This window comes from Anguilla rostrata, chromosome 6 (genome assembly GCF_018555375.3).
Source record: "Anguilla rostrata isolate EN2019 chromosome 6, ASM1855537v3, whole genome shotgun sequence".
Classification (NCBI taxonomy): Eukaryota; Metazoa; Chordata; class Actinopteri; order Anguilliformes; family Anguillidae; genus Anguilla; species Anguilla rostrata.
The window spans coordinates 27,246,445-27,372,443 of record NC_057938.1 but is presented as its reverse complement, the minus strand read 5'-3'; the positions used below and the strand labels follow the sequence as shown (position 1 = coordinate 27,372,443).

The following is a 125,999-nucleotide window of genomic DNA, read 5'->3' as shown; positions in this document are numbered from 1 at the left end:
AAAGCAAAGCACAGATTTGGTAATATTTCTGACTGTGCTTGTATCATTGTCTCAATGAGTCATGTACCCAACTCTTGTTTTGAACAGACTTCAATTAAAAGTACAACTTTCTTGGGTACATGATCATGCTATTAAAAATTGAGCTTTAATGATTGAATTGGTATCATTGGGTGCATCACATACAGTGGGGCTCTGTGACCTGTAGTCAGTGACTTTTACGTGTACAAACTTTTTTCCTTTAAGTGCCTACTTTTTCCCTTTTAATCATTTGTTTAAAGTGAATATTTATTTGACTTTCATTGACTGTCTTGTATAGCCCAAATTCCTTCTGAAAAGGATGCATTGGCTGTTTGAATTTAAAGTTTTCCTAATCCATTTTCCTTTCCTTTAATCCTTCTGAACATGTCACTAGGAAAAAGGAGTAAATTGGTTTTAGGAGTTCATTTAGGTGGTGGCTGGACCCCAGAGGTCCTGAACTTAGTGTTCTAGTAATGAATACTTTGGATCAAGTTCACCTGGTTGTGGGGGGGAAAAAAAAATCCTAAAAGTACTAATGATGATGCTTACTATTGAATGGTAATTGGTATGTGTAAAATAGGTCAGTTTTTGTACAAGTGCGAGTGTGCATATAAGTGTGTATGTGGACACCTGAACATCACAACCATATGTACTTTGAACATCTCATTCCAAATTCATGGGCATTAATATGGAGTTGGACCTTCCTTTGCAGCTGTAACGGCCTCCACTATTCTGTGAAGGCTTTCCAGTAGATTTTGGAACATGACTGCAGGAATTGTCTGCCATTGAGTCACAAGAGCATTATTGAGGTTGGGTGTAAGGCCGGGCTGGCAGTCAGCATCCCAATTCATCCCAAAGGTGTTTGATGGTGGAGTTCAGGGCTCTGTGCAGGCGTGTCAAGGTCTTCCCCCACCAAACTCCGCAAACCATTTTAATAAACCTTGCTTTGTGTGCAAAAAGGCATTGTCATGGTGAAACGGGAAAGGGCCTTCCCCAAACTGTTGCCACAAAGTTGAAAGCACAGAATTCTCTAGAATGTCGTTGTATAGTGTAGCATTAGGTTTTCCTTTTGCTGGAATTAATTTACCTAGCCCAAACTATTATTCTTCCTCTGCCACACTTTAAACTATTTGGGTCAGTACAGTCGGCACTATCCATTCCGCCAAACTCATTCATCCGTCAGACTGCCAGATCGTAAGTCACAATTCATTACTCCAGAGAACGTGTTTCCACTGCTACAGCGTCCAATGGCGGTGTAATTTACATGACCCCAGCTGGCGCTTGGCTTTGCACATGGTGGTCTTAGGCTTGTGTATGGTTGCTTGGCCATGGAAACCTATTTCATGAAGCTCTTGAACAGTTCTTGTGCCAACGTTGTTTCAGAGGCAGTTCGGAACTCGGTGAGCGCTTTAACCAAGGACAGATCATTTTTACGCGCTACACGCTTCAGAACTCAGTGGTCCCATTCTGTGGGTTACCGATTTGCGGCTGAGCTGTTCTTGCTCCTATACATTTCCACTTCACAATAACAGTACTTACTGTTGACTAACAGAGCTCTAGTGGGGCAGAGATTTGACTAACTGACTTGTTGGAAAGGTGGCATCCTATGACCGTGCCATGTTGACTGAGCTCTTCAGTGCAACCCATTCAACTGCAAATGTTTGTCTGTGGATATTGCATGGCTGTATGTTTGATTTTATGCACCTGTTAGCAGTGGGTGTGGCTGAAATTTCCTAAAGCGCTAATTAGAAGGGATGTCCACATATTTTTGTAAATGTGTATGAGAGGAGAGTGAAGGCCGTATCAGTCAGATTTTAGCCTTCTATCCTTAAATGTTTATTATAATACAATGTAAACCTTGAAATGTGTTAGCCAGTCACATTCTATATCAATATGATTTATATGATGTAATACTTTCTTTAAAAGAATGGCAAGACCCCCTGAATGGGATGCACCATGACAAAAAAAAACATCTATCCCAGTACAGGCCAACTGAAAAAGGTGAAAATTATTCTCAAAAGTTGACACTTGAGACAAGGCTCAGGTCCTGGTCTACATTTGACCTAAATTGTGTGAAATATTACTGTACCATTTTCAAATAATCCTTCTCCTAACTTTCAATGTTAACCTATACAGGCCTTTTGGAAAAAAATTTAATTTTTGTTTTTCACAGCATGGGTCCGGATCTGTGTCTGACCCAAGTTGGGTGAAATATTGCTCTAGCATTTCCAAGTAATCCCACTCCAGATATTCTATGTAAATCTATACAGGCCTACTGGAAAAAAGTGAAAACTTGGAATAGAATTTCTCCCCCCAAATTAGAAGGTAAAAATGTCATACTTTTTTTTATGACCGAACAGATCCTATCATAGCTCTGACAACTTGGATGAAATATTGCCCTAGCATTTTCAAATAATCCCACCCTAAACTATCTAGTAAACCAAAATGAAAAGTTCAGATTTTTGACAAGAACCAATGGCCTCTGTAATATCTGATACTGATACAAAAAGGCACATTATGACTGGACTATTTGGGTATGTAAAATTTATGGAGGGATATACTCTGGTGTGAAACGGCAATTTTCATACAGAAATAATGACCACTCATTGACCAATCAGCATCGAGTATCCAGCAAAGCTTTGGGATAAAGGAAGTAAATATAGTATTTTTGTTTATGATAAAAATAAAACTATGTAATTGCATACATACGTTTACAATAAGGAGCCTTACCCGGTGCTACTGGAATGGGATTCATTTGATGATATTTTGGTAATCTGACTCCCAATATAATTTTTTAACCTCTATGCTAACAGTTTTACATAGGAGACTGCAAATGATCTGCCAGTAGTGTTGCTCTGTACAGATCGCTATCTATCTTGGTAGACACAGATATGCCTCTGGCATTTGTAGCCTGCATAGATACAATTGTGTATCTTGCTACGGTATTATACACAATTGCCATAGCAAGACATGCCTATGGGGTACAGGTATCCTGAGGTCTATGTTCATGTTAGGATCTTAAAACTGTAAGGTGTGCAGCGGTAAGAGTCCAAGAGGAATGCCAGGTTACGGTGAATGCAACTTATAATACTGCATTTAATGATGGAAATATAAAATGGTGCAAAAAGTGAAAAGTGGAATGGCTATACATGAATGGCATGCAGGAGGTCGTATTGACAAGTCTCCTCAAACCATTCCACTTTTCCCCTTATATCCCCAAGGATCAAAGGAAAACCCCAAGATCGATTCATAACAAAACGGTGACATTATTGATTCTGCTTGTCCAAGATCTGGAAGTTTATCACACTGGGTTCACCTTTGTAGCTGACCACATCATCCAAGACACTAATAAGGTTTACATAATGCTGATCCAGTCTATTTTATCAAACCCTACGGACTTCCGGTCAGCTCCGTAAACACATTCTGTTTTCCTTTGGGGGTCTGATAAGGGGCACACTTCTGTAAACCGTCCTACAATATCTATCTTCAAATAAATACACAATGGGATATATGTACTTTTCCAGTGCATTTTGTTCTTGTATTCCTAACATTATATAGCAATTTTATGTAGCCTAATGTTCCATTTTTATTTTGAATAAAATGGCATTACATTTAATGATATTCAATTACATTGCATTTCAAGTGCAGCAAAATGTCTTTACTATTAAATTGTATCATATATTAATCTCCTTACAAACAAAATGATTCATATCAAAATATTGGCATAGAAGTGAGGATTAAGTAAAAATGTTTATTTTCTGAATCCAGTGGTTACAACAGTCAATGCCCTTGCTAAAATGTTCAGTTCTCTGAATACTGAACACAAGTGGTATTGCGTGCTAGAACCCCTTACTTGACCTACAATTTATTGACAATGACAATTATAAATTCATTGTTAGGTCAGTCGAACAGTAACCTCATGGAATAAACCAGAAATAAACTATATCAGGTCTTCAGATTAAACAATTTTATTAACTGAGAAACGGTCAATTAGAATAATGAATTGAAATCATACATTCATTATTGAATGTAGACTTAATACTTCCCAATTTTTTTACTTTTACAAATGAGCCAGAAAAACTCAGATGTTGTAAGTACACAACCAAGGAACCAACAAAAAAAGAAAAACCCTTGTCCTCCAAGACTCCAAAAACCAAATGAAAACTTTTTTCCTGCAGCCATCATAAATACTTTACCCAATAATGCTTGATGATTCTTGCCCTGATTGGGTGATGCTGAGTTAAGGTGTGGAAGGGGGTCAGGCTCATTTATGACAAAGCCTGGCCAATTTAAAAGCTAACAATTTACTTATTAAAGTGACCTTACCCTGTTGAAAGCAGGGTTAAGCACCATGATATAGATCAATAGATCAATGGTTTCAATCTCTTTCTAATGAGATAAAACATGAATTGTTTAGGTGAGTCAGCTCAGCCATTGAATACCTCTGGTATTTTACTGATGGGAAAACTGACTGTGGGGAATGAGAAGAAATAATGTTAGTTAATGATAATAGGTAAAGATAAATTAGCTAGCTTGCTCAGTCTGGGAGTTTATCTGGAAAAGTGGAGGCGGTATTCTGACAAGTTTAGACAGAGAGCATCAATCCAAAAAGCATAAAATACCATAGGAGATAGGAAGCAAGCCGTTTCTGTTTAAACCTGATCTTAAGATGCTCCAGTGTATCCACATGACTGGCTGCACTATCTTTTTGGCAGATTTCACATCCAATACTCGTGGCTCCTTCCAGAACTGAAAAACACACTAGTTACTTTTTTATATTTGAACTATTATCTTAACCCATTTTTAATGCGCTTCATCGTAATACTTCGCCTCAAAATATGAATCGCAACCATCAATTTTTTTTTACCTCACTTTTTAGCTGCGACCGCAGCTCTATAGCTCTGTCTGTCGGTCGGTCGGTCCGCAAAAAGTGTCCCACCCGTAGCGGCCACAGTTTTCGCCCCAGGAGCCTGAAATTTGACATGGACGTTGGTCATGACCAGAGACTGTAAAAAATATGGACAAAGCTACTGTGACGTCACCCATTGCCTCTCCGTGGGTCTGTAAAACACGTTTTGAAGCGGCCATGTTCTCGATTTGGAGCCAAAACCATAGAGTTAAGCGGTCTTGTGATTTTTACAATGTGATTGACAGTCCGGTGCGGAAAAGCCCATCAACCTGAACGAACGATTGCAGAACGAACTTGAGGCTAGCTGACTGTCTGCCGTTATGTTTTAAAATATATGATCAAATGTTTACGGAGTTTAATTTCCATCCGTGACTGTACTGTGTCATGTAATCACGTTATATGTATGACATTAATAATACAATTATGTTCAGTTATCTTCAATTTATGTTTCTCGGCAAAACGAATATGCTTAGCTAGCATATCAGCTTGCCAGTGAGCTAGGTAAGCTATCCGTGGTTAGCTCACGCATTAGCAATATGAACTACAGGGGAACATCGACTGCACTGATGGTCAATCAATCAGAGATGTGTAGACTACTGGCAGGGTTCGTACGGTCATGAAAAACCTGGAAAAGTCATTGAAATTTAAAATGCAATTTCTAGGCCCTGGAAAAGTTATGGAAAATAATATTTTTAAAAAAGTTTTGGAAAAGTAATGGAAATATAGCTAAAGTTGCATAAAATATAATTACTAATTAATCCAATCATAAAAATAGTATGTATAGTAATAAAACGTAAATTGGCACGTAACCTTCGCGGTATTTTGGTGGTGTGAGAAGTTAATTCGGTCTGGCTCAGTCTGTTTACAGGCACGCCCAACAGGCACGCTTCTGCTAATGTAGCAGTTAGTAAACGTAGGCCCTACTGTGCCAACAATATGCCAGGGAAGTGCAGCTTCAATTATATATCAGGCTCGAAATTAACTTTTTTTACTTGGTAGCACTGGTGCTACCAATTTCAAAAAGTTAGGAGCACCCACCAAAATGTAAGGAGCACCAACAATATATGCAATAGATTTTTTATTGATAAAAAACGACAATAACAGTACGGTTTACAAGTAACAGTTAAACGGTCACCCCTAAAATGTGTCGACTCTTCAAGGAATTGCGCGTTATGCATTCAAACGACAAAGCGCTTCTCGTCACATTAATACCGCTAATTAAATCAACCGCCAGTAAACTGCATCAGAGAAATTAGCTGTTTCAACCGGGTCGCTACACAAAACGCTACGTTAATGTTTCAAAAAAAAATAAAAATGCCGTAATCGTTCGCTTCAACTTTTCAGCTTTCGATAACGCTAATAAATTGAACATAAACTTTTGTCTTCAGGTAACAAGTAAACGCATTAGCTCTCTGTGTCGCGTGACAGTGGAGTGCTGCAAAAGGGAGTGATTGAAGGCTAATATTAACCAATTTAAGCATTAAAGGTAAGAATGTCAAGCTCACGATTGATTAGAAGGGTCACCGTCAGCTCACAAGGCACATACTGAGTGTACTAACTAGCGAATGTACAGAGAAAGAGACGTTCGACTGAAAAAAGAAAAAAAAAGGTTGCACCAGAACAATTATTTGCACTCGCACAAATGCTCCCAATTATATTTCGAAGTCGCACAGATTAAATTTTGGGAGCATATGCGACCAAAATGGTCGCAATTTCGAGCCCTGTTTGAGACATTGACGAAAATGTTAAACTATTCGAATTAAAAAATGAAAGAATGTATCTAAGTGTGTCTGTCTGGTGTTTATTTGTTTTAGAGAGGCACCATATGTTTCAGATGCAGACCTATGATCGTCCCGCTGAGATAAAGTCATTTGTTTTGGTCATGGAAATTCAGTTAAAGGTTGTGGAGAAGTCATGGAAAAGTCATTGAAAATCATTGGTGAAAAAGTGTATGAACCCTGTACTGGTGATTTGACTAGGCTAATTTTCATATAACTGTCTGGTAGACCTGCTGTTAACCAAGCAAGTTATCGTCGTAGGGTTTCGCCACAGTCAGTTAATGAGCCATTAACTGCTACTACTCCTTCGCCGTTTGTGGTGTTTACTTGCTGGGTGACGCTAGCTGACCGATCGTTCGCAAGTCACTTTTTACCGAATAAAAATTAACACTGTCAGCGGTGATTAACAAATCTACCAAGTATTTTAATAACTGATTTACAGGCGTGTAAATATGACAACGCACTTTGAAGAGCAAGTTTTCCACCTGTTGCATAAAGACAAAAATAATGTACATTGAATTTCTAATTATTATTATTTTCTTGCTAGCTTCTAGCTTTGTCACATTCGTGCAGCATAGCCCAGGTAGACATTTACGGGATGTACACGACTGACAAGCCGTCAAACACGTTTGACAGATGGAATATTTGCCGGTTAGGGTTAGCTAGCTAGTCAAATGGCTTGGTAGCCGAAGTTACGAACTGTTTTAGCATAGGCTACTGGACTACCACATATAGCAAATAAGCGTTAGATGATTAAGCTTTCTGCCAACTAATTATTTGGTTAAATGGGCTAAAGGAAATAGTAAAAATGACTTGGCTACCGCAAAACTTCAGAGGAGGATTATTTTATGGTCGTCTAGTGCAGCTGTAAATAGCACACATTATAATGAAACCACTACAAAATGGGATGCCTGCATTTTCTGACTTCGCACAGGTGGACCGTGGTCGGAGCCGCAATGTCAAGGCCAAGAGACGCCACCTCCCACCCCAGTGACCACAGATTGTAGCCCCTACTGTAGCTCAGTTCACTGCAGTAATCCGGAAGTGACGCAAGCTGTACCTCATTGTACCTCAGAACAAATATTGGCACTGTGCCCAAATGACGCAATAAATCATGAAATCGACCCATGGACAGTCATAAGACGAATAAAATACACCTATTATGACTATTTGTTCTTGTGAGAAAAAATTATTGACTTTGTATTTTGATCGCATTTGTACCGTGGAACTACATGGAAACCGGATATGAAAACACCTATACTGGAGACATCCGTAGTGGCGCTAGTGAGCAACCAGGAACTACAACACCAGGAAATGAGCTTCAAAAACGAAGTCTGGTTTTGGCCGCTTGGTTTTACAGACCCACGGCGAGGCAATGGGTGACGTCACAGTAGCTTTGTCCATATTTTTTACAGTCTCTGGTTTCAAAACGTGTTTTAGAGACCCACGGAGAGGCAATGGGTGACGTCACAGTAGCTTTGTCCATATTTTTTTTTTAATGAAATAATATTGATGACATTCATTCTAGCAACTAGAAGTACAACAAGAAATACAAATGTACACTACTCGAAAAGGTAACTCACTAAACTTAAATAACTTCCTTTGGTCACAAATGAACACAAAATCTAGAAATCGAGATTTGGGACTGCGTCTCCTCACTCGCAGACAGCAGCTGTACCTCAGGGGATCACTCGCGGGCTTCCTGGAAGAACAAACACAGAATGTGAGCACTGGCTGCCTGTCATCAGGCATGCTGCATTGTCTATGGGGTTGAACTGCTGCACATTATGAAGCAGTTAAATTTGATTTCACAGCTCATTTTTGAATGACATTTTGCACTTTATCGGTTCACTACACCTACACCTACAAAGCGGAGAGCGAATGATGTAGCCGATTGTAAGCGTGTTTGCATATTTCAGGTTTTGGCATCTTTCTGAGTAGGCTAACATTCCAGTAAGGAATTCCATCCATATTCGACAACTGTATGGTTTATTTTTTTCGCTAAGTTCGTTTTTTCCAGCGAGTATTTTATCGTTCATGTAGGCTACGTAATGTGGTAATGTAAATGCGGGTTTCAATTTGACGCGGTGTTAGTCTGTGTAGCCTATAAGTAAATTACTATCTGGATATAATCATCGCTATAAATAACCATTAGCTTCACCGTTATTAGCTGAATTTCTCTTCAATTGTGGGGTAGTAACAAACAGTTACTAGGCCGTATCGTTCAGTTAATCAGCATATCGTAAACAGTGCGTGGGCTGGGCAAACAGACGTTGGAAGCAAACTTAATGTAGGCGATCTGAAGATGAATATAGCCACTGAAAACATGAGAACAATGTGACTGGATGCAGATTAACGCAATATTGTCACAACCCGATCGCAGACTGCTTGATGTCGCTTCTAAGCGGTAGTCTAACCACAGAAATGTGTCTGTATAGTTGTGATGTAATGACTCACCAGCTAGGCCAATGAGGACGCATTTGAACTCGCGTACTCATTAATATTCATGATTGCCCCAAACAAATCTAGGTTTTAATTTCGCCGGCCGGCGTTGGTGGAACGGAGACAAAAACCGTATTAAACGCTTATACTTTAAGCGCTAATCATTATCGAGTATAGAAGGCGCTGTGCTTTTGATGCAATCGTAGGATCCGAGCTGAGGAAGAGCGAACAGAGTAACATCGCTATATTAGAACGGATGTTTCTAATTAAGGCAGGTTTGAAGACAGCTATGTTATGGGTCCTGTTCAGACTCTTGGTTCGCTTTTTGGTAGCCGGACGTTGACCTTAGCGACTCCATGTTGTCCTCTCGAATTGATTGTTTTGTTTTGCATTTTTGTTCCTTATAGTAATCAGTTCAAAACAACACGTATTACATGTAACAGTGTTAATGGCCAACGTGTTTATTGTGATAATTACTTGATAAAAGGCGCGCTGCTCTCTGTGGGGTAACGTTAATTGCACTTGTTTACGTCCAACGTTTGTGTTCATTAATGTGTTTACGAAGTTTTATTTTAAGCACTTAAGCAGCATAAGAAACGTATTTTTTAAACTAATATTTGCACTGAATTTAATGTAGTATTATGATAAACCATGTTTTATTATACCAGAATCGTTTAGTTTTCCTATAAAAACACTTTTACTTAGGCGTATCGCTAATTAACCGTGAGCCACCATTCATCAGAAGCTAGCGCCGGTTCTTCTGTGGTTCTATGGCAATCTTTGCATTTCTAAATTGATTGATTATCGCTTGTTAACATCCGATAGCGTTAACATTTCTGTGAATTGGGTTGGCTGAAAACTAGACTTCCCCCTGTGATCAGATCTCAAACTAATCACTTTATTGAAAGTGAGGCAGGTGTCATTTGATTTCGTGGTTCACTTGACTGTCACCAGTTTGCTATGCTCCTGTCGCATTCCGAAGTGTGGAAAGTATGCGTGGATTACATCTTCAGACCCTATACTATGGTAGTCGGCACCGTCACGGCCGTCGTTTATTACCTCTGGGGATGTGAGGGTCAGGTCAGTCACTTCATGGAGGCCAAGGCTTTGATGAGCACATGTTTTTAACTGAAAGCTGCTTACACCAGCCCTGGGCTTCCCAAACTCGGTCCTGGGTCCCCCCGTGTTCGCTGGTTTTTGTTCCAACCAGTCACAATTCAAGAATTATTACAAGATGTTATTTCTGCATTAGGTGTTTTTCACCTTTAGAGGGATTATTTACCCTCTTAAGCCACATTATGTCAGATAGCTATGCATGCCATAAAGAATAAAATTCTTGTGTTCATACTGCGCTTATTGTGGTATATTGCATAAAAAGAGGTAAAACCTCAAGTTATGCCCTATTCGCACGGGACTAGTATTACCTGGGGACCTCAGGCAATTTGTAATAATTGCGGAGGTCGTCTGTGATCTTAATCCCGTGCGAATCTGCCCTGTCCCTAATTTGTAAAAATTCCACCGCAAATTACCTACCATATTTCGCCAAACACAGAGGTCATGTGATAATATTAGTTCCGTGTGAATCGGCATCTCGGTGATTTGGGGTCGTATTTGACTGTTAAGCAGAGCAGAGCCTTGACATTTTCAATCATATCCGGGGGGATAATGTCAGTAAATTCATAGACATAGCTACATAGACGCCGCATTGGCTTTTGGATCGTAAATCAAGGTCGCCGCCATATTGGACCAGGCAAGACTGGCCTGGAAACAATCTATAATCGCTGCTAGACGCTCAAGAGAGGAGTGTGTATCAACGTTAGGTTTACGTGAACTGAATTACTTACGTGGTGGAAAATAATTCATTGTCATAAGGAATTTCCACAGTTCATTTTAACCTGGCAAGCTGGCTAGAAAGTAATAAATACATTGCTAGCTAACTTGAGTAGGATTGTAAGCATCAAATACCATTGATTGTAAGGCTAGCTTTGCTTGTTGCCTGCCTACACACTCCTCTCGAGCGTCTAGCAGCGATTATAGCCTAACTATCGAGATTCTAAGTAACTGGAGATACAACTTTTTTTGTATTCCACGTAGATCATAAACCCTTGAATATAAAAACGACTCATTGAAATTGGTTGAGAAATGTAAACGTTATAGGGCTTTTTATCCAGAAAAACCGCAGCTCCCCCGTTCACTTGTATTTGTCAGGCCAGTCATGCCTGGTCCAATATGACGGCGATGTTGACGTATCGCAGCAACTGGCCGAAGCAGTCAATGCGGCGTCTATGAGTAAATTCGAGTAAAATACAGACTTCGCTTATCCCGTGCGAATGCGCCGCACGAAAATAATTCTAAATCACATGAGGTCCCCAGGTAATACTCGTCCCCTGCGAATAAGGCTTTAAAGACTTTCCTAATTGGTGACACCTGGCCACTGAAAATTAACCATCTGGAAGATAATGACTTCAAAGAAAAAGAAAATGATAGAGAGTCAAACCTGCTTTGTGTTAAGCTCAAGGAAAAATTTCAGAAAGAAATTAAGCGTGTTCAACAACCCAATTAGATGGCTATTGATTTACCTCTGGCTTTCATTTGATCGAGAAAGTTACATCTAGGTAATTGTATGCAAAGTAGCACAATAAGCACAATATCATCATGGGAAGTTTATTCTTTATGGAATGTAAAGATATATATTTTAGAAAAAATACTAAGGAAAATTAGCAGCTTGTTAAAATTATGGGATTGCAATTGTGATTGGAATGAAAACCATCATACACAGGGTGGCCCCAGAAATGAGTTTGGGAACCACTGCACTAGCCTGTCTCTATATAGTTCCATTGCAACTTTAGTTTAGCTGTAGAATTCTTCCTCTTTTACCCCATCCATGACTGTTCATTGGTTCGTACTTAATCCATACAGGGATACAAATAATCATATTCTTGTAAGTTATTTAATAACTAATATTTTTTGTTTGCTGTTTGAAATACAAGAGCTTGATTTATACTGCAAGCATTTCACACACCTGTAGGATATGGGCAATGACTAATACGGTGTGTAACCCACCATCATCCTTCATGCCCCTTTTTAGTGCCATTTCAATACTTTAACTGAATTTAAATTGCTCAGTTTTCTTGTGCACATCCTCTTTATGCTTTATTACAGAAAAAGTGTAAAGAATCATTCATTGCTCTTGTATAGAGTTGGGTACCAAGCAAGATTTCACTAGACTGGATTGATTAAGGACACACAGGCTTCTAATAAATGCACTGTGTAAAAGCCTATTTGTATGTGTGTGAATGCCTGTCTGTGTCCCCTTTTCTCCAATGCCATGTCAACTGCAAAATAAAAAAAAGTAACACTTTAGGGTATTAATAATTGTCCTTTCCCCTCCCCCACTCACCACAGACACCAATTCTGGTGTGCAGCGATGGGTTTCGTGTCTTCCTGCAACGCCACTGTCCCATGGTGGTTGAGCAGTTCCGGCCCACGCCCTGGTGCTGGGGCGGCCGGCTGCAGACCCTGGTCCGTGTATTTATCAAATCCAGCCCGGCTATCACCTACAGGAAGTAAGGGCAGTCTTACTGTTCCACTGCCTTCAATTCATGGAAAGTGCCTGCTGTGTTTGTGTCTTTAAATGACAGAGGAAGCGAGAGTTTATGCATCCTTCGGATAATCTTTAATTTGTAATATTAAAAGACCTACTTGGACAAAAGTTTCTATTTATGGTGCAGGTACTCACTCTGTGAGCGTTAAATGCTTTTGATATTATTTTCCTTTTTATGGTCTCACCTGAAGAGTGGGAAAAAAGCCAATTATTGCTTCTGGACATTCTGAATTAGGAGAAAAAGAAACTACTTTCCTTCTTTTTGAGCCAAACCGTCCACCTTTTTACAATAACTGCAGAGGATAGATGAACTTCTGTTTCTGTGGTTTGTGGGTCAAAATCACACCCTTTTGTGTTCCCAGTGAGCTGATCAGGACGGGGGACGGAGGTCAGATCTCACTGGACTGGGTGGACAATGCAGGCAGTGCTGCCTATCCTGACTGCCTGTTTCGACCCACAGTGCTGATCTTGCCGGGTCTGACGGGGAACAGCCAGCAGACGTATGTTTTGCATGCAGTGAACCAGGCCACACGCAGAGGATACAGGTGTGTCACTAGTCCAGTGTTTCTCATCCTGCTGCCTGATCTCTATAGTGGTAAGGCCCAAATCATGTGGAAATGAATAAATATATTTGTAATTCATTTTTGATATTTTATATTTGATAATATTTTGTATTACTGTTCCTGTATCTGTACTGCTTCTGTATATTATATATGTTATTATCATGTGCAATCTGTATTGACATGATACAAGATTTGTGTACCTCTCCATTTCTGTCTCGCTTGACACTTTTTTTTATTCACAGTATTTATGCATTTCTTTTACTGTCCTTTTTAAGCTGGCTATTTCTGTAAACTTTCCCATGAAAAAAAAGTTTTGTTCTTGACAAAAGAATGTGAACAGTTCACTGAGAAAGTTCTGCCTGGAGAAGCTAAGATGAGCATCAGGAAGCGAAGATAACGCGTGATCAAGGGAAAGACGGGGTTTTGCTTTGAATTGGGATCACAATTGACTTGAGATTGCCCCTCTCTCTCTCTCTCTCTCTAGATCTGTGGTCTTTAATAACAGGGGATTTGGAGGTGAAGAGTTACTGGTGAGTAAGGGGTAAGGGGATTTGGGGTGATTGCACATAATAAAATGTTCATACAAGCTAATGCCACAACCAAATTTATTAAGAGAAACAGACCAGCAAGAATTTAGGATAACAAATAGTGATAAAGACTTTCACACCACAAACATTAGCATGGTACATAGGGCTATAACTGGAAATGAGGAAGTGAATGGGTCAGGGATTGTGTCATGGGTACTGAGGGAGTGTGAGATGGTGGGAGGGAATTGAAAAGGAAACAAAAGAAATGGGGAAAAATAGGAATGCAGGATTTTGTTGTGGTGTGTGTGTGTATGTGTATTTGTGATAGTGTGTGTGTGGCCTCAGCATTCATTTCCTGGCAAGTTGGCTTTGCAAGTTTAGAGTACTTATAAAAAGAGCCCAAATTTCTTTCAAATGTGAGATTTGATTTTTAAGTGAGGTGGATCATTTCTCCATTGACATGTAGTCTGTTAGGAGGTTTAGCCTGTGAGTGGTATTTATATATATTTAAACAAAATGTATTTAATTTCATTAAAAAAACAAGTAAAAACATTTATCATCCAACTATAGAGCACAAGCTCAATACATTATTTAGGACATAGGTGTGGGGTAGATACAAAAAAATCCCATCCATTTGTGTATGAACATCCTAACCCTCCCCAATCTCACACACATGAACACACGTCAATACATATACACAAACATCTGCATATATACACATGGCCACATGTACACGCTTTCTCTCATTGTCGTCTATGCATGTGAAAATACATGAATTGAAGTCTTGGTGTGTCTGCCAGCCAGCATCACCAAAAGGTGTACAGGCTCATGGTCAGGTTTTACCAGAGTGGAATATTTAACTCTAGGGTTTTTATTATACCATATTAATTTTAATATATACTTATTTATATGTTAAAAAATGTTCACGATGGGTAACAAGGCAACATCTGAAAAAGAAAATCAAATCTGGAAAGAACATTGGGCCTCATTCATGAATCATTTGTATGATCACTTTTTTTTATTTTTATCATAAACTGTGTGTGGAACATTTTGGAATTCATCATTTTTGGCTGGACCGCAACGGTGGAGCCAGCCCTACAAACGCGAATGTCTGTGAGTGACTGAGTGATGAAGTTAAACCATTGGTCGGCCGGATCACGTGTGTCATAACTATCAAATAAACAACAGCGCGGGTACAGCATTTTCTCCTCAGGCAGAGTGAAAAACAGTCCAGAGGATAAGATTACGTTACCAGAGAACAAGAAAAAAAGGTAGATTTAACTAGCTAACGTTAAGTTAGATAGATTTTACAGTTTAAATAAACATTTGCAATGTATTCTCTAGTGATGTTCATGGCCAATTAATTATTAATATTAATAATATATCATGAAATAATGTTCCAGCTAACATTAGCTAGGTAACGTAAACAGATTTGCAACTATATATGAAATAGACAAAATATCAGTATCAACCTGTATCTAGTTATGTAGGAAAAAATGTCCTTGTTATCACCAGTGGTTATTTTTTCAGTACTTTCGCGATTTTTTTCAGTGGGGGCAAATAAGTCAGAAGTGGCCCAGTGCTAGCTTTTGGTTGCTAAGGGGACGTGTATCGACCACCCCATATAAATTAATGGAACTTGACATAAATCTACTAGCATACTGTATAAGTGTCCTGTCTTGCGTATTTGAGGTTAATATGAGAAAGGGTATCGCCATCAGCACGTCCAGGAATCCCTACATATTCACAGTTGTAACCCAAGTCGCAGGATGCAAAACAGCCATTAGGAAAGCAGTTTGAAATTATGAAGCAACGTCTGCGCCATTGGGTTTAATGGGTCGCGATGAGATAATTCCGAGTGTGTTGCTTGTCTTAAAGTTGATATACTGAATAAGGCTGTATTAATATAACTAAATGTAGCCTATATGTATGAAGTTGGTTTTTTACATTTAGACAATTTATTATGTGTATTTTTACAGGACTTACATTTTAATAGGTAACGATGTCCTGTTCCCTCTAATAAGTACACTAGCGGTTCAGGTGGTCGGTACACGTCCCGCCCCTCGGGTGGTCGATAATGTGCTCTCGCTCTAATGTTACTTTCGCTAGGGAGGGGCTCAAGGTTCCCAAAGTTTTGAAGGAAAAGAAATGCTTTCTAGTTCTAAAATATGTAACGTTAGTGGTGGCTACTACAATATTTTAATGTTCTTACTGGTTGCGTGATCAAATATTTGTGATGTGACAGAATTATCTAACGTTACTCATTCTCAAATGTAACCTTATTAGACAAGTAGACAGGCAGGAGTAGTAAGTGGAGCAGGAGAGCAGAGTGAAACAGGAGAGAGGGCAGAAAGAGATGAGTGGAGAGGAGAGTGGAAGAGGACAGGAGAGAGGAGAGAAAACGAAGACTAAGCACAGGCTATCAGGCTGGGACCCTAAATGGGTAGACAAGAGCCAGGCTGCTAACTTTGCCACCGAGGCTAATATACAGTGCCCTCTGTAAGTACTGGGTCAAAGAGGCATTATGTATGAATAAATAGATGTCAATAAATATGTTCTAAAATTTGTTTTGCAGTCAAGTGCTTTTTTTATTTCATATTTTTAAATGACCTATTAATATTCACTCCGATGCCGGTGGCACGCGCGCACCACCCAGGTACAACAAAAACCTTTCCCCCGCTAATGAAAAAAATCCTAGAGGAAACACTGTTAGGTCCAGCCATATACTAGGTTTTAACCTGGTCTTGTTTTCTTATCTGTATTTGTACATGGCTGTTTCCTTATGATAATCACATGAACAGGATTGCATATAGAATTTACAAACAGTTCAGACTGATGATCTCATACACCTGGGATATACACAAAAACAAAGGTCTGCACATGCGTCTAGAATCTTATATTGGTTTTTCATAGGAACAGTTTTAAGAACAGAAGTAAGAATAATATAAGAAAGGTTTTGTGCTACAAGGTCTCATTAATAAGACCTTGTAGTACCTGTGTAACATTAATGCCCAAATATTTAAAGCCATTTGGTGTCCAGGAAATGGGGCAGAGTGAATAAAGGCTGGCTGTTGGCTGTGAGTGAAAAAGACAAGCATTAGATTTATTAAAGTTTATCTTACATCCAGAAAGCTTGCCAAACAGTCCAATAGTATTTAGAATATATGAAATCAAGTTTTCTTGATGAGCTGTATATAACAATATACAGACAGGTGACAAATTAAAGGAAAACCCTTATGTGGCAAACACGCCTGCCACAGGCCACCGAAGTGGCTTTCCTTGGGGCCCTCCAGCACAGAGACACAGGGAGATGATGTTAAAACAGTCCACATTTATTCCACGAGGGTTTGGCAAGATCGTATAGCCAAATGAGCAGATGTTAAACCCTGTCATGACAGAGAGCTCCTGATGTGGGTGGGGATGGCAGATTTAACCTGTGCGCAGTGATTACCTCACTACGCACAGGTGCAGCCACTCCTGTTCCTGGGTCCAATTAGCCTGGCCAATTATCTAATTCTTAACCCATTATCCAATTGGCCAGGTCTAATTAGCTTGACCCAGGGCAGGTGTGGCTGCTTAAACCAGCCATCCCCACACCACACCTTATGAGTAAAGTAAATGAGTGGAGAAACATTACAAATGCAGATGCTTCCATACAGGTGTACTGCATGATACAATTAAGCAATTAAATTACTGGCATGCTCTATGGCATGTATAAAAATGCTGAGCAGACCCAGTTGACCTTGATTTTGGAGCAAGATGGCAAGAGGAAAAGATCTAAGTGACTTTGAAAGAGGGTTCATTATTGGGGCATGGGTGGCAGGAGCTTTAGTCACAGTCTGTTCAACTGGTGAGTGTTTCAATACAAGCAGTGACTAAAGTGACATCTGCATTTGGATCTATGGGAAAGACATCAGTAAATAGGGTTGGAAATTGTGGTTGAAAGTGCATTTGATGACCGTGATGCTTGTGCAATAGTGCGATATGCTAGGAAAAACAGATGAGAAACTCTTCCTTGCGAGACTGACAATGTCAATGGAGGATGTGACCAGACTGTGTCAGCTAGAACAGTCTGTCGACAACTAGAAAGAGAGGAATATTGTAGTAGGGTTGCAGTGCATAAATCCCTAATTACAAGGACAAATTGTCAGTACTCCCTCATGGACTTTGTGTTTTTGTCTCCCCCTACCTGTCAGTGTGTATTGTCACATGTGGGTTGGCTTTTGTTTTCTTCACCATGTGCTCTGGACACCGCCCCCCACCTGTTACCCCTTATCCCACTCACCTGTTCCTTGTTCCCTCATAACCCTCTGCCTATTTAAGACTGCATGTCTCACCTTAGTTTGTCAGTTCGTCCCAGATTGCTCCTGTGTGTCATCCCAGCCTGTTTTATATGATAGTTTTTGCTTGTATGACTTCTGCCCGATTATTCCGACCTCGGTTTCGCCTTACGGATTTTGGATTGTTTGCCGGCCTGCTTTGTCTGTACCCGTGCTTGATCTCTGCCTGTCCCTGGATTTTGTCTCTGCCTGCTGTTTTGGACTGACCTTTAATAAACTGTTTTGAACAGAGAATTCTGCTGTGGTCTGCGGTTGAGTCCCTACCCGTGTCGTGACACAAATGCCCATTTGAGAGTTCAGTGGTGCAAAAACCATAGGCACACTGGTCTGCAGAGGTGTGTAAAAAAGTGATATGGTCAGATCAGTCATTCTTCACCATATTCTTGACAAGTGGGTGAGTACATGTGTGGCGTACACCAAGAGAACGGTACAGGCCTGAATGCTTGACCCTTTCAGTGAGGGGGTCCGGTGGCTCTGTTCTGCTGTGGGGGACATTTCCTGGCATGGTTTGGGTCCACTTGTCCCCTTAGAGGAAAGGGTCACTGCAAATCGATGCTGTTATTCTGCGTGATCACCTTTATCCGATGATGAAACATTTCTATCCTGATGGGAGTGGTCTCTTCTAGGATGACCATGGCCCCATCCACAGGGCGTGAGGGGTCCCTGAATAGTTTGAGTATGCAAATGATGTGAATCATTTGCTGTGGCCATCGCAGTCATCAGATCTCAACCCAATTGAACGTGAGAGATTCTGGATCATGGTGTTACAGCACCCTCCACCACCACCATCAAAACACGAACTGAGTGAATATCTTTTGGAAGAATGGTGTTCCATTCCTTCAGTAGAGTTCCAGAGACTTGTAGAATCTATGTCAAGGCGCATTGGAGCTGTTCAGGCGGCTCGCGGTGGCTCAACACCCTACTAACACACTTTCAGCGGTAACACTTACATTTGGACAATGCAAATGCACTTGTGGTCAAGGAGTTTTTGATCCAGGACATGTATTGTTTAACCTGCTGTATATTTACAATCTCAGTATTTCATTGCAAACAAATTCATTTTTGATTTTTTGCCTAGGCAATTGCATTTGTGGCACTTTATTCCTTCCTAAATTATGAATATAAACTAATCTAAGTTAGTATTGTAAATGGTACTAATGTCTTGCTTCATTTAAGCCATTTTTCAAGTCTCTGTAATGCTCACATCGGGAATTATAAAGCTTTAAATAGGGTATCCTTAAATGGGCAAGGATTGGCCAGATTTGACATGTGCACAAAGGGGTTAATTGTCGATCAAGCCAGATTGTACTACAAAGGACGACAACATCGTAAACAACATGTGTGGTATTACGCACAGCTATTTTGGAAGGTACCCAGGCGTCACACATGAGCGTATATTTCACAAACGGATTTTCCTAGACAATATATGACCACTTAGTCTCGTAAGGGACATCTCTATGCGTAAAACCAATGGTAAGGTTGTATATTTATTCCATATTTAGTCGCAGATATTGACAGTAGAATGACATGATATAATTTTTGAAAAATTCCTCTTGTTTATTTCAGTGTTCAGTGAGCATCGTTTTTCACAGCTGTACTGGCAGACCTTCGGCTATTGTTGGTGTTACGCGCTCCCCCCTGTTCTGCTTTATTCCCGTTTGTCTGTCTGTCCCTCGCTCATCTCTCAGGTGCCTATGATTAGGGGCCGATTGCACCTGTAGTGCCCCTCCCTTCAAAAGGGCTCAGTGGAGAGTGGAGAGTGAGACTCCTGGCTGGGAGCATTCCCTTGTGTTTGGTCCCTCTTCCCCTTTAGTGTTTTTGTCTAAGTTTCCTACTTTTCCTTTTTCTTTTGGGGAGGGAGGTGTGGTAGTTTAGTTATCGTGGCTTTATTGTTTAGTTTTTTCTCTTTTGTTAGTTTAGGGAGAAGTCCTGGGTCCGACGGCCCACTGCATGGTTGGCCCAGGCTTCTCCTTCCTTTTGTTCTTTTTGGCCAGACCTCCCTGCTCTTATTGTTTCATCATTTGTGAGTATTTTTGTGTTTTGTTAGAATAAACAAGCAAATGAATTTATTTAACTCGGTGTGGCGTCCTATAAATATGTTCCTGCCTCTGGTAGAGCCAGTGGTTTTTGAGGCCGTAACGGTTGGCTATATCTTGTTGCTACAACGGAATATAAATTTTTAGTGGTAAAAAAATGTTTTCTTGTATGCCCAAATAGACACTATTATCCAGTGTGTCGTGTAGTTACAGATGTGACTGCAGGGAGGGGGTGCATTAGACATTTTGGATAGATTTGGAGACACTGGGTACATTACGCTGAGGTTGTTGATGTTCCCATTTTACAGAAAATTTGACTTACTGTTGGTCTCTGTATTACATTTCCCCCCCTGAAGTCATTGTGCCTTTCCCATTCATTCCATGCACTCTCCCCCCAGACCCCCCTGACGTTCTCTGCAGCTGATACCTCAGATCTGGAGCGTGTGGTCCAGCACGTGAAGGAGCTCTTCCCACAAGCACCACTCCTTGGGACCGGAGTCTCTCTGGGAGGGTAAGTGCTGTCACAAACATGCAAAAAATATGAGCATATTTTCACCAGCTTAACATGTGAACAGATTTTCAGGATAAAATGGTTTCATTTTCATGGTTAACTAGAAGATTTTAACCGACAAACCAATAAGTTAATTTGAATGAAAAGCCAGGTATGCCAGGCTTTTAAATCCTGCGACTGTACAATCAGTGAGCTCCATAATGTTTGGGACAAAGGTTTTGGAGGGAATATGAATGAGTTTAGGGGTGGTGGTATAAAAGACATGACAGAAAAAAATTATGCAATATTCAAACTTGATTTTCTTTTCTCTTATTGCCATTTTATTTTATGTAGAAGTTGGAAAGTAAAAACTAGCCTAACCCTTTCCCTTTCTTCATGAGCTGCTGTAGAACTTTTGAAATAACTCAAAACTCTTCAGGATAACCAAACAGTTATTCTGAATATATAGAGTTTCACTTTGAATGTTCGATTGAACAAGTAACGTGAAAAATCTATTTTTTGGAATAGTGCTATTGGCTTGTGCTAGCTACATCACATGGTTTCATGGAATTGCAATCAATGGCTAACACTAGCACTTGCTTTGTGTAAGTTTGATCACCACTGCAGTGAAGTTAAAATAGTCAACAAACTACAATTTCTGTGAGAAATGTATTGTCCTGCTCATGTGCAAAACTGCTGGGTCATTCTCATGCACTCATGAAATCACAAGTTCAAGGTTAATATATGAAAAAAATTGTTAAATTTATGTAGATTGTTTTCAAATTTGTCGTGCTTATGTGCACAACTGCTGGGCCATTCTCAGGCACTCATGAAATCACCAAGGTTAGTATATTAAAAAATTATATGTATGAAAATGAAAGTATTTTCATCAGTATCTTCATTTATATAAATATTTTTCATTTTCACCCAAAATCTCATTACTGTGTCATTTCTAGGACTTGAGGGTGTCTTTTAAACTAATTAAACAAATAAAGATTTGACGTAAACATATTTATAAATAAAATATTTATGAATTCAGTATTGCGTTGTCTTAAACACATACAATGCAGTTGAAAGATTTTAATATTTAATCTAAATTTTGGTTTTTCTGTGATCTAAATTTTGGGATGCCTGTTATGGGAAAATGATAAAACGTTACAGCATCAAATAACATGTTTACGCACACGTGAAGGTGGGTTGATATAACGTGGTTTACCTGTCTACGTTCTAAAGATCCATAATTTGAGATTATTTGGTATTCTGAACACAGGGATGTTAGGGAGTTGTTTTGTCTTTTTCTACATAATTATTGGTCCTATTCATGTCAAAGCGTTTTTGTGTCTCGGTGAGCCAATCAGCAGCCACAATCATAAACCTCATTCATCTGGAGAAAAACTGCCATTGAATTAACATCAGATTTCTCAGGATGCAGCGCCTCCCCATGTATTCTTTGGAACACCGTGAGTCTATGTTACCTCTTTCAGTACAGTTGAACCCCTTTTGCAGACTGTACCTCAGTGCTTCCTTCTGAACCACACACTTCCCATACTCCTTGTTCCCCATATCCTTCTATTCAAATTAAAAAAAAATAAATAAATAAAAAATTCACTTTCTAATGCACTTGCAATGGCAGTTTTTATTTTTTGTTTTTATTTTTTATACACTGCTACATGTGGTCTTAATTTACAGATTTGATGCTTTTGCATTTATCTCCGCCAGGCGTGAGCCTGGAGGGGATCATGCGTTTGGTTGTGTGTGTGTGTGTGTGTTTGTGCGTGTGTGTGTTTGTGCATATGTGTCCCTGTCTGGAGATAATCTCGCATACTACTGGGCCGATCAGCCTAATATTTGTTGTGCATGCTGACAGCAGGCCAAGGACCTGAATTCTCAAATATTTAGCAAATTGGTCAACGAAAAGTATTTTATTTGAATTAATTTCCATCATTGTTGTCCATTGAAATAGATTAAGTGCTAACTCCTCACTCCTCCTAACCAGCCGGTAGGGGCCGCAAGTGATCAACAACTGCTTCCAAACGGACAGACACGCCTGGCGGAGATCTGCACTCTATTAGTTTGAACTTATGCACTTGCTGCAAGTTACTTTGTATAAAATGCATCTGCTAAATGATAAAAGGTGGTATAATAATAATAATAATAATAATGGTAATAATTATTATTATTTTGACACAAACTCTTTCTCCGACTCTTTGCATCCAATCACAATTGTCTGGACTCTTGCCTCTCTCTGTTGAGATATCAATATCTATGTATTGGTCAGACTCCTCCCTGAATAAAAACATTTTCAAAAATGGTTGTCTGTTAGGAGTTCTGAATAAGTTAATTTTTTGGTATTTGCTTCTCCCTACATTTTCCCGTCCCCTATCTCAGGATGCTGCTGCTGAACTACCTGGCCAGAAAAGGCAGCGAGGCTGGGCTTCTGGCAGGCCTCACCATGTCCGTCAGCTGGGACACCATGGAGTCATGTGCCTCCTTGGAAAAGCCTATCAACCGGCTGCTCTTTAATCGCCACCTCACTGGGAACCTGTGCCGAGCCATCAGCAGGTCAGCATACAACACCGTAGCAGGCGTGCAACCAGACATGTCTGTCGGAGGTGGCTAGTTGTGCCTTAAAAAAAGATTGTAAATGTAGCATCATGGCCTCTGATGTCCTCACACAGCGATTTCTGAGCTTAAATGTGCTTGTTTCCCAATGAGTTATTGGTTGACTAAAGACAATACAACTGCATCAGTATCTTGTAAAACATTAATAGTAGGCGGCAATACCAATAATGTCCATTTTACAAATAGCACAATCATGCTAAATTGTAGTATAGCACACACAGATTATTGATGAGTCAGCACTATCCTGCTGACAGGAGATAGCACAGCTGCTGGGATAAACACGTACATAGTAGCAGTAAGCTGGCTACAGATAGCCTAGTAGCCAGGCCTCCACTACTAACAGGTATCGATAGGAATAGGAAAAACAACACGGTGTGCCTTCTAGCTCCTTTTATCTAATTCAGACACTGCAATTTTTCCATTTTGTAATATGATGAGTGAATTGGCGTGCTACCGTGACAGACTACCAATACTTTGATAATGCTAAAACTGTCTCTGGACAGACTGACAGTCCATTTCGGTGACACAGTGCACTCACTACAGCTGGCAGGGATGGGACGGGACCCACAACAGAAACAACACGAGTAACCACAGATTTACAGCAAGGTGTACTGCTATTATAGCTGCAGTTGAGGCCAAAAGTGTACATACACCTAGGCTAAAGACATTCCAACTCAATTTTTCACAACTCCACACATTTCATGTTACCATACGTTTCCTGTGTCAATTTAGGGTATCTACTTTATTTCCATAAGAGGTCATTTCAAAATAATAAAATAATAGCTAAGGGACAGATTTATTTCAGCTTTTATGTACTATATCAGATTTTCAGTGGGTCAAAAGTTTGTATACACGTATAGTATTTGGTGGCATTGCCTTTTAATTTCTCAACTTGAATCAAACGCTTGGGATAGCCTTCCACAAGCTTCTCACAATACTTTGCCGGAATTTTTGCCAATGTTTGTACAGATGCTCGTGGTGCCTTCAGTTGTTTGGAAATTTCTCCTAAGGAGGAACCGGACTTGTGGAGATACACAATTTTTTTTCTCAGGTCTTGGCTGAGTTGCTTGGATTTTCCCATGGTATCAAGGGCAAAAAGGCAGTGACTCTAAAGGTAGGCCCTTAAATACAGTCATAGGTTCCAATTATTCCAATTTTTGGAATCTTCCAGACTGTTTAAAGATACAGTCAACTTGGTGTATGTAAACTTTTGACCCACTGGAATTCTGATATAGTGAATTAAAGCTGAAATAAATCTGTCTCTGATCTATTTAAAATTACATCTGATGTGGACAAGGTAGATGCCCCAATTGACTTGCCAAAAGAAACATGGTGCAGGTACACTTGGTCAGTCTGTGCCGTCCAAATGGAAATTATTTTCTTTAAGAACATGCAGTGCATCTGAGCTGTTGCGCTTCACTCTCCGGCATTACCGGGAGCAATATTCCTTCAAAGCTGAGTTCAGTTATTCAGCTATGCCGGTTACACTGTATCCCACACCTACGTGACTAACCCGCCGTCCACAGACAAAGGGACACGTGCGCACAAACCAGAGACTGTAAAAAATATGGACAAAGCTACTGTGATGTCACCCATTGCCTCTCCGTGGGTCTGTAAAACACGTTTTGAAGCTCAATGGCGGGCGCGGCCATGTTCTCGATTTGGAGCCAAAACCATAGAGTTAAGCGGTCTTGTGATTTTTACAATGTGATTGACAGTCCGGTGCGGAAAAGCCCATCAACCTGAACGAACGATTGCAGAACGAACTTGTGGCTAGCTGACTGTCTGCCGTTATGTTTTAAAATATATGATCAAATGTTTACGGAGTTTAATTTCCATCCGTGACTGTACTGTGTCATGTAATCACGTTATATGTATGACATTAATAATACAATTATGTTCAGTTATCTTCAATTTATGTTTCTTGGCAAAACGAATATGCTTAGCTAGCATATCAGCTTGCCAGTGAGCTAGGTAAGCTATCCGTGGTTAGCTCACGCATTAGCAATATGAACTACAGGGGAAGAACATCGACTGCACTGATGGTCAATCAATCAGAGATGTGTAGGCTACTGGTGATTTGACTAGGCTAATTTTCATATAACAGTCTGGTAGACCTGCTGTTAACCAAGCAAGTTATCGTCGTAGGTTTTCGCCACAGTCAGTTAATGAGCCATTAACTGCTACTACTCCATCGCCGTTTGTGGTGTTTACTTGCTGGGTGACGCTAGCTGACCGATCGTTCGCAAGTCACTTTTTACCGAATAAAAATTAACACTGTCAGCGGTGATTAACAAATCTACCAAGTATTTTAATAACTGATCTACAGGCGTGTAAATATGACAACGCACTTTGAAGAGCAAGTTTTCCACCTGTTGCATAAAGACAAAAATAATGTACATTGAATTTCTAATTATTATTATTTTCTTGCTAGCTTCTAGCTTTGTCACATTCGTGCAGCATAGCCCAGGTAGACATTTACGGAATGTACACGACTGACAAGCCGTCAAACACGTTTGACAGATGGAATATGTGCCGGTTAGGGTTAGCTAGCTAGTCAAATGGCTTGGTAGCCGAAGTTGCGAACTGTTTTAGCATAGGCTACTGGACTACCACATATAGCAAATAAGCGTTAGCTGATTACGCTTTCTGCTAACTAATTATTTGGTTAAGTGGGCTAAAGGAAATAGTAAAAATGACTCGGCTACCGCAAAACTTCAGAGGAAGGTTTATGGTCGTCTAGTGCAGCTGTAAATAGCACACGCTATAATGAAACCACTACAAAATGGGATGCCTGCATTTTCTGACTTCGCACAGGTGGACCGTGGTCGGAGCCGCAATGTCAAGGCCAAGAGACGCCACCTCCCACCCCAGTGACCACAGATTGTAGCCCCTACTGTAGCTCAGTCCTCTGCAGTAATCCGGAAGTGACGCAAGCTGTACCTCATTGGTCCAGAACAAATATTGGCACTGTGCCCAAATGACGCAATAAATCATGAAATCGACCCATGGACAGTCATAAGACGAATAAAATACACCTATTATGACTATTTGTTCTTGTCAATAAAAAATTATTGACTTTGTATTTTGATCGCATTTGTACCGTAGACTTACATGGAAACCGGATATGAAAACACCTATACTGGAGCCATCCGTAGTGGCGCTAGTGAGCAACCAGGAACTACAACACCAGGAAATGAGCTTCAAAAACGAAGTCTGGTTTTGGCCGCTTGGCACAAACGCACACGAACCCCTATCTTCTCATATTTTGCAGTTTCCCCATTTAGATTAGTTGTGTATGTAACATGAAAAGTGCGTTGTGAAAAACTGAGTTTGAATAGCTTTAGCCTTAGTGTACAGTGCCCTCGGAAAGTACGATTTGGAAAGGCACACACCTGTCTATATAAGGTCCCACAGTTGACAGTGAATGTCAGAGCAAAAAGCAAGCCATGGAGTTGAAGGAATTGTCTGTAGACCTCCAAGACAGGATTGTGTCCAGGTACAGATCTGGGGAAGGGTACAAAAAACGGATGCCACTCCTCAGTAAAAGGTTCATGACAGCCCGCTTGGAGTTTGTCAGAAGGCACCTAAAGGACTCTCAGACCATGGGAAACAAGATTCTGGTCTGATGAAACCAAGATTCAACTTTTTGGCCACAATGCCAAGCGTCACATCTGGAGGAAACCAGGCACCGCTCATCACCTGGGCAGTACCATCCCTAGAGTGAAGCATGGTGGTAGCAACATCATGCTGTCGGGATGTTTTTCAGTGGCAGGGACTGGGAGACTAGACAGGATTGAGGGAAAGATGAACGGAGCAAATTACAGAGAGATCCTTGATGAAAACCTGCGCCAGAACGCTACGGACCTCAAACTGGGGCGATGGTTCACCTTCCAACAGGACAACGACCCTAAGCACACAGCCAAGACAATGCAGGAGTGGCTGTGTGCTTAGGGTCGTTGTCCTGTTGAAGTCTGTGAATGTCCTTGAGTGGCCCTGCCAGAGCCCGGACTTGAACCCGATCTAACATCTCTGCAGACACCTGAAAATAGCTGTGCAACAACGCTCCCCATCCAACCTGATAGAGCTTGAGAGGATCTGCGGAGAATAATTTTTTATTTTTAACCTTTATTTACCCAGGGTAGGTTCACTGAGCATGGATGCTCTTTTGCAGGAACGCCCTGCTTCACACTCATACACATACACACCTGGGAGCTGCCCAGTACAACCACAATCCTCTATTGTTGGCCACTGAGCAGCTCCACTGGAGGGAGGGAACTTTTTTTTTTTTTTTTTTAGCCAATTAAATCAGGGGATGATTAGGTGGCAAGTTTTTGTGAGAGCCAGATCTGGGATTTTATAGCCAGGACAATGGGGAACCCCCTATTCTTTGCAAATAGTGTCATGAGATCTTTAATGACCACAGTGAGTCAGGACCTAGGTTTAACGTCTCATCCGAAAGACGGCATCTCCTACAGCACAGTGTCCCCGTCACTGCACTGGGGCATTGGGGTTTATTTGACCAGAGGGAAGATTGCCCCGTGCTGGCCCACCAACACCACTTCCAGCAGCAACTCGGTATTCCCTGGTGGTCTCCCATCCAAGTACTAACCAAGCCCACACCTGCTTAGCTTCAGCCAGTCGGCAGGAGCAGAGTGCATGGTGGTATGGCTGCTGGCAAATGGAAGAATTAACCCAAATACAGGTGTGCCAAGCTTGTAGCGTCATACCTAAGAAGACTCGAGGCTGTAATCGCTGCCAAAGGTGCTTAGACTAAGTACTGAGTAAAGGGTCTGAATACTTATGTAGTCAAGTCAAGTCATTCAGATTTATATAGCACTTTTTCTGACCGAGTCAGTACAAAGTGCTTAACAGACATTGACATGTACACACAGGTTGAGAAATACCCATGTGTACATATAAGTATAGTAAAAGAAAAAACATTTTATTGTGGTTTAAAATAAGTATTTTAGAAACATACATCTGGCTAAAGCTTAATAAGAGAGAGAGATAAAAAAGATAATAATCATAATAATAAATTAAAACAAGAGTCACTCCCCCCCTAACTGATAAAAAGTTGAGTTTTAAGTTTAGATTTAAAACTGGCTACAGTCTCCGCAGTCCGAACGTCGATTGGGAGTTTGTTCCAAAGCAGTGGAGCTCTGCAGGAAAAGGCTCTACCACCTGCAGTAACTTTGTTGATTCTTGGAACCACAAGAGCATCGGAGTTTTGCCAGCGCAATGAGCGACAAGGTTTATACGGGACAATACGATTGCTCAAATATTGTGGTGCAAGCCCGTTCAGGACTTTAAAAACAAGCAAAATTACTTTAAAATCAATTTTCTTTTTGACAGGTAGCCAGTGTAGAGAGGCCCGCACTGGGATGAAATGGTCGTATTTTCTCTTCCTAGTAAGGACCCTAGCTGCTGCGTTTTGAACCATCTGGAGACTATTTAATGATGTTTTAGAACCCCCAGATAGTAGCGCATTACAATAGTCCAGCCTCGAAGTTATAAAGGCATGAACTAGCTTTTCCGCATCGTGCAGTGACATCATATTTCTAAGTTTAGCAATCCTACAAAGATGATAGAAAGCCACTCAGGATATGTTTCTGATGTGAGTATTGAATGAAAGATCTTGATCAAAGATTGTGCCTAGATTCTTAATAGCTGCACGAGTAGTAGCAGAGAAAGCATCGAGGTTCAAAATATAGTCGTCGAGGTTTAGGGTGTAATTGGCCATCTTACTTTTAACAGCCTTGGTGCCTAGAACCAGTACTTCAGTTTTATCAGAGTTCAAGAGGAGGAAGTTACATGTCATCCAGTCCTTAATATCCCTGAGACAGGCCTCCAATTTAGAAAGTTGCAATAACTTATCTGGTCTGACCGAGAAATAAAGCTGTGTGTCATCAGCATAACAGTGGAAATTGACACCATGTCTATGGATAACATTTCCAATGGGGAGCATATACAAAGAGAGAAGGAGTGGCCCAAGCACTGAACCCTGGGGAACACCGTATCTCACTCTGGAATAGCTGGAAGACTCCTTGTTTATTAGCACAAATTGGTAGCAATCTGTTAGATAGGATCTGAACCATGAGAGTGCTTTACCGCTTATACCAACAAGGTTTTCGAGTCTGTTTATGAGTGCGATGGTTTATAGTATCAAACGCAGCACTGAGATCCAGCAGCACAAGTAAGAAATGTAGTTACGATCAGTGGCAAGGAGAAGATAATTCGTTACCTTAATTAAGGCTGTTTCTGTGCTATGGTATGGTCTGAAACCAGACTGAAAGATTTCATAAACACTATGTAGAAGTGAACAGAGTTACTGTGCTAAAGATTTCTCTAATATTTTGGACAAAAAATAAAGATTGGAGATCTTATATTGGAAGTCTATAATTTATCCTCTGGGTCCAGATTAGGTTTCTTGAGAAGAGGCTGAATTACAGCCAGCTTAAACAACTTTGGTATATATCCAGCAGTCAAAGACACATTTATAACATTTAATAGTGGCTTGCCAATCAATGGTAGAAGCTCTTTAACTAGTTTTGTGGGTATAGGATCCAGTATACAGTATATAGGATCCTCAACTGTAGAAAGGCTAGCTAGTGGAAGAGGAAAGAATAATTAATTAAAATACACCATTACTCACCAAAACAGCAAGAGATACCAGTAATGTAACTAGATAGCTAGTTATTTTGTTCCTTGTTCCTTAGTGCATCGAAAGACTTGCCTTGAACCTAATTTTGCACATATGTCTGTATCTAGGCAGTGGCAATCATTCTGACCTTTCTTTTCACCAGCATCGTCACATAGCATTCTGACTAGGCATGCACATTTCATACAACATTTTTAGTCTATTCTCACAGCCCATTAACTGAGTATAAATGGCTTTTAAAAAGAATAACTCAAAATAGGACTACCGATTAATTAGTTGTAGCCTATAGCTTATGTCAGAGAGGTTATACTAAGACATGCTCAAATAATCATTGAAACAGGATTTGAATTGTGTATTAAAGGCATAACAACAAATTATGAAACAAAATTATACAAACACAGATTCACGGACTGAGAAATCTGCACAGGACAGGAGGGACTGCTGACATTTTAGTACAAGCTGGCTGAACTGCTACTGTGATGCTGACAAAATATATTGTTTATTAATGCTGCTAATTAATGGTTAAGTTTGTAATAAACAAATTAACCGGTCTTATAATAAAATAGGAAAGTTTTGCGCCCCACCAATTTTCAGTTCACCAGTCGCCGCTGGTTGAGGGAGAGTGACTGACAACTCTCAATCTTTTGGTTTTAGGATTAAACAGCATCAATGACTTTCGGTGTTGTTTCACAATTATTATAGTTGGGCATTAGTCACATAAACATCTCACACTTTCATAAATCTGTCAAATTAAATCATCAACCACCATAAATGATCGGTCTGTGTACCGACTGTCACTATTGCATGTCGCGTAACAGCAATGTTTAATATAAACCATGATTTCTTACAAGATTTCTTACTGAAAGCTTGTAACGTTACCGATTCTGGCGCCTTCTCCATAGACGTGTGTACTAATGCGACTGCTTTGTTGTCTGACTTCCGGTTATTGAGTGTCACCGGAAGTTACGTTGAAGAGCTAAAAGTAGCTCCGCCACGGAGCGCTATTGTGGGAAGTGAGAGCAAATTATGAGTTCCTCTAGTCTCCCACAATCTCACTTGTGGGTGTGTTTTTAGTAGTAGTAGTAATTTATTTCGGTCCTTATTAACAATTTTCCAAAAAGAATGCACATAGAAATAAATAAATAACAATAAGGCATTAAATTAAAAGGAAAACAAAAAATATTGACCGAAAAGGTGTAGGCTGAAGCTTTAGCTTATTATACCTATCATTTTTACATAACATATTCTAATAGGCAACCCTTTCACTACTAGGTTTAGGCTATACAAAAACAAAACAAAACAGAAACAAAAACAAAAGTTCCCAACGTTTCATACACAATAATGATCATAACTCAGTTTTATATTTGTTTACCACATTATTTTTAAACATTTTTTTAAATTTGCAAAGTGAACTACACATTCTTAATTCCTTGTCTATTCCACAAGTTAACCCCTTTGACAGGTATACATCTAATTTTTATATTTGTCCTTACCCTTGTTTTTTTAATCATACCTATTCCCCTAAATTCATACTAGTTCTCTCTAATTTCAAACAACCTCTGAATACAGTTAGGAAGCAAATTATTTTGTGCTTTGTACATTATCTGTGCCATTTTGTTTCTAGATCAACTAGAAACAAAATTTTAAAGCATGTAAGTTAATAAATAGTGCGTTAGTTGGTTTGTAATAATCTGTTTGATTTACAATTCTTATAGCTCTCTTCTGTAGGATGAAAATAGGATTATTCTATTTTTAATTAATGTGTTTTGACTATCAAAAATGTGTATTCCAGATATCTCCATTGAAATTATGACTAGTCATAACTCAAATTAAAGATGTCTCCACATTAGTTCTGACTAGTCATAATTTCAATTAAAGATATATTTAATTCCTTGTGATTTAAAGTAATAACCTCAAAGATTTTCATTTAAATAAATGTCTTTTAAGTCACTATCTATCGCTACATTGGGTAACACAATGGTGATTGAGCCTATTTTTATATTAATTTATACTATTATTATTATCATAATTCATGATTAAAAAACTTGGTGTCTGTGGCGACATTCCCGGGAAAAAATCACAAGCGGCGCACAGTTAGTGACGCGTTTTTCATCACCCATCAGTGGTTGGTCCGCCAGAGAGGGTAGGCGGAACAAACTCAACAGGCTCGCTCTTCAACTCACTTGTGTGTGAGCGGCGTACTGTTTTTTCCGGTGTCTGTGTCTGCGTTACAATAACAGAGAAAGGGGGGGTTGGGGAGTTATGGAACCCTAAAAAGTTTTTGTGTAACATGAGAGATCATATTATTTGTTGATGTAGATTTCGTATTACATTTAATGACAATGTAACTTTACTAAATTACATAGCTATTTGCACAGCTAATGCTAGCTACCGGACCATGTCAAGAAAGACAACATTAGTTTAGACAACGTTGCGCACAGTATCCATTTCTCATATCAGGTAACGTTGTGTTAGCTAGCTAGCTAATGTAATTAACACAATCTACTGTCGGCTAACAATTAGAAAAAAACGCTAGCTAACGCTACCAACCGGTACCGACCTCGCAAACTGTCTCTCGAATGCAGTGCTACCTTGTTGCAACGTTGCATTGTAGCTAACTTAAGGCCAGTTCAGATCAATGTTTTGCAACGAGACTGGGTGCAACTTGCAAAATTCCAAGACGTCTGATTGTAAACGTTCTAAAACTGCACTTGGCGATTTGACAAGGACGTTCTTTTTTTAGGGCAGGCAACGGCTCTGCTACTAGCCAGTTCACATCGCTGCAATTTTCTCTGCAACATTCTAAAACCGTTTCGCCTCAATGCGAATCATTGATCTGAACTGGCCTTAACGTTACCGTTATTTACATTGCCATCGAGTTCATCAATATATTATAATGATCGGAATAAAGCCGGGGTATGTGGAGCAGAGCCGGGTCTGATTTCTGAAGACGTCATGCAGGAGAAAACTAAATAAAAGAATACGGCAGTATGGATTAGCATTGTTATTATTTTATTACGCTTCCTCATATGTTCCTTCAGCCTTTATGCCCTTTTTGATGAAATCTCCTTTGTTTTTGTTTTATTCTTCTTGTTCTGATTGCTAATTTAACACCCAGCTCAGCTTTATTCTCTACCACACAACAATCATTCACGAGAAAGACTGCTTATTGTGCACGAGATACATAATTGCACGAGCCACAGTGAATCCCGCAAATTCTTGTCTGCAGTGTAAAGTCGTTCATACCGGGCAAAAGATGGATAAAGAACGTTTGCAGAAATTGATCATCACTAATTCTACCCCTTTGCTATGGCATTTTAATCCGGCTCGGCAGTGTAAAGACATCTTGAGTTAGCCTAATGTTAGACAACGAATGAGTATGTACATGACGTTACTTTTATAACAACCGTTTTTTATTCAGTAAATAGTAAGTGTTATAGTTGGCGTGCCAACTGACTGACGTCACACAGGCGACACTGGTTGGATCCGGTTGGATCTGTGGGAAGTGGGGTCCAAAAACACACCTGCAATTACCGCTTCTCGCCATTGGCACCGCCATAGAGAACGAAACTGAAATCTTCAAGATTGTCACTTTAAGATATCTGAAACTAAGATATTACTAGTCAAAATACAATTATAGATATCTTGAACTGGACTTATGACTGTAATCAAAATAAAATGGTCACATATGGCAAGCCCTTTTAACATTCAGTAGTTTTGCTTGACTACAATAATTGCATTTGTTACGAGTTACAAATCTACAGGTGCAGAGTAAACCTGGCCAGCTGCCTAGCTATAACCTGAAAGCTAGACCTATAATTAAAGCTACATTCTTATGGTTTTAGATTTGTACCCTAACCTGGTATAGGGTGTGTGGTGTAAAGTGTGTGTATAAATGAAACAAAAGAAAACATAAACAAAATACTGCCAAGGCAGTCCCCTCCCCCTTACCGGCAGAGAGGAAGATGTCCATGTAGGACTGGACCAGCAATGCCTCTAGGCCTCCTGTCTGGCACTGTTATGTCTTGTTTCTCCTTTCTGTTTTTTAGATTTAGTGAAAATTAAAATGTACGCAGACAAATAATCAACAAGGAAAACAAAACAAAATGAACGCAAAGGAGAGGCAGCACACTGATGGAGAAGAGTTTGCAGGTGTTTCACAAAGTCTTTCCCACAGACAGTATCCAGGCATTTTGAAAACATGGTGTGATCAATTTTGGTTGAAGAAATGGCAGTGACTGTTCTCAAAAAAACAGCCACTGCCATTTCTTCAACCATAATTGATCGCAATATGTTTTCAAAACATTATATTTATGTTATATTTTATTTGGCAAACGCTTTTATCCAAAATGAGTGTATACCGAAGATCGTTGGAACAACTACAGAACATAGGCCAGACATAGTACAATTCTCATAATGTATCAGTTATCCAGAGCCATGAACATAGCTAGTTACAACTGAGAGCATAAAGACCAATATCCATTGCAAGCCTGCATCAGAGTCACGTCGGGGCACAGCAGAGTTGACAAGGAATAATTGTATATCTGTGGAGTCACAATGTCAACATATCAGTGGCATATCAAGGTCTTGGTTTAGTTTGATCCAAACTGTAACCACTGAATCTGAATTCCATACAATGCAGAAGTGGTGGTTTTATACAGGGGGGGTTTCTTTGTTTTGGTGAGCTCTGTCCATTTTCTGTTTTTGGGATAAGGTATTAAATGTCACACTGTAGAAATTAGATGCATTGTCACTGCTTCCCATAGGTTAATGTGTGTGTGTTTTATTTTTTTTTTTTGGGGGGGGGGGGGGGGGGTTTGCACCAAAAAATGTGTTAGGGCACTTTTTCATTTATTTTACTTGTGGCCATATCTAGATGAAAATGAAGTCTGCATGGCCCGTTTTGCCTCAGATTAATCATTTTTGCAGTAATGTTCTCAGTTACATTACACTATCCGAATGATTCAGAAGATAATATAATCATATAATCACATATAATTAAAAAAAATAATTTAGGGGCTTTAAAGTCATTGGTGCCTGATATATAAAATATCCTAATTTCTAGACAACACAATGGTTTTCATAAATTTCAATTGAAGTAGTAACTGTTAACATTACTGCTGCTACTATAACCTACTATATACTAGCCTTCTTTTTTATTTTTTACATCTGTCAAACGTGAAGTTAGCTTTTTCATTAGCTAATGCTTGCTAAATGCTAACTATCATTAATCCAAATAATGTTGATAACTTTGCAGTCTTGCTTAGGGCAGAGGACACTTTCTTCTGAGGAAATGATGCATGAAAACTGCAAACTTTTCACCGATTTTGGAAAAACCTTTCGTTGCCTGGCACAGATGTAGGCGCACAACTGTCCTTCAAATTATGTTTACTCACTGATGTGTGGCTGCTCAACTTTACACACGCCTGCTTTGAGTTAGGAAAAGGAGGGGCAGTCAGCTGTGTGTCACTTTGACATTTGAAAGAAAAAATAACGAATTCGAAAGTATAGTGTGTTTCATACAGAAATAAGCAACTAAATAGAGAAAAATATTTTTGGGCAGGGCAAAATCTATTTGGGAAGGCGGCCAAAATTAATTCATTGTAGTGTATGCATTATTTTTGGGGTATGTAAGCCATCATATTAAGTAATTATTTCTTGGGTGGCTTTCCTGTTTTTTAAGTCTTTAAGCTTTTATCTGTAAAATTCAATGGCTTGTGCCATCTCTGCAGACACAGGAAGATGCTGGAGACTGTGGTGGATGTGGAGCATGTGCTGAAGGTAGGCCATTGACCCTGCACCCCATTCTTTGATCTCTGCCCTCCAGAAAGAGTATTGAGATATCCAGCCAAATTTCATCAGGGTAAACATCTCCCCCTTCACCTCTGCCAGGCACAGACCATCCGGGAGTTTGACGAACGTTACACCTCAGTGATGTTTGGCTACAAGTCCTGGCAGGACTACTACCAGGATGCCAGCCCTGGGTACAAACTGGCCCAAACTGCTGTTCCTGTTCTGTGCCTGAATGCGGCTGATGACCCCTTTTCCCCGAAACATGGTGAGGATTTCCTTCAAACATGCTTTATACGAAGTCATGGGCTACATCTAGAGAGTTGTGCAGGTATCCCTGGTGAACTTTATTATTGATATTTGATGTAGGTGTGAACATTGGTGTATACAACAGTTTTTGGAGTGAAAAAGTTATCACACCTAAAATCAAGTAAATTGCTATTCTGTATTCCGGTTTCTGTGGACTCGGTCCCATCAATGGGTATGTCCTCTATGTGCAGACATCACTTCTCCCAACGGATTGCTTGCAAACAGTGAGTCCATAAAATCACACTTGCAATAGGACTGATGTCCCTATGAGATGGAATTGTTTGTAGTGTGATACTTTATAGTGGTTAAATAAAAAGAAGTCCTGTTCGATAGACATTCAGGGAAAATTTTTGCTTTGGAAAATGGTTAAGTTAAAATATTATTTGAACCATTGATTCAAACACACACAGATTCCACTTGCATTGGCATTCGGTCCCGGTTAAAAACTAAGGGCGACCGTGCCTTCTCCAATGCTGCCCCAAGGCTCTGGAATATTCTACCATTTTTTATTAGGTCTTCCCCCTCCATTGACTCTTTTAAATCCCGTATTAAGACACACCTTGGCATATAAGTCTTAATGCTTGGCATGTGTTGTCTTTGTATATTGTATTTTATACCTTTTATTTTATTTATTTATTTATTTATTTATTTATTTATTTATTTAATGCATCTTTTTGTTGTTCATTGTACATCACTTTGGTCAACTTCTGTTGTTTTTAAATGTGCTTTATAAATAAACTTGACTTGCCTATACTTGACTATAGCCAAAGAAGAAGAACTGAAGTTATTGTGACATTATTTAGGCTTGGTTGGGGCAGGTTTGAGTGTGGATGATTATAGATCCAAGGTCATCAATTAGCAGCAAGTTTTCTTTGGCCCCACCATCCTCTCAAACACCAAATGTGAAGTAGAATAAAAGTCTGAGACCTTTCTTCAGTTATTTGCAGTTTGTTTTAAATAGAGGGCAAAGCATTGAACATTGTCCTACCACCAATGACAACTGAAATGTAGACACCATATTATCAAAAAAATGAATAGTGCGCACTCTGCAACCCCAGAGGTAGTGCAGAGTGCACCGATTAGCAGTGCTTCGCATTATTGGTCCCATTGTTTTTGATAAGAAATAAAATAAACAGGCTCGTGCAAAACTTACTGACACTTACTGAAGTTTAACAGAACATAAGTTGACTTGTCTGGGTAAGCCAGTTTGTTTTTCAGTCTATCCCTCCCTATATATATGTCCCGCTGGCCTTTCATCCTATCAAGATGAATAAAATCAAATTTAAAAATGCATATTAGTTTTCAGATTATGAAATGCTGTAATAAAAATGGACAGCCTACAGCGCCTGCAAAAATTTCTAAAAACGTGTTTTCATTTTGTCATTATGGGGTATTGTGGGTAGATTGATGAGAATTAAAAAGAATTTAACCACTTGTAGCTCACTTGAAGGGAAGCACTTGTAGCTCGCTCTTGTTGGCTGAGTGAACAAGTTAGTATTTTCATGCTGTGATCATAGCTTGCTTTCAAGGCCTCAATTTTTCTGCTCCGTGCCTCAGACTAGTTGATACAATTCACTGAGCGTCCTCTGCTTCTGGAGATAATGGCACTTAACATAGTCTTTTATGACAGTGACCGTTTCAGTGCAAATCGGATAGATTGGGTGAGCTTTTCTGAATGATGGTAATATGTACTTTTCGGTGGATTATTTGTTGAAAACATGATTCTCTGCATTTGTTTTCCTCTTGAGAGACTTTGACAGACATTTTTGCTATTTTTACCTTTGTAAAAGCGCAACTGGTGTAAAAGCTGTCTAGGTTGTTAATCTCAAATGAAGAAAAAGTCAAATGGGAAGAAGTGGAACATTAATATGGAACCTGTATCGATTGATGTACACCCACTTGGGCTTTGGAAAGTTCCCCATGTCCCCAACCGGACACTTGATTGCGGCCTTTTGAGATTTGTTATAAATATAAAGGGTTTATGGGATAATCTTAACAGTGCAGTGCTTTTAACAGGGTGTGAACAAACTAATGTGATGCAAAAATGTTTCAAGGTGACATTACTTGGAGAGTCAAGTGGAGATGTCGTTTTATCTCTTCTCTGTTCAATACACTTAATATCCCATCATGCCTTGCTTTGATTCATTTTAAGTGTCCAGGTGTCTGTTATTCTTTTAAGTGTCCATTCTTAACCATTTTTCCCCCTTTTTTGACTTTGCTTTGGTGCTCTGGTTTGGTCTCTTTGGAATGAAATGCTTATATATCTGGGTTGGGTAAATTATGGTGACTGCAGACTCCTGGTCTCCCTCATTGTCCTCCTCCTGTCATCCTCAGCTCTCCCCGTTGCCTTAGCCCAGCGCTTGCCCAATGTTGCGCTGCTGGTTACAGCCCATGGCGGCCACATTGGTTTCCTGGAGGGCCTTTACCCTCGAGGGGAGGGCTACATGGACCGGTTGTTTGGCCAGTTCATCCAGGCAGTGTTTGAACATCCACGGGATCTGAAGTGGGCCTGTGGGATCACGGACAACCCCGCCGATTGACCACTTCCACCAAGGTCTCCTAACCGGTGACCCACCCACTCTAACTTCTATTACGGACATACAGAGATTTTGTACCACTGTTACCACATCACCTCTCATCTCAACCCCTTAACTTTAACAAAACCCTTGAAAAGGGCTAAAAAAAGGTTGTAGATGATGCCTATGCATAATCTGACCTCATAACTTACAAATTAATTTTGACCAATGCCTTATTTTTTTATGTTAGATTTACTGACCTCCAATTATCATTAAGGCATTTGTCTGATGGGAAACCATTTTGTCATTTCTCCCTTTGGGGTGGAGAATGTTTTGGCTCAGAGATTGAATGTCATGTCACCCTGTATGTAGTTCTGGCAAAGGCTTGTTCTGATTGTTGTTCCAAGAGAAACAATAGTACACCGATTATTGTCACTTAGGTTTTTTATCCGTCCGAAGTTTATTCCTTATTCATTGTCCTATGAAGGGGACAAGCTAAAATGCTAGAGTGAATGCTGAACAACTTATTAGCATTTACTGTGTTCCCTTACACAAACAAAAGTGTCTCCTATACCACTATGGATTGTTGCACATTGCACTACTGAGCCATGAGATGGGAGACACTCTGCTGAGTGAAGGCTTCCCTGCCCAGGCAATGTTATAGTCTATTAGTCCTTGCCTGGTACTTGGTATAATCTGGACCCACAGTCTGGAATTAATCTTTTGAGCTGATCCATATTCAACCTGTGCAAATTCAAGCTGGCAGGCATGGCTCGATTTGCTTTTATATTGAGCTCTGTTGGCCTCTTGCAACTCAGGGCATATCAAATACCATCATTAACATTGCAATGGGTACCGTTAGCACTTTAGATGCGGCAAACATGAGAGGCTATGAGGAGTGGATTTTATTTCTGATGCTGGCATTTTATTTTTTCCTTCAAAAAGAAGCATATATTTGGTGGCACAGATATGCAGCATTAATGAATGTAGGCGATGACTGGTTTACAAACAGGATAAAACATGGATTTTAATGATATAACATTATTTCTTGCTTTGTGTTTAACAATACAGACATGAATTAAAAGCACATAAATATAGCCTAATCTTGTGGAATTAATGATCAGTTCAAGATTAATCAGGGGTAAATATAATAAATATTTTCATGGTTAAAGAATTCATGGTAAGATTTTAACAGCACAGGTCTGTTTCTGTTTTTCTTCTTTTGGTTATATTACTGTTTGCTAAATGGTAGCACCGTCATTTGCTGCAGAAAGAGAGAGAGCGAACCCACACCAGCAAGAAAACATAAAAACAAAAAAATAAACCAGCACCTTCACCCTTCCTCGTCACAGGTTCGAGGAGAAAACAATAGACTAAAACAACAGACAAAAGAAAGTACAGCTTTTCAGCTTTTCAGCTCACTGCTCATAGCTGGCCAGCCTTTCATGTTGAGTGCATTATACATACATTTTCATCTTCAATATACATTTTATGCAGTTAGGCCTATTTGTTGACAGGGTTCCCTGCATTTGTCTATTCTGTGGTTTACTGGAATGTCTTTGTGGTCAAATTCTGAAGTGATAGTTGCTGACGTAATGATTAGCCTGCAGTTTGATTTTAATCGTGCTAGCACCAGAAATGAAATGGGTCTTTTTATAGACCAGGCCTTGCCAGCTCGGGTCACATTTGAACATGTGAAAAAAGTCCAGCATGTCCTGCACTGGTCAAATGTGCCAGTGCAAAAGGGTTTCTGGTGCCAAAACTAGGGGCCCTGCTTAGAAGCTACAATATGTAGACACATTTATGAAGAGGGTTTGAAGAGATTTTTGAAGTTAAAGTGCTTGTTTTTTTTGTTTGGTGCAGTGTGAATCATGAAGTATATGGGGCGACATAGCTCAGGAGGTAAGACCGATTGTCTGGCAGTCGGAGGGTTGCCGGTTCAAACCCCGCCCTGGGCGTGTCGAAGTGTCCTTGAGCAAGACACCTAACCCCTAACCCCTAACTGCTCTGGCGAATGAGAGGCATCAATTGTAAAGTGCTTTGGATAAAAGCGCTATATAAATGCAGTCCATTTACCATTTACCATATATTCCGATGTAATGTACATCAGATTATTGTGTGATGATTCTATTAAGGGTGCTACACAAGAATGTAATAATTGGTCCTGCCTATGAGATCCTAAGATTGAACTATCCTAGGGATCATGAAGCAATTTGGGACACAAATTCAATGCCCCAAAATAGACTTTCTGTAAACTAATGGTGTACATACAGAGTATTAGTCTATATGATAATTGATTAAATTATAATTGGCTTATTGGAGCTTTGGTACAGCGTAGTTTTTTAATTGCTAAATTATCAGTAACGCCTCCTGCCACCAGTTTGTCTCCACCATGTGACCTACAAGGATTTAAACTTGTATTTCAATAATTATCCTCTAGGGTTCCCCATAGGCACTACGATGGCACAATTAAGTGATTATTCATACAATTTCTAGAGTTTCTGATTGAGACATTTATAAACTAGTTGGTCTAATATGGAGAGTGTCAGGAAGGAAAGTGAACATGGATGGAAGTTTAAATGCTATGAAAAGCATGTCTTTAGGCCAGTTGTCCTAACCTTTGGTCCTGGAGAGCTGCAGGGTCTGACAGCTTTTGTTGTTACTCAGAACTTGATTAGCAGCACAGCAATTGATCAGTTAAAGCAGCTGCTTACACAATTGACTTGGGTCATCTGGTTTCTTGGGTCTGAATTTGTCGCTGACCTTAAAGGTGCAATATGCAAGTTTATTTTGGATCTCTTTTGTTCACATTTGGTTACATTTTTTCACATCCCAACAAATATAAAGTATAAGCTCTAAGAAAAAAATCTGGTCTCTCTGACTGCCCCAGGCTTTAAATTTCACAATGCCTCAATCTTAACAATCAATCAGGACAACTTTCTACAAGGAGGCCAATCAGGACAGCTCTCTGCCTGTTAATGTTGCATGTTCACAGCGCTGTCGGAGCAGAGATATACAGAGATGGTGTATATCTCTATGACTAGCTAGTTCCCTGAAAAACGAAGCAAAAATGGCAGAGAAAAATCTGCCAGAATGACCAGTTTTGCCTTTGTCTACAGTGGCGTATGCTGATTTAAAGGATTAACATGGTGGTTGAATGTGACACTTGCCAGTTGTCTTTAGGCAACACCAAAACAAATGTGCATATTTTTTTTTATTATTCAGTCATTTAAATGTATTTTAAAACATATTTTTCTAAGCCTAAATTTCCCACTTTAAAAGTTCACGCGAGCAACCAGGAACAACAAGACCAGAAAATGAGCTTCAAAAACGAAGTCTGGTTTTGGCCGCTTGGTCCAGTCAGATTTCTTTACGGGGCATGGAAAGGGGAGTGGTTACTGTACGTGTGACGCACCAAGTCGAGAATATTCTCAACCGGTTGAAAATAGGATGACAAATTTAAAACGCATATTTCTCCAAAAATAAAGAACTGACATATTTAATACTTTACTCGTGTTTCTTCAATGCCTCTTGTGCAAATAGCACATAAAACCGAGAAAGTGTGAAAACCACCATGTTACTCCTTTAAAAAACTGAGAAAAGAAAGACTATCGAAGAAAAGAAGGGGAAAAAAAAGGAATTAAACCAAGTGAGAGACCAAGACTCAAGTGAACATCAGTTCGGCTTTTCAGCGAGAACTGAGGGACTTTAAGGATTTCAAAAATTATGCTGAGCTTGCAGTATTTCTGCTGGACAGGTCATTATCTTGCTTGTTTTGTTTCTGTTGGAATTTGTTATCGCCCTAAACTGTGTAGCCAGCGTAGCTAGAAAATGTTCGATGATTTATTTAGCCCCCTGTTACAGCTATGCTGTACATTAGGTGTTATCTTGTAGCTTATCTGTAGCAAGCTAGCTATGTTTAAAGCTGCCTATGCTGTTCAAGCAAAAAAAAAAAAAATATTGCACACTCCAGTTCCAGATGCATTTAGCAATGTTTATTTTGCCTGTAACTTCGTCTGGGTCTCAAACAAGCAAAAGCTTGTGCTCATTGTTTACATTCATTATGGTGACATTTTGTCTTTTATTTTTCTACCTGTGAATGAGGCATGTTGTGCTTCACTCTCTCTACTTTACTTTTCAAAGCTCTTGTCCTCTCTCTAGTACTCAAATGATAGGCAACGCACCTGCATTTGTTTGGAGGGCGGGGCTACGGAGGGAGCAAAGGGTAGGGGGTGAACTTTTTTTCAGAATCTAACTGTCTCTTGCTCATTTCTCCAAACATAGATACTGCACCTTTAAGGAACAAAACATCAGACTCTGGCTGTCCAGGACCAGGAATTGAGTATGACTGCTGTAAAAAGAAAAATGCATCATATAAAGTATTTTTGGCTGGACTGCAACAGCGAATGTCTGTGACTGAGTGACTGAATGATGTGAATATGTCCAGCCATATACTAGATTTTGACCTGGTCTTATTTCTTATCCAAAAGTGATGGTGTGGGTGCAGGTTTTTGTTTTAGGCCAGCACTACGACACCTGATTCTGCTTGACGTCTTGCTGATTAGTTAATTAGTTCAATCATTAATTAAGTTTTTTCATTGAACTATTTTTTGCAAGTTAAATGTTATATAACTGCTCTCATTTTTAATGTGGGCATTTCCCACTGCTTCTAACAAAACTTATACCCCTGTTCAGCTTTTAAAAGTACTACAGCTGTGGTACGGGTGTAAGTAATCAAACTGAATTTAACGTGTCTCACTTGTAAACAATCCTGTCACTTATCGTCTGTGTTTAATTAGTGGCAATTACTTTATCAACATAGATTATTGAGGTGGTGCAAATAGAATAATTGTTTGAGAAGGCGCTAGACAAATAAGCTGTCACAACCTCTAGCTGGTGGAGGACTGAAGTTACCATGCGGGACAACAAGGGAGACAAACTGGTGGCCCTACTTATGACAGAGCAGGAGAGGAATGGGGACTGTTAGTGGGTCCCAGAGACAAATCAGACACTGGATTATGATTGGACTCTTACCGTGTTGTATTTAGAGTGTTTGGTGTTTTTGTAAATTACTAAGGACAATGTAGACCCTTTTATGATGGTTGATAAGAATGTGTATGTAATTGAGTGTGTGTGATGGGATCAAATTCTGTATTCAATCAACATTTGACTTTAACTTACAGAAATAAATGCAGATTTAACAGAATAGTTTGTTGGGTTCTAAATCTAAATTATTCAATCTAAAATGATTTTACCAAATTATATTTATTTGTCAGTGAATATTAAGGGCAGACATTGATTGAATACAGATTTGGAAATGGTTGAAACTGTGGTGTGGCTGATGATTACTGGACAGACTTGGAACTACTGTGTTAAGCTTAGAGTTTTTTTCTGTTCTCCAAAATTGATTGATTGATTTATTTATTTATTTGGTGCCCAGCATAGGGTTAAACATGTCCAATTCCCACCCAAATGTTGAGTAGCCAGTTGTCTGCAAGTGCAGTTGTGTTCACTCCACTGCCGATTTGGGGGATAACCATGGTTCTCCTCCAAAACGTGGTCTCACCAGCTTCTTTTTGTGGCATTACAGACTTCTTTTTTGTCCACCGGGTAAAAATGGCCACATTTAGAATTTCAGCTATGATACTTTCTGATTGTAAGTGTGTTTTCAACAAGAGGTGATCACCCCAATGCTGAATGGCATAAACAGGGTTGCATAATTTCTGAAGTAATTATTATTAATGTTGAAAAACAATCAGTGATTGCTACATGGCTATGAACTATGAAAAGCCTAAAGGAAGTATTTATACCCATGGTGGAAATGCCCATGGACAAATGTTCAAATTTCATATTGAAGCTGTTAACAAACTATTGTAAAAGATACATACTGTGTTTTGCTGTTGTGGTCCAATTTGTTATTTGAGCTTGGCTTATATATTTTTATTGTACCAATACCACTGAAATGAATTCTGTTAAATGGGACTGCTGCATGACAATAATGATGGTGAGATGCAGTTTAAAAAAAATCAAACTTACAGTGATGTTTTTAAGTATGTGAAACATATGCACAAATACCAGTTGTCAACTTTAATGTTTATTTTTTCATCAGATGTACAATGCCTTATGGAGGCACAGTATTCACTCAAGTTTAAACTTACTCTACTGTACATGATATTATATATTTGTATTGTGTAGTTTAAGCCCTATTAAGGTTTTTAAAATGTTTTTTTTTTTAAATTATTTTTTCTTTTCTCATTTTTAAGAATATCTACATGAGTACATATTTGTCATGGTTGACTGAAGTAGACATGCATTAGTATTTTCAGCATTTTATTCGATGGCTGATTCTAGCTCTGAAAATGGATGGATGCATACCCAGGCAAAAATTCACATTGAGAATATAAGGAATCATGCAATCATGATTCTGTTGAAAATTACAGTGTTCTGTTAATTGAAAATATATTTTAAAATTCAACTTTTGCAGTTTGTTTCCACATGCCAAGGGTATTTTCCAGCAAACCAGCAGCATTAATCTTGAACAACAGTGTAAACTGGATTAACAGTGTTGTATTTCCTTGATGCTGCATTCAAAATTGATGTACTTCATTTTAAGCTCAGTAAAGAACATGAAATACATCAAATTAGTTTTGTTAGCAGACTTGACAAGAAAGGCCTCATCGGATGTAAGCTAGATCGCTTAATATTGTTCATTTACAGACGTGTACATCCCGTTGATGGATAGAAGTTTTTGGATAGAATAAATGTCAGAAGTAATCTAACACTTGTACTATGACTTTGAAAAAGCAGTAAAGAGAAGTGGACAGGTTTTAGTTTAGGGTGATGCTGATGCAAAGGTTTGACTGCCACCTAGTGGTGATATAGGATACTAACACTTAATTCCTTGCAGAACAGCTTCCAGCTTATGGGGACCATTCTTCCAAACATTTCACACTTTTGTTGATTGTAATTTCATTTGCGTCTATTTTTCCTTGCTTAGTTCAAAAGGAATGAATGATTTTGCTGTTTAAAAAAATTAAAGACTAAATTGAAGTATTGACTGAAATGCTATTTTTTGTGTTGAAATTGATTGTGCGTGTCTACTGATTATGATGATCTAACAATGCTTATGCCTTGTATTGGCAAGTACACTTCAATTTTTTAACCTTAATTTGGGCATAAAGGCCATTAATAGCCTGGGAACGGATTGTCCCACATAATATACCAATACGCTGTAATTGTTGAAAGTTGTATGTGATGTTTTTGGAACAAAATGACTGCACTACAAATGTTTAAATGACACTGCAAAGACATTCACTCTGATACTGACCACTATTACTGTCTGGTTCTGTGTAGTGGTAGTAATCCATTTATAAACAAATATTGAACTTTCCAGTCTCAGTTCTGAGTTTAATTAACATTTTAATTAGTTTGCCTTGTTCATTTTACACTGTAAAATATAACTAAAAACAAACTGTACTACAATACAGGAAAAACAGATAACAACAATCAAATGCATTCAGTGTGTATTTTTTCTTTGGTGAATGAGTGTAAATCAGCACAATAATTTAAAAACGAAATACATACTCAAATTAATGTGTATGTTTGTTTGCATATGAAGAGTTTACAACAATCACGTGCCTTGTATTAAAACAAAATTATATTATACATGGCATTACAATCTGTGGCGACCCCTCTCCAGAGGTGGAAAACTTGATTGGAACAAAATACTGGATAGGACTTTTTCTTTCTGAACTTGTATTTTCCACCTCTGTCCCTCTCCAACCCTTCATCCTGCACTGCCTGCATCTGTCCACCAGGGCTCAGCAAGCTTCCTGCCAGGCTTCATGAGTGGTGGGAGGTAATTAATGTGTGCTTAACACTATTACATTATGCACTGTAAGTGCAAAATTGACCAAAGCTTCCTTTGCAGTGGATGATGATGAGCAACAACACCCACATAACATGTAGGCTATTCAGTTGTGGATCTTGCATGCCTTTATTCCTGGTCCATCCCTCTCTGATATACAGTTTGTGCATTTTTTTACCTTGCAGTATTTATTTTGGTAAGGCCTTTTGTTAGAAAAAAATATTTTTTAAAGTCTCCCAAAAATGCACTTCCCTCTAAACTTAAAACCCCCAGAATCCCCCCTAAGAGACCTACATGTACACACATCCTATAAAATAAAAAATTATTTTCAATTGCAACCACATTTTTAGTTGGAGAAAAGATACCTTTGAAGAAAATGTGACAAAAAACAATGACGTACACACCAAGAGACGTAGTGCAGGTCTGTTTAGCTTCAGACTGACACCAGTTTGACTCTGGGGTGTGGACATTAGTGGGTTTTTATGGAGCTTCGGAAACAAAGGCAGAACTGCAGGTGGGGAAAACCTGAGGGGGGAGCAAAGGTCAGGGTGCCCTGCTGTAATCTCCGTTCTGATAGTGGGTTGCGCAACCTGCTGCACTGCTGCCGAGCTGAGCTTACCGCATTGCAGATTACCTGAAAAGGGTAGGCAGTCATGGCCCTGCAGTGCCCGAAATGTCTACAGTTTTTGTTCTATCCAAACCACATACTAGAATTAATAATTAGGCTTAATGAATGCAGGCGGCCATGTGCTGCACTGCTCAGATTCGTATCTCTCACTTACCATAAGAAGAATAATTTGATCATATTAAAAATGAATACATTACTAGAGCACAAATAATTCAACTGGCAGTATCTCTACATGATTTTATAAAAGACACCACCAAAAACATAAGCCATAGGTTGTCAAAGAATTTTGTCATTAAAATGGCAAGCCACAATCATCCTTGGACTGGTCCAAAAATGTTAATATTTCTGGCACTCCATAACCGGGTTTGCGTATTTTAGATCTAAAATAAGATTCCACGATCACACGGACACCCACCGTGATCAGCCAGTTTCTTCACACCTGCTGGGATAAGCTGGGAGGCCTGTGTCATGAAATTCTGAGATGAAATCATTGGAGGGGAAGCAAAATATTCAATATGCAAAGCAGCTCTCCAGCATGACCTTTCCTTTGGCCTTGACTGTTTGACTCTGTTTTGTCTCCCAGATCTGCTATGCGACTATTGTGCTCTACGGCAGGTACTCTTGCTAGGTAAGGCCTTACTTTTTAAAGCTTCTGAGGACTGCTTCATATTCACATTTTGAAATGAATTGTTGAGGTGTGAGCTAAGGGTTTAACTTCGGATTCTTTTTTTTTTCTTGCATTCTCTCAAAATTGAACTCCTTATGATATTCATATGTATTAGGCATTGATACTTTAATGAGAAATTCAACATTTTCCATATAATTATTCACTTATAATTGACATTGTTTATTAAACTGAACACTGCAATTGTCTGTCTTGTTTCTTAGTGTGAGACAAAACTCAACATGCAGCCCATGCATAATAATTTAGTTGGACATTGATTAACCTCAGAGGAATTAACAATTAACTAAAGTAATAAAACACATTCTCTGGCACTATTTTAACCTTTTGACGTTATTACTTCCATTGTGAAGTAGCACTAGCAACTTCGTCACTTAAAAACAAAATAATTAACCTTTATTTTGTCTGTTACGGAGCAGTGTTTAGCATTATGTCATTCGTAAAAGTAAGTAATAAGTTCAAGTTCAAAAGTAATAATAGAAATTATTTTTGGACATATTCATCTCTGTCACCCATGCATTGTGCAGAAAGATGAATCTCCCAGATTAAGCATTTTATTACTGCCCCGTAGTAAAGTCTTTGTAACCAATTTAAAGAAAATAATCTTGCAAATACTGGATGGCAACCATGTCAATTTCTACCCAGCACAGCTCTCATTTATCATAAGGTCTGTCTCTTGCAGAAAATACAACAAGAGAAAGTAAGAGAGATATATGGTATAGCTTGAGAGATTGGAGTCTGGAAAAGCACAAAATACATAGATCAGGACTGACAGGGAGGAGCAAAATTTCAACATAGGTCTCAACTGTGTCCCCCCCCCCCCCCCCCCAAAACCTACAACGATACATGTGATGCTGTTCAAGGCAAGACTTGGAGATCAAACAGTTGTTGAAGGGACCCCACCCCCATTCCCCCTCTCTGGTGACCTCCCGACTCCTTCATTCCCACCTGGTGAAGTGGGAGGGGCTAGGGAGGCTGGGCTGGTTAATATTCCATTGGTTTCAGAGGACGACGGGAAAAACGATAGACGGAACTGGGCCATTAAAAAGAGGAGGTAAAGTCTGATACTGTGTGTGTGCGTGTGAGAGAGAGAAAGACAGAGACAGAGCATGTGTGTCTGAGCTGTGTGTAACTGATACCTGGAGGACATACAAGGACCAGTATCATATTGTTGGCTCTACTCAGCTGCGTTGGGATTACAGTCTACATTCTTACCTACCTTGCGTGGCCAGGTGTATAGTGGAGATCCACAGCCCCATGTGAATACTGCCATCATCAGATTTTCCCTCTTCCCCCCCCTCCTCTCGATTCCCTGTCTAACTTGGCCAGGTGAGTGCGAACACAAACCTCCATTGCCTTCAGACTTCACTCCCTGGCGTTTGGATTCTTGAAGTCCAAAGGTGACCTGCCTTTTCGGATCAGGTGAGCTACAGCTGGTTTTGGTCTGCAGGAGTCTGTCCTTGTCATGTTTGGCTTGCAGAAAAATTCATGTAATTTCAGAAGCCATTGTGAGCTATGGTTGGCTTTTATTCTAACCTCTTCTGGTGTGTATTTTAGGAAAGAGTCCTGAATACCCTGAATGAGAAGCTGATATTACCCTCTGAATATATACAAGGGAATGTTTTTTTAATTTGTTTTTAGTTTGCCGTTTTTGAGCACTGTGGCATTGCACAGGAGATATAACTTTTTGTTTGCTATACCTGTGTATCTGCGTGTTTATGCAAGGTCAGAGAGTACACAAGTTAATATTGCTAAGGAGTGAGAGTCAGGTTGTTATTTCTGTTGAAAATTTGTTGTGCCAAATCTTGGTTCTGTATAGCTATACTTTTAGCAGATGGTGTACCTACCCTCAAAATTTTATTTAGGAAATAATAATATTCTTAACTACATATTATACAATATGGCAACTGACAATTATGTTTGAACTAGCAGCTCTAGTGCTCAGCTCTATTGTGCTGAGCTGAGGCTGCCTCTTACAAACACCATCCTTTTATTTTCTTTGGATTGCAGCAGGGACTTTGTGACCTCCCTTGATTTTGCGAGTAATCTGTGCAGTGTTCAATGTTCAGGGTGAAAGGACAGTAATTGGCATCACGTGTGAAACAGGAAGTATGGTCTGATCTGGGTTTGTCAACAGTGGTGCCTTGCTCTGTAGATCCTGGCTATTACACAAATTTTGAAATCAGAAAGACTTGGTATTGTTACTGGATGCTACATTTAGGATTGCTGAGGGAATCTGTATGTTAACTAATGTACCATAGTTACTGCCAGTACCCATCAGTGGTTTGATTTTAGTCTGTATGCCAGTCAAAAAAATGGCTAATGAGTCACAAAGACTTTAAAATACCATTTCTAATAGAGGCAACATTTTATACAGCATGATCTATTAGTCTATAATCTATTAGTCTAATCAGTCTATATATTTGTAAAATCTCCATCTGAACATTCTGGAAACTATTTGTATGTCCATCTACACTAAAAGGCAGCCAAAAACTATTTGTTCATTTATTCACATCTAACATGAAAACATGCAGTGAATATAATTAGAGATCACAAAGAGGTGTTAAGCAGGATGCCTTCTTTTCGTGATCAAAGACCACCACTTTTGCTGATCTGAGTGTTCACATTCATTTTTCTCTGTCCTGTTAAAAATGTCTGGGTTAATACATATAGTTAAACTGCATTTTAAAAGCATTTTAAGACCTGGTAAACAAATGTAAATGAGAGGATGTGTCTGGCTATAGTTTATTTTAATATTGCATCAGTCTAAACAGTACGCAGGAGGGTTACTGCTCCCTGTAGAGTCATAGGATCTAATTATTTCCATGTTGGGTTGCATCACATTTGGCCTGTGGTTAGGCAGTCTTTGTAGAAACAAATGTGTCAATATGCATGGTATCTCCAGCAGTCTTGGTTGATTTGCATTATTCATTGAGAGACCCCACTGAGCAGGGCAACACACATTTATCTGAAAGCTTCACTGTACTGCTTCCTTCAGACTCATGATGGGAAATCTAGTAATGCCTCAATGTGCAAATTGTGTGTTTTCTGATTTTAAAAGTAAGAATTTCCAACAGACATAAAAATAGTTTTTCAGTGGTTACTGTGAGTGTGTGTGTGTGTGTGTGTGTGTGTGCTCGCACTTATTAAATAACTTTACATATTAAATAACTACATACTCTATACTGACATTGAAGTGGGTATTATTTTTATTACAGTTATTTTCTACAATTTCTATGTAAATGGCTTTCTCATGTATCCATAAAATGCCTCCCCCAACCCCTGCATGGCGCACATATAAGTAGCTCTATTAGACAGCATTGTTTGTATGCTTGTATGTCCAAGTGTGTACCTGCTGCTGCAGCTGGAGAAGCTATGTGTGTGGGTATATAACTGCTCTCTGTCGCTCCAGTCATGGAGGAACTCGTACAGAACCTGCGACTGCAGCTGGAGAAGCAGTGTGCACTGAATAAGGAGCTGCATAGTCAAAATCAGGATCTGGGTAAGGCAGCCCCTCACTGTCCCACCTCTTCTGCTGTCCTGAAGCACAATATCATTACACTAGCACTCTTCATCTCAGTTTTTTTTTTAAAGTCTTATGTTAAAAACAGTGATGGTCCAACACCCTGAGATGAATTGGTTTTTTCACTGCCACTATTTCCCATAATATAAAATTAAATATTCGCATTTATGTACTTTATACTTCATAACATACATATACATTCATGTCTTCATAAAACATAAATCATCCAAAGGATTCCAAGTTCCGGCAGTGGTCTCAAATTAAGAAATATTTGTTTTATGATGTATATTGTAAATTATCTTTTGCTAATTTACCACGCCAGCACATGTGTGTGGTTAGCATCTGCATGTAAAGCCACAGTACATCATAGTTTCATAATTTAATCCTAACACAGCATCAGATATCACCTTTGTCATTACTGGTATCCACTAGTTATGCTCCCACCTCACTAAAAAAATCCATTAATGAGACTGTGAATTTGGGCTGATATTAATTAAACTGTAGCTGAAGAACATTATTTAATTTCAATAACATTATGCTCGAGTTTGCTGTGTTTGGCCATATCATTCATTGTGGAATTAGAAAATATTAACTTAAACTGCTCTCTTTCCCCAGAGAAACGTTTAGAGGAGAAAGAATGGTTGCTCAAAAACCTACAGAGTCGGTTTGACCAGCTGGGTAAGGGTAATTACAAAATGAGTTCAAAGGAATATATGATATATGGGTGTAACCCAAGGGTTTCAAACCACTGGTCCTGTTGTGCTGCAGTCTTGGCTGATTTTTGTTTTCACCCTTAAAATCAGCAACCAATTCAGACACAAGAAACTAGGTGAGGTGTGATTACTGTGTGCCCAACTGCTTTAATTGATCTATCAGTGTTGAGTAAATGCTGCGTAACAAAGCGCAACCTGTGGCTCTCCAGGACCAGGGTCACAGACCCCTGGTGTAGTACATCATTGGCACTGCTGACAACATCCTGTTGCTCTCCACCAACACTTAAAAGGCCACTCCTCCAGCCAGTATAACTATTCATTGTGTTGCCCACATTCAGAATAATGTTTTTTTCTTTTCTGATGTACCACATATAATACTTTAGTCCACAACAGAAAATGGGCCTCATTCAGAAAACCTTCTTAAATTATTCTTTCTTTTGTTCTTAAAAATGCTCAGACGCAAAATGGAACATTTTCGAGATTCATGACACGTGTGCAGACTTTTGTTTTTGTGCATATCCCAGGTGTATGAGATGATGAATGCTGGCTGTTTGTAAATTTTATGCGCAATCCTGTTCATGTGATTTGCATAATTAAACTGCAATGAACAAATACAGATAAAAAAATGATGAATGCCGAAAATGTTCTTGGAAACGTTCTTACATGCAGTTTATGATCAAATGTGATCGTACACGTTTCGTGAATGAGGCCCAATATGTACAAACCCAGGTATAATGACTCCCCTACTAGATTTGTTGCCTTTGCACATTATTTTCCCATTCAAAAGACATCTACACTTAAATAAGACATAAAAGTCACCCTTTATTCTGACGGTGAGACAGAACATACCAAATAATGATTTTTGTATGGGTTTCCTCTCTATTTTAGATATTTTCAGCATGAGGGCTCAGTTGCTGTTGATGGTTAATCAGACACCCCCTGTATGAGTCATACCATTTTTTGACACCTGTGGTCCCCTCTCCTGTACCTGTCCCAGATTGCCCTCCTGAGAGGAGCAGTAATGACAGTGAGCCAGAAGTGAGGAAGAGCCGGGCGGCTGTCATTGCACCAGAGCCTCTTCCTGAGGACCTAGAGATCACAGAGGCACAGGTCAAGAAGACTATCAGGTACCAAAAGCCACATTCAGGGCTTAACATACATGTAGAAAATATGACATGACCCCACTATTATGGATAACTGGGGGCGTTATACAAAACCACATTATACAACAATATGAAGCTCAGGAGAAGCTCTCTAAAATGTTCAGAGAAGTACAGAAATGTAAAAGTTATGAGGAAAGATTGAAGCCACTGCATCTATTCAAGATTACTAAAAGGAGTTTAAGTGTAGCATAGTAATAGTAATCAGATTGAAGAAACATATGTTGCATGGGCAGAAATTACTGATAGGCAAATTTTGAGCTTTTTCAGAAATTTAGTTTTTATACAGAGATTGCAATGCATAGGACAGTTTGTATGGTCATATACTGTAGTACAGGTAAATACCCTTAAATGTTAAGGCCAGGCTTGATGCAGTGCCATTGAATTCTGTAGATAAATGGCAATTGGCTGAATGGCTTGTCCTTTTTTTGCATTGTACACTTTGTTCATACTTTTTGTTCTTATGCTTTATAGTGACAATCTTCCCACATTTATCATTCATCTATGATAAATGGGTTTAGAAGTTTTACTGGTTTTACAGTGAAACTGATTTCACAGTTTCACTTCCTATCGCCAGAGGTTTGGTATAGCTAGAGCAGGGGTGGTCAAGTCCCATGGGGCTGCCGTATTTAAAGTTTTTGTGGTTTCCTTTCAGTCATCTGCCTTTCAGTCACGGTCTTCAGATCAAGGTGTCTAGATATCTTTAGCCAATCATTGACCTAAAATGAACCACTACACTGGAGTCTGTCAACTGTGTGCTCGGGTTATGGATAGGCAGTTCATGCATTATTTATTTCATGTGCAACATATGCCTTCACAATTTTGATATTTACTTAAAGATACATTTTCTGTGAGACATCAAAATACAATACATTTCCAAAGTATGTGGACACCCCTTCAATTAGTTTTTTTGGCTATTTCAGTCACACCCATTGCTAACAGGTACATAAAATAAAAATAAAATAAAGTGTACAGCCATGCAATCTACATAGGCAAACATTGGCAGTAGAATGGGTCGTACTGGAGAGCACAGTGACTTTCAACGTGGCGCTGTCATAGAATGCCACTTTCACTATCTGGTAGTCTGACAGACAAATCTGGGTTTGGCGGAATGCACAGTGCCCTGACCTCTACCTCATCAAACACCTTTGGGATGAATTGGAATGCCAACTGTGAGCCATGCCTTACGTCCAACATCAGTGCCCAACCTCACTAATGCTCATGTGGCTGAATGGAAGCGAATCCCCACAGCCATGTTCCAAAATCTAATGGAAAGCCTTCCCAGAATAGTGGAGGCAGTTATAACAGCAAAGCTGGGAGTCCAAATCTATACTAATGCCCTTGGTTTTAGAATGAGATGTTCAACAAGTAAATGGTAAATGGACTGCATCCGAAGCGCTTTACAATTGATGCCTCACATTCACCCATTCACGCACACACTTACACACCAACGGTGAAAGGCTGCCATGCAAGGTACCAGTCAGCTTGTTGGGAGCAAATAGGGGTTAGGTGTCTTGCTCAGGGACACTTTGACACGCCCTGGGCAGGAGATCGAACCGGCAACCCTCCGACTGCCAGACAACCGCTTTTACCTCCTGAGCTATGTCGCCCCTAATGCATGAAGTACATGTGGGTGTGATGTTCAGGTGTCCACATACCGTTGAAATGTAGTAAATTTTTCCCATCCCTACCAAGGGTGTTGTGTGGGCACTGTGCAGTTGAGATATCGGAGATCATTTTTGACTGGGGCTATTTAGCAGTTCTGGTGAGGCAGAAACCAGTGGGATGTACAATGCCCTCCGAAAGTATTGGAACGGTAGAGTGAAATTTGTTACTTTTGCTATACACTACATGGTATAAAGCATTTGGATTTTGAAAACAAAAGATTACTATGAGATACTATGTAGCTTTTGAGTTCCCCCATTTTCAGTTGTTCAAAAGTGTTATCCATTGCTCAGGTGTTTCGTTTTGCATGGATTGTTCACACAAAAGAGCAGTGAGTTTTGAGTCTTGAATTTAGCCTTTGTTTAAATTTGTGGAGATTGCATTTGGAGTTAGAAGGCATACACCGTCATGAAGACCAGAGGCCTAACTACGGCTGAAAAACAAATAATCTGTAAGGTGAGAATTAATTAAGACGGACAGGACTGAAATTGGGTATATCAAGTACTGCAGTTTGGAAAGCCTTGAAGAAGAAAGAGACCACTGGTGGACTTGGTAAGCAGAATACAGGCTTTACTGCAAGATGCAATCATCTCATCCACAGCAAGAATTAAAAGGCCAGGCTAGAATTCACAAAAAAAATACAGACACAAGCCATAACAAAGTGTTATGGACTGATGAGACCAAAATAAATCTTTACCAAAGTGAAGGAAAGCCAAAGGTGTGCAGAAATGAAGAATCATGATCCAATCTGTGAAATATGGAGTTGGTAGTGCCATGCCTTGGGCATGTATGGCTGCTTCTGAAACAAGCTCATTTGTCTTTATTTATGATGTAATGGAGGATGGCAGCAGTGGGGCGAATTTGGAAGTGTACAGTCATATTATTTCTGATTATGTACAAATAAAATTCCTCTTACTTCATTGGCCAGTGTTTCATCCTACAGCAAGGCAATGACCACAAACACACTGCCTATGCAACTAAAGCATTCATCAGTTGGAAATAGTGTTTTGACTGGCAAAGTCAATCACCTGATTTAAATCCAACAAAGCATACATTTCACTTGCTGAAGAGGAAACTGAAGATCCTCACCCATTTAGGGGGTGTTCTATTTAAAGCTTTATAACTCCAGATGTGAGAATCACAGAGGCCTTGAAATGGCTTAAGTGACACTTGTACCATTTACAATACTAGATTAGTATATATTCATAATTTAGGTAGAAATAAAGTGCCACAAATGCAGGTATCATGGTGAAAATTCAAAAATGATGTTGTCCTCCTTTAGTTTGAAATTAAATACGGAGAGATCACTAATATAAAACAGGTAAAAGTAGAAGAGTGCACTCAGTAGAGCGCAGATCTCCACCAGGCATGTTAGTTTTGCTGATGCAGCAATAGAGGCTACACAATCAATGCAACCAGACAAATACAAAAATACAAGTTTTTACCATGTGCCACTGAAAATCCCAAAAACGCTGATTCAGTGAAGTAACACTAAAGGTGGTGACATGTTAGCTAATTTAATTCATATCAGCCACGATGTGTTAGACAGAGCTAACGTTGACGTTATAGTCTGGCACTTTCATTTCAAATCCGGACAGGAACAATCTGGACGGGAACAATTCCAAAAGACCAGCGATGTAAAATATCAATTTCAATGTGAAAATCCCAACAAAATAATAGCCACATATTCAAACATTAACGTACCCTGTTAGTTGGCGGATTATTTTGTTGCCATTTTAACGTTGAAATGGACATTTTACATTGCTGGTCTTTCATTCCAAATGGAAGCAGTTGTTGATCACTTGTGGCCCCTACCAGCCGGTTAGGAGGAGTGAGGAGTTAGCAGTCAATGTATTTCAATGGACAATGATGGAAATTAATTCAAATAAAATACTTGTTGTTGACCGATTTGCAAAATATTTGAGAATTCAGGTCCTTGGCCTGCTGCCAGCACGCACAAATGCATAATCCCCTCCAGCCTCTCGCCTGGCGGAGATAACTATACAGGTCATAAACACCTTGACTACAAGTGTGCAAAATCTGAAGGTGATCGTGGTGTATTAAAGAAAAACACTGAGACACACTGAGGTATTTTGACCCAAGTGGGGATTCATATGGTAAAGAGCTTAATGGTTATCAGTAATGTGATGGTATAAAAATTGGCATCACGTACTGAAAGTTTTCTGTCACGTTGTTCTTGAGACCCATGTAAAGGATATGTCGTTGTCAATAAAAGCAAAAGTAAAGTGCATTAAATTGTCAGCCTCCACTTCCTGAACTGAACCCCACCGTGTCCGTAAGGACACAACAGTGAAATGTGGAACTACTAAAGAAAAAGGAAGCAGTATGCCCTGCCAGATATATCCAAAATGTCTAAACTGAGCATTGCTGTAAATCGTAACTTCATAAAATCATTCACTACAAATCAACCATTTTGACTCACTTTTGCATCATTTTCAAGTGTACATCTTTTCCAGAGGTAGAAAGTCCAGGGGTCAGAAAGTAAAAGTCCTGCAATGTTTTTCTTCCGCCCATGAACCTCAGTCAGCTGATTTCACTAATTAGTTTTACCACCTGGCTGAAGAATTGTGCTAATTAGCAAATTCGGAGAACTGGTTCAAAATACTGTGGAAGACTTTTGCTTTCTGAACCTGGATTTTCCACCTCTGATCTTTTCATCAGTATAGTGGTCTATGACATCTACCAAAAACCAAAAACCTATCCAAATCCTCACCAAAAATGAATAAAATACTTGTAAATTATAGCGTGTATACAGACGGATGACAAATTAAAGGAAAAAGCAACGTCAAGTGTCTTATAATAATGACCCACTTACGCCACATTATGTCAAAAAAGATCCATGAACAATAAAATTCCCAATGTTAATTTTTGCTAATTGTGCTATCTTGCAAACAATTAAATAAATTTGACAAATTGAAAGACTAGCACACATACCTATTTGTGATATAATGTGGGTTAAGAGCATAAATAATCCCTCTAACTATGAAAAGCACATAATTAAGAAAAATAACAACTTTCTGGGTTTGCAGTTGTAGTTGGAATTAATTTTAGCATACACGTAAGGGTACTCCAGGACCGAGGTTGGGAACCACTGCTGTACTAGATAAGAGTTATCAGTCAAACTGGAATGAACTGAAAAGAGTTACAGCAGTGTAAAAAGCAAGTGTGGTTTTGTGGCCGATGTAAATGCCTACCCCCGCTTTCTATTTGCATGTTTATTTCTCAAATGAATAGTTCAAGACAATAAATGACCATTGAATCATGAAATCTTTACATGTAAAACCAAACTACATGACACTTAGAAACTTTGTATTTCAGATAGCTGTTGTGTATCATTTACTAATAAAGCTTGAACACAGAGCTTGTTGTTTCCACTCATAGCAGCACTGAATGTCTGAGTTGTGCAACCTCAGGAAGTTGGCATCCTGGCCACTAGGGGCGAAAGGATTAAGTGCTATGGAAGCAAATACTTGAATTTATTGCTTTTACTTTTAAGCTCATCTGTTAACATACTTTTGCCCAGCTCTAAGTGAGGGGAGCCAACAGAAAAACAGCTGTTTCTGTAAAATGGTAAAACACTTATACATGTAAATACCATCTCATAAAAAACACGTTTTCAACGTACAAAAATGCCAAGTTACTCAAAAGTATTGATATCAAAATGAAGCCAAGTTACGGTACTACAAACAATATAGGCTATCTTGCCTCACCGAAATTACATAAGATGTATTTCAAAGCAATGCTACCCAATATTTCCTCAATTCTTTCAAGTCACTTGGCCCTGTGTGTATAAGCATGCACTACATGGACAGGCCAAACATATGTGTGGATGGCTCTCTCACAGTCAAGATTGATTGAATAGGCGTGTAAATGTCCAATTTGTATTGGTATGTATGTATTTCGCCGCCCAGCCTTTTTGTTGCGTGAATGATAGTATGTTTCTTGGTATAAGTGTGTGTTCGTAAATGTGAATGTAACATGCTGCGAGGGAAATGTCCCCATGGGGATAAAGAAGTTCTCTATGTATGTATGTACAATATGTATTTTACATGCAGTATTTATTGTACGTAGCAAATATACAATAACTTGTACATGTACTCAAATTCAGTTCAGAAGCAAGTATAAACATGTTTTCTGGAGAAATATGCTTCCTGTAATTACTCAGCAGCAGTTTTGTACATGAATTTCAATGTGTTCTATGAGGCAATTCGAAATATTTGACTCTTTGATCTGACAAAAAGTTTGCATGTAAAATGGTAAGATTACAAAACACAGGGCCAAGTGACTTGAAAGAATTGAGGAAATATTGGGTAGCATTGCTTTGAAATACATCTTATGTAATTTCGGTGAGGCAAGATAGCCTATATTGTTTGTAGTACCGTAACTTGGCGTCATTTTGATATAAATACTTTTGAGTAACTTGGCATTTTTGTACATTGAAAACGTGTTTTTTATGAGATATCATTTCTTTTTGCAAAGCGTTTTATTATGAGAGTGAGAAATGCGAAGTGACCCTGTAAGAAACGGTTGTGGATTATGGCTATCCTTGTGTGAATTTGTACAGTGTGATGAGCGTGCACTGTTTAGCAGTTTCGGTTTGCTATATGTGTAAAACAGTGGCTGTGACAAAGGGTGCGGTGGCGTAAGCATAAACGCAACAGAAACGCAGGTGAAATATGGCCAGTGTATGTATGTACTCACGGATTTGACGGCCATCCAACGAGCCTTGATTGAGAAAAGAATCAGCAAGCCCGTAGAATTAGAGCTGCCTAGGTCGCAACTTGTGTACCCTGCTGTCCTGCTCCATTGTCTGTTATTTCGTGGAGATGCACTTTTAGTGTTTGTAAGGTTTATAAGGCATTTTGATAGGCTTATCTGCAGGTGGGAAATCCTGCTCGCTGTTTTGCTAAGCTAGAACTGGAAAACGAGAATACGAGCAGACGCATATGTCCCAGCAGGCTTTGCATATGAGAAAATAACAACAGTGTGAGAGAAATTAGGACGAAATGATGAAATTGCGTAGTTGAAACAATATGTTTTTAGCAGAATGGGTATGTAGGTGAAGGTTGAGATGATCACAGACTATAGTGCGGAGTAAATAAAGTAACCATGAGCGAGCTTAGTTTCCTTATCGAACGGTATATATAACAGTCTGTATGAAGCATTAGTTGTTAAAGTGGAGGGTTAAGTAACGTGTGAAATTTATTGCACTGATGTGCTTTTCTCATGTTCAGTAGTAGTAGTTATAATTATGAGTGTGTCATGATTTTAAATGTAATGTTTTAATGGGGAGTTGCAGAACGTACATACGTAGTAATTGTTTGTATGTGGCTAGATAGCGAACAGAGCGAGGTAACATGAATGTAGAAACGTGGCGTTTGCTGATAAGAAGGTTTTATACGGTAGCCAAGTGAAGAAATATAGTTAGTAGAAATGGCAGAGTGGTGAACCGGTGTAACTTTTTAATAAAATGAATACATTTGCCGTCATGAAATGCATATGGGTGGCCGTGAGTGAGTTTTGGTAAAGCAAATATAAAAGCGTAAGAAAACGTTAGTGTAAAGGAGGAAATTATCTGCCTGAGGGCGAGGCGGGACTCAATCCTTAAACCGGAGGTTTACCAGTCTGTGACTTTGTTAGTGCAGCACCATGACATAGCTATGGAATGCCTGAAATATCATTAGCAAACCTGTCCGTGGTTTTAAAGAAGAACACAGGCCAGTAAGCACAGAAGAGCTCCTGTTGAATCCATATGGCTTTGCAATATTATAGTCGGTTAATAACTGAACATGCAGACGGTACGTCATAATGCAGTGTATACGTTCGGTGAACGGCGGGTAGATATGGTGCAAAAACAATAATTGAGAAGTAGTAGACAATTATTAGTGAGGGTAAAAGCAGGTTAAAGAAACATGTCCCTAGCTGGGTTTGAACCTAAGACCTCATGGTCCCAAGACTGTAACCCTACTCACTAGGCCACAGGCAGATTAGCTGTTTGAAGTGGAAATGTTTAAGAGTAAGAAGGTATGGGTATTTTGCGTGTGTATGCAAGTTTTTGATTGGGTCGTGAGGGTGAGGATTTGGCTGATGTCGGTAAAATGTCCAATGGGGAGACATGTTGTTAGTGGGATAGGCGACAGGAAAAATAAGAATGAGAAGAAGAAGAAGAAGAAGAAGAAGAAAGAGAAGAAGAAGAAGAAGGAGAAAACGCAAAATCCCCTTAGTTTGGGGCTTTATTGTGTGGACATGTGAAGTTGTTTATGAAATCTGTCTGTTGAAATGGGGTCAGAATGTACAGAATTCAATGTTTTTAAGGGCTGAGTGTCTGTGGCTGTTGTGGTTATTTCTGTGGGGAACCCTGAAAAGTGCCAAACTCTCGGTGCTGTATAGGTATGGGGCATGCCCCCGCCAAGGCATAACTTGGCGGGATGGCATACCTGCCATCCCAATCCCAATGTATAAACAGTTGACTGTATGTACTTTTGTCTTATTAATTTTTTGATTTCAAACCCAAATGTCTAGAGTATAGCAAAAAATGACAAATTTCACTCTGCTGTTCCCATACTTTTTGAGGGCACTGTATACCTCTCCACTAACACCTCCCGATATGGAGCAAGGTGCAGAGATTTTTTGGAGAAGTCAAAAATGGCCTATCTGAGTTTTACAGTCAGTCATGAATAATGTTGAAAATGACCCCTTGAGGCAAAACAGCACAATTGTTTTCTCTGGGGTCAGATATTAGTTTGAGAATGTTTACTGAATATTAATGATCAACTAACCCAGGGTTGGCCAATATTGGTCCTGGAGAGCCACCACATATTCTGGACTTGTTAGAACAAGCTGTTTGTTAGAACTCATTTGATCAATGAAACAAATTAATTGCACATTTAGCTCATCTCACAGTCAAATCTGAAGGCTGATTTTGAGATGAAGACAGGATTACAGGTTGGCCGCCCATGAATCAGTGTTTGAATGTCACCTCCCCACCATTCTACTTTTCCCCACTACTCCTCACCTCCCCACCACTCCATCTCACTTTTTATTCCCAGTGAAACCAGTCTGATTGTCAAGGCCATCCAGAAGAATGACTTCCTGAGCCGGCTAGATGACGAGCAGATCACAATGATGGTGGAGTTACTGGTTGCAATAGATAAGAACCCGGGTGAGGTGGTCATCACTGAGGGCTCGGAGGGTGACAGCATGTACATTGTAGCAGGTGACTTTAATAACTTTTTAAAAATATCTTACTCACTTGTGTATGAACAATTATTATTTTTATAATTTATTTAATTATTATTTTTCTGGCAGTACTGAGATAGTGACTTCTCTGCAGGCTACAGCACGCCTATGTTATTTTAATTTCTAAGAACCTGTCAACTTAAAAGTATTTTTTACATTTTTATTGTTATACTGTACAAACATACAAACAAACAAACAAGTATGGTAAGAAACACACTGGAATATAGCATGCAACAATATTACACAAAAAACAAACACTCAACCATTTAAGATAACACAAAGCAAGCCATACAGATACAGAACATTAAACCTTATACATTGTCTTAGAAACTATATGAGAAATTGCATTAAGGAATACAGAATTAGAGAAAACATTGTGGTAACAAAGATTGCAATACATGATTTTGGGGGCATGAACAAGATGAGGAAACATTACCTTTACAAGTTACATGAACAGTGAACAATCACAGTATGAGAAAATAATGTAAATATCACAGCCTGCAATTTTGCCTCTGGTCTAAAAGGCGCAGTATTAAATTGACACTCACCATATGTTGAATTTGTTGATTTTAAATCCTTTTGATGTCTCAATGACTATGTTTGGATCAATATGCTAAAATGTAACTAGTAATGATACCAAGACAGGATTCAATTTTTTGTCTTTGTTTACCTTAGATAAAGTTTCATCTTTATAGATTTAGAATTTTCTTATCATAATTTAGATTAATTGGAATTAGCAACAAAATTACACAATTTATCACATTGTAATGCATCACCCCAATATCATATGATAGCTTCCATATAGGTTGTCAAAAATGAAAAAAGAATTTGGTAAATTAGGGACAACAAATATATATAATCGAGAGGCCACCACTCAGGTAAGTCTTCTCAATTTATTAAGCAATCCCAGTATGTATAAAAATGGCTACAATTATGGTCAGCAGTGCAGGCAAAGTGGGTTGGCTGTTAGGGCATGTTTGGCAGGTAGGGGCTTCAGCAGTCTCAACTTGCTGATGATCACGGGAAGTTTATCACCAGTAAAATGAAAAGAAGCATACTTCCAGGCAACAATGTCCTTGCATTTAAAGGCAAAACAAAGCCAGCGGTCACAGATCAGCTGTGAAAAAATGTCAACCGGGAACAAAAGCATCCAGTTTCTTCAGTAACAGTTCCCCATTAAGTCACTATGTGTTTCCAGTTGTTTTTTCACAAATAATATTTCCCATAATAAAAATATATAATATTAATATTGTACCTTTCAACATAAATAATCAGGTTAGCACAAGTGTTTATGTTTCTTTTCACAGCCTGTCTAGTTGTGACTGCTTTAATTGTTTCAATTATTATTAAGACAAAAATTGTCCATCAGATTCTCAGACTTTCTCTATCATCATTGTCTGTGCCTTTTTAACAGCGGGAGAGCTGCAGGTCACCCAGGCTGGGCGAGATTTACGCACATTGACCTCTGGAGATGTGTTTGGAGAGCTGGCCATCCTTTATAACTGCAAACGCACCGCATCAGTCCAAGGTGAATCATTCTGTTGCATCCTTTGAGGATGGCAACATTTAAATCTTATTCAGAGTGGCTATGATCACTACTATGCTGGACAGAGAAAAGATTTAAAGGCAACAGAATTTTCTAACAGGATTATTATTATTATTAGGTCTGAATTCGATCTAAATTTAACTTATAGTTTCATGTAAGTGTAAATTTCTTCTTCACAGATGGAGTTTCACCAAATGAAATGTAATCATGGCTCAGATATAATGACAAATATTGACTGAATGCTAAATGAGCTAAATTATTAGCTAAATGAGCATTCAGTAGGATGGGCTATTAGATATTTATTAATAAATGCTGTAGGCTACCTAAATTTCAACCCCCATGCATTCAAATTTGTGACACATTTTTCATGGCATTTAACTGGGAAATGTAATATTTTGTTGGGCATTTAAGAAGCCCGAAAAGTACTAAGATGCCAAGGTTTTTAGTTTGCACAGATCCAACGACAGAATATGACATATGTGAGAAAGTATGTGTCAATGTTTGATTTTTGTATTTAAAAATATAGTAGACTTCTGCTATTGTTTCACACATATTTTGGCCGAGAATGATGACAGATGCATATGTAATGTTGCTGAGTTAATGAGGAGATAGTCCTTCTGTCTGTGGCTGAACAGGTCCAAGCTTACAATCTGCCATGACCTGGTGGGGAGTTTGTTTGTTGAGCATTGTCTTCTTGTGGTTTTTGAGCATCCTCATAGGAAGTTGAGCAGCTGCTGAAAAGGTCTTTTATTCCTGCTTGCATGTTGGGTCAATACAGCGTTTCTTCAGTTTGCCTGTAGCATGCCTCTCCTCTGATGTGACTTGAATGTATTTGGGCAGAGCATCTCTGCATGTAGTGTTTTGGGGACAATATCTTTCTACCTCGAGAACAAGATGCCATTTTTTGTGCCAACAGACATTGCCAATGCCAATATTATTGTGTAATGTGAGGTGTATCTTCTTCCACATCTGGGCTGCCTTTGAGAACCATATATCTCAGTGACTATGAACAGTTATCCTTGTAAGTGTGCAGTCTGCTTTGGGCTCCTGCTGCAGGAGGCAGATGACATATCACTAGTAGACACATTCCTCTGCCAGTACATTCTGCCTACTGAGAATGTCACTGCTGAACATTTCAGGTTGTGGCTTGTCTGTGACCTTCAGGCTATAGTTCTGTTGAATAATTAGCATGTTCTGAAGACCCTTGTGTACATTGAGGACCAGAATTTGTTGGACAGTGACACAATTTTTGTTGTTTTGGCTCTGTATTGTGGCACATTGGATTTGAAATGAAACAATAGAAAGGAGTTCAAAGTACAGATGGTCAGCTTTAATTTGAGGGCTGTCGCACGCCAGCGTGACCCCACTGAGAGGGAGATGCAGCAGTTCTGGGGAACACTGTTGGTTGCCACGTGGAGAGAGAGAGAGCACAAACACAAAATCAAATAAACAAACGTAACCCTTCCCTTTCATGGGTTCCAGGTGAAACAACAAATTAAAGCCACAAAGACAAAAGAAAGCAAAACTCAACGGCAGCCTTTCAGCTCACCATTTATAGCTAGCCCGCTTTTCAGCTCAAAACTCACTCTCTCAGTGTTTGCTCCGAACTGTGGAGAGGAGGACACTTTTAATCACCTGGGCTGATTAGCCAATGCAACCCAGGTGCATGTGCTGTCTCCACCAGCTGGCACAGCTGAGACAAATCCGCTTCTAAGGCGGACCGAATGCCACAAGGGCATTTACATCCATACTAGATGATCTATGTAGCAGTTACAGCACTTGTATGCATATTCTCCCCGCATTTTAGGAGACCAAAAATATTTTCACAGATTAACATAATCTTAAATAAAGTTGTCATATTTAGTACTTGGTTGCAAATCCTTTGCATCCGATGACTGCCTGGAATCTGTGACCCGTAGACATCACCAGACAGTGACATGATGCTCTACCAGGCCTGTACTGTACTGCACTCATCTTCATTTCTGTGTTTGTCTGGGGGGTCTGTTTACCTTCAGTCTTCAGTTCAGTTGGATTCAGGTTGGGTGATTGACTTAGACAGTCAAGATCATTCCACAGAAAAACTCCTTGGTTGCTTTAGTGGTCTGGGGTAATGGTCCTACTGCAAGGTGAAGTGCTGTCCAAAGAGTTCCTAAGGCATTTGTTTGGATCTGTGCAGATAGGATGGTTCTGTACACTTGAGAAATCATCCAGCTGCTAACATCTACAGTTATATCATCAATAAGGATAACTGAGCCAGTTTGAGTGGCAGCCATACATTCTCAAGCCGTAACACTACCTCTGTTATGTTTCACAGATGAGGTGGTATGCTTTCGATCATGAGAAGTTCCTTTCTTTCTCCACCTTTTCCTATTTCCATCACTTTGTTACAGATTAATAATTTTCTGATCTGCCCATAAGTCTTTGTTCCAGAACACTACATATTTTATGTACTTTTCAGCAAACTCACACCTGGCCATTTCTTCTTGAGGCCTATCAGTGCATCTTCCGGTGTACCCTCTGAGCTTATGCATGTGTAGTCTTCTCTTCATGGTAGTCTTTGACACATCTATGCCTACATCCTGGAGAGTGTTCTTGATCTGTTCAACAGTTGAAAAGGGGTTTTTCTTCACAATTGAAAGTATTCTTCAGTCAACCACAGAGGTCTTCCGTGGTCCGCCAAGTCTGGGAGGATAGACAAATTCATTAAGAAGGATAGCACAAAAACTGGGGATATCAAGTACAGCAGTTTGGAAAGTCTTGAAAAAGATAGAAACCACTGGTGGAAATAAACACCTTACAGGTTGGCCAAGGAAGACAACGGCAGTTGACGACAGACACATCCTAAGAGCGGTGAAGAAAAACCCCAAAACAATAGTCATTGACATCACCAGCATCTTCAGAGGGCAGGGGTGAAAATATCAAAAACCACCACACGCAGAAGACTTTCAGGGCAATACAGGCTATACTGTAAGATGCAAACCTCATCCACAGCAAGAATTGAAAGGCCAAATTAAATTTTAAAAAACTGCAGAGCAAAACTGGAACAAAGTTTTATGGGCAGATGAGACCAAAATATGCCTTGGAAACAATGGAAAGCTGAAAGAGAGGTGAAAGGAAGAAACCTATGCTCCAAAGCACCTCGTCCTCCCAGATGTGAAATATGGAGGAAGTAGTGTCATGGCTTGGGCATGTATGGCTGCTCACTCATCTTTGCTGATGATGTAATGGAAGATGGCAGTAGCTGGATGAATTTGGATGAGTACAGACTGATTTTGTCTGGCTATGTACAAAGAAATTCAATGACCCCAAACACACTGACTATGCAACTGAAGCATACACCAGTGGGGACTAGTGGAAGGTTTTGGACAGACTTTTATGAGACCTTGAGAATTTGGTGGAGATTATGCAGACAAATACATACAAACTGCAAAGGGTGATTTATCAAGGCCTGACCTAATTGCAAGAAAATTATAGGCTGAATGCAAAACTTTAATCAATGTCTTCAGCCAGTCTTCATTAACATGAACAGTCTGCAAAAGGAACAAGTGCACACATTCATACGTTTACAATGCTGGTGGTAATTATTGGTAGCCTTAGCCTTAAGTGGCATGTTTTCTGTGATTATCTCTCTGCACGTTTACTGATGCAACAGTGTCAGTGTGATATTCTCTCTGCAGCTCAAACTGAAACAATGGTGTCAGTGTGATACTCTCTGTGCAGCTCAAATGTGAACAACAGTGTCAGAGTGATATTCTCTGTGCAGCTCGAACTGAAGCTACAGTGTCAGTGTCATATTCTCTCTGCAGCTCAAACTGAAGCAACAGTGTCAGTGTGATATTCTCTCTGCAGCTCAAACTGAAGCAACGGTGTCAGTATGATATTTTCTGCAGCTCAAACATAAACAACAGTGTCATTGTGATATTATCTATGCACACTGAAATGGTAATATTTCATTTGTCACCTACAATGAAATAACACAATCACTATGATATTCTCCTTGAGCTCTCACTTAAAATACCACTTTCACTGTAATGTTGTCTTTCTTTCTGTCACTATAGTAATGCTGTAACTAATATTCTCTTTGTAGCTCTCACTAAAGTCAGACTATGGCGCATCGAGAGGCAGACGTACCGCACAATCATGACCAATAAGTCCAAGAAGAAACGAGAGCAGATTATTGGCTTCTTAAAGACGTGGGTGCTAAATGGCAGTTTATCAAATAATGATTTATCCTTACGGCTATTTGTTACAAAAGTTACAAAATACTATTTAAAATCTCATTCATTAGACTTGCAAAAATCATTAATAATCCGTTTGCTTACTTGAGTGTATGCCTAATGCATGAGCCAAGTATGTTTTGCAAACATACAGTGAGCACCATAAGTCATTGGACAGTGACACATTTTTTGTTATTTTGGTTCTGTACTCTAGCACTTTGAGTTTGAAAGGATGCAATGACAATGAGGTTGAAGTGCAGACTGTCAGCTTTAATTTGAGGGTATTTTCATCCATATTGGATGAACTGTTTAGAAATGACAGCATCTTTTGTACATGGTCAACCCCATTTTAAGGTACAGTATAATAATTTTACACAGTATAATAATAATAAATTAATAATAATAACATCAACAACAACAATAATAATATTATACGATCAGCTATAATGTATTGGACCAGGAGATATCTCTTTCCACTACAAGTATTTGTTGAATTGGCTTCACAGATGTGTTTCGTTATACAGGTGTATTCATTTGTGTTGTTAGTGAATGCAGAAGAGAGCTGTTGATGTCTAGTCTTGATTCTAGACTTTGCAATTGTCTTTGGAGATTGTTGTTGGGGTGTGACAACATAAGGAAGACAGCAGTGTCGATGCAAATTAAGCTGGCCGTCATAAGGCTCAGAAATGAAAATCAATTAATCAGGAACATTGCAAAAACCCTGGGCATGCCCAAGTCAACAGTTTGGTTCATCATTAACAAGAAAAAAACAACTGGTGAACTCAATTATTTCAAAAGACCCGGTTGTCCGAGGCAGACCACTGTAGTGGAAAACCCCCCTGACAACAGCCCAACAGATCAAAAACACTCTCCTGGATGCAGGTTTAGATGTATCAAAGTCTACCATATGTAGAAGACTACACCAGCAGGACTACACAGAGGGTACACTACAAGATGCAAACCACTGATAAGCCTGAAGAACAGAAAGGCGAGATTACAGTTTGCTAAAAAGCACCTAAAGAGTTCTGGAACAAAGTCTTGTGGACAGATGAGACAAAGATTAACATGTACCAGAGTGATGGAAAGAGGAAAGTGTGGAGAAAAAAAGGAAATGCCCATGATCCAAAGCATACCACCTCATCTGTGAAACATGGTGGAGGGGGTGTTATGTCTTGGGCCTGTATGGCTGCCAGTGGAACTTGTGCCACTTGTCTTGTCTTGTGCCACTTGACTTCACCAATGATGTGACTGCAGACAGAAGTAAAACAATGAATTCTGAAGTCTACAGAAATATTTTATCTGCTCAGATGAAACCAAATGCCTCCAAACTCATTGGACGGCACTTCATCATGCAACAAGGCAATGACCCGAAACATACTGCTAGAGCAACGAAGGGGTTTTTGACGAACAAAAAGTGGTAAATCCTTGACTGGCCGAGTCAATCACCGGATCTAAATCCAATTTAACATGCATTTTACATGCTGAAGAGGAGACTGAAGGCAAAAGTCCCTGAAACAAGCAGGAACTGAAGATGGCTGCAGTACAGGCCTGGCAGAGCATCACCAGGGAAGATACCCAGCATCTGGTGATGTCTATGCGTCGCAGACTTCAAGCAGTCATTGCATGCAAAGGATATGCGACCAAATATTGAAAATGATTAATTTATTCTACATTATATTAAACTGTCCAATATTTTTTGATGCCCGAAAATGGGCGGGACTGTGTACAAAAGGTTCTATAATTTCTGAACGGTTCATCTGATATGTATGAAAATACCCTCAAATTAAAGCTGACAGTCTGCACTTCAACCTCATTGTCATTGTATCTCTTCAAACTCAAAATGCTAGAATACAGAACCAAAATAACAAAAAATGCTTCACTGTCCAATTATGGTGCTCACTGTATTTAGATTATTATTCTGTAGCATATCATTTATTGTATAAGTAGACAAATCAAATGAATAGTCAGGTTTTTTATTGTAAAATGTTAAAATTGCATGAGGCATTTTGAAGGGATTAATTTCAATGAAAAAGATGTTGCAATGCAGTGTGTGAAATGTTGCACATTCTACTGCAACAAAAATAGAATATTTGCCTCCCCTTCATTACCCCTGTGTGGCTCCCCAGGGCACGGACGCTGAAGGACCTGAGTGATGTTCAGCTCTCGAAGATCATTGACTCCATGGAAGAGGTTTGTGTCCCTCCAGAACAGGGATAGACAGCCACAATCTAGCTGTCTCAAATACTTGAACACAACACACATTAATAATAATAAATTAATAATAATAACGTCAACAACAACAACAACAACAACAATAATATTATACGATCAGCTATAATGTATTGCACCAGGAGATATCTCTTTCCATTGTAAGAATGTGCTGTAACTGCAGCATGTACTATCATACTATTGGAAAATATTATTGATATTGGTCTATATTAGCTTTTATTGGTATAAATATGTTTAAAAGTACCTTATTGTGATACTATTTTTGTTGTTACTACTACTATTTTATAATAATAATGGTTTGATGTTTCAGGTGAAATTCCAGAACAAAGATGTGATTGTACGAGAGGGAACAGAGGGGAACACTTTCTACATCATCCTGAAAGGCGAGGTAAGGGGATTCATTTATACGTCACACTAGGTACAAAAATACCTTTCTGTGACCTGCCCCCCCAACTATAGCTTGACACACTCAGTATAAGGAATTCAAATGTTTTATCTCATCAAAGCAGCTGTATGCATATCATAGTGCCGTGCACATCCCCCACAGTACTGCTTCTCAAACTGCTGCGCATTTAACTGTCATAACTGTGTAACTGTCGCTTATAGGTGTATGTACCTATGTTCTATTGCATTCTAGCCTGGGGTAATTGCTGAATGAATGAAATGTAATGTAATTCAGCATTCTGCTGACTGAGTGCTGTTATACTGAGTGCTCCTTCCCTCACCGACAGTGTATTTGTGCCCATGCCCCAGGTTCAGGTGACCAAAAAGGTGAATGGCCACCAGAGAGAGATCCGCAGGATGGGTAAAGGGGAGCACTTTGGGGAGCTTGCACTGATTCGGTAAATGTTAGTTGTCACTTTCTAGCATTCTCTGCACATTCATGTAACACAGGGATCTTCTACCCTGGTTCCATTGAGCCACCAGGGCTGCCCAATCGTATTCCTGAAGATTACCATCCTGTAGGTTTTCACTCCAACCTTTCACACCCCATTCAACAGCTAGTGATCTCTTTGAGCTGCTAATGAATAGAATCAAGAGTGCCTATTTAGGGTTGAAATGAAAACCTACATGATAGTAGATCTCCAGGAAATACCTGTGGTCAGGATTCAAACTTGGTACCTTTTTGCTGTGAAGTGACCACCATGCTGCCCGAGATTAGGTTATCTGTAGTGAAATTGGTGTGACCTTCACATTAAGTCTTTGGCTAGGGTGGCTAGGGTGGTGTCCCACGGGATTCCATCCTTGGGCCTTTATTGTTCCTTATCTACATCAGTCACTGGGCTGGTGCATGTCAAACTTTGCTTCCTGTACTGTTCGCTCATATACACATTGATCATATTACTTATAATAATATAATTAAATACAATATATAGATTATATTATGCTTGTTTTGATAATATCCCCTTAAAAGTTTAATTTCACTTATCACTGAGGCAAACACTGGCTAGGAAAAGATTGACAAATTTAATCATCCAATTAAATCATATAAAAAAAGAGTAAAAAAAAAAAAATAGAGGAAAAAATAAGAAGTTTTCTTTTTTTTTTTAAAAACTGCCAGAGTCATTAACCTGAGAGTCTGCTAATTTTGTTTGGAATAAAGTAGGGCTGCAGCTAACAACAATATTTATAATCGATTCATCTGTCGATAATTTTCCCGATTAATTGATGTTTACTTTTGTTTCTGGGAATATTCAAAAAATGAATATTCAGCAACTACTGTAAGAAGATGAAAAGTTATGAGACAAAAACATGAAAATTTATGCTACAAAGCATATGTTCATAATGATAAAGGTTTTAATAAAATGCCTAGTGCAGCATGTCTTTATAATGTTCAAAGACAAAAACGTTATTTGAAGTCTGTGGTTTAAAAGGAGCTCATCTGTTTAGATGAATAATGAAGATAAAAACATAAAACACAAAATGTTAACAGGCTTTGCTACATTGAATGGCTTCAACACATCTAATGGTTTTAACAAGAGGCCAATGCTGGACTATGAACGTAGAGTTGTTCCACAGCATTACATTGCAGAAATGTTAGCATGTCCACAAGCTCTGAGCTAAGGCTGGCTCAATTTTTTTTCTTAATGGTTTGGCTTATTATCATTTGCTTTGTCTTTTTAATTCTTCATTATTTACAAATGGATAGTTTTAGTGACCATGTGTCCATGCTTTAACCAATTAGGACCCTATTGATTCAAAGTCGTTTATTTGATCTGTTAAAAAACTTCTCTTATGTAAATTGTTTGCAATATACTACAATGTGAATATGGGACTTTTATTCTTCACTGCATGCATAGCTATCTCTGACATAATGTAGCAAATGAGGGAAAAGAATCCCTCTAAACATGAAGAGCACCTAAGTAAGAAAAATATACGACTTGTTAAAATTCTGGGATTGCAATTGTGTTCGGCACGAAAATTTGCATATACCGTGGTACCCATTAAGGACTGTGGTTAAGAACCATTGTTTTGGTTTAGGGTTGCTAATGCAAAGGCAAAATACGGATCACTGATCACTATGATTACATCCCTACTACAATAAATGGACATTGGGGATGCTCTAAGAAGAATGAAAGGGAGGGACAGAAACAGTCCATAGATAAGACAGGGAATGCTAGTGAGCCATCCTTAGTTAGCTATCACTGTAATGTGCTGTTAAGACTGTAAACAAACTACATGCGCACGAGTGCCACCCACTGGCAATCGTGGTACCGTCATACAGTTCAACCACAAAAGTTTTCTAAATGAAACTCAAGCACTGAAGCTAAACTTGCTTATTTGTGATAAACGGAGCTTGTTGAAAAGCAGTTGATGACTCGCTTGTTTCTTTTGAAGAGGATTTTGTATTAACTTATTGTGATTAGCCCTCTTCGTCCTCTATTATAATTCCAATGTGCTTTCACTTCAGGTGCTCCCGCAACACTATTGTGCTCCCGTGCCATGCAAGTTCAGTTTTTTGAATTCTTCAATGTAAAGTGCTCCCTTACTTTCCATCAGTAGAGCTGCCACCTCCATCTCCGCCATCTTTCAAATGCATTTCCATTCTCTCGGGGATGTAACGTAGTAACTATGGGGTCAACATGCAAGACCTGTGTTCTATCCTGACCAGCGTGGTTCAGTCTATTAAGCTCTAAATAGGACACAGCTATACAATTTGGAACAGAGTCCTACTAAACTTTTAAAAAGTAGATCCAACTGATTAAGAAATTTGTTGCCAACAAATTTTTATTGTCGGTTTTGTCAACATCATCGATTAGTTGTTGCAGCCCTACAATGAAAAGTGACCAAGTCTTGGTGGAAAATCAGTGATTTGGTTCATCAGACCTGTCTTAGCATTATATTCTGGTTTGATTTATCCATAACACACTTATTGTAACATCCTGTGGGGTGCTAATTATGCCTCCAGTCTCCATAGAAGAGCTATTTTACAGAAGTATCCGTAGAAATATACATCATACACTTTTATCGATAAATAAATGTATCACCCTGTGACTCCCTTCCCAAACCTTATATAGCATGACAATTAATGTTTCAAGTTCATTGATAAGACACACTCATAACTTGCATCTGCTCAGCTCTACCACAAAAAAGCCAATGCTTAACCACATACACAGGACCAAGGTTGTGGAATTATTATATTCCTGTTGTCAAAGAACTTGCATCCATCAGTAATTTTAAATATAGGCTTCCGATCGGTCTGATGAACCAAACTGCTAATAATATGGTCCCTTAGTAGCGCATGCATACACACATACACACACTCCCACACACCTCCATTGTGCTTTGTTTTTTTTGTTTGTTATTTTTTCACTAAGTTCACATGTACGTTCACCTTTTTTATTATATTTTAGTTTTGTTGAAAGTTGGTTTGAGTTTACATTGTACATTCAATTCATTTGCTTTAGATCCTGATCTTTTCACTTAATACACTCATAGTTAAGTTTATAAGCCCCTCTGGTATTTTCACCTCACTTGCTCATTCATTTTTATAACCTTCTATTATTTTCATTGCACTGCCTGTTTTACTTTGTGCAAATTAATAAAAAAAATAAATAAATAAATAAAAAAAAACTACAGACAATCACACATTTATCAGATAGGACAGTTATATTTAACAGATTGTATTTGTTCTTTAAGGAAAATCCATCAAAACAGGCGATTGGTCCCACTGCTTCAACAAAAAACTTTGTACGAAATTTTATGCCTGGACTGAATTTGATATGAGTGTTGCTTATAAACATCGCTAGTTAATCAGTGTCTGTGCTTAATTAGTGGTAATTGCATTACCAATATAGATAATTGTTTGACATGTGGCTTTTTGAAAGATATCAATCTTTTGTGGGTGGAGTACTGAAGTACATGTGAGAAAATTAGTGAATACAAACTAATGGCCTACTAATAAGATGAAAGAGGGACAATATAATATTATTGCAAATAACCAACATTGCCACATTTCTAATCAGTATTTTAATGTTATTAAGACTATTTATGGTTCTAGCATAATGGCTCAATTAGGATTGGGTCATAAAGACATATTTTTTGCCATTTGTCTTTGTACTCAATTTGTCAAAACAATTCACCTGTGATTAAAGTGTAGATTCTCATCTTTTACAAAATATTTCATTTTGGTTTCACCATGTCGAAATTACAGCAATTTTAATATATACATAACTCCCCCATTTTAGGGCACCAGGTTATGAAAGTAAATGAAAGTAATCATGTTTTGTACTTTGTCACATGTCCTTTGCATGCAAGCCTGTGACCAATAGACATCACCAGATGCTGAGTATCTTCTCGGCCTGTACTGCAGCCAAGCTCCTGCTTGTTTCAGGGGTCTATTTGCCTTAAGTTTTCGATTCAGACAGTTTTTTAAGCACAGTCTTATAAGGAATGTGTGAATTAGATTTTACCATTGTGCCTATATCTATGCTATGCTATTTGAGACTTGTTTTTCTTCTTTGAAGAACAAATGAGCAAATACATAAAAACAGCTCAAATTATGAAATTTGTATACCGTCTACCTGTGTACTTATTAACATTAGGAATTTAGGTTTTCAGTGATCATGGGTGTTGTTTTAAGGGTACTACCATTGAAACTATTGAAGAAATCTAATATGAAAATAAGTGAGTACTGAGCCATACAATTCTCTTTTTTTATGATTTTCACTGTTTTCAACCAAGTTTCACAAGCTGAATTCAAGTTGAAATATGCCATATTTGCTTTGCATATTCAGTGAGATGCTCAGGACAGCCACATGCACAGCAGTGGGCCACGTCACCTGTTTCTGCATTGACAAAGAGTGAGTCCCCATTCGACATAGCAGAGCACTGCTTTCCTTCCACAATTAGATTATGCACATAAATGTCAGTTGGGAACCAGTCAGGGTGGGTGCACTCTCACTCTTTAACCCAGTCTCATTTTTCAGGGTTTTTGAGGAGACCATACCAATTGAGCACCTTGAGCTCCCTGATGAGTAAGTGTAACTCAGACTTCCCTCTGATACACTGTCACCCACATTTCTAACCTTTTCTTTTTTTAGAGATGTGATATAATTATGACAAAATGCTTACAATGCTGACATTGAGGCTAAAACTTTTTCTTTCATTTTTTTCATAAAAAAGCTCAAATTTCTTAGAGGACAGGACAGTTCCGGAGAAAAAAAGGTGAGGAGACCACATAAAAAAGCCGTTCTCAGTCAATTTCCACTGTAACACAGCCAGGCCAAATGACATGACATGTAATGAATTCATGAAGCATCACAAAGAATTTAGCATAGAATTGTTGTGAAAGTGCATTACAGTATATGCACATAAGCCATGTATGGAAAGTATTCATTTAAACCATGTTTTTTCTTATTGCAACTCCAAAAACAGTTGCAATGGGCTGCATTTGCCAAAATGTACACTCACATTCAAATACATCTTATTTGCATGACCACACACCAGCATAATTCACCAAAGCAAAAATTTATATGAATGTGCATCAGCAACTGTACACAACATAATTCTCAGATTAAATCTACTCTGACAGAGTTTATGTGAATCCAGTATGGACCACATTCACTCTAATAAAGTTAAAACTAGTCTATCAGTTAGAGTTGATTTTACACTGAATATTTTGCTGTCTTACTGTAGATAAGGGATATGAAACTCAAGTACAGGACAGCTGTTTTGTCAGCTGGTCCCTGTGGCCCTCCAGAACTGGAGTCTTGAGGCTGTCTGTAGATAATCTATCTTGAAAAGAAACTATTGCTTGCTGTCCTGTGATATTTTCCCTCTGCTTGTTCCCACCTGCCTCAGCCACCAAACCTTGCTGCAGCTAAAGGATCTTATACCTGTTCTCTACCAGGAGGGGCGCTATCAGGGGGAGCCAGTCACCCTGGGAGTGGGAGGGTTTGGCCGTGTTGAGCTGGTATGTTTTGTGGTGAGGCAAGGCAGCCTTCCGTGTTCATGGCTCAAAGTTATGAAGTACTCTACCAGAATCAGAACTAACTGTTTAGGATAGTTTTTAAGTGTTATATTTAATTAAGTACGCTGTGGACATATTTACTAAGGAAACAGTTGCAGCACAAAAACATTTTCTGTATTGCGGCTCTGTTGCGGTCACAGATATCGACACATTAATGACCGATTTACAAAGACTCTATACTTTTGTGTGTTTCTGTTTACGCAGTAAAATAAATTAAATGCCCTCACCTGAAATTTTACAGTACGAGGACGCCCATGTCAGAAAAAATATAGAGTTCTTACACTTCCAGATTACGAGGCACTAAGAAAAGAAAAGATGGCATGATGTTATCAAAAAAGCCCTATGAGGGCAAAAGATGGGTGGTGGCCCAACAAAGGAAACAATATTAGCATGGATAGAAGAACAGGTGGAAAAAATCCCTGCAAAATGAGAAAACTCTAAGGGTTATAGACACTAAGTAAGATAGCAGGGAGGTAAAACTGTATGCACAATTCATTATATAGAGTTAGTATAAATTTAACGCATCATAAATGTAACATGGTCAATAACTTTTTGTACACAGCTGCTACAATAGCAGTTTCAAGTTTGTATTCATGCAATTCAATCCTCTACCGTACGCAAAAAGAACGGAGCAATTTGAACGGAAAAAAACTGTTGTTGAACATGGTATGTAAACATCTGTTCCGGATGTAATTTTTGGATATGAGGCATTATTTTATTTGCAATAAATCAAATCATACATCAATTTAAGCAGTCATCTGTCCTTGAAAGGTTAGAAGGGTTTCCTGAGTAAATTTTTTGCAGGAATTATTTGCTAGGTGACAAATAAAACAGAATGCCATCTAAAGAGAAAATGAGGGTTGGTACCCAAGGAGGTCATGGAAAGGGCTTCAGATTTTCAGATTAGGGACACTAGACGGTGTTTAAAACCATCTACTGTACATGTAATGACATTTTGGATCTTCGGCATTTTTAATGATGTTTAATATTTGTTAAAGAAATTAATCAAATATAATTTACTCATCAAAATGTTTGACTTCAGTGTTTAATGTTTAATATGTTCAGCTAATTTGCTTCTACATTGACATGGCATCATCTTCTGGGTGATTAATGGAAATGGCCGTTTCCGGTTACTCGGCTTAGAAAAGACACCGTTTACCACCTACCAGAGGAGACTAGCTCTTCGAACTCGTGGTTGGTGTGTTGTTTTTAATGATTACCTCATTGGATTTGCGTATTTGACCCTATTTTTATTGGACTCCGATTCCCGCCTAGCCCTTCTAGCTTGTTTGCCCCGTGATTTTGTGTTTCTGCCCATTCACTCTCGTATTCGATTCTGATTCTAGCTTAGCCCCTCTGCTTTGTTTGATGATTGGATTTTGTTGGATTTCACTCCACAGGGGGTCACAATTCGGGCTTTTAGTTTCCGACTATCAGCTAACTGTCCAAGGTTCATCGTTCAAAGCCGCCCTGTGCCCAATATGCTTCAAGGATTAGCCAGGGTTCAGGTAGATTTGGATAGGCAGATAGGGATCAGAGTTACTGGTTGGTTTGCAGTATGTTTCCCTACCCATTTCCCTTATCATTTACCCTGTTACGGTCTGACTCTAGACCAGGTCATAACACTAGATTGGCCCGTATAGTAGGCTATTTGTTTTGTTAAAGCTCTCCTGGGTGTTAAGAAACAAAAGAAGCTTTCCTCATCAATTTGGACATTACCACAACTCACTTCACAGTGAATTATGAAGTTGCTTGTGTGTCAATGTTTGCACAGTCTTTTTCACATTAATAAAGACCCAGGCTTCATAATCAGAGGAGGTAGCTGGTCTCGCATTACCATTGGAAATGTGTTTCTATGATTAACATTAGTAGACCTATGTGCAGAAAAAAAACCCCATACGTGCATTATAGGGTGTTTTCATTTACTGTTACAATTATTGTGCCCCTCTGTTACAATTATACCAACTAGGTCATATAAATGTAACATCAGACTGCTTGTACGAACTTGGATTATGGACATAATTGAAAGGGGTAATGACCACTGACATATCAAAGCTGTTTGAAGTTATATTTCATAGTGCTAGGCTAAACAGTTTCTGATTGAATTAGCAAAATCCAAAAACTGTTACATTTATAACTACTTTCCCCCACCCTACTGAACGCATACGGAAAACAACTGTTTAAATGGTTTAAATTCAGAACTGCGTTTTTATATTAACTTCTTGCTGATGACGTCAATAGAAGTCTTGTGTTGTTACAAAGATTATCTTCAGATATATTATTAAATTAATTAGAAGTGATAAGTAGAAACGTGTGAAACAAATTTTAAATCCTGTCTCCTTTCCAGAGTCTTATGCATCATGGGATGCAATTGTTCATCTCCACCCCATGCAGCCCACAATGGAAAGTAATTTGAGGATGTGCATACAGCTATAGGCTATATCAGCGCAGACCAATTACCGCCTGCTTTCAGGAGCTAATTCATGCTTTAGAAAATTAGACGGAATACTTAATTGGCCTAATTAACATAATCTCTACCCTGTTTTTCCTTCACTCCAGGTACACATATGCATGAACACATTTTAACTATGCATCAAAAGGAAAGTTGCAGAGTGACATAATCCCTGCAAACTGCATCCTAATAGCAATTTTGACCCATCAAAAAAGCTGTCTTAAGGCCCTTTATATTTATTAGGTTATTTTTATAATGAATTTTGTATAGATTTTACTGTACTTTTGTCTGACTTTTACCTCTTATTGTTATTACCATCATTGTTTCTACTTTTCACTGCGTGAAAAGTGCCAAATTAAAAATATAATGAAAAAAATATTTATATACTGGATGTTTTAAAAAAATAAAGGCTCCCCATTTCCTGAGCATTCCATGAGCATTTCCTGCAACTGAATTATGTTATCTAAGGTGTAATTTGCTGTAATGTACAGTTATCATTGTTTGGGGGCCTTCATATTGTGTTCAGTACTAATTGGTCTTCATTGCCTCTTGTGCACCAGGTGTACAGATCTGGGAGGTTTCCCATTGGTCATTTTTCTGTGGTTTTACTGCTGGTCTATATTCTCCTCCTTGTCTCCCATACATTTGGCTTCCTAAACCTGTGCCGGCATCTTCTGCTCCTCTTTGTCATTTCCCTGATATTCCAGACTATCATGTTTGTTCTCCAAAGATTTAGTTGTGATGCAGACATCTCTCTTCAGAGGGCTCATCGGTGTCTTCAGCTGTGCTCTTTGTCTATCCAGGTCACCACACTGCATCATGGGAAGTACTATGCACTGAAGAAGGTCAGTAAGAAACACATTGTTGCCAAGCGACAGGAAGAGCATATTAAGTTTGAAAAGCGCATCCTTCAGGAGATACAGAGTGACTTCATTGTCAGGTGGGTCTTTGGATAGGGGGCTACACGACTGTGTTAATATTATGGCCTAGATTAAATCAGAATTTGACCTTAACTTTTATTTTAAACAATATTGATGATAAGTCAAGGACATGTGATTGAATCCAGGCCTATTACTGTTTATATATAAATGTAAATTGATTACCTGGCATTCTACATATCTACATTATACTTTAATCCATATTTCTGCAGACTGACCGATTTAAAATGCATGAATTGTGTGTGACTGAACCATGAACCAGATTTGATATGACTTGTATACTATTGATTCTTAATCTCATTCTCTGCAGACTCCACGCTGCCTTTAAAGACACCCGCTATATCTACATGATAATGGAGTTCTGCTCTGGAGGGGAACTCTGGACTAAACTGAAAGAAATGTAAGATATTCAGAAAATTGTTTTAGATAAAATGACTGGCAGCATAAGCAGAAACTAAATTCTAACTCTGGAAATTTTAAAACAAACAAGCTGAAGTGTTACAACAGTGAGATGTGTTTTTGCAATGCAATTAAACCACTTTTCTTATTTTTTTTGCCAGTGGTCGTTTTGAGGAGCCAATTGCAGTGTTCTGTGCTGCCTGTGTGGTTGAGGCTTATGCTTATCTCCACAAGAAGGGGATCATGTACCGTGATCTGAAACCAGAGAACCTGATGCTGGACAGGCGTGGATATGTCAAACTGGTGGGTCCATAAATGGAAATTTATTTAGTATGACATCAGGAAATAGCCCAGTCCTGAAAGCATTTCATTGTTATTGAGTTGATGGTTTTCTTTATTGCAAAATTCAGGGATGAAATATACTTTGGTCGAAGTGGCCAAAACCAGACTTCGTTTTTGAAGCTCACTTCCTGGTCTTGTTGAGAGACGTTGCTCACTAGCGCCACTGCGGTTGGCTCCAGTATAGGTGTTTCCATATCCGGTTTCCATGTAAGTCTACGGTACAAATGCGGTCAAAATACAAAGTCAATAATTTTTTCACACAATAATAGTCACAATATGTGTATTTCATTCGTCTTATGCCTGTTCATGGGCCAAATTCATGATTTATTGTGTCATTTGGGCACTGTTATAATATTTGTTGTGAACCAATGAGGTACAGTTTGCGTCACTTCCTGATTACTGCGGAGGACTAAGCTACAGTAGGGGCTACAGTCTATGGTCACTGGGGTGGTCTTGGCCTTGACATTGTGGCTCCGACTCATCGTCCACGGTCTACCTGTGGGAAGTCAGAAAATGCAGACATCCCATTTTGTAGTGATTTCATTATGGCGTGTGCTATTTACAGCTGCACTGATCGACTATAAAATAATCCTCCTCTGAAGTTTTTTTGGTAGCCAAGTCATTTTTACTATTTCCTTTAGCCTACTGAACCAAATAATTAGGCTAGTTGGCAGAAAGCGCAATCAGCTAAGGCTTATTTGCTATATTTGGTAGTCCAGTATGCTAAAACAGTTTGCAACTTCGGCTACCAAGCCATTTGACTAGCAGGCTAGCTAACTAACCCTATCCGGCAAATATTCAATCTGTCAAATGTGTTTGACGGCTTGTCAGTCGTGTACATTCCGTAAATGTCTACCTGGGCCATGCTTCACGGATGTGACAGAGCTACTGTACTATAATCCCAATTTTGGGATAAACTGCAGAATTTTCAAAGCGAATTAAGAGTCTTAAGGTTTATGATTTAATTTGCTGGATAACATACAACACACAGTGAAATCACACGCACATAATTTAACGACTTTAACCATCATTTTAAGTGGCATTTAGAAAGGAACATGTTTTTAGCATTAAGAGATCGACAAGAGTATTTAAGCCAGTGGTTCTCAGAATCGATCCCGGGGGTTTTTAGGCTTTTCTCAATTGGTTTTGATGATCTACAAGAAAAAACAAATAATTATAAATCCAATGTACATTATTTTTGTCTTCATGCACCAGGTGGAAAACTTGCTATACAAAGTGCGTTGTCATATTTACACACCTGCAGATCAATTATTAAAATATTTGGTAGATTTGTTAATCACCATTGACAGTGTTAATTTTTACTAGTTTAAAAGTGACTTCCGAACGATCGGTCAGCTAGCGTCACCCAGAGAGTGAACACCACAAACAGCGGTGGAGTAACAGTTAGGCTATTGGCTCATTAACTGACTGTGGCGAAAACCTACGTGATAACTTGCTCGGTTAACAGCAGGTCTACCAGACAGTTATATGAAAATTAGCCTAGTCAAAAATCACCAGCGCACATCTCTGATTGATTGACCATCAGTCGATGTTCTTTCCCTGTGGTTCATAGTCCTAATGCGTGAGCTAACCACGGATAGCCTACCTAGCTCACTGGCAAGCTGATATACTAGCTAAGCATATTCAGTGATGTTTTGCTGAGAAACATAAATTGAAGATAATTGAACATAATTTTATTATTAATGCCATACATATACCGTGATTACATGACACATTACAGTCATGGATGGAAATTAAACTCCGTAAACATTTGATCATATATTTTAAAACATAACGGCAGTCAGTCGGCTTACCTCGAGTTTGTTCAGGTTGATGGGCTTTTCCGCCCCGGACTGTCAATTGGACTGTCAATCACACTGTGTAAAATCACAGAACCACTCAACTCTATGGTTTTGGCTCCAAAACGACAACATGGCCGCGCCCGCCATTGAGCTTCAAAACATGTTTTCAAGACCCATGGAGAGTCAATGGGTGATGTCACAGTAGCTTTGTCCATATTTTTTACAGTCTCTGCTTTGGTCATGTTTATTTGTGTGGCAGAGCTTTGCCTCTCTGGAATTCCTTGCCTTCCCTATGTGTTGACAGGTGGACTTTGGCTTTGCTAAGGAGCTGATGAAGGGGGACAAGACTTACTCCTTCCTTGGGACCCCTGAGTATATGGCCCCTGAGATCATTCAGAACCAGGGTCATGACTTTGCCGCAGACTTCTGGTCCCTGGGAATCCTGGTGTATGAGCTTCTGGCAGGCAGGTTGGTCTGGTATTCCCCAGGTAGAACAGGGTGGGGACACAAAGTGACAGAGGTTTGCATTTATTCCAAATTTGTGACAAAAAGATTTTGCTGTAAAAAGGAAAAAAAAAGTTAAGGAGTCAAGTTTTAACAACAGAGGAAGCAGTCCTACTCGTATGAAAGGAATGCACGAGGTATGTGTTCACTAAGTGCCCTTTTCTGGCAGAAAATCACTGGAGGAGCACTGAGACGCACTGGGCGTGAGCACCTGAAAAAAGCCCTTTGATGCACTGGAAAAAGGTGCCGCATGTGGGTTATGTAACTGTATTCATGGCAAAAAGTTCGCTGGGTTTGCGCTATAGTGCAGGAACATTAACGTTTACTGCTCCTACTTATTTGTCTTAAATGTGAGCTTGATAAATGGAAGGCCAGTTATATCTTATATCTCTCTTTCTGTTAACTAGAACTAGCTTGCTCGCTGAATAGTTTGAACTCAGAACTAGGGATGCAAATTTTGTGCAATTCTTTTAATTGATCATTGTTGACCATTAATCGATTAATGATAAACAGATAAGTTTAAAATAATTTTTATTATTTAACTACCACTGCGATGATGACAAAACATTTTTGTTTATTAATGCTGCTCATTAATGCTTAACTTTGTCATTAACATTTGAACCACTATAGTTTTATTTTATTTTTTTGTCTTTCTCATAACACGTGTGGCTGCTAACGTGGTCTTACAGTTGAGGCCAAAAGTTTATGTACACCTAGGCTAAAGATATTCAAACTCAATTTTTCACAACTCCACACATTTCATGTTACCATACATTTCTTTTGTCAAGTCAATTAGGACATCTACTTTATTCACATCAGAGGTCATTTTAAAACAATTGATTACAGAAAGATTTATTTCAGCTTTAATTCACTATATCATAATTCCAGTGGGTCAAAAGTTTACATACACCAAGTTGACTGTCTCTTTAAACAGTCATGCATGATTCCAGAAATTGATGTAATGACTTTTTAGAAGCTTCTGATTGGCCAAGTCTCATAGTTATGAGTACAATTTGAATTAATTGGCATCTGTGGCTGTATTTAAGGGCCTACCTTTAGTGCCACTGCCTTTTTGCCCTTGATACCATGGGAAAACCCAAGCAACTCAGCCAAAAATATTGTGGACCTCCACAAGTCTGGTTCCTCCTTAGGAGCAATTTCCAAACAATGGAAGGTACCACAAGCATGTGTACAAACAATTGTATGCAAAAATAAAAATCTTGGGACCAAACAGACATTCAGGAAGGAGGCACAAATTAACTCCCAGGGCTGAATGAACTGGTCCAAAAGATTCAACTGAACCCCAAGACAACAACAAAGGAATTTGTGATGGAGTTGGAGGCAGTAGATACCAAAGTATCTAAGCTTCTCAAAAAAAGTTTGGAAATTTGTGTTTGGTCGATCATATCTCTGTTGTCACTGTATTATTGTATGTTATATCATTGGAAAGCCTGTTCATTTCCCTTTACAATGATGACCCATTTGTAAGGATCATGCATTTGTGGGATGAGCAGCACAGCTGATTATGTGGGTGGGGTCCCAAGTGAAATGTGGCAAATTTCCCTGCCAATGTCAAACAGTGTATTCTCCTGTTGGTATTGACTCTATTGTTTTGAGTTGTTTGGGGGATTGGATGATTGAACTCTCTATCAGTAACAAGGAACAAACAAGACATATAGGTAATTTTACGCTTTATTCATTTATTCATTCACAAACAGTCAGGAGCCTCAGTAGCAGGTGGAAGAACCATACGCAAATCATATTTCCGAGGTTTGTTGAGGTAGTTTTGGTGAGAATGGTCTCGCCAAATTTTTTCATGGTGTAATTTCTATGTCATGCAGTTTAAAAGTCCTGGCCTTTAAATGTCTGTGCTATGATTCCAAGTATTTCAGTTCTTGAAAAGGGACATTGACGAATGCAGCACATTTCAGAAAAGTTGAGGTGATTTCAACTCTGGGCACTCAGAGTAGCCAGACAAAAAAGGTAGAGGGTCCAAATAAAGACACCAGCTGCTGCGCCTTTTCTGGATGTGGCCACAAGTGGTTAGTCCCTATTCAGCACAATTGAAAGAAGGTACTGGTACTCAAAAAAATAAGCTTTCCTGCATGTGATATCCCATACCCCATCCTCTTTGGGCAACGCTATGACCAGCTCTTCCAACTCTGAGCCATTTGCACAGCCATATGTTTGCGCCAGCTCTGAAAAAAAATATGAACTGAAACTGCAAAGGAATGCATTTGTTTTATGTCCACAGTGATGATTTAATTTACCCTAGAACAGGAGGTAGTGTTTATTCTCATAACTGAATTTACTAAATCTATCTATCTACTAAATGCCCTGGGAGATGGGATAAATGTACTATTGATTTAACCTATTATAATTCTATGAGGCCTGTGTGGTTGGTTATATTCATTATTCATATGTTAAAAGCACATGGCCTTTGTAGTGTGACCCGTATTCTACTGCTGCACGAGTTTCATGCACCAGAATTTGAATGGGCAGGATTCCATGGTCAAAACACATTCTGTGTACAGAAAGACAAACTGTCCACTGTGGAGACAATCATATAAGAGGGAAGTTTCAGCTCAAATGGTATGTACACAGCTTATTCTAAACTGAGTCTTATGCCGACTCTCTTGCTTTCACACATCTTCGTCCAATTCACAAACTTAATCATGGGAATGATAAACAGTCTGCATTAAAATGTCAGTGAAAAGCCAACAACAGGCAGGCCTCCATGATGGTGCTTTCAAACTGATAAGGAAAAGTAGGCAATAGCAGGAAATATATTGTAAACTGAAAGAGCAGTGGGAAAAGCATTCCTTTGGCTCAATCATACATGCTTGAGTTGCAATGTTGACACACTAAAACCAGATCTCAATAGCTCTGTAAATTATTATACAATAGTTTTTTATCTCAATTATTACATTTTACCAATGTGGGGCTTGTACTGCAGCTGACTCGCCCTATTAAGGGAGTGTTCTGGTGCGTGGATGAGCTCAGTCTAAGTATGGTTTCAAATCTGGACTGTACCCAGGACTGACTGTGCCCAACAGGTGACGCTCAATATTTAATGTTGCCCAGGGATGGGAGGGTTTCAGTTGGCTGGGATGACAGCTTCTCATTGCACAGCAGTGACCCTTGCTAACTGTGCTCAAAAGGATGCCCACAAGTACACTTGATGAACTGCACTTGAACCATCTTCCTGTGAGTCATCTGTGCAAGCCTGATTTACAAACTCCGGTGGTGGCTGACATCATGTACTTTCAAGGAAATCACATGCTCATCTACGCTCTCCCAAATTATTAGCAGAGGTTGTAGCAATGAGCACTGATTAATATGATTGGGGAAATAAATGAACTATCAGGCAGCCCTGGCTCATTCAAAACCTGGTGGAGACAAGGCAATTATGTTTTCCCTGTTGATTACTGAATGCAGTAAACATGTTAACAGTATGATAGATCAGGGACTTCCTTTCCTTGTTTTACAGCCCCCCTTTCTCCAGCTCAGAGCCCCAGAAGATATACGCAAAGATCTTGGATGGTGTGATGAAGTTTCCCCCATACATGGGCGAGGGTGCCAAATCTCTCATAAGCAAATTGTGCAGGTGTGCTTACCCTTTTCCCCCCTCACTTCTCACTGGCCAGGCTTTCAGGTGCATGAACTGTGACAGTTGGAATCATAGGTCAGGGATAGGCTAATCCAGCCCTGCTATCTCTACTGTTTTATGTTGTGCAAACAATTTAATTGAAGTCCATAACCTAAATTTGAAGTCATCTCAAGTTGTGTGCGAGGTGTGATCAGAGGCTCATAGAAAAATAATTCAAAAACATGTAGAAACCATATTAATGCAATTACATTGAAGGCTGTGCTGAATATTATTTCACATCATGCTTTGGTTCTGACAGACCACGCCCAGGTCAGAGGCTGGGGAATACTAAAAATGGGATTAAGGACGTCAGGCACCACAGGTAATAGCGCCAGCATATGCTCTGCAAGAGATTGCTGAATGTCATCTCAAAGCCTCATTATGTCTTGTAATAATGCAGAATAATAATATTAAATAAATAATAATATAGCTAAAGCTAAATTATTTAATAATTACTAATAAATATAACTGCAACTGTGGTAATTAATGGATTCTATCCAGCATGTGGCAGTTATGAATTTTTAAGCTGTAAGAACACATTGAATGAATTATTTAAAAAAAAAGTTCAGTCTCTGTCCCAAAATTTCTTTAGCATGCAAAGATTCAACTTGATTGGTTTATAAATTGAGGTGCTTTGATGTGGCATTTTTATTTATTTATTTTAATTACAGTGCCACCTATTGGAAAAATCACTGCATTTGTATGCCAAGTTCCATGATTATCGAAAAGCATTCACAAGTTACAGCTGTTTTAGTAAAAATGGCCATATCCACAACTGATAATTTGCATATGGTGGCCATATAGTTTTGAAAGTTAGTTGTGTCAAAAATTTCAAAATAGCAGAAAATCTAAATAGTTGCCGATGTTCATTCTTGATGCAATAGATGTTCGCTGGAAGGGTTTTTCACGGAGATGTAGCCAATAAAATTTCCAGCCTGATTGGTCAAATGGTTGGAGAGTTATTGCCATTTAACTTATTTGATACTTACAGCACCACCTATTGGGTTAGGGTTAGTGTATTCTCATTAAATTGGGAATACAGTATATGTTCTGTTTGGCATTAGCCATGGAATCTGGGCAAAAAAAGATTTTTGATCCTATACCACACAGTTCAGGAGTTATGGGTCAAAACATAAATGGTTGCATTACTGCACGACCATCTGGCCACTAGGCATCACTGTGACAACCTGAGTAGTGGTGGGGGTGGGGGGGGGGGGGGGGGGGGGGCATAGAAACATACCTGCCAAGTTTCATAGCTCTATGATTTACAGTTTTTTGCTGCCCATTCCGCTTTAAGGAATAATAATAATAATAATAATAATAATAATAATAATAATAATATATTTTTTATAAAAATAAAAAAATGGAACAAAAACAATAGGGTTCCAGTCGCTTTGCAATTTGGGCCCCAAATAATAAGATACAGAAAGCTACTGATTTGGGGTTTGGTTACAGTCTGCTATTGTCTTACAAAACTCTTTCTGTATTTTGATTACATTTGGTATTATTTCCCACTTTTGCCAAGCTGTTTGTTCCAACATAGAGGTACTTCACTTTTGAGACCTTGTGTTGTGACATGTATGTGACATTATGTATGGGAGTGTTAGAATGTTGGCATAGTAAACTGGAACTGGAATTGAACTGTACATACTGAAATATCAGCAAGAGCATGGCTGAGCACTAGTCAGAAAGTGTAAAATTCTAACTGGTGCAATATTACAATATTAAGATTGAGGATCTCTTTCATGCAGGTGGTTCAGCAGTATAAACTGGCACAAGCTACGAGTTGGGCAAGTAGAGGCACCAACATTGCGACTTATACGAAAGGTGAGACCATCTTCATTCACATCGATGAGTTAAGAGAATTATAGGCAAATGCCTGTTAAAAAAAGAGGAAAGTCCGGCGATGTTCTTACAATACTGGTATTATTAAATCTATAAATTTAGCACATTTATTTTTATCTTGTACTTGATTGCTCTTTGTTATCATTTACAGCAGACTGTGTTCTAAACAGCATGGATGCAACTAGAATACATTTCTGTTTTCCACACTGATTTCTTTTCATTCTTTATTTTGCATGATTGAGTGTGTGCCTTTGTTGCCATCAACAGTACTAGTACTATTACAGTAACATCTCCTCTGTACATCTCAAGGCACAAGGAACTGTATGATTTATGTACTGCATGATTTATTCTTCACATATAATAATGCATTATTTGCAAATTCTTTGCATATGCCGGAATTTCTTATTTCTTATTTAATGGCTTATTCAAATTCATTTTTATATGAACAAAAACAATATATAAATCTACAAGTTTTCTGAACGATCTAATATACGCACCCTGAACACGCTCTGAAACAGAATACAGTGTCTTTCAAAAGTATTCACACCCTTTCTATGTCCTATTTTTGTTAGGCTTACATTCTCTAAAACTCAACATTTTATTGAAAACTGAGTTTTAGTTCATTTTTTTTTAATTAAAAAGAAAAAAATTTGCATTTCCTTTACGAAAAAATCACATTAAAAAAACATATGCGTTCAAAAACCACGTGAACACCCAACAAGCGAAGAGTACACATAACTATACAAATAATCACATTTCTAAGATGAGAGCAGAAAAGTGTAACCTATGCTTTTTCAAATTGCATGTTTTGTTTTCACATGTGAAAATAGTAGTTCACATTTTAACCCCTTTGCGCAAGCTCCCTAGTGTCCAGGATACCGGCGTCCTGAGACATTCAGTACTCCTGCAAACAAACTATGAGTGGAAACAACAAATTCTGTATTCTAGCCTCACTACAACAACAATGCCAATCACTATGCCAAATACAAAGTTTCTAAATGCCACCAATGTCACATAAGTCGTCCATTTAACAAGCACCCCCTCCCTGCAGTCTCATCTGCAACTACACCCCCAAAGGACACAATTGAAAATAGAGTCTATCTCAGAGTGCATCCAAATATTCTTTAATCACCAAAAATTCATATTCCATCATAGTGACAAGGTAAGCTCAACAATAGCCTGAAGGTATGACAGTACATGAGTGGAAAAATGCTGCTCACTGAATAGCAAAATAAACGAGAGAAATTTTGTGTAATTATACAATGTCATTTTACTCTCAACGTCTATGACTAAATTTGGAATAAATATACAATCATACCATCGGTTTTACACGTAAAGATGTCCCTTTCAGGGGTCATTTATTGTCTAAACCAATCCGTTTGAGAAATAAACCCGCAAATAGAAAGTGGGTATTTACAACAGCCGTGTGCAAAACACCACTTTCAATTACGATTGCTGTAACTCTGCTTAGTTCGTTCTGGTTTGATTGATACCTCTTTTATCCAGTAGACGGTAGACAGTAGTACAGTATCAGCTTTCCATCACTGTATCGCATGTCTCATTTTACATGTTTTTAGAAGGGCTTAGACATGTGTGCAACAGCTTGAACTGTTGCTACATCACAACGTTGTGCAGTGGACCATAATGTTGTGTAGTAATATTTTTTTACCTTTGCATTTTAGAAGATTTTACTAGTTTTTCCATCTCATCAACATGGCTAAAAAAATTATCTTGGGAGTGGGTCAGAAGAGGAGGAAGCATGAAGTCTAGCCAGGATACATATGAAGACATTTCAGTTATTTACATTTTTTATATCATTATATTTGGCATGACCAATGCAAATATAACCATATAAAAATATTACAACGTAAATAATTTAAATGTACAATAGTGTGTCACAATGCTTTTGTGGATGGATAAGAATAACAGATAAAAAGCATTTAATTCATCATTGGAAAGGTTTTGGATAGGGTTTTGGACCCCTACATATCTTAGACCCCTATATTGATGAAAAGATAGTTATTCCCTCTTGAAAATGATGCTAATGATGTTAGTTTCATGAGTTTAAACAGTTGATTTGGAGAGAAATAAGTGATTGTTCTCTTTCATCATCTCGTTTTGAGATCCACCTATGGGGAATGACATCCGGTCATGACTCCTCAGAAGCGTCCAATTGCACCAAGTCTGACTCTGACAATGCTACAGGAGGCACCGCCCTCCTGTAAGAGCATATAGGACACTGCAGCGCTACTACTCAAAGTAAAAAGATACCATTACCATATTACTCAGGCATACCAAGCACTGTCTATACGTCATTAATTAAAACTTGCAAAATCTAGGCCTTCCATTGAAACATATTCTCTTCAAATCGTAAAATAAAAATAAAAAAAACAGTTACTTGAAGTAATTTAAGTAACATTGGGTAGAATAGCTTGTTACAGTTGTGCAAGCTAAGATGCCAATATGGTTTGTTGTAAATTAGCCTCATTTTGATATCAATACTTTCAATGGCAGGCCTAAATTTAGCAAATTTTAATTAATGAATAATAAAGTGCTTTGTATGCATGAGTAACTTTTTTTTATTTTTAGATCTGATACACCTGGGATATACACACAATTGTGGGTTAAAAGACCTCCTTCGGCTTTCTCCAAAAGTAAACATATCCAGATGGAGAAGTAGAAGAGTCCAAAAAGAGTAAAAGATGACTCATCAGACTGTAATATTTTTTTTCTAAGGGGTCCAGGTTTTATGCTTCTTTTGTATAAAATTTTATTTTTGTAGTTACCTGTATTGTGATGGACAGTGTTTGACTTCTAGACTGAAGTGAGTTCAGAGGTGAAATTGTTATATTTAATTCATTTGTGGCATTTTTACTTCATTCAATTGCAGGGCCCTTGCTACATCAACTTTGACAGATTCCCCTTTGACAAGACACAAGCAGAAGAAGAAACATCTGGCTGGGACAATGACTTCTGAATATTGCTGATTTGTTGGGCTTCTGGTCATGAATGGGACAGTGGCCTCAAGAACAGGGCACCAGGAATGTGAAGGCATTAAAATACAGAAAAATTCAATTAGAGAGGCCTATCAAATGGCCTTTGCAGACTGAGACATTATACAGTTCTCCTTAGGTTCTACTGAAATGTACAATCACCATGGTCCACATTGTTAAATTACAGTATAGGTTTAAGTATACTGTGGTTTGTGCATACTGCAAATCTGAAACTTGTAAATAATAAACAGAACTGCCAAAAACATCTATTTCAAATGTATCAATGTATCACATGCTTGTCCTGTGGCAGGGCACTATGCAAGTTTCCCTGATTTATTTCCCCTGTCCCATTTAGATCATGGGGTGGTGGACAGTAAGCACAATTCTGTGTGCAGCAGCAAGCGAAGCATGCAAAGAGCAGTACCGTCAATGTACAGTACTGGAGAGGTCTGACTGTTGCAGAGCCGGTCCTGACCTCCCTGGGGCCCTAAGCAAAATTCTGCTAAGGGGCCCTCCTACCTGACCCGTGAGCCATGTAAACCATTTTCCATTGCCACACAGTCCCACCTGACACCCCAGTGCTCCCACTACAGTCCTCCCTCCTTTAAAACAGTTTTCTCTATCTGTCAGTCTAAGAATAAGAATATTTAATCAGTAGTCAATGTCAGTCCATTGCTTTCCATCTTGCATTAGTCCAGAGTTGTAACTAAACCTTGACTGAGAGACTAGATAATCATTGTCTTGTTTTAAAATTATGTGTGCTATCATGCCCATATATTGTCTGAACTGGACCCCACAGAGCTCCCCACAGAGTTGCTGCTGGAAAGCGCGAGTTTAATTTCGTGCATGCGCATATGAATGCATGTTCATGCGTGACGCGGTTATCTTTTCTGAGCTGCAGTTTATAAACACAGTTGCCCGTTGGCATTTATCAGACGTAATAATTAAGCATTATAAAACGGGTAGCTCAATTCAAGCAATCTGATTGGTTCATAGCCGTGGTATATTAACCATACCACGTATGACTAATTCCTTTGCACAATTCAGTATCACTCTGCATCTGAGGAAAAAAAAACGTTTTAAAAAATCTAAATCTAAATTGGAGTGTGTCTATTACTTTCATATTGCCATACTTGGTGACCGTTTTATAAAAGCAACAGCTCACTTCAAGCCGTGATTAATTAATTATAAAGGGAAACCTTTTGTTACCCTCCCCTTTTCAATGTCCAATTTCGCAATTGATGGCAACGTTGAATCACGGTTGTAGGCCAGTTACTGGCTTCATTTAGGAATGCCAACCATACTGCAAAATACACAATCGTCCTTTATTTTGACAGTAGAATAGGCATTCCGTATTTAAGTCATGGCTACAGGATGCATTTTCATCCGTATCTTTGTAAACGATTGCATTAAATATTAACCGCTGCTTTGAATAGAATTAATAGTTAGCTAGCTAGCTAGCTAGCCGGGATAACAATCATGCCGTGAGACCATTCTGACCTAAAACCCAGAATTTTAATATAGGCTAGGTGACAACACTGACAAGTGACGGTGAATCTAAAGATAGCTGGCATTCAGAGGGTCTTGAAGAAACGCTATGTCTACACTGCGAGACCGCAACATTTTAAAAAGCAAGACGGGGAGATTAATTTGATTGAGTTATGGTTTCATGCAGTTTTCATAAATAATGTAACGCAAAAAATTACAAAAAGCTAATTGTATGGTATGAAACGAGAAGGAACTATTTTTCTTGACGAAATTGCTGTTTTCATAGAATTAACAACCAGAGTTTTTCCATAACAACGGTCCAAATAAACTACCATTGAGATTTTTGCTTAACAACGGTAAAATAATACGGGACAGCCCATCATGGTTTATTCCTTACGTATTTCACTATCACCATTGTCAGGCACAAAGTCACAGGACACAGCCCTGGAAGTGGCTAGCAAGCAAGCAAGACACAGACAGACCAGATGCACTGCCCAGCTATAGGTTAGCAAGACAGACAGAGAGAGATGCACTGCAAGCTAGCACATCAACTTAACGTTACTGTTATTTGCTGACATCAAACTTGGAGAGGAGAGAACGCAAGTTTACCTGATTGCTGTTCCCGCAATTCACTCTCATGGTGTGTTTTTTTTCTTTTTTCGTGACCAGAAGGATAGTTTTGCGTCATCATCTCATCTAAGTTGTAAACATTGATACCCGCTTTGACACGAGGGGGAGGCGGGGCCCTTGCGTAATTTGCGGGGCCCTACGCAACTTGCGTAGTGAGCGTATAGGGCCGCCCGGCTCTGGACTGTCGGGTTAAAAAAGGCACTCCATTAATGATGTATGCATGTGATTGGTTGACTAAGAGATCATGTAGTTATGTGTGTATATGACTGGCTGAATATGACAGCATGTAGTTGCTGACCAATGGTCAGCTGCATCAAGAGTTTCCTGACCAAACTTTCTCTGCGAATTTCATGCACTGTGCTCAGTGGTGCCTCACATGAGTTCATAAGGCATCTCTTCACTTTTAAGGATGAGGCTAATAAAGCATAGTAAACTAGCATACAGCACATCCAACATTAATGCTGTTTGTTACTTGTTTTTCATTTATGTTGCATTTTCATTTCATTTATGTTTGTTTAGGGATGTCACAGTATGAGTTTGTGATGGCGTGATAATCGTGGTTTCACAGTGATTTATGAGTAATATTAATGCACTGCTATAAATGAATTAATCCCTTTGCGTAATCCCCCTAGTGGTCGGCATGCCAGCTCGCCTAGATTGCTCAACTCAGACATTCATTACTCCTGCAACCGAACTATGGGTTGAAAACAGAAACTCTGTGTTGTAGATTCATTAGTAGACTATACTCAACGACTATGCCAAATACGGAGTTTTGCAGCACCACCATTGTTGCGCCGATCATTCATTTAACAAGCGCCCCCTCCCTGCAGTTTCATCTGTTACTACACCCCCACGCATGACACGCTGGACAATAGTGTCTATTAACAACCCAATCAATGACAAATATTGACCAGAAACCCTTAAAGGTACTGTATTTAGCATAACAAAATATGCTCAAATCATAACATAGCAAACTCAAGCCCAACAGGCAACAACAGATGGGCATATTGACCTGCTGAATTTAACATTACTTCGTAATATGAGTACTCACACAATGTAGTGCGTCCAACTTTACACTTATAAAGGTTCACTAAAACATCCCGTTTTTTTAAGCATTAACACAAAATGATGGACCTCAATGCATTGCAACAACAGACACATTGTACAACAGATACATTGGTCAGCTAAATTTTCCATTACTCAAAGATCATTCCCTGGATCCCTTGCACTTCTAAAGCAAATCACACAATGTAATTGTGTCCAACCTCACATGGGGAAAATAAAGGCTCACAAAAACATCCCCTTCTACTATGTGGGATCAAAACAGGATGATACAAAATAAAACAAACAATAAATAAAATGAGCAGGAAACAGTTAGAGTATACTTCTGTTTCTTTGCACCAAGCCAGTTGCTTAAACAGACAAGCCTGTTCACATTGTTGGACGACAGGGCAGCTCCCTTCTTCTGAACAATATGTCCAGACAATGAAAAACTGTGTTCACGCTGTTTTACTCAGGAAAACATGGATTCCCACAGAAAAAGTTGCTTTATTTTATTGTTAAGGAGTATATTAAATGAGTAAATAGAGTGAAACCGCGAAACTAGTTAGGCTGCAGTAGTACTGAAATGTAAATATGGTATCACTGTCAGGTGTTTCATTATATAATTTGCAGCATTTATTTCTGAGCAAAATAACGTTTTCTAGCTAAGCTGGCTAGCGAAAAAAGTTGCTGATGGATATTGTAACTTTTAAATTTCACATATTGGTATAATGAATGGGAAACATAAACGATACTAACGTATATCACATAATCACACACCCAAATGAAAATGCATGAAAAGCCTAAAAACATCATTTTTCTTTCTTACCACGAATTACAAATGCCGCCATTTATCTTACTGTGACGTCACAAAGTCGGAGCTCAGAAATGATGCTTGAATATCCAACCTATAATTCCGAGTTCTACGACCATTCAGTTGCTTCTTCACAAGTTGGACCTCGTTTTTTACTAGTTCTGAGTTGTCTTGAACGCAGCATAAGGGTCGGGCAAATGTTCATCATAACAGAACGTGCGTTAACGCACGTTAAAAAAATTAGTGACGTTAAAACAAATCTGCGTTAACGCATTATTATCGCGTTAACTAATGTCACCCATCCCCATACAGGAAAACATACTGTTTGTATGATGATGTGTGTGATAATGTTTTGGCATTATTTTAAAATATCAATGCTTCATCTTAAACCTTCATAAGAGGCACATTTATATGCTTTATAAAGGACAAAAAGCATTTTATTCATTTTTGGAGAGATTTTGGATGTTTCTGGACCTCTAGATATTTTAGACTACTGTACTGATGGAAAGCTTGTAATTCCCACTTGAAAATGATGCAAAAGTGAGTTTCTTGAGTCAAAACAGTTGATTTGTAGTGAAATACATGATCATGTTGTGATTTACGGCTATGCATAATTTAGACATTTTGGACAGATTTGGAAACACTGCTTACTTTTTGCTTCATAGATCTTTAGTAGTTCCACATATCCTCCCTTAGATTTTACACACTTGTATCTAGGAGTTTTATATATGTGATCTCTCAGTATTTCATTGAAAACTAAAAAAGAACAAATTCATTTTTGATTTTTTGCCTAGACAATTGCATTTTTGGCACTTTATTTCTTGCAAAATTATGAATTGTAATTGTGAATTGTATTGTAAATCGTACAAATGTACTGCTTTATTTAAGCTATTTTTCAAATCTCTGTGATGCTCACATCTGGAGTTAAAAAGCTTTAAATAAGGTACCCACTAAAAGGGCAAGGATTGGGCAGATTTGGCATGTGCGCAAAGGGGTTAAACAAACACGTTTAAACACAAAATACATTTGAAATCATTATTTCCTTTATTTATTGAATAAAAATGAACAAAAACTCATATCACGCATGTGAAAAGGTAATGCCCCCCTTAAACGTAATAACTGGTTGCACCACCTTTAGCAGCAATAACTATAACAAAACCTATAATTTCCTGTAATTTGACACCAGTCTGTCACATCGCTTGAGGAATTTTAGCCCATTCTTCTTTGTAGAACTACTTTTATTCAGACAAATTGGTAGGTTTTCGAGCATGAACTCGTCATTTCAGGTCCTGCCACAGCATCTCTATTGGGTTCAGGGGCCTCATTTATAAAACGGATCAATTTTGATCTTAAGTATGACTTACGCAGAAAACCACGTATAAGTAGTTATTTATAAAACCTTACTTTGACGTGGAAATGATCTTATCTCTATGCAAAGTCTAGACTTGATGTAAGTAATTTTCCTGCCAGTTATGTATGGCTATTTTTTTCCCTTGCAGTTTAAGGTCAATCAATCATCAATCAATCAATCAAATTTTATTTATGTAGCGTATTTTACAACAGTTGTCACAATATGCTTTACAGACAACCCTAGCCTAAACCCCCACAGGAGCAAGCCTAAGGCAACAGTGGCAAGGAAAAACTCCCTGTGGCAGATGGGGAGAAACCTTGGAAGGAACCAGGCTCAAGGGGGAAACCCATCCTCCTCTGGTCGGCTCAGGGTGCCGACTGGTGACCAGCATGTCAGCCAGTTTATGCACAAGATATGATATGTGATGTGGCTCAGATGATGGGTGGGGCCGGGTGGCGGTGATGGGGAACAGCAGGTGGCGGCAGATGTGGGCAGGGTGGAGGCAATGACGAAGGAGGGGCTGGACCGCAGAGGTGGGGGAGACCAGATGACTCTCGAAGCACTCTCGAGGGTTGGGGCAAGAGCCCCGCCGGCAGCGTGGGGAAGAGGGTGGAAACGGCAATTAGGGAATTTGCAATATAGCAGACAGTGGTATTTATTGGGGGGACCCCGCCAGGAGTAGAATATGGCTGCATATCTACTAGGACAGGGATGGAGAGCCCATGCAGTCATGAGGGGTAGACAACTATACCCGCCTATCAAGAGCCAGCCCATGTAAAGTCGGGTCACAGCTGATTGACAGGTGACAGTAAGGAAAGGATTGCCACCTACAAAGCTCTATGACTACAGGCTTCTCGCACCCTGTCTCCAGACTACAACTGATTGTAAGCCTGAGCACAGAGGTGCGTTTTTAATCTAGATTTAAATATTGAGACTGTGTCTGACTCCTTTATAAAGTTTGGATGCTGGTTCCACAGTAGTGGGGCCCTGTAGGAGAAAGCCCTACCACCTTTTAGGTTCTTGGAAATTCTTGGGACTACCAAGTAGCCTGCGTCTTGAGATCGGAGTGACCTTGTGGGCTTATAAGGTAGGAGCAGGTTCGATACGTACACAGGTGCACGTCCATGCAGAGCTTTAAAAGTCAGGAGCAAAACCTTGAAGTCTATCCTATGCTTAATGGGTAGCCAGTGAAGCGACGCTAGTACTGGTGTAATGTGCTCATACTTCTTAGTTCTGCTCAAGATATGAGCAGCTGCATTCTGCACAAGCTGGAGACTCTTTAACAAGTTATTAGGGCAGCCAGAAAGCAGGGCATTACAGTAGTCTAACCTAGACGTAACAAACGCATGGATCAATTTTTCAGCATCCCCGACTGACAGGACATGTCTAATTTTAGCTATGTTGCGCAGCTGAAAGAAGGCAATTCTGGATATGTTTTTTACATGGGTCTCAAAAGATAGATCAGGATCAATGGTGACACCAAGGTCTTTAACGACCATATTAGGTTCAGCCAAACAACCATCACAGTTTAAGGTGAGAGTAGACAATTTCTCCCTTAATATTTTGGGACCTAAAACCAACATTTCAGTCTTGTCTGAATTTAGGAGCAGAAAATTTGAAAGCATCCAAACCTTGATATCTACAATACAGGCCTCTAACCATGAAAGCGGCAGTGCTTCGCCAGGTTTCATTGAAATATAAATCTGGGTATCGTCCACATAACAGTGGAACTCTACGCCATGTGCCCGGATAATATTGCCAAGTGGTAGCATATATAGCAAGAAGAGTACTGGTCCTAGTACTGATCCTTGTGGAATACTGTATTTCATTATTGAGGTGGACTCATCTTCTTTTAATTTGACAAACTGTTTCCTGTCACATAGGTATGATCCAAACCATGCGAGTGCCTGTCCATGAAGTCCAACACAGGCCTGGAGTCTGTCCAGAAGAATTCCATGGTCAATTGTATCAAAAGCTGCACTCAGGTCGAGGAGCACAAGAACCGACACAGAGTTACGGTTACAGCTGACAGTAGTAAATCATTTGTAACCTTGATAAGTGCGGTTTCTGTGCTGTGGTGGGGTCTAAACCCAGATTGGAATACTTCAAGGATACCGTTAGAGCTAAGGTATGCACTTAGTTGCTTAGCAACAATTTTCTCCAATAATTTTGAAAGAAATGGAAGGTTTGAAATAGGTCTATAATTTTCCAATTTATCGGGTTCTAGGTTTGGTTTCTTCAATAATGGCTTAATGACTGCCACTTTTAGTGACTCAGGTACGTATCCTGTGACTAGGGATGTGTTAACGATTTTTAGTATATGCTGGCCTAGTACTGGAAATAGTTCTTTAATCCAGTTTGAAGGAATAGGATCGAGTATACAGGTCGTCGGTTTTGAAGACATAACTAATTCAGATAACTCAACCATGCTAATGGGCGTAAAACAGCTTAGTACTGCTGTCTGTAAATCTTCTTGTTGTAACCAGGTGCGGGGCTGTTTATTAACATGAACAGAAATAGTGCATGATGGAGACAGTTTGGAAATCTGGTCTCTAATAGCCTCAATTTTCTGATCGAAGAAGTTCATGAAGTCATTGCTGCTAAGATTGGAGGGATAAGATGAAAACTCTGATGGCATAGATGCGTGGAACAGACACAGTCTCAATATAACAGATATCAGATTCTAATTTAAGAGTATTCATTAAAGGGGCTTTTGAAATACTATTTCTGTTAGCTAGCTCTGAAACGCACCTTGCAGACAGGCGTAGGGTCATATGTCTGGGACACAGGTATAAAGAAACGAGCAGGCAAAAACATAAGGTTAGAAGCCTGCGGCCTGGCCGGTGCCCTGATGGAGTGTCAGGATCTGGCCTTATTAAGACTAGCAGCTATGTTGTTCGATAGGACACGAGAACCTCTCCAGCTCGGGTGGAGTCCGTCTCTCTTCAATAGGCCAGGCCTTCCCCAGAAATCAGACCAATTGTTAATAAAGCCTATGTCACTAGATGAGCACCACTCCGACAGCCAGAGATTTAGCGAAGATAGCCTACTGTAGACCTCATCGCTCCTACGAGCTGGAAGCGGGCCAGAGCAAATTACTTCCCGACACATCTTTTTAGCCACTGCACACACCGATATAAAATTATTTTTGGTTACCTCCGATTGCCTCAATCGGATGTCGTTTGTGCCGACGTGGATAACAATTCTAGAGTATTTACGTTTACTTTTAGCCAGCACTTTTAAATTTGCCTCAATGTCGGTGGCTCTGGCCCCAGGAATACACTGTACTATGGTCCCTGGTGTCTCTAATCTCACGTTTCTCAAAATACTATCTCCTATGATCAGGGCTTTCTCAGTAGGTGTGTTACTGAGTGGGGAATATCGGTTGGAAACGCGAGTTGGGTGGTGCTCGGCAGGCGGCCCTGGGCCGGCAACTATGTTTCTTTGGTACCGTGATAAAATTGTCCTGCAGCGAGGACACTAGCGGCGGAGAAACACTTGCATCTAAACTAGCATCCGGCTCGGGTAAAAGGGAGTCTAAGAAAGTCTCACTCTCCTGAATCTGATATAAAGTCCGGATGGGCGTCTCTAACTCAGCTATTTTCTGTGCCAATTCTAAATTAAGCTGACACTTAGAACTAGTACCATTACTAGTAAAATTGGCAGCAGAGCTAAGACTAACCATGCAACAAACTATGCAGGGAATGGAAGCCATGATGCGCTCTTACCGTATTTTCTTCAGTTGTTCGCGTCGTTCGGTTTACAATTTACTTTGGCGAGTAATCCGGAGAAAGTAGTAAGGTGCTTATGATGCTTACTTAGGTTTTGTTTAAACACAAAGATAGTGTCGATGCACACTTGAAAGCACGATATTAGCCTGTGACAAAGTTTTTCGAACTCCTCGCTCTTTCAACCACAGACAGGAAACCGCAAACAGGAAGACTTGATGATCAATTCTTTGTCAGACCATTTCTTTTTCAGATCAGCCACAGTTCTGTCTTGCTGACCCACGTCGTTCACTGCAGCGGCGACACACTCCAAAGCTACCTGTTTGGCTTTGTTTGTCAACCCACTATTTAGTCCACTGAATAATACGTGTTGCCTGTCTTCAATCTCCTCTACCATCGTCATGATCTTCCAAAAAATTTAGTTCAAGTAAATCTAAGGACATTTTTATAAATGAGGCCCCAGGTCAGGACTTAGACAAGGCCACTCCAAAACTTAAATTTTGTTTCTTTTCAGCCATTCAGATGTGGACTTACTTTTGTGTTTTGGATCACTGTTTTGCATAACCTAATTATGCTTCAGATTTAGCTCAAGGACAGATGACCGGACACTCTTCCTAAGCATTTTTTGGTACAGAGTACAATTCATGGTTCCTTCAATCATGGCAGGTCATCCAGGTCCTGCTGTAGCAAAGCATCCCCACACCATCACACTACCACCACCTTGATTGACTGTATTTGCTTTATGCCAGACATAACTGGACCTCTGTAATCTAAAAAGCTCCACCTTTGACTCATCTGTCCATAGGACATTATACATAATCCCAAAAGGCTTGGGGATCATCCATGTGCTTTTTTGCAAATGTGAGGTGAGTACTGATGTTCCTCTTGGTTAGCAGTGCTTTCCGCCTTGATACTCTTCCATTAATCCCATCTTTCCACAGTCTCTTTCTTATTGTGGAGTCATGAACACTGATCCTAATTGAGGCTAGAGAGGCCTGCAGTTCTTTGGATGTTCTTCTGGGACCTTTTGTGATCTCTTGGATGAGTGACTGCTGCGCCCTTGGAGATATTTCGACATGCAGGAAGATTCAGCACTGTTCCAAGTGGTCTCCATTTGGATACTCTCACTGTGGTTTTGGTGGAGTCTTGGACCCGAATGGCTTTGTAATCCTTTCCAGACTATTTCACTCTGATTGTAAGGTTCAATATGAGTTAGGTTGCGATTCCACAGAGTTGGCTGACTTTACCAATTAAATTTGGTTAATTTGTTGAAGGAGGCAATTACTTATTCACATGGGTGATATGGGTATTTGATAACTTTTTCATCAAATAAATGGAATAATAATTAGGGTTCCACTGTGAAGCAGGGAACCCTATTGTAATTGCTGATATTCCCATTATTAGGCGTTCAAGCCTAAAGGGCTTTTGTGCTGGTTTATTATTAATCTTCTTCAGAAATGTTTGCGCAAATTCCTGTGAGATGGTAAATGATAGAGACATGAAATTCTTCCCATTGATTGGAAGTTGTGTGCAAGTGCTGCCCAAGGAATATGACCTCAATCAGCCTGATGGGGGCGCTATAATTAAAGGTCAAAATTTTAAACTTTGAAAAGTCATAACTCCTACGCAGTGAGTCCGATTTACACGAAACTTGCTACATACATCCATCTATCCTCATTACAAATTTGCCTCAAGAACCACTAAAGTCTGTGTAACTAGATTTTCCACCATTTAGAATTTTTTGAAAAACATTTTTGACATCTCCTAAACTGTACCAAATGTTCTGTGGATCATTACTGGACCAAGCTTATCAAAACCTATCAAAAGCTTGTTGATATCTTATTGCGCTTTGAAGATATTGACCAATGAACTTCAAAAGGGCGTGGCTCAGCACTTAAATAGACCAGAGTCAACAATCGTTGGGCCAATCATCATAAAACTTGCAGGATATGTCCACGTAAGTACCTGCAACATACCCTGAAAATTTAATTCAAATCGACCACTAGAGGGCGCTATAAATGCAAAAAATGGGTGTCGCATAACACAAATAAGAATATAAATCAAAAATTGTTTGTCCAATCATTACAAAACTCGCAGGATATGTTTCATAACATTGTTGAACCATGTGTGTAAAACTATTTTGAAATCACCCAATAGGGGGTGCCACCAGTCTAAGGGCAAAGGTTGAAGGTCATAACTCCTACGCCGTGAGTCCGATTTACACAAAACTTGCTACAGACATCCATTTATCCTCACTCTACAAACTTGCCTCAAGAACCATTAATTAACCGACTGAATTACTGACTGAGTGAGTTAGTGATATTGCCAGTCATAAAGGTGCTTCACATCTAAAAATGACCATTCAAGAATGTAAATTGGAACTGGATTTAGCTCGAATGAGTATACATGGGTATATCCTGGTATTATTTATTTTTTATTTAACCTTTATTTGCCCAGGGTAGGTTCACTGAGTACGGAAGCTCTTTTGCAGGAACGTCCGCCGCAGCAGGGATGAAAGAATTCCAGTTGCTATTAGTAAAGGACACATACAAGTTGTTTGTCATGAATAATGGCATCGCTATCTCTATTAACTTTTGAGTAAATGGGATGAAAGTGATTTCTTTCATCTCGGTTCTCCCCTAACATGTCTAATTTTGCTTTTGGAATAGCATTTTATAGGTCAGAGTAACTGAAAGTTTTCTCACCCTCGCATTCACTTACGCATTCACTCTGTGGTAGCAGACGATGCACCTGACAAAAACGTTGTCAACGATATTTCGTAATTTCTTGGAAAATACTATTATTATTGAGGACTTCTGGGCATAGCTAAGCCATATGTTTGCTGATAGACCTAGCTGACATCGTTTTCTGGAGAAAACAGAAGCCGATTGAACTATATCGTTGATTTACTGTCTCTGTCTCCATCTGCTGAACACAGGTAAAATTTCATCATTGCTATGTAAGTATTACTGCTAAAAATATTTCGGTTATATAGCCTACGTTATTTTTGAAATGGAGTCTTTAAATAGGTTAGTAGTATTATATAATGTATATTTCACACTGTAATGTAAGCGTTAGTTAGTAGTGTAATCATTTTTACGAAATGTATACTTAACCTTGTCTGAAAATGACCATTTGAAAAGTTAATGCAGGATTCAATCATTTTTACAAGAAATAGAGGGAGGAGGGAGAGAGAGAGAGAGAGAGAGAGATGCACCCAGGCACGAAAGCTAGCACCGTTGCACTCGATGTCCTGACAGGCTGGAGTTTGTGCAACCTGCACAAACACAATAATTGACCATGATGATAAATGGTGAAATGCAATATAAAACTACTTTAAAAAGACCAACTCACTAAATCACGACCGCTCAGACTCAATACCACCTACTACTGCACATTGGGCTAAGGCTAGCAAAAGCAGGCTGACTCCCTTTTGTTATTGAATATGACTCGAATTTGAAAAAAAGGCGTTTTTAGGAGCTTTGCTCAAAACGGCCACTATTTCCTCTGAATTTGTGCCCTTAGTCTTGTAAAAATGATTAAATCCTGCAGTGATGTGATGTGTTTAAATGGCTTTTGGATAACAGTGCAGTTCTATGACTTCTGAATATGGGCTATAATCTGGTGTTGGCTAGATGGACCATTCTTGTAAGTAGAAGAAATGCATTGTTTGTTTTTGTCTTTTCGTAGGTTATGTTAACAATTTAAAAAATGAAATTACACCTTAGCCTTTTACGTGGTATGCATTAGCCATTAGCTTACTTACAGAGTCCTGACCAGGTTCCGAGCGAACCGGGAAGCCTCAGACATAGGGTCCGGAAACAAAAAAGTGTGAGTCCACACCACAACATGTGGACAAAAGTTTTAACTATTCACAACAGAAAACAGCAGTCCTCGTGCATTTCGGTGCTTGATTCCCTCTCAGACCGACGTGATGTCTTGGAACTAGCTTGGCTTCCCCAAAAAACAAAATAGTTCCAAGACATCACGTTGGTCTGAGAGAAGAATCCAGCAGTGGAAATACAGTAGGGCTCAGTATTCTGTTGCGGATGGGTTAATTTTTTTTGCATGTTGTGGTGTGGATTGCAGCTTTTTTGGTCCCGAACCATGTGTTCTGCCTGTCTGAAGCTACGTGGATCACTCAGAATCTGTCCGGAACTTGGACCACAAGTCTCGGTAAGTAAGCTAATGGCTATGCATTGATTGCACTGCTGGCAAGTATTTCATGCCATGTCATGTCCAAATATCCGAACCATCCTAATATATGACATGTATTTCTCAATTGTTCATCACTGGGAAGGAGACAGAATTGGGGTGTGAGTGTGTGTGTGTGTGTGTAAGACAACAGTCTGGGGAGCCCTGGGCACATACAGGGAGCACCATAATTCATTGGGCAGTGACACATTTTTTTGTTATTTTGGTTCTGCACTCTAGCACTTTGAGTTTGACAGGATACAATGACAATGAGGTTGAAGTGCAGACTGTCAGCTTTACAGCTCACTGTACGTGCACTGTTGGCAGGGAGTGAGTGAAATGAGAGTGTGTATAAAGAGAAGTCTTGATTAATTTAGAGACAATGTATGCATGTGCCACTGAAAGATTGGTGATAGGCTAATTGTGATGCTGTATACTTATGTGAAAATGAATGTGGTATGTAAACGTTGCTCTGGATAAGAGCGTCTGCCAAATGCCTGTAATGTAATGTAATGTAATGTAAAAAATAAGAAGACCTAGGCACTCTTCCCTTTAGATAAGAATGCTTCATGATTGTAATGAACATGTGAAAAAGACTGATGTGTTTCAGCCACATGCCTTCATCAGGGATTATGGGTAACTAGAAAATTGCCAAGCGTATAAATGAGAGGAACTAGTAGACTGAATAGACCCTAACGTGTAGAGTGAGTGGCCACTCGACCGATATCCTTGGATATGAAAGGGTCAATCAACCAAAAAAAAAAAAAAATGAAAATACCATAAGGACAAGAGCCCTTGTAGTAGTCAGCTAGAGGCACCTGCCTAACATGTTTATACACATACACATAGTAAAACCCCGTTTTACTATGTGTATCCCAGAAATGTGTCCCACAAGTACTTCCTGTCCTTCTTTTTTCTACTAAATGTATTTGGTTTAGTAAACATGAAATGTTTGATGGCGGTATTAATTGTAAGAGGTCTATATAGGTTAATTATAGATTAGGTCTATAATTTGAAACTTTACAAAAAACAAGTCATGTAACTATAATATATGGCATGTCTTTGTTTTGTTTGCGAGTTCACGATGCCACGAAAGCGCTACTGGCGAAAAGGACGCAAGAGTGATTGCAAACCAGCTGATGTGTCTTTCCTTTTGTCCCCTCTATCACCTTCCTCTCCCTATGTCAATCCCCCATCTCCAAGCCCCGTCCCCTCTCTGACCTCCTCTGACTTTCCTCCTCTATTGTCCCACTCTCTGTCAAGTGGGACTGTTGGTAAACTTGACAATGACCTTGGCAAACTTGGCACTGTTGATAAGCATTGCAAACATGAAAAACGTGACACCTCTGTTCATCCTGACCCAACCATTTTCATGAATGAGTGTAGTAGTCACAGTGATGATGTGAAATTTAACACAAATGTAAGACACAGTGTCAATCCATGCAGTGCAATGGTGGCATAAAAGAACAGGACAGATGTTCTCATCCGAAACATGATGTAACTCCAGCCTCTCTGGGTTCTAGTCATTGTATTCAGGCATCAACTCATCAAGGAGATGTACAACGATTTGGAGAACATGCACGGCGCCAGTGTGTTGCTAATAGTCTGACAGCTATGATGACAAACCAAATGAAACCTGCTGCACTGTGGCAAAAAGCTGACCTTGATAAGATTCTAGATGAAGGAAACAATTGTATGACAAACTGTGCACTGCTGGTACAATATGGACATATTTTGGTCACTGAATTGCCACAAAGTCATGTTATAGGTGGTGCGACATTTGAGGTCCACATTGGAAACTCTTTGTTGGGCATAATTGGCAATGATGCTGAAGATGAGAATAATGTTCTATCACCCTTTGGCATAACTCTACATAGAATGTTGTTGGAGTACGATTCATGCTTTCTAACAGTCCATGGGAGAACCTGTGCAATCATGAAGCAGTAATGGATTTGAACTGTTTGATTCACACAGCAAAAATAAAAATGGCACTCGTGATGAGAATAGGAAATGTGTGGTCATTTGGCATGCAGACATTAAGCAATTGTATGATCACCTATGTTGCCTTGCAGCCTCAATCTTTGCACATGGCCAGTATTTTGAATTTACAGGGCTAAAATTGCAGATAGACAGACGGGAATGCATTCTGAATGCTTCTCCAATGCAGGGGACACAGATGTGCATGGACCCCTGTTCTAAGGCCAATGAAAATGCAAGTACAAAGAGCCTGATGAAATCACAGTGTGATGGCAAAAAATGCAGCACAATGCAGCCCCACATGTTGATCATAATGTTGACACAACTGTTATAGTACCTACAAATGACACATTGTCTACTTATAGATATATTTCAGGACAGTCAAAATATACACTGCCTGGCCAAAATAAAAGTCGCCGTTTGGATTGTTTGGACAGTGCTCACTGTACAAGCCTCTGGAGGCAGCGTTATGATCTGGGGTTGCTTCGGTTGGTCAGGTCTAGGCTCAGCAACGTCATGCAGCAATAAAATGAAGTCAGCTGAGTACCTGAATGTACTGAATTACCAGGTTATCCCATCAATGGATTTTTTCTTCCCTGATGGCACGGGCATATTCCAGGACGACAATGCCAAGATTCATTGGGCTCAAATTGTGAAAGAGTGGTTCTGGGAGAACAAGGAATCATTTTCACACATGAACTGGCCACCACAGAGTCCTGACCTTAACCCCATTGAAAGTCTTTGGGATATGCTGGAGAAGACTTTACGGAGTGGTTTGCCTCTCCTGTCGTCAATACAAGATAATGCAATTCTGGACAGAAATAAATGTTGTGATGTTGCATAAGGTTGTCGAAACAATGCCACGACGAATGCGTGCCGCATTCTGCTAAAGGCAGTCCAACGGAATATTAGAGTGTGCAACTTTTTTTTTGGCCAGGCAGTGTAGTTCCAGCCTGCCTTTTGTTAATGAAGAGCATGTTCATAATGCTGAACTACATGAAGCACAGATGAAAGACAGTGATGACGAAGAGCATGTTCATAATGCTGAACTATATGAAGCACAGATGAAAGATGGTGATGATGAGGAGCATGTTCATAATGCTGAACTACATGAAGCACAGATGAAAGACGGTGATGACGAGAATAGGGGTGTAACGGTATGTGTATTAGTCCCGAACCATCACGGTACGGATGTTACAGTTCAGTGCATGCCGATGTACGGAGAATATGCGGTAGCCTATGTGTGAAGACTGATGAACGTAATGCAGAACCAAATTCCACAAGCGCGAGTTCCACCTGGAAACCTTAAGCTGTAAGTCGTTAGCAAGTTAGCAACATGCCATGCTAAGCTTAGCTCAAGCTGATTGGAGTCTGACTGAGTCAGTCACACTATGGCGAGTGCAAATGACACACAGGAGCTAGAAGACCTGCCTGCTTCTTTCAAATCAGCTGTGTGGGAATATTTCGGGTTCCCAGTGAACTATGACAGCAATGGAGAGCGAGTGGTGGATCGGACAAGGATGGTGTGTCGGCGTTGTTCGACAGTTGTAGGGTATGTGTGTGGAAACACATTGAACATGCTAACGCATATTCGACGGCATCACCCAGTTGTGCCAATCACCGGAGCGAGGCAAAAAAACCTTATTTATTTTGTAGTATTTTCATAACATAAGAGATGCTTAAGAGAGAGTTTTGTAGCCGATTGTGACCTATTGCATTTTGTTTTTTTTAATCAGCCCTACATAAAAATATGACCTATATGAGAGTGTATGTTCACTGTTTACATTTTACTGCTTAATACACTACAGGCTGTACCAACTACCTCAGGGGGACTGTACGACACTAGGTGGAACAAACTGTAACTTGCACTACTGCCTGTTCAAAATAAATGAAAAGAAACCTAGCCTTATGCATTTGGGGTTTTTTGTTGCTTTTTTCCCGTTGTACCGTACTCGTACCAAACTCGTTCAAACCGTGGTGTGAACCAAACCGTGACTCCTGTGTACCGTTACACCCCTAGGTTGCATGTTCATAATGCTGAACTACATGAAGCACAGATGAAAGACGGTGATGACAAAATGGAAGAATGTGATGACATTGAGAAGGAGGTTGTTATTGGTAATATCCAACAGACACCATTCACTTTTAAGCCCATCTCATATGCAAAGCAGAGGTCATTGTATAGTCAGCTGAACATATGTAATGGAAATGGTGAATGCAATGCACTTACCACCAATAACACCAATCAATATGAGCAGTCATTGTGTCACCAAATAAATCAAAAGTGATGGAAATAGTTTTTTCAGAGCGCTATCTTTTCAAGTATGTGGCAATGAAAATGCACATATGAAACTACGAAAAGCTATTGTGCGATGTCGACGGCTCCATTTTCATCCCCTCCACCCATGTCCGCAACCTCGGAATCATCCTCGACCCCACCCTCTCATTTCTGCCCCACATAAACCAGATCACAAAAACTGCCTTTTTCCACCTAAGGAATATTTCCCGCCTCCGGCCCTCTCTGTCTTTCTCCGCTGCTGAAACACTCATTCACGCATTTATTACATCCAGGCTTGACTACTACAATAGCATCCTCCATGCCATCACCACTAAAGTTCTCAATAAACTCCAATACATACAAAACACAGCTGCCCGCTTGCTCACCAGTACCCGCTCCAGAGACCACATCTCACCTGTCCTCCAAGACCTTCACTGGCTCCCGGTCAAACAAAGAATTGAGTTCAAAATACTCCTCACCACCTACAAGGCCCTCAACAACCTAGCTCCCCCCTACCTCTCTGACCTCCTCCACCATCATGTCCCCTCCCGATCCCTTAGGGCCAGTAATGCCAACCTCCTGCAAACCCCCAGAACCAAGCGCCGAACCTGGGGTGATAGGGCCTTTTCAGTTGCTGCCCCCTCCCTATGGAACACACTCCCTAACCACATCAAAGATGCCCCCAACCTCCCATCCTTCAAAACGGCCCTCAAAACCCACCTCTTCAGACTTGCTTTCCCCAGCTAACCCCCCACCCCCTGTGTTGTTTTTACTGGTTTTATTTTTAATTATATTTTTTTAAACTTTTTGATACAATTTCTTTTATCCTTCAACCTAATAAAGTTTTTTATTTCTCTTTCTTTTTCCCCCCATGTAAAGCGACTTTGAGTACTTAGAAAAGCGCTATATAAATCTGAGGTATTATTATTATTATTATTTTTTTAATAATAATAATAATAATAATAATAATAATAATAATAATAATAATAATAATAATATATTATACATATATAATACAATATTCTAATGTGGGCGTACCTGCAGACAATAACATTAGGTTGGTCGTAGAAATCATAGATATATATACATATATATGTCTATGGTAGAAATAGTGTTGTACTAGCTAGCGAAACCGAAAATGTCTGAGGAAGAAGGATATTTTGTTTTTGATCATGGGATTTGTTGTGCCCTAGCGATTCGAGCCGGAACACACAGAAGACTAGCTGGCTAATTTGCAGGCCAATCGTGCGAGAGCAAAAGCGAGTCAGGAGCAGGCCGAGATTGAATAACCACAGAGACATATGATGCAGAAAGCTTACTGGTTACCATATCAGAGGAGGACCTGGCCAACATTCTGTCACCTTGCTCCCCATTCCAGCCGGCACAACAACCATCTAACCATCCTGTCTCCAGTCAAACCAGAACTCCTCAGAGAAAGAACATAACACAGTCAACCTCCTCATGTCCAAAGATGATGATGAAATTGCGCGTCGTCTGCAAGATAGGCGATTGATAGGCGTCGGGAGGAAAGGCTTGCACAGAACGATGAGGATTTCAGATTTGCGCAGATGGTTGCCAATATGCTTAGAAAACTGCCACAACGTCAGAAATCTGTGGCCAAGTTTAAAATTCACCAAATCCTTTTTGAGATGGAGCAGACTGTTGAAGACCAGTAAACAACACACCATCCACTCAAGCACATTTAGCAGCTGTCTCTCTCTACACACACGGCAAACACGCACATGCAGTACACACATACATACAAAAATGTAATGAATTATAATTAAATACTTAATCAATAAATATGCAAATATAAAACACTATATTCTTTAGACAGTAAGAATGTTTAGTTTTGAAAACATTTTCCTAATTGTAATATACAATATTGTGTTCTAATTAAATATATTATAAATAATATATATTATAATCAGATACATTATAAATAAATAGTTTAAAAAAATAATTTAGACATTAAGAATGTTGTTTGAATGCGTGAAAAACATTTTTCTTAAAGGAGTAACATGGTGGTTGAACGTGACACTTCTCAGTTGTCTTTAGGCAACAACAAAACAAATGTACATTATTTTTTTATTATTCAGTCATTTCAATGTACTTTAAAACGTATTTTTTTAAGCCTAAATTTCCCACTATAAAAGTTCACCCGAACCGTTTGGGCGTGGTAATGAGAATTGTCAGCTATGATTGACAGACCGTGCCCTGTTACCATAGCTACCCCCATGCTACGCGCTCTTTTTGAGAGACTGAATTTTCACAAGCTAGCTAGCTTAGTAGTATATCAAGTATCGATAGATAGCTAAGGTAAGGACGTTGACTTATATCCAATTATAATTTTTGCTATCTAGCTAGCCAAGTTAAGATAAAAGCACAACTATAACGTCCTCATAAAATCAAACTAGCTATCTAACGTTATCGATAACATTGCCTTATGAAAGCAAACTACCTAGCTAGCTAACTTTAGCTAGCTAGCTAAATGAATATAACCAGAAATAATTGAATAGTCCTTAAAAGTCACTCTAATTTAAGTGAACCTAACATTAGTCAAATATTTGCATTGTCTTGCCTGTAAGCCAGCGGCACAAACTATGGGTCTCGAGTTATCCATGGGTTTACGGGGCGTGGAAAGGGTAGTGGTTACTGTATTCGTGACGCACCAAGTTGACAACTTTCTCAACCGGTTGAAAATAGGAAAGAAAATATGATAAATTTAAAATGCATATTTCTCCAAAAATACAGAACGGACATATTTAATACTTTACTCATTGTGTTTCTTCAATGCCTCTTGTGCAAATAGCACATAAAATCGAGAAAGTGTGAAAATCACCAGGGTACTCCTTTAAGGGCTTGAAATACTTATTTACATTTACAAAATAAAAACCTCTGAACCATTATTCTTGTTTGTCAGTTCATTTAATAAAACCATTCTAAAGGTCAACCTTAATGAGTGAGCAACTAGAATAGAGAAATTAACATTTATTTAATCTGGCAGTTCAAAAAATAAACGGGAACTACAATGGGTGTTTAAAAAAGGTTTCCAAATAGGACATGGTTCAGCTAGGTTCAGTTCAGCTGACCTCTTCTGATCATAGCATCCTGCCAAGGCACAAGTCCTTGTGGACACCGAAAGAAAGCCATGAGGTCATTCCAGGCTCCAATGGCAGCTCGTGTTGCTCTGCCTGCTGACAGACGGCCTGTGTCCAGCAGGTTTCTATCCCCTGCCACCTGACTTCTCCACTCCCCTGGGTGTGGCTCACCAGATGCTGAGGTATAATCAGTAAAGTTTGGCAGAATATACCTTGCAGCGTGCGCACTCGTAGCACCTGTGTGGGCAAGGAAATTTTGTAGGGCGATGCATGCCTTCACAACATTGACCGCTTTGCCAGCATGGAATTCCAATGGCCGTCTCCGAACTCTCCATCTGGCTGCCAAGATTCCAAAAGCATTTTCTCTAACACTCCTGGCCCGAGAATGGCGGTAGTTGTAGATCTTTCGACCCTCATCAAGGTTGATGCCTGCAAGTGTAAATTCTAAACATTAATAATCATTGCAATGCAGACTTTGTTGCATTATTTGGGTGCCACACACGTTAACTAACAATTTGCTCTGTCGAGGGACAGCAGGTAGTGTTAGCAAGCAACCTGACGTTACATTAAGTCAAAATTATGTTATAAATTATATAAATTACAAGCATAAAGTATAATTCACAAAAATATAAGTAATAAATCATTACATTTCCTTGCCTTTGCAATAGAAGACGTACTTTAATGTCATTGTTTGCTCTTTACTTCAAAGAAGACATGGATTCAGGCACTATTAAGGCACCGGTACCATTTTAAAAATCATTTTTGCATTGTATCCGCAAAATCTATACGATACCCATCCCTAATGTGTGGTCTCAAAATCGGTCAAAATATGCTTTGTGGAATAAACATGCATTTGTACATTGATATGTACAGTGTAGCACAGGGTGTAGGAGTGTAGCACAGTGGGTAAGGAACTGGACTTGTAACCGAAAGGTCGCAGGTTCGATTCCCGGGTAGGACACTGCCGTTGTACCCTTGAGCAAGGTACTTAACCGAAATTGCTTCAGTATATATCCAGCTGTATAAATGGATACAATGTAAAATGCTATGTAAAAGTTGTGTAAGTCGCTCTGGATAAGAGCGTCTGCTAAATGCCTGTAATGTAATGTAATGATATGCATGATGTAAAAGGAGCCATGTAGTCTACGGATAGCGGACAGACAGCTGATTCGATGTCACTCCCCGTTTCTACCTATCAGGATAGCGTCCATTTCCCATTAAACTGCCACCTTTTCGATCTTGTTTTCGTCATGTACGGGAAGGTAGGACCCAGACGCGGAGTGGAAAAATAACACAGGAACTCAAGAGGTAAAGGTTGTTAGTGTTAATCAGTTTAACCTTCAGGGTCCAAGTTGATCTATGTGGTTGTTCCCTGCACTTGGACCGGTACTTCTCTCTAGGGGTTTCGTCATACTTGTTCCTGGTTATGGTTATACACTTTGTTGTACGTCGCTCTGGATAAGAGCGTCTGCCAAATGCCTGTAATGTAATGTAATGTAATGTAAAGGGAAATAAAAGACTTTACTACAAAAAAGGGCAAACACAAACAGGGAACAGAAAAGGCCACAGTGGGCAAAACAACAAACTCAAATTCTTAACTAAAAAAACACAGAACAGAACACAGACAGGCAGAATTCAGGCAGGTGGAACACACAGGCATATACACAAAAGGCAGAAAGACATATAGAACCACAGGCAGAAACAAAGTCAGAAATACAAATAAAACGTATTCAGGAACACACAAGTCGGAAGCAAACACAAGGAACCAGCACCCGAGTCAAGGGGACAAAGAACTTAAATAGACTGAAAACCAACAAGACACAGGAGGGCACAATTAACAATCAAACCAGGACAGGGTGGGAACAACGAGACACAATCAGAAACAATAATAAACTAATTGAAAGCAATAATACAATTAACAGGGGAACGAGCAGGACACAAAAGAGAAGTGCCGCCATCTGGCAGCCCAACAAGGAAAAACAGAGACAGAAACACAGAACCATGACAGTTTTACCTGGATAGGGGCGCATCAAGTTCTCAAGGAGGGGGAAAGCAGCATCTCCAACAATTACATACGGAACTGTAATTTCTGTGCCAGGCAGCTTCGCAGGTTGTGGAAAATCAAGTTTTCCCTGAAGCAAACACATTCCGAATCGGCTGGCCTGAAACACCCCTTCATCAGAATCAGAATCAGAATCAGAATCAGAATCGAATTTATTGCCAAGTACATTTACACATACGAGGAATTTGCTTTGGTCAACACACCGAGGCAGCCATCTGCGGCGCCAACTTATTAGATGAGAAATGAGAGAACAGGAGGAAGGAGGAGGAAGAAAAACAGTCCTTTCAATGAAACGAGAGGGCACTCGTTTCATTGAAACGAAGAAAAACCTCAGCACATAGCAACATCATAAAAACATTACAAACATTACAAACATTACAACAAAAACTCGAAGACTTGCACATGTGGTATGGGGTAGGGTGTCGGGGAGGGGAAGTGTCGCAGCACAGACACTGGGGGGAGCGCGCAGCCGCTCAGGCGCAGCGCATCAACCCTCAGCAGACTGCACTGTAACGGGGGAGGGAGGGGGGGTGGGAGCCAAGAAGGCATTGAGTAGGAGGTGGTGTGTGTGTTATCTTCATGTGCGTGTGTGTGTAAGTCCATGGACTTCATCTCCACCACAGTCTCAACATTGTCTCTGCCGTCTGATACTGATGACGAGGACACGGCCGTTGCCGTGGAGATGACCTCGAAGAGTCCTGATCCAGAGACAAAGTTCCATAGGAGCAGGGAGGTGGGGGTAGGGCCGAGCATCTGGCTGCATAACAATCCAGGAGAGTGGAGAGATATCAGCCTTCCAAGGCCGATGTGGGGGAGCCAATGAGGATAAGGATTGTTTTGGGTTCAGGCAGACTTCTGCATTTTTCGTCTACCTTTAGTCCTGTGGTTCTCTCAGCGTTGTTCCAATCATCCGAATTAGTGGCCCATTTCAGTGAGCCGAACCGACAACTTCTCCAAGTTGGTATCCGTCATGCGAATTTGCGATCCAATCGCATCCAGTTTGCGATTGAGCTCACAAATCGCTTGAGTCTGAGTGTTGACAGCCCTGCCCGTTCCCTCAATGGCGGGCAGCTTCCAATTAGTGCTGCCAACGCCTTCGGCATTTTGCGATAAATCAGGATGCTGCCAGCTCCAAACAGCAGAAAGCCTGTTATCATAATTCCAATCAAGTAAACGTCTTCAACATCCTCAACGGAAAGGATCGACAGGCACACGACCCTCCACTCGTTCCAGGAGTCCATCGTGTATCCGGCTGCAAACGTTCCGTCAGGGCAAGAGGGCTCTCCCTGACCCGTTCTTCTCGTCGAGAAAATACTATCAATTGCGTTGAGAGACCAGTTGATCAGATCCATGCTTTTAGGTTTCGGAGAGAAATGCAGAGAGAGGCTCCGGATAGTTCAGACAGACGCAGCACAAGACAAGAGAGCAGCAAGCAGGGGCAGATAAGGGCAGGGAGGGAGCAGAGGAAAAAGCGTCCGCCTTCGTTGAGAGCAGGAAGAGAAAAAGCTTTCATCGCTCTCACAGCCGTATGCTCCCACATCCACCATAGTAAACCGGGCATCACACACGGCCATGAGAACAATAGAGTGTGTGCCCTTATAATTAAAAAAATCACTGCCTGCAGAAGGGGGGGATTTTATCTGAACATGCTTTCCATCCACACCCCCGACACAGTTTGGAAAGTTCCACAGGCACCAGTAGTCTTGCGCAATATCCGCCCATTGAAATGCTGAAGGGAGACAAAATCGGCTTTCAGCGCACCCCATATAGCTCTGCAGACCTCCAAAACGATACAAGAAACGGTTGAAGATCCGATCTTATAGCTCGCCGCAACACTGCTTTGAGAACCACCGGAGGCCAAGGTGTGCAGTGTGATCGCCAATCTGTGGGAGACGTCGATGGGAGCACTGTGGGTCGTTTGGTGCTTGATATGCGGCTGTCGCAGACATGCGAAAATATCTGAAATGTATCTCCTCATCCAGGCCCCGCATTTGTTTCACTAAGATATTGTATTCTCCCTCATTATCCCTTGAAGTGTTGAGGGGCCTCATGGACCATCTCCTGCGGCTCTTCTCTCTATTTCTCCGAAGCAACATTAAGCACAGTGCTTCCTCCTCCTCATCATCAATCGCCTCTAAACTTCCCATTGTATAAGCAGTCGTTCTCTACCCGATTTGGGAAAACTAAATCGGCGTTTAAATGAACTTTCATCAATAGCCTATGACTCAATGGACTTCATTCAATACGCCACCGTGTACAGGTGCAGGTTGCGCAGACCGTACAACTTGCCGCACAAGTATGAATGATCTGCACGTTCGCGAGTGCTGCACACAACGCAAACTACGTGAACTATGTGAACTACGCAGACTCCGCAGAAGTATAAAACAGCCTTAAGTCTCTTCCTAGTAGGTTGACAGGTGTCTTTGGAGTGAACAGTAGTCTTGCCTCGATTGAACTGTCTCTAGTAGTTATGGTCCGTGGTGCTATAAATGGAACAGTTTGGGTAACCCCTGAGAAACCCCTTGTTTTGATGTGTTGTTCAGTCAATGGCAGGTGTGTACCATCCAAGCAAATGTAAGAGCATGTAGCACTGGTGTCAATGAGAAAACTGCACTGTTTTCCTCCAATATTAATGTTGACGCGTGGCTCAATTAGAGGGTGTTACAATGAAATAGAGATCATCTGAGATTCCCCTGTTCCTAGGGTCTCAGGGCTCTCGGGGCAACCCTATTGGGGACCGAATCTCATACGCCATTGCCCTCCATCTTGGGTTTGTTGGATCATTTAGTTCGGAAAACCTTCATCTCTTCCCTGTGGTGCATTGCAGGTGGGCCATTGCGGCTTCGCTGTGGTGGGAACCCTCCACCCCCTCCTTGGTTTTGGTATCTGCTTCCTCTGCCTCTTTTTCCTTGCCCTCCAGACCAGCATTCTCGGGCTAAATGTCCAAACTTGCCACATGTGTAACATTATTGATTTTGGATATTCCACTGGGGTTGTTGCCACTGTTGTGGTCTCCACTGTGGAGCCATCAGCTGTGCAGATGTCATTGCCTGCATCGGTATTGGTTTAGTTGAGCTGGAGGTTCAAGGGGCTGCATCGGGGCAGAGTGTTGAGGTTGAGGTGGCTGGATGACTGCTGCTTGAGTAGCGGGTGCTTCTGTTTCTCCTTCTTTCTCAGAGATTTGTAACAAGAGTAATTTTTGTTTGAGGTTCTTATTCTTGCCCTCAGCTGTCTTAAGTGAATTCTTGTGCAGGCGCATATGGTGAATAATGTGTGTCTTTTGTTTCTCCCAGGGCTTTTGGTCCAGGGCCTTCTTCACTGAAGGTGGTAGGGCTTTGACCAGCATGTGGAAGAACATGGGTTTGGGACCCCTTTGAAGAATCAAATGGCTCTCCCATATTAGTGAGCCAAGTTTCCTGCATTCTGGAGATCATGGATGTCTTTGTTGTCTTTTATTTCTGAATTCACAACTTGTCCTAGATTAGCCATGTGGGGACACAAAGTTCTGAGAGCTCTCCAGATAGCACGTCTGTGTCTGTTTAAGTCGCCATCACAGTAGTTTGTGGTAAGTATGGTTGCCAGCTACACTTCCTCAAACAAGTCTTTGGTCTGCAATCCACAGCATCTGGCCAGCAACTGTTTGATGTCTCCCAGGCATAGGGCAAGATGAGTTGTCTGGCTTTCGACCTTTGCAATCCAGGGGCTTGCCCCTTCAGTGATTCTGGGTAGATCCTTAACCATGTTTTCCATATCCATGGCAGTCCATGGGATGTATCTGGTGAGTGATGGTTCGCCCCCTGTTTGGGGCACAACTTGTAAGGGGTACATGAAGACATCGTATCGGCCTGGAGAGTGTCTCTGGCGGTGGCTTCTGCGGAGCTGTCCTTTCTTGACTGATTCGAGAAGGGCATCGTGTACGCTCACAACATTGTCTTTTCATTGCTTTAGGCTCATAAGTTCTTCGAGGGGCACACCCAAATTTTCTAAAGCATTTCGGTGGAGGGCTTCAGCTTCTGCTACCTTTTCAGTACTTAGGATTATGACTGGACCCACTTGAGGTGTAGCTTGGTCTTAGTGTACGCAGCTGGGGATGGGAAAATGTTTTGTTTTTCTCCCACTCAAAGTGCTCATCACTTGATTCTCCTTCAGAGTGGCTGGGAGGATCTGGATCATGGTCATTCACTTTGACGCGTAGAGTGCCCGTTAATGTCTCTTGTACTGTGCGTCTTTCTTTATGACCTTCACTATTTTCTTTTTGCAGCTTCTTGTGTGCCTTCTTATCTCGTCTAGCAGTGGCTCTCTTTTCTCTGTAATTTACTGGAGGCTTGTCTATATCGTAGTAGCTGTTGTAGACTGGATCATCATCTTCTTCTTGTGTTTCTTCATTTTTATAGCGTGATGGAGCGGTAGGCCTCAATGCATCTTGGTACCCTGCGGCATCGGGTCCTGCGTATGCATGGTGAGGTGTTGATGCACTCTTTTCTGATGAAAATTCACAGGCCTTTTTGGACACACTATCATATTCATTTTCAAGCTCTTCTAGCGGAACTTCCACTGATCTGGGGTATCCTAGGTGGACCTGACCTTGGACTTGAAGGGTTCCATGGACACTGGTTGTCCTTGGACTTGGGGCTGGCGGGCACTGGACATTTTCTGAGACTGTACAAGAGGCGACCATCTGATGAAGTGCTTGGGTTGGATATAGAGATAGTACAGTAGCACTGTACGGTGGTGGACACACGGGCATGGACACTGAGGCTGTTGGCACCACTGTTTCTTTTGGCATTGCTTTGTCTTCATTACATTACATTACATTACAGCCATTTAGCAGACGCTCTTATCCAGAGCGACTTACACAACTTTTTACATAGTCTTCAGTCTGGAGGGGAGGTGCAGCTTGTGCGCCTGCTTGTGTTGCTGGCTTGGGTCTGCGCATTGCAGCTTCATTCTTCCACTGGGTCAAATGCATTCTGAGAGTTTTTAATTTTCCTTTCTGTCCAATCTTAGCCTTGCTCTCTTTATTGGTTAATATGGTCTCAACAGCTTGCAGATATACAGGGCGCCAAGTGCCCTGTTCTGGCCATGGGGTGGGGCTGGTGGCTGTCCACTTCTGCCATTTCTTCATAGTAGCATCATAAGATATTTGTAAATGTTTAGTCACTGCCTCTAGGGGCGTTAAGGGCTTAGGTGTGTTGCTTGCTTCCTCCGCCATGACACAAGAAAGTGGGGTTTTTCCCATGAGTTCAGTTAAAGTCTCAGTCTTCTGCATTGTCTTCAGGGTAATTGTTTTTGCTGTGTGGGTGTTGCACCAGAAGTCCCTTACTGTGCAGGGCCTCCCTTTCTTCCTTACACTCGGATCTGGACACTGGTTCTACTGATACAATTTGACCTTGTATTGATTGCTCAAATAAATAACAATAGCATTCTGGATCCTCAAAGTCAGATGAAGAACTGGAGGGAGTCCAAGAAGGTACAGAAAAATGCCTTTCCACAATATAATCGGATATGTAAGAACGTGATACCACATTACTTTGTTGCCGTCTTCCCTTTTTTAAATCAGTAAATCAATCAATCAATCAGTAATCCTATTGCTTATCAGTAAATCAATCAATCAATCAAAAATCCTATTGCTAAATATTAATGGTTAATCAGTCAATGGGCTATCAGTCAACATCTACCAAGTGCTCAGCTTTATCAATCACCTAACCTCTCCCCCTCTATTCAACTGCCGTCTAGTTTCCGGTACGGAGTCAGTCGCTGCATGAGCAGGAAACAATGCACATCTCTACACATTACTAACACTATTATACACATTCACAGTCAATCAGTTTCTTTTATCATGACTTCACTTCCTATCGGATTTTGATATGGGTTGAACAATTTTTAAACAAAGATCAAACAAAATATAAGGCAGTTGTATATGGTTCAATTTAAACCCAAACAACAGTAATTAAACAAAATATAAATCTAACACTTATATGGTACAGCAGGATTTCAAATCAACATAGCAGAAATCAAATTAAATATAAATGTAACACTTGCATGGTAGGACACAGCAGAATTTTAAAATAACGCAGCAGGAATAAAACAAAACTAGCATTCCGATACACTAATTTGGTCCACTCAGTTGAAACATGACAGAACATCACACAAAATAATGAAGCAATATTCCAGTTTTTGAGATGTTATGAACTACTGTTATGGCTAAAATATTAAATACATTTTTGCTGCATTTTGAAAGAAAAAGTACACATTATTTCAAACACTTATCTGGAATTCCGGCACTTTTAGAACAATCATATGCAGAACTTAACTGACAAGTAACTCCAGTCCCATCTACCCAACTGAAACTAAATAACCCTCAGCTAGTCTTCAATATACGGCGGGCGGAAGGGGTAAATCAAGAAATAAAACAAAACATAAGTTTTCCACTTGCATGTGAGAACACAGCAAAATTTGAATTAACGCAACAGAAATTAAACAAAATATAAATCTAACGCGTATACGGTGTAGCAGAATTTTAAACTAGTACGGCAGAATAAAACAAGAATTTTAAATCAATACTGCAGAAATCAAGGCGAAATTATAAATCTAACACTTTTATCATTTTATGATTTACTGAAATAGCAGTTCAGGCATGTGTCATAAAGGCTTTAAAGAGTTTAAGTTTGCTTGTCTTTCTTCCTTATTGTGACCACCCTTATTGTCAGTGATTATAGGATGTTGTGTTAGTGCATGGGACTTTTTATATGTTTTATCCAAAAGGTTGTTTACATTGCTCCCGTTATTATCGGACGTTGCCGATTTATATGGGCTCCGCGCCTTATCTACGGCACAAGAGGACTAGGTAGATTTATAGCAAACTTTGCACTCTCACGCACACACACACACACTGAGAAAACGCAAGTTTTTTTTTAACAACAGAAAATTAATCAGCAAAGCAAGTCTTTGTTGTGGGCAGCCAAAAAATAAGTATAAATAAACTTTATACCTCTTATTGCAATAAGACTTTCAGAACGCTTTCCCTAACACAAATTCAGGGTATCAATACATGCCCCTGGCCGTAATTGTCAATAAGACTTTTATATATAGCTTTCCCTAAAACTGCCCCTTTCCTATAACTTTTCCTACCACGCGTAATTCAGGGTTCCAATATATGCCCCTGACTGTACGACTGTTCACAGTGGATTTCCTGTGGAAGACGTCTCATCTCAACAGTTTTCTACACGCTCTGTTACTAAGGTCCGTTACGTATTTGGCTAGCTCAACCTATAGGCCTCTTCTGTCCGAGACAGGCCTTTAAATTCTTATCTCTTTTATTCAATAATTCTTCATCAACTCTTTTCACTGTTCAACTCTTTTTATTTTCTTTATTCTCACAATGCCTTTTTAAACACACTCTACAACAAACTCACCCACAGGAGTCCGTCACACGAATCTGGCCGCGGGGTGGCCGACGGACTGCGGGTAACTCCTTATCACAGACTTTCTAATAAAAAGGCATCTGCGCTTACCTTTTATTTCAAGTTGCCCGGCCACTAGAACGTTATCTTCACAGAGACAAGAGGAACTCTCTGAACAATGGAAATGCATCGATTTTTATACAATCAAACTTCCTTAATATGCATATACTATAATGAAGCAAAACCAATCATAGCATAGATCACACCAAAAGTTACATTTATGACGTCAGCTACTTATCCAATAACAAAGCACTAATCAAAAATAACTGTCCTTTCCAGCGTCTGTTTCCTGTCTGTGCTTGAACTAGCGGTACCCTCTCCAAACCTAGGTTTAGGTTCATCACCTCAGTGGCATGGCTAGTTCAAGTCCCCCAATTCTAAGAAACGGCATAGAAAACCAACTCCAGGAAACTGCACAGACACCTGCATAGATCAACACAACTGTTGCAACAGTTTTCATGAACATGATCTTTTGAGTCGCACATACATTTATAACTATATTCTTGATTAATCAATACAATCTTTAATAAGCAACATGCAGAGATATAAAAATGTAAAAGGATATAGAAAATATAAGAAATATAAAACCATTAAAAGGAAAAGCATACTTCCACAGTCATTTGATTAAAGCAATACAGTATGAATCATCCCGCATTTTGTGTCAACTGTGTTCCAATCCTTATGATACTACTGTCCTGTTAACTGCTCCAACAGCAGTTGCTGCATTTAATATCAACTGCTCTACAGTTCTCAGTACATTATGCATTGCTGTAGATATCAAACTGCCTGGAGACTACTCCTTATTTGGCGGCGTCAGCATTGTCTGTGTTGGCGATTTTTTCCAACTTCCACCTGTAAAAGGGAAACCGGTCTATGCTGATATTGAAGGACTAAATCTTTGGACCCAGTTTGAAATAGCAGAACTCAAACAAATTTTACGACAAAAAGACTCCAACTTTGCAGAATTGCTTAATCGCTTGCGTACACACAAGAAAACACCCCACTGCTGGACTCTGATATTCACACATTAAAACAACGTGAAACAGGAGAAACATCTTCTGCTCTACATATTTTTGCTACAAATCGGCAAGTGCACACATAATATCACTATGCTGGATTTGCTATGTGACAGTGCCATCACAATAGAGGCACAAGACTTTGAACGAAATCCAGAAACTGTGAGACTTGAACAAAAACAGGATCATCATGTAAAAGTTTATAACACCTCTTTACAAAGTACTTTGATTACTGGTGTTGGAGCATGTGTCATGTTAACCAAAAACGTTGATGTATCTGATGGACTGGTCAATGGATCATTTGGATTTGTGCAACATATTGTTTTTATTAAAAAAAGTTAGCATAACATAACGTAAGACAAGAACAGGCTATTCAGCCCAACACTGCTCGTCTATTCCTACCACTAAACTGTACTTAATGCTTAGTTTACCTAAAAGCTAGATAGTATCTAACACTGTATCAAGCCGGGCCTTGAATACCCCCAGTGTTTCTGCCTCCACTACATGTCCAGGCAAGCTATTCCACACATTTACCACTCTCTGTGTGAAAAAATATTTCCTAATGTCTGTGTGAAATTTACGCTTTGCCAGTTTCCATTTATGCCCCCTCGTTTTGCTAACCAAACTCAATTTGAATAATTTCCTGTAGTTCACTCTGTTAATCCTTTTTACAAAAAAGGAATCCTTTTCCAGCACCTCTATATCTTTCTTGTAGTATGGTCCCCAGAACTGCACACAATACTCAAGTGTGGTCTGACAAGGGTATTGTATATAGGGTGAGTATGATCTCCTTAGATTTATACTCAATACTCCTGGCTATGTATCCCAGCATCCTGTTGGCTTTTTTTTTTTTTTTGACTGCTACAGCACATTGACCAGACCCTGATAGGCTTTGATCAACTATTACTCCCAAGTCTTTTTTTACATGTGCACATTCTAATTTTGTACCACCCATAAAGTAATCCTGCCCTTTTTATTCCCCACATGTAGAACTTTACATTTAGTTATATTGAATTTCATTTGCCAGGCTTCTGCACACTTCTGGATCCATTTAAATCTTCTTGGATTACTTTAGTAGATTCCAAACTGTTGGCTAAACCTCCCAGTTTTTTATCATCTGCAAATCTAACTAGTGTACTTTCAATGTCCGAGTCAAGGTAGTTTATGTAAATGTCAGAGCAGTGGACCCAGCACCGATCCCTGTGGATCTCCACTTCCCACAATACCCTGCTCAGATGAGATCCCTCCTACTACTACCCTTTGTGTTCTATCCTGTAACCAGTTCCGAACCCACTCTGAAATGCCTCCTGTAATTCCTATTGTCCTCATTTTGATAATGAGTTTGTCATGTGGTACCTTATCAAATGCTTTTTGGAAATCTAAGTATATAATATCATAAGCCCTGCTCCCATCCAGACACTTGGTAGCTTCCTCAAAGAATGTCAAAAGAATGTTAGGCATGCCTTTCCCTTGCAAAAACTGTTGGCTATCCCTTATGATGTCATTATTTTCAAGAAATAATTCTAGTTTGTCTCTAATGATAGATTCAAGTATTTTACATGTGATGCAAGTTAAACTGACAGGCCTGTGGTTTCCTGGATCAGTATGGTCCCCTTTCTTATATATTGGTATTACAATACCCTGTTCCAGTCATTCGGTATTTCTCCAGTTTCTAAAGACTGTCTAAAATACTTGACAGTGGTTTTAAAATGATCTCACTTAACTCCTTTAGTACCCTTAGGTATATACCATCAGGGCCTGCTGCTTAATTTGTCTTTAGTTTTTATAATTTATCTAATACTTCTATATCCCCCTCTCAATATCTGCCAAGACATTCTGAGTATTGAATATGCCTTCCGGCTATTAGTAACCTCTTTTCTGGTAAAACTCTCAACAAAGTTGCCATTTAGGGCATCAGCAATATCCTTATTCTTACAAAGCAGTGCTCCATCATTATTTTTAATGCCCTTAACCTTCTCTTTAACTTTCCTTTTCCTACTACAGTATTGAAAGAAATGCTTAGGATTACTTTTAGCATCTTCTCCAATTTGCCTTTCATAGAGCCTTTTGGCTACCCTTAGGTCTTTTTTAACCTTAGCACACATACTACAATATGAGCCTTATTACTTTCAGTACTGTCATTTTTATATATGTTAAACAGTTTATTCTTTTTCCGCAAACTCTTCTGTATAGCTTTATTCATCCACTGTGGAGACTGCTTTTTCAGCTTACTTTTCTGCACCTTTGGAATTAATTTACACTGTGCATCAAGTATAACCCCTTTGAACCTGCCCCACTTTTCATTCACAGTCCTACAATAAAGAAGTTGCACCCAGTCTACATTACTTAATTCTGATTGCATCTTTTTAAAGTTGGCACGCCTAAAATTTAAAATCCTGGAGTTAGATGGGGCCCTCTTAGTTTGCCAAAATACATCAAACCTAATTTTGGAATGATCACTTGTCCCAAGTGGTTCCATTACCTCTATACTACAAATTCTGTCAGAGTCATTACATAACACCAGATCTAGAATTGAATTCCCTCTTGTGTAGGTGGTCTGACATACTGTGCTAAAAAAGGTCATTTATAACATCTAAAAATTCCTCCTCCCTTTTTCCTTATCCTGTCACCAATTCCCAATACTGGGGTAATTGAAGTCGCCCTTGATAATAGTCTCACCTCCTCTGCAAGTTTGTTTTATATTTTCTCATGTTCCCCTATGAACTTAATCCAAATATCCTCACTAGGCATGAGATGGTCATTTTCTGGAATTTCTTGCACATTAAGATTATTTTTTACATATAGAGCCACACTTCCTAATAAGTTTATACCCTTCTATGTTATATTCATCCCCATCCTCTTCCCCCAGCCATGTCTCTGTAATCCCTACAATGTCATAGCCCTTACTATTAATATCAGCCTCAGTTTCCAGGAGAGCCAAAACAAAAAATGACCATACTTGTCCTGACTGTGTTTATTAAGATTCATCTTCCACATTAAAACTGCATGCATATTTGGATGAAAATATACTTAATGAACAATAGTATGAAATTTATTGAAGATATTTGCATTATATTTTTACAAAATGTGTAAAAAAGTCACATGCGCCTTTTTGGAACCAACATTTTATCTCATATAAAATATTAAAAATGGGCGTATGTGATAAAACAATGAACAAGGCCATACATTAATGAGTTAAAAAACAGTTATTTATTGTGATAATACAAAATTATGTTTACACTATAATGTGTATGTAAAATTTAAAATGTAAAGTGCTATGTAAAATGTTGTGTAAGTCGCTCTGGATAAGAGCGTCTGCTAAATGCCTGTAATGTAATGTAATGTAATGTAATAAAGGTGTGTTT

General features: G+C 39.5%; 4 protein-coding genes across 9 annotated transcripts; 3 read left to right on the top strand and 1 right to left on the bottom strand.

The window, feature by feature from the left end:
* The first annotated feature begins 8,302 nt into the window (after nt 1-8,302).
* Nucleotides 8,303-45,995, top strand: LOC135256958 (phospholipase ABHD3-like). 5 transcript variants are annotated; one of them, XM_064339272.1, is made up of 9 exons: nt 8,303-8,428; nt 12,553-12,713; nt 13,114-13,296; nt 13,799-13,844; nt 20,616-20,728; nt 23,096-23,269; nt 35,729-35,771; nt 35,883-36,048; nt 38,424-45,995. In XM_064339272.1, the coding sequence occupies exons 1-9, from the start codon at nt 8,318-8,320 to the stop codon at nt 38,627-38,629; spliced, it is 1,203 nt and encodes a 400-aa protein (XP_064195342.1). In that variant the 5' UTR covers nt 8,303-8,317; the 3' UTR covers nt 38,630-45,995. The 5 variants fall into 5 exon arrangements, with proteins under 5 accessions (XP_064195342.1, XP_064195341.1, XP_064195344.1 ...); XM_064339271.1 differs by having other exon boundaries at nt 35,723-35,771; XM_064339274.1 differs by lacking the exon at nt 8,303-8,428 and adding an exon at nt 9,172-9,418 and having other exon boundaries at nt 35,723-35,771.
* A 2,676-nt stretch (nt 45,996-48,671) lies between these two features.
* On the top strand, nt 48,672-91,756 carry prkg3 (protein kinase cGMP-dependent 3). Of its 2 annotated transcripts, XM_064339268.1 has the most exons (23): nt 48,672-48,836; nt 49,112-49,204; nt 51,195-51,284; nt 51,921-51,983; nt 53,016-53,145; nt 61,914-62,080; nt 63,518-63,631; nt 67,737-67,842; nt 69,993-70,056; nt 70,406-70,483; nt 70,849-70,937; nt 75,333-75,398; nt 75,525-75,572; nt 75,721-75,762; nt 76,399-76,510; nt 79,823-79,959; nt 80,268-80,357; nt 80,518-80,659; nt 82,805-82,968; nt 86,495-86,611; nt 86,913-86,975; nt 88,405-88,480; nt 91,389-91,756. In XM_064339268.1, exons 3-23 carry the CDS (start codon nt 51,197-51,199, stop codon nt 91,473-91,475), a joined length of 2,043 nt encoding a protein of 680 aa, XP_064195338.1. In that variant the 5' UTR covers nt 48,672-48,836; nt 49,112-49,204; nt 51,195-51,196; the 3' UTR covers nt 91,476-91,756. The 2 variants fall into 2 exon arrangements, with proteins under 2 accessions (XP_064195338.1, XP_064195337.1); XM_064339267.1 differs by lacking the exon at nt 48,672-48,836 and having other exon boundaries at nt 48,843-49,204.
* A 5,708-nt stretch (nt 91,757-97,464) lies between these two features.
* On the bottom strand, nt 97,465-98,936 carry LOC135256955 (uncharacterized). The gene has a single exon (XM_064339266.1). It carries the CDS (start codon nt 98,642-98,644, stop codon nt 97,688-97,690), a length of 957 nt encoding a protein of 318 aa, XP_064195336.1. The 5' UTR covers nt 98,645-98,936; the 3' UTR covers nt 97,465-97,687.
* Nucleotides 98,937-108,105: 9,169 nt separating this feature from the next.
* On the top strand, nt 108,106-109,913 carry LOC135257969 (uncharacterized). Its single transcript, XM_064341178.1, has 2 exons — nt 108,106-108,237; nt 109,077-109,913. Exons 1-2 carry the CDS (start codon nt 108,106-108,108, stop codon nt 109,737-109,739), a joined length of 795 nt encoding a protein of 264 aa, XP_064197248.1. The 3' UTR covers nt 109,740-109,913.
* Nucleotides 109,914-125,999: the final 16,086 nt, after the last annotated feature.

Bases quoted from the DNA above. Each gene is read 5' to 3' on its own strand.
- LOC135256958 (XM_064339273.1), top strand. From the start codon at position 10,108: ATGCTCCTGTCGCATTCCGAAGTGTGGAAAGTATGCGTGGATTACATC. The intron at 20,729-23,095 runs GTAAGTGCTGTC...CCCCTATCTCAG, and splicing joins ACCGGAGTCTCTCTGGGAGG to GATGCTGCTGCTGAACTACC. The intron at 35,772-35,882 runs GTAGGCCATTGA...CACCTCTGCCAG, and splicing joins ATGTGGAGCATGTGCTGAAG to GCACAGACCATCCGGGAGTT.
- prkg3 (XM_064339268.1), top strand. From the start codon at position 51,197: ATGGAGGAACTCGTACAGAACCTGCGACTGCAGCTGGAGAAGCAGTGT. The intron at 75,573-75,720 runs GTAAGTGTAACT...TTCATAAAAAAG, and splicing joins CACCTTGAGCTCCCTGATGA to CTCAAATTTCTTAGAGGACA. The intron at 82,969-86,494 runs GTTGGTCTGGTA...CTTGTTTTACAG, and splicing joins TATGAGCTTCTGGCAGGCAG to CCCCCCTTTCTCCAGCTCAG.
- LOC135256955 (XM_064339266.1), bottom strand. From the start codon at position 98,644: ATGAAATACAGTATTCCACAAGGATCAGTACTAGGACCAGTACTCTTC.
- LOC135257969 (XM_064341178.1), top strand. From the start codon at position 108,106: ATGGCGAGTGCAAATGACACACAGGAGCTAGAAGACCTGCCTGCTTCT. The intron at 108,238-109,076 runs GTGTGTCGGCGT...AACTACGAAAAG, and splicing joins TGGTGGATCGGACAAGGATG to CTATTGTGCGATGTCGACGG.